The sequence below is a fragment of the Microcebus murinus genome, chromosome 18 (genome assembly GCF_040939455.1).
Source record: "Microcebus murinus isolate Inina chromosome 18, M.murinus_Inina_mat1.0, whole genome shotgun sequence".
NCBI lineage: Eukaryota > Metazoa > Chordata > Mammalia > Primates > Cheirogaleidae > Microcebus > Microcebus murinus.
Genome location: NC_134121.1, coordinates 57,938,685 through 58,074,015, shown reverse-complemented (window position 1 = coordinate 58,074,015; position 135,331 = coordinate 57,938,685). Strand labels below are relative to the sequence as shown.

General features: G+C 52.6%; 8 protein-coding genes across 18 annotated transcripts in view; 7 read left to right on the top strand and 1 right to left on the bottom strand.

Annotated features, from left to right (window-relative positions):
- FBF1 (Fas binding factor 1) overlaps nucleotides 1-8,816 on the top strand; it is a 23,729-nt gene extending 14,913 nt beyond the window's left edge. For 3 of the 4 annotated variants that reach the window (XM_075994758.1, XM_012778847.3, XM_020281132.2), the window contains exons 18-30: nucleotides 140-295; nucleotides 473-573; nucleotides 713-919; nucleotides 1,988-2,095; nucleotides 2,177-2,316; nucleotides 2,396-2,514; nucleotides 3,625-3,747; nucleotides 3,833-4,018; nucleotides 4,377-4,553; nucleotides 4,636-4,773; nucleotides 4,877-4,994; nucleotides 6,728-6,837; nucleotides 7,825-8,816. In XM_075994758.1, the coding sequence (XP_075850873.1) occupies nucleotides 140-295; nucleotides 473-573; nucleotides 713-919; nucleotides 1,988-2,095; nucleotides 2,177-2,316; nucleotides 2,396-2,514; nucleotides 3,625-3,747; nucleotides 3,833-4,018; nucleotides 4,377-4,553; nucleotides 4,636-4,773; nucleotides 4,877-4,994; nucleotides 6,728-6,837; nucleotides 7,825-7,902 (1,761 nt within the window). In that variant the 3' untranslated portion in view covers nucleotides 7,903-8,816. The remainder of the gene's footprint in view (nucleotides 1-139; nucleotides 296-472; nucleotides 574-712; nucleotides 920-1,987; nucleotides 2,096-2,176; nucleotides 2,317-2,395; nucleotides 2,515-3,624; nucleotides 3,748-3,832; nucleotides 4,019-4,376; nucleotides 4,554-4,635; nucleotides 4,774-4,876; nucleotides 4,995-6,727; nucleotides 6,838-7,824) is intronic. The other variant, XR_012913114.1, reaches the window with a different exon arrangement.
- A 4,776-nt stretch (nucleotides 8,817-13,592) lies between these two features.
- On the top strand, nucleotides 13,593-18,943 carry MRPL38 (mitochondrial ribosomal protein L38). The gene is made up of 9 exons (XM_012778852.3): nucleotides 13,593-13,757; nucleotides 13,883-14,062; nucleotides 15,575-15,709; nucleotides 15,786-15,994; nucleotides 16,465-16,537; nucleotides 16,695-16,740; nucleotides 17,960-18,118; nucleotides 18,324-18,460; nucleotides 18,619-18,943. The coding sequence occupies exons 1-9, from the start codon at nucleotides 13,691-13,693 to the stop codon at nucleotides 18,753-18,755; spliced, it is 1,143 nt and encodes a 380-aa protein (XP_012634306.2). The 5' UTR covers nucleotides 13,593-13,690; the 3' UTR covers nucleotides 18,756-18,943.
- Nucleotides 18,944-19,024: 81 nt separating this feature from the next.
- On the top strand, nucleotides 19,025-27,065 carry TRIM65 (tripartite motif containing 65). The gene is made up of 6 exons (XM_012778848.3): nucleotides 19,025-20,772; nucleotides 23,685-23,780; nucleotides 24,067-24,300; nucleotides 24,384-24,558; nucleotides 24,684-24,749; nucleotides 25,300-27,065. Exons 1-6 carry the CDS (start codon nucleotides 20,365-20,367, stop codon nucleotides 25,872-25,874), a joined length of 1,554 nt encoding a protein of 517 aa, XP_012634302.2. The 5' UTR covers nucleotides 19,025-20,364; the 3' UTR covers nucleotides 25,875-27,065.
- An 11,109-nt stretch (nucleotides 27,066-38,174) lies between these two features.
- Nucleotides 38,175-42,573, top strand: TRIM47 (tripartite motif containing 47). Its single transcript, XM_012778846.3, has 6 exons — nucleotides 38,175-38,936; nucleotides 39,949-40,044; nucleotides 40,336-40,566; nucleotides 40,739-40,937; nucleotides 41,345-41,419; nucleotides 41,656-42,573. The coding sequence occupies exons 1-6, from the start codon at nucleotides 38,247-38,249 to the stop codon at nucleotides 42,294-42,296; spliced, it is 1,932 nt and encodes a 643-aa protein (XP_012634300.2). The 5' UTR covers nucleotides 38,175-38,246; the 3' UTR covers nucleotides 42,297-42,573.
- A 13,274-nt stretch (nucleotides 42,574-55,847) lies between these two features.
- WBP2 (WW domain binding protein 2) lies at nucleotides 55,848-64,463 on the top strand. Of its 2 annotated transcripts, XM_012778843.3 has the most exons (9): nucleotides 55,860-56,089; nucleotides 56,226-56,349; nucleotides 59,235-59,343; nucleotides 60,478-60,613; nucleotides 61,582-61,674; nucleotides 62,263-62,397; nucleotides 62,630-62,752; nucleotides 63,243-63,319; nucleotides 63,430-64,463. In XM_012778843.3, exons 2-9 carry the CDS (start codon nucleotides 56,291-56,293, stop codon nucleotides 63,481-63,483), a joined length of 786 nt encoding a protein of 261 aa, XP_012634297.1. In that variant the 5' UTR covers nucleotides 55,860-56,089; nucleotides 56,226-56,290; the 3' UTR covers nucleotides 63,484-64,463. The 2 variants fall into 2 exon arrangements, with proteins under 2 accessions (XP_075850872.1, XP_012634297.1); XM_075994757.1 differs by lacking the exon at nucleotides 62,263-62,397 and having other exon boundaries at nucleotides 55,848-56,089.
- A 797-nt stretch (nucleotides 64,464-65,260) lies between these two features.
- On the top strand, nucleotides 65,261-78,266 carry UNC13D (unc-13 homolog D). 3 transcript variants are annotated; one of them, XM_020281271.2, is made up of 32 exons: nucleotides 65,283-65,772; nucleotides 66,455-66,490; nucleotides 66,696-66,803; nucleotides 66,926-66,985; nucleotides 67,061-67,127; nucleotides 67,320-67,500; nucleotides 67,940-67,984; nucleotides 68,112-68,180; nucleotides 68,316-68,385; nucleotides 68,535-68,639; nucleotides 68,757-68,849; nucleotides 68,925-69,028; nucleotides 70,109-70,226; nucleotides 70,318-70,442; nucleotides 70,584-70,674; nucleotides 70,752-70,808; nucleotides 70,886-70,983; nucleotides 71,069-71,120; nucleotides 71,199-71,329; nucleotides 71,448-71,568; nucleotides 71,906-72,049; nucleotides 72,236-72,334; nucleotides 72,435-72,641; nucleotides 72,806-72,874; nucleotides 73,913-73,992; nucleotides 75,374-75,479; nucleotides 75,554-75,625; nucleotides 76,036-76,119; nucleotides 76,213-76,333; nucleotides 76,542-76,665; nucleotides 77,049-77,245; nucleotides 77,892-78,266. In XM_020281271.2, the coding sequence occupies exons 1-32, from the start codon at nucleotides 65,662-65,664 to the stop codon at nucleotides 78,011-78,013; spliced, it is 3,267 nt and encodes a 1,088-aa protein (XP_020136860.2). In that variant the 5' UTR covers nucleotides 65,283-65,661; the 3' UTR covers nucleotides 78,014-78,266. The 3 variants fall into 3 exon arrangements, 2 of the variants coding, with proteins under 2 accessions (XP_020136860.2, XP_012634291.2); XM_012778837.3 differs by lacking the exon at nucleotides 65,283-65,772 and adding an exon at nucleotides 66,222-66,350; XR_001157533.3 differs by lacking the exons at nucleotides 77,049-77,245; nucleotides 77,892-78,266 and having other exon boundaries at nucleotides 65,261-65,772; nucleotides 76,020-76,119; nucleotides 76,542-76,565.
- Nucleotides 78,267-79,537: 1,271 nt separating this feature from the next.
- UNK (unk zinc finger) lies at nucleotides 79,538-118,374 on the bottom strand. Of its 5 annotated transcripts, XM_012778839.3 has the most exons (16): nucleotides 118,157-118,374; nucleotides 94,466-94,675; nucleotides 93,472-93,648; nucleotides 93,254-93,384; nucleotides 92,580-92,715; nucleotides 91,946-92,063; nucleotides 90,963-91,047; nucleotides 88,233-88,375; nucleotides 87,616-87,816; nucleotides 86,981-87,046; nucleotides 86,336-86,510; nucleotides 85,421-85,522; nucleotides 85,105-85,293; nucleotides 82,467-82,648; nucleotides 81,628-81,885; nucleotides 79,538-81,037 (listed from the first exon to the last, which is right to left on the bottom strand). In XM_012778839.3, exons 1-16 carry the CDS (start codon nucleotides 118,258-118,260, stop codon nucleotides 80,882-80,884), a joined length of 2,433 nt encoding a protein of 810 aa, XP_012634293.1. In that variant the 5' UTR covers nucleotides 118,261-118,374; the 3' UTR covers nucleotides 79,538-80,881. The 5 variants fall into 5 exon arrangements, 1 of the variants encoding a protein (XP_012634293.1); XR_012913110.1 differs by lacking the exons at nucleotides 79,538-81,037; nucleotides 81,628-81,885; nucleotides 82,467-82,648; ... (10 more) ...; nucleotides 93,472-93,648; nucleotides 94,466-94,675 and adding exons at nucleotides 98,432-110,938; nucleotides 111,704-111,806; nucleotides 111,931-112,099; nucleotides 112,398-112,656 and having other exon boundaries at nucleotides 118,157-118,277; XR_012913112.1 differs by lacking the exons at nucleotides 79,538-81,037; nucleotides 81,628-81,885; nucleotides 82,467-82,648; ... (11 more) ...; nucleotides 94,466-94,675; nucleotides 118,157-118,374 and adding exons at nucleotides 98,432-110,938; nucleotides 111,704-111,806; nucleotides 111,931-112,099; nucleotides 112,398-112,656; nucleotides 117,612-118,122.
- Nucleotides 118,375-122,109: 3,735 nt separating this feature from the next.
- H3-3B (H3.3 histone B) lies at nucleotides 122,110-123,879 on the top strand. Its single transcript, XM_012778845.2, has 4 exons — nucleotides 122,110-122,265; nucleotides 122,765-122,902; nucleotides 123,016-123,169; nucleotides 123,261-123,879. The coding sequence occupies exons 2-4, from the start codon at nucleotides 122,775-122,777 to the stop codon at nucleotides 123,387-123,389; spliced, it is 411 nt and encodes a 136-aa protein (XP_012634299.1). The 5' UTR covers nucleotides 122,110-122,265; nucleotides 122,765-122,774; the 3' UTR covers nucleotides 123,390-123,879.
- The last annotated feature ends 11,452 nt before the right edge of the window (nucleotides 123,880-135,331 follow it).

Here is a 135,331-nt window from a genome sequence, read left to right as displayed (position 1 = left end):
GACGGCCCTGTCCCCTGTCTGCAGCCACAGATCAGGTGTGGGGCCCAGGAAGTCCAGTGAGCAGAGGACCAGGAGGTAGCTGAGCTCAGCCAGGTCCCTGTCCCCTTCCTAACCTGGAACACCTCTTCCTCTCCTGCAGTCCCTGCTCCCAGAATCGCTGGCGCAGAGCCTGCTGCCGGGCACAGAGTACCAGAAGCAGCTCCTGGCAGCACAGGCGCAGCTGCAGGGCGGCACTGCCCAGCTCCAGACTGAGCTGCTGCAGAGCCAGGTGCAGCTGGCCGAGCTGCAGGCCCAGGTAAGGGGCAGAGGGGCAGCTGGCAGGATGGGCAGGGCTGCCGTGGGAGGGCATCACTGAGAATGGTCAGAAGCTTCCCCAGGAAGGAGGAGGAACAGTAGGCACAAAGCACGAGGAGCAGAGACTGCCATGCTGGCCAGCACCTCACTCCATGCCAGCCCTCCTGCTGCGTCCTAGGTGCGGAAGCTGGAGCTGGAGCGGGCCCAGCACAAGCTGCTGCTGGAGAGTTTGCAGCAGCGACACCAGGCGGACCTGGAGCTCATCGACAGCGCACACAGGTACCTGGCGCCTGCCCGGGCTGCCCGGGGCTCCTGTCTTGCCCCAGCTCTGCCTTGGATCTCCACACTGACCCCAAAGGCCTTTTTTGGTGGTGGCCCTCTGTCTTCTAAGCCCCGTAGCTGGGTGTTCTGTTGGCAGAAGCCGAGTCAAGGTGCTGGAAACAGCGTACCAGCAGCGGGAGGAGCGACTCCGGAGAGAGAATGAGGAGCTGTCAGCTCGCTACCTGTCACACTGCCAGGAGGCCGAGCAGGCCCGCACCGAGCTCACAGCCCAGCACCAGCGGCGCCTGGCCGCTGCCGAGCAGGAGAAGGAGCAGGAGATAGAGCGGCTCCGGGAGCTGCAGCGGTGAGGCCCCGGGATGGGCGGGTGCCGAGCGTGCGTGCCGGGACTGGCCAGAGGACGGTGATCCCTATGAGCGCCTGAGCTCAGCGGCCTTGACCAGGGGCCTGAGCCCGTCCCTTCTAGCCCACTGAGGACTGGGGAACATGTCGCCCCCAGGGGTGGGGTGCCACATGTTCTCATGGAGGTGGAGGGGCACCCTCAGAGTCCAGAGGGTCACTGACTAATTGGGCAGACGTGGCAGCAGTGAGCACCGAGCGCCTAACTAAGCACTGGTTAATACCCGCACCTGCTACCTGGTAGAGGCTGGTAACTAGAGCCACCCTGGGAAAGGGATGCTGTTTTGCTTCCTGTGTTGATATGGCTGTCTCTCTAGACAAGAATGAGACCAAAGAAAGGTACCTAAGGGAGTCGAAGGTCAGCGAGGGCAGAGCAGGCCTTCTTAGCTGTTCACGTGGGCAGACGGCGTTGCGCACACAGCTCCATCTTCTACATGAAGCATCCTTGGCTGAATAGTGGGAGGAATAGGCCGGGCACGGTGGCTCATGCCTGTAATCCTAGCACTCTGGGAGGCCGAGGCGGGCGGATAGCTCAAGGTCAGGAGTTCGAGACCAGCCTGAGCAAGAGCGAGACCCCGTCTCTACTCTAAATAGAAATAAATTAATTGGCCAACTAATATATATATAGAAAAAATTAGCCGGGCATGGTGGCACATGCCTGTATTCCCAGCTACTTGGGAGGCTGAGGCAGGAGGATTGCTTGAGACCAGGAGTTTGAGGTTGCTGTGAGCTAGGCTGACGCCACGGCACTCACTCTATCCTGGGCAACAAAGTGAGACTCTGTCTCCAAAAAAAAAAAAAAAAAAAAAAATAGTGGGAGGAATCTCCTCCTTGGAAAGTGTGTGTAGCACTGAGGCACCAAGACAGAGGAGCTGGGGAGACTGAGGCAGGGCCCTGTCAACAGGGACCGCTCAGAGGCACACCCTCTGGGGGGCGAGGAGCGGCCACAGTGATCACCGCACCGCCGAGGGGTCCTGCTCAAAGTTGCGGGGCCATCCCTACCCCTGCCCCTCAGGGCGTCCATCCTGGACATGCGCAAGGACCACGAGGAGCAGCTGCAGCGGCTGAAGCTGCTGAAGGACCGAGAGATCGATGCGGTCACCAGTGCCACCTCCCACACGCGGTACGTGCACCCCCCAGGCCCCGTCCACCTGAGGGCCAGGGCTAGGGGTCCCCGGGACAGCATGACCCGGTCGTCCTCCAGGTCGCTGAATGGCATCATTGACCAGATGGAGAAGTTCTCCAGCAACCTGAACGAGCTGTCCTCCCGAGTGGAGGCCTCACACCTCACCACCTCCCAGCAGCGGGAGCTGGGGACCCGGCAGCGAGACGAGCAGCTGCGAGGTACGCCCCCATCTCAGTCACCTGGGCCCCCGTGGCGGGAAGATGGGTGGGCCGTGAGCGCCCTGTGGGCTGCCCCCAGCACTGCAGGAGCAGCTGGGCCGGCAGCAGCGCGACATGGAGGAGGAGCGGAGCCGGCTCCAGGAGGTCATCGGCAAGATGGAGGTGCGGCTGAATGAGCAAAGCCGGGTGCTGGAGCAGGTGAGCCCGTGCTCCTGCCTCAGGGCGTCTCCCACGGCACCTGCAGGCGTAGCCACAGTCCTCTGACCTCATATCCTCAGCTGGTTGCTCCCTGAGCCTCACCTCTCCTCTAAATGTCCCTCCTGCCCTTCCTGCCTCCGTGTTCCCAGCCTCAGCCTGGACCTCAGCACTGCCTTCCTGAGCACACAGAGGCCACCTACCAGCCCCTCCCTGCACCCTCCCTGCTCTCTGCCACCCCCCCCCCCACCGTCACCCATCCCAGGGCCATCCTCCGTAGTCCACCCCACCCCCAAACCATCAGTCGTACTTCCCACTTCCCTCCCAGACACTCGGATCTGTCTGATCAGCTGATGCCTGTGACACCGGGACAGGCACTCTTGCCCACTAAATGTCAATCCCTCCTCCTCAGCTGGAACAGACACATTGGAACTCCCCATGTATTTTCCATATATAAGAGCAAGCTTTATAGAAAAAATAAGGTTGGCCTGCCTGTAATCCTAGCACTTTGGGAGGCCAGGGTGGGAGGATCACTTGAGGCCAGGAGTTCAAGACTAGCCTGGGCAACATAGCAAGACCCCCTCTCTAAAAATTATATTTTCTTTCTTTTATACTAGGTTGTAACATAATACATTTTATTGAAAAAAGTAAGATACAGGAAACAATGAAGAAAATGAAAGTTGCCTAGCCAGAGACATCCACTGATCACATAACCTATACCCTGTAGACATATCAACATAGATATAGGTGTTTTTATGTTGTGAACTGTATTTGTTCACTCCATCAGTTGGTAACTGTGTTAAGCACCTGCCTAGGCCAGGAACAGTTAAGCTCTCACCTCACGCTGGTGATTCGGGGGGCAAGGATGTTGCTGTTCTTTGGCCCTGGTGCAGTTGGCCGAGCTGGCGGCCACGGGTCCTGCTCTCAGGCAGAATGGCAAGGGCTAGGCCCTGACAGTCCTTCCCAGGTGCCCTTCATTTTGTGCCTCTTTGGGCAGGAGGTGTCTGTGGCATAGCACAGGAGGTGCGGGTGGGTTTGCACAGCTTCTCGGGGAGCGGCCAGGCCTGGCCCTGGTGGGGTGGGGAGCACACTCAGCCTGGCCCGGCCCCGCAGGAACGCTGGCGAGTGCATGCCGAGCAGTCCAAGATGGAGTCCATGCAGCACACCCTAGAGGAGCAAAGGAAGGTCACAGCCCAGCAGATGGCCATGGAGAGGACCGAGCTGGAGCGGGCCAAAGTGAGTGCAGCCCCGGCGTTTAGCTGCTGACACGGCCATTGTGCCCAGGGACCCTCACACTGTGCCCTTGCCCGCCATGTCCCAGAGTGCCCTGCTGGAGGACCAGAAGTCCGTCATGCGCAAGTGTGGGGAGGAGCGCCGGCGCCTGGCAGCCGAGTGGGCCGAGTTCTTCGCACAGCAGCAGCTGAGTAAGGAGCGGGCGGAGCGCCAGGTGGAGCGGGCGCTGCAGGTGGACACCCAGCGGGAGAGCACCCTCGTCAGCCTGGCCAAGGTGAGGCCCAGAGCCTCCATCTGGATATAGGAGTTAAAACAGCGTCCGTACTGTCAGCTTCCTCGTATTTCCCCAAGCACTGTATACACATTTTCCCATTCATCCTCATCATACTCCCATAACTGAGATCATTTAAAAAAGAGGCTGAGGTTCAGAGAAGCTGCGTCTGCCATGTCATGTGGCTTGCGTGGGCAGCTCCCCGGCTTGGCCCCAGGCCTCTCTGGCCCATCCCGGAAGCCCCTTGCTCCACCACCCTCTCCCTGAGGCAGGGTGGACAGAGGGGGCCTCAGAATCCCGTGCAGAGCACAGCCAGGCTCCAGAAGGGAGAATGCAGCGGGGCCCTGCCTGCCGTCTGCAGGAGCAGGCCGAGCTCAAGATCCGGGCCAGCGAGCTCCGGGCCAAGGAGGAGCAGCTGGCGGCCGAGAGGGAGGCCCTGGAGCGGGAGCGGCAGGAGCTGCGGCTGGAGAAGGAGAGGGTCAACGCCGCCGCCCTGCGCGTCAGGCTTCGCTCTGAGGAGGTGGAGAGCATGAGCAAGGTGCGGCTTGGGCATGTGGGCACATGGGCGTGGCTCCAGCCACCTGGGCCAGCCCTGACCCAGGCAGCCTCCTTTCCTGCAGGTGGCCTCAGAGAAGTACGAGGAGGGGGAACGTGCCTTGCGCCAGGCCCGGCAGGTGCAGGCGGAGCAGCAGGCCCGGCTGCAGGTGGTGCAGCAGCAGCAGGAACGACTGCGGCAACAGGAACAGCACGTGCACCAGGCAAGGCTCCTCCTGGCTCCTCGGCTCCCCAGCCCCCGCTGCCCCAGGCCCCCCAGCCTCTCTTCCTTACAGCTGAGCCATTCTCTCTGGGGGATGGGCACAGGAGCATCTGAGTCTGGCCCAACAGAGGCTGCAGCTGGACCGTGCACGACAGGACCTGCCCTCCAGCCTCACGGGGCTGCTCCCCAAGGCCCCGGGCCTGGCAGTCTCCAGCCTGAGTGGTGAGTGGATCCAGAAGAAAGGGACAGCCTCTCAGCCCGTCCTCAGAGGCAAGGCCTGGAGCACGCAGGACATCCTCCAACCACTCAAGTTAGAGGGCAAGCTAAATTTTAAAGTCATCTCGTTATTTCTTTTTTACACAAGTAATGCATGTTAGCTTTAGAGAAATAAATCAGAAATAGAGGTGGGGAAACAACTTTTTAAAATATCGTATCCTTAATGATAGCATTTTAAAAAAAAATAAGAAAAAAAAAAAAATAAAAAAAAAAAATAAAATATCGGCCAGGCACAGTGGTTCACGCCTGTAACATCAGCACTTCGGGAGGCCAAAATGGGAAGATCGCTTAAGGCCAGGAGCTCAAGACCAGCCTGGGCAACATAGTGTGACACCCTCTCTATAAAATATAGAAAAGTTAGCCAGGTGTGGTGGTGCACACCTGTAGTCCCAGCTACATGGGAGGATCATCTAAGTCCAGACATCTGAGGTTGCAGCAAGCTGTGATGGCAGACCACTGCACTCCAGCATGGGCCATAAAGTAAGACCCCATTTCTTTAAAAACAAAACAAAAACACTCAATGCCACTTCCCAGTCTAAAAAGAACTACCTTTTTCTTTTTTTTGAGACAGGATCTCACTCTGTTGCCCGGGTTAAGAGTGCAGTGGTGTCATCATAGCTCACCGCAACCTCACACTCCTGGGCTCAAGCAGTCCTTCTCCCAAGAAGCTGGGGCTCAAGCATTTCTCCTCCCAAGTAGCTCAGCCTCCCAAGTAGCTGGGAAAACAGTCACCACCACCATGCCCAGCTGGTTTTTCTATTTTTTGTAGAGACAGGGTCTTGCTTTTGCTGAGGCTGGTCTTGAGCTTCTGACTTCAAGCAATCCTCCTACCTCGGCCTCCCAGAGTGGTAGCATTACAGGCATGAGCCACCACTGCCCTTTTAAACCACTTTTTAACATTTTGGTGCATAATGTTCCACACTGGTATATATGGTTTTAAAAACAAAATTGGGATTGTATCATTGTTGTTTTAGAACTTGACTTTTTTACTCAGTAATACACACCTGGAACATGTTTTCTTCTCAGTAATTGAATACTTGATCAATTCTCAATCGGCATGATGTTCCATGATGAGGCTGTTCCATACCGAGTGATGTGTTGGCACAGCACCTCAGTGGAAAATCTCCCTACATACATCCTTGCACTTTTGCCTGATTATTTCCCTTGAATAAATTCCTAGAAACAGACCTGCCAGATAAGCATACGGGAGCCTCCCACAGAGGCCTTGGAGTTGGTGCTATTTGCCCCAGAGCATCTGTCCAGACCAGGAGTTTGAGACCACCCGGAGGCTGGGCGAGGTGGCTCATGCCTGTAATCCTAGCATTCCGGGAGGGTGAGTGAGCTGCAAGGATTACCTGAAGTCAGGAGTTCAAGACCAGCCTGAGCAAAATCGAGACTGTGTCTCTACATAAACTATAAAAATTAGCCAGGCATAATGGCAAACACCTATAGTCCCAGCTACTCAGGAGGCTGAGGCAGGAGGATCACTTGAGCCCAGGAGTTTGAGGTTGTGGTGAGCTGTGATGATGCCACTGCACTCTAGCCAGAGCGTTTGTCCAGCACCCGGCTCTGCTCATTCAGCCGTGCCTCCAGAGTGGGCGAGCAGGCCTGGAACAAGGCACTTCCACCCGGTTTCCCACCAATGCTTTGGTCCCTGACTTCCTCCTTGCCCTTTGCAGCCCTCATGACTCCTACTGCTCCTCAGTGCAGCCAGCCACTGGCCAGCCCGGGCCCAGGACTCTCAACCCTCCACGCCAAACTGGTGCTGCTGAAGCACACAGCTGAGGAGGTGAGTGTCTCACCTCCGAACTCGGAGGTCCTCGTGCTCACATGGGCGACAAGCATTGAGGCAGAAAGGAAGCACACCATGGCTCCGGGGAGGGCTGACCCCAGCTCATGGTGGAGACTAAAGCAGACCTGCTTAGTGAGACCTGTCCTCTAGGCCAGGTTCCGTACAGAGCAATTTGCATATATCATCTCAGGTCAACCTCCTGGTCCATCTCACTCTGCACTTTGTAGTAACAATGACAACAGTTGTCACTTAGGGAGCATTTCCTGTGTGCCAGGCCCAATGCTAAGGGCTTCACACAGCCCTGGGAGGTACGAAATGTTATTATCTCCACTATCCAGACAAGGAAACTGAGGCTTAGAAACACGAAGTCACGGCTGGGCATGGTGGCTCACACCTATAATCTCAGCACTTTGGGAGGCCGAAGTGGGAGGATCACTTGAGACCAGGAGTTTGAGACCACCCTGAGGCTGGGTGAGGTGGCTCACGCCTCTAATCCTAACATTCTGGGAAGCTGAGTGAGCTGCAAGGATTGCTTGAGGTCAGGAGTTCAAGACCAGCCTGAGCAAAATCGAGACTCTGTCTCTACATAAACTATAAAAATTAGCCAGGCACAATGGCAAACACCTGTAGTCCCAGCTACTCAGGAGGCTGAGGCAGGAGGATCACTTGAGCCCAGGAGTTTGAGGTTGTGGTGAGCTGTGATGATGCCACTGCACTCTAGCCAGGCTGACAGAGTGAGACTGTGTCTCGAAAAGAAAAGAAACATGAAGTCTTGTGCTCATAAGTTCTCTAGCAAACAAGTGGCCACACCAGGATTGAGACTATGCCCGGGCTCTTTCACAGCCTCTGCTGTCTCCCAGAGCCAGGCAGGATCGGGGGAAGTGGGGAGGGGCTCCCGGAGTGAGGGCTGGCTCAGCCAGGATCCAGGGCTGTGCCTCTCTCAGCTCACGGAAGCATGGCTGCTGATCCAAATCTGCCTTGCAGGACCGAGACTTCTTGGAGAATGAGCATTTCTTCCTGGAGACCCTGAAGAAAGCATCCTACAATGTGACATCCCATTGAGTCTGAGAGGGCCCCCCCCTCAACAGAAGACTCTGACCCTATCTCTCTGGCACCACCTGCTGGCCACCAGCTCTGTGGAGGTGGCACCCGGGGCCGATTACAGCTCTTCCTGTGGACAGGGTGCAAGTGTGTCCTTTCTGAGTGCTACAGCCACGCCTCTGGGGCTCTGAGGTGCCAAGACTGTCTCACCACAGCTCTGGCTCTGCCCCACAGCCATCCAGCTCAGATCTGAGGGTCTCTGTGGGACACCCCCGCCGGCCCCCTGCAGGCAGATGGTGGTGGAATCTTTTTGCCTGGGCCTCTTCCGGGGAAGGGGCGTCTCTTAAGGGATGCCACAAGCAGCTTCCCTCGCTCCCTGCCTGACAGGTCCCCTCCCTACTGGAGGCCTGGAGAAAGGGCTCCAGGCCTCCAGAGTGGGAAGAAGGGTGACGGCAGGCAGGGCAGCCAGCCAGATGCTACCTCACAGTTTGAAGAGATCCTGGAACTCAGCCAGCCCCTCTTCTTGCGCCTGCAGGAATGAGCCCTTGCCTGTTCCCGGCGCTGCCCTTAGGACCAACTAGACCAGCTAGCATGGACACTGGCCTCCTGCCTCCTCTTCCTCCCTCACCCAGGTGCCCCACCAGTGGTGGTGGGGGGGAGCTGTGGGCGAGAGGGCTATGGGAGGGGCAAGGAGAGAGGCTCCTCCCTTTGCTGTTCACCTGCCCAAAGCTACAGCCCAGTGGGGGTGAAGAGGGACAGTGAGAGCCTCCCTCAGAGGGGGCGCTGGTGCTGGGAAGACTTACAAGCTGTGCTCCCCGCTGCTGCCTCCTGCCTCTGCTGTCCTCCACCTGCAGGGGCTGCCCAGGCCACTGGAGGATTGGGAATCGTCCCCAGCAGACCCAAGGACAACTAATAAAATCACTATTACTTCTAAAGCAGCTTTTTATCAGGGAGCAGTTGCTCACCTTCCATCAGAGAGGAAACCATCCAGGCAGGCAGAGGAGGAAAATGCTAAATGGGTATAAGGTGCACAGTTTGTGTCTCTCTGCTCTTTCAGAAAAGCTTTCAGAGGGATCTTTCTTACCAGCAACTTACAGCTTGGTTTTGGACCCACTAAATTGCTGTGTTCATTTTTTTTAGTCCTATGACTTTTCTAAAGAGACAGGGTCATGCCCAGGTGTGGTGGCTCACACCTGTAATCTGAGCACTCTGGGAGGCCAAGGTGGGAGGATCATTTGAGCTCAGGAGTTTGAGACTGGCCTGAGCAAGAGCAAGACCCCGTCTCTACTAAAAAAAATAGAAAAATTAGCCAGGCATGGTCCCAGCTCCTCAAGAGGCTGATGGGGGAGGATCACTTGAGCCCAGGCATTTGAGGTTGCTGTGAGCTAGGTTGATGCCATGGCACTCTAGCCTGGGCAACAGAGCAAGACTCTGTCTCAAAAAAAGAGAAAGACAGGGTCTTCCAGGCTGGAGTGCATGACATGACCATAGCTCACTCCAACCTCCAACTCCAGGGCTCAAACAGTGCTCCTGCTCAGCCTCCCAAAGTGCTGGGATTAAGGCATGAGCACCACGCCCAGCCAAATTGCTATATTCTTTTTGTTTGTTTTGTTTTGTTATATATTTTTAAAATTATACTTCATTTTCTTATTTTTTTCTTTTTTCAAATAGCATTGCACACTACAGAGAAAGCTATATTCTTAATGACTGTATTCTTACACTTCTCATGGCTCATCAGCATTTCTACATATTTCTTAGAAAAGGTTTGCTCTGCATCTCTGTTATTTGCTGGAAAACAAGTCCCAAAGAGCAGGCAGATATTCCAATAAAAAACTATCTTACAAAACTGGTCAGAACTGGGCGTGCTGGTGCACGCCTGTAGTCTCAGCTACTCAGGAGGCTGAGGCAGGATAACTTGAGGAATTCGAGGCCAGAAAAAAGAAAGTATTTAGGACCTGCCTCCTCTGGCCATGTGCCCCTTCCCTCCAGAATCCACAATCTGTGACAGTGCCTGGTTGCAGAGCACAGCCAGGAGAAGGGTATTAATTAACATCCCTACTTCAAAGATGAAGGCACTGAGGCTCAGGGAGATTAAACAACTTGCCCACAGTGACAGCGAATAGCAGAGCCTGGTTTTGAGTTCTGCTCTGCCAGGTTCCCACCCCAGGCTCTCGGCCACATCTCCTTCCCAAAGGAGCATGCTACATGCAGCGCTGTTGTGAAGGAGTAGGTGTTTTAAAGCTGCTGTTTGTGTTGGTGCCAACACAGGAAAGAAGCATCACATGCCCCATGCCTGGTGAAACCTGGAATTCTGTCCTTTTCTCAACACGCAACCAGTCCTGAGCCGGACCTGCGCGAAGGGCTGGGGTCTAGATTTGGGCATGTCAACCTGAGGGCAGCTGGCATTTAAGCAGCCACCTGAAGAACCAACCAATGGGTGAACTTGAGCACACATGGGTGGGGGCAGTGCTGGAAGACTCAGAGGGGAGAGCTTGGCCTTCCAGACAGAGTAAGAAGAATTTAGAATTGGGGAGCAGGTGGACAGGCTTTGTGTATCTCATTAAAGAGGTTGAACTTTTATCTTCAGGGCAACAGGTATTCACTAAAGAATTTGAAGCAGGGGCCAGGCGTGGTGGCTCACACCTATAATCCTAGCACTCTGGGAGGCTGAGGCGGGCGGATTGCTCGAGGTCCGGAGTTCGAAACCAGCCTGAGCAAGAGCGAGACCCCGTCTCTACTATAAATAGAAAGAAATTAATTGGCCGACTAATATATATAGAAAAAATTAGCTGGGCATGGTGGCGCATGCCTGTAGTCCCAGCTACTCAGGAGGCTGAGGCAGAAGGATCGCTTGAGCCCAGGAGTTTGAGGTTGCTGTGAGTTAGGCTGACGCCATGGCACTCACTCTAGCTTGGGCAACAAAGTGAGACTCTGTCTCAAAAAAAGAAAAAAAAGATTTGAAGCAGGGATGGACCATATTTGCATTTTAGCCCATTGTGACTTCAGGGTGGAGATCAGGAGGTGACAAAAGTGGGGACAGAGAAAGTGTGAGAAGGCAGCTGGTCATGGTGCAGGTGAGGGATCAAGGTCAGGACTGTTGGGGGCAGTGAGAGGCCACAGAAAAGTGCCCTCTGGGACCTGGTGCCTAGACATGGAAGGTCAGAAAGGGAGATGAGTCGAGGAGGACCCCTAGGGTTCTGGCTTGGGCGACTACCAAGTGGTGTCACAGATGACTACACAGTGCCAATGAGGCAGACACAGTCCACAGGCACTCAGTTATGACAGCACTTCCATTTGCCTGTGACTTCCCTGTATTCGTGTCACCAGCATTAAGGTGTGGCAGGCAGCCTAATTATCCCCTTACATCAACTTTCTCCAGGCAGTAGCCATTACAGGGAGCTATGCACAGGAATGAGTGTTGTCTCTGGTCTTTTTCCCTTCAAAATTGTAAACAACTAAAGGTCATAACCCAAATGCAGTTTCTTTTACAGATAGGAATATTGGTGGAAAGTAACAACGATAAAAAGTATATACATTGGTGGTGGGTACAATGGCACGAGCCTGTGGCTCCTCAGGAGGCTGAAGCAGTATGATCGTTTGAGCCCAGGAGTTCAAGTACAGCCTAGGCAACATAGCGAGACCCTGTCTTCAAAAAGAAAAGAACATTAGTGGAGCCATTGCATCCAATTTCAACAGTCATTCATGTTTATTATTTTCATCAAGTTGATACATGTGGGAATCCATGCTAGGCCTCAAATTCCAAGCAAGCCCCACCCTTAGCAGGTCCTAGGACAGCAAGAGAACAAGAATGAACACAAGCCACCTATAGAGGGGCAGGGATAAGATCAGAGGCACACAGAAGAGGATTCAGAAACAAAAGGACAAGATAAAAAAATATAGGCCATGATGTATTTTTTTTTTGAGACAGAGTCTCACTTTGTTGCCCAGGCTAGAGTGAGTGCTGTGCTGTCAGCCTAGCTCACAGCAACCTCAAACTCCTGGGCTCAAGCGATCCTGCTGCCTCAGCCTCCTGAGTAGCTGGGACTACAGGCATGCGCCACCATGCCCAGCTAATTTTTTCTGTATATATTAGTTGGCCAATTAATTTCTTTCTATTTATAGTAGAGACTGGGTCTCGCTCTTGCTCAGGCTGGTTTCGAACTCCGGACCTCGAGCAATCCGCCCGCCTCGGCCTCCCAGAGTGCTAGGATTATAGGTGTGAGCCACCACCGCGCCCGGCCATGATGTATTAATAAATACATACAATCCAGCCTGCAGACAGGCAACCCTCAGTCCTGCTATCGTTCACTCTGCAGCAACCTCACAACAAGGAACAACTCCTTAAGGCGGGACTGAGTGTTACTGGCCTGTGTAGTCCCCTCAACACCGCGTAACAGGTGTGCACTGTTGGGCGAATTAGATGTGATGGTGAGAGGTTTAGCTGTCTGGATGTTTATGAAAAGCAAGGTGTGGCCACTGCCTGCCACATGGAGAGAGCTCTCATTGCATTTCAGTCTGAGTGTGAGGACCAAGCTTCTGCTGGTCCCAGGGCAGTTGACCTGGTTATCAGCCCTGTCAGCCCTGGCCTGGGATGTCAAGGAAGGCTTACTGTAGGGAAGCCACTCTATTGGGCCCAGGAGGTAGCTAGGCCAAGGGGAAAAAGTGAACAGGTGGAAGGCAGAAGAGACAGGCTCTGTGGCCTGTGGAGCAAAATGTGATGGAAGCTTTTGTTCCAGGGCTGGAGGGCCTGGGCTGGGGCAGAAGAGGGTCGGGATCACCTGGGCTACCAAGTTTGAGCTTGTTAGCACTGGATCCCCAGGAGCAATGCAAAGCCCTGGCAGAAGCATAACCACACCTGTGTCTTAACCAGGTCACTTATGCTGTTGTGTGGGTCGCAGTAAATTGGAGATGATCAACAGCTAACACCTACATACCACTGTTACCGCTTTCTATAATACGTTAATTTATTTCATCCTCCTAACAAGCCTGCGAGGTAAGCACTGTTATTACCTGCTTTTTTCTCTAATGAGGAAACTACAAGGGTGACAGTAAGGTCACAATCTGGATTTTTTTTTTTTGAGACACAGTCTCACTTTGTTGCCCAGGCTAGAGTGAGTGCCGTGGCATCAGCCTAGCTCACAGCAACCTCAATCTCCTGGGCTCAAGCGATCCTCCTGCCTCGGCCTCCTGAGTAGTTGGGACTACAGGCATGCGCCACCATGCCTGGCTGATTTTTTCTATATATATCAGTTGCCCAATTAATTTCTTTCTATTTTTATAGTAGAGACGGGGGTCTGGCTCTTGCTCAGGCTGGTTTCGAACTCCTGACCTCGAGCAATCCGCCCGCCTCGGCCTCCCAGAGTGCTAGGATTACAGGCGTGAGCTACCGGGCGGGCCACAATCTGGATTTTAAACCCAAGCAGTCGGACTCCAGAATCCGTGCTTGCGCCCCCTGCCCGGGCTCCTGCCTTTGCCTTCGGGGCTGGGATGAGCTCCCTGAGAGCCACGGTCCCGAGCCCGGCAAGGCGCTGACGACCACAGAAGCCCCCTGGCCGGGCGACCGCTCCGGGTCTGTGCCGCCCCCTGGTGGCCCGGACTGCCCGCAGCTCCGCCCAGCCGCTCACCGGCACTTCCGGAGCCCTGCGCTCGCGGCCCGAGAGGAAAGTGCTCAGGCCTCCCCGGAAGTGGGGTCTGGGGCCCGACTACGCAGGCGCGGGGCGGGGCCTGCCACGGCGCACTCAGGCGCTGCTTCGGCCACCTCTGCTCGGGTCCTGGCGCGGCCGCGGCGGCGACGTCGGCCTGAGGGAAGATGGCGGCGCCCTGCTGGCAAGCCGCGCTGCACGGATGCCGACGCTGGCGGGCCTTCAGCACCTCGGGTGAGGGGTCTGGGGACGGGGAACTCTTGGAGGTCCCCTATAGCCCGAGCCCTGGGGCTCGAGCCGGCGCCTGCCCCCATCTCTTGTGGGCCAGATCCGGCCTGACGTCCGTTCTGTGCCCGCAGCCGCCCTGAGCCGCCGGACCGCCCCGCTGGGGCCAATGCCCAACCAGGACATCGATGTGAGCAACCTGGAACGGCTGGAGAAGTACCGGAGCTTCGACCGCTACCGGCGCAGGGCGGATCAGGAGGCGCGGGCGTCTCACTGGTGGCGGACCTACCGGGAGCATTTCGTGGAGGAGACAGGTGCGGGCGTCTGGAGAGGAACTCGGGGTGGGGGTGGGCGTCCCCCCCCCCCGCACTAAGTGGGTACTAAGCGGGCCTTGCCGGCGCCCCCGTGTACACTGGTTGGGGGAGGCGGGGTGTCTGCACCCCTATGTGCCCTGTTGGCCGTTTGATCACACCAGTGTTTTTCACATCTTTTGCTCCCTCCCCGTACTTGGAAAATGGCTTCACCTCACTATTGGAGTTCCAGCTCCTAAAATATATATTCCCAAAATCCTTTCCTGATCACCCTCCCCGTTCTGGTTTAGGATACTCCTCTGTGCTCCTAAAATACTCTGTATGTAGCCCTGGCCGACCTGACTTTCTTTTCGCAGCCTCCCCCCAGATTGTAAGCGCCCTGAGAACAGGGGTCCAGCCCGTCTTGCCCACCATTGGCTCCTTGCACCCCGCACAGTGCCTGGCACATAGGTGTGCAGTATTTTGCTAAACAGAATTAAACTCCTGGACAAGGTGACTCAGGAAACCAATCTTTAAGGAACTTACACTTAGTATGTCATTTGTGAAAGCATTTATAGAAGCAGTTTTTGTGGTGGTTAAGGGCACAAGCTTGGAATCTTAAATAGCCTGATTTAAACTCCAGCTGAACCTCTCAAGGATGATGTCTCTGACTTTCAGTTTCCTCAACCATAAAATAAAATGATAGTGTCTTTGTCACAAAATTGCTGTGAGGATTAAAGGATACAGTTCATTGAAATTCTTAGACTAATGGCATTCCTGAGGAGGGCTGGATGCATGTTAGTTACTAGTGTTATTGTCTTATGTAAACTGACAAAGGTGTTGGGCTGAATGTTCTCTAGGGCCTTTAGCTGCTCAAAGTGTGTTCTAGGACCAAAAGCATCAGCATTGCCTAGGAGCTTGTTAGAAATGCAGTGTCTTAGGCATGTGCCTGTAGTCCCAGGTACTCAGAGGCTGAGGTGGGAGGATCACTTGAACACAGGCCAGCCTGGGCAACATAGCCAGACTCTGTATCTAAACAAAAATGTTTAAAGAAAAAGAAATGCAGAGTCTCAGGCTCCACCCTGACCTGCTGAATCAGAATCTGAATTTCCACAATTTTCCAGGTGATTTGTGTGAATTGGCTGCCCAGTAAAGGGTGGGAAGCACGTCTCCAAGTTCTGCTAGCTTTAGCTGTTTTTATTCCACCCAGGACAGGTGTGTGTCCACGGGCAGCTGGGAATAGCCTTGAAGTTGATCTCAACTGTAATTGGTATGATCATCTGCCTCAGTTTACTGTGACCTAGATAAGATATTGTGATCTGGTTTAGGGATGAGAAAAAGGAAACCTCAAGTTGTATCTGATTTACTTAGCAACTAGACCCTGTTTAGGAATGAGAAGCAGACTGGACGGTATGTTTTAGTGTGAGGAAAGCTTGAACAGCAGAGCTTAGAGTGCAGAGTTAGAAGACTGTGCAAGACAGGCAGCTTAACCAAGAAGACTTGACCCTGTTTTTTCCAAAACATCTCACCTCCCAGATCCCAAAGACAAGATTGATATTGGGCTGCCTCCACCCAAGGTCTCCCGGACCCAACAGCTGCTGGAACGGAAAAGGGTTATCCGGGAGCTTCGGGCCAATGCGGAAGAGGAGCGGGCTGCCCGTCTCCGCACAGGTGAGTCTTGGGGGGCGGCACTGGGTGTGTCCCCCTGCCCCCACCCTGTAACCCAACTGGCATCATTCCTTCCCAGCCAGCATCCCACTGGAGGCTGTGCGGGCGGAGTGGGAGAGAACCTGCGGCCCCTACCACCAGCAGCGTCTGGCTGAGTACTATGGCCTCTACAGAGACCTGTTTCATGGTGCCACCTTTGTGCCCCGTGTCCCCCTTCACGTGGCGTTTGCTGTGAGTGAGGAGGACCTGATGCCTGTGTACTATGGCAATGAGGTGACTCCGACTGAGGTAACTGCTTACTTGTGTCCCTGCTCCCTGCCCTGTTCACACAGACACATCTCATTGCAGTGTCACAGACAGCTCCTGGGTTAGGGTTTATTGTTTTCTCTTTGACTTCTTGGGAAACAATTATAGGACAGTTACAAAAGAAATAATACAAAATGAAGGAAAAAGAAGTCTCATCTTTGCATATTCCTGTAACTGGCCCATTGTCTTTTGGAGTGTCCTCCCAGCCCCTGTCCCTTGGCACCTGGCCCTTTTTGCGGTTCAGATCCCTGGGCAAGCAACTCTGCAGGCTTCCTTCTGTGAGCATCTATTTGTCCACCTGCCTCTGCGAGGGACTGTCAGTGGCATTTAGGTCAGAGTGCACTCCCCCTTCTCCAAGGCACCGTCAAGCTCTAGCCCTCCAGAAAGACATTGTTTGCAACAGTTTGTCTGTCATTGGTGCGATGACAGCTCTCCTGTTCTGTCCCTGCCAGGCTGCCCAGGCCCCAGAGGTGACCTATGAAGCAGAAGAGGGTTCCATGTGGACATTGCTGCTCACTAACTTGGGTAGGCATCTTGGGTCTCTAGGACTCCTGCGTCCCTGACCTCCCTTGAGCCAAGGCCCTGGGAGCTGGGGGAGGGTCCGGGTAGAGAGCTCAGGCCTTGGCTCCTTGCGAGGGTGGGGGTGGCAGGCCCGTGGTCAGTAGCATATGTTTGTGTGCAGATGGACACCTGCTGGAGCCAGATGCCGAGTATATCCACTGGTTGGTGTGAGTACTTGGCGCTGGGGCTGGGGCTGGGTCAGAGGCCGAGAGGAGGCCCTGGGAGCCTGGAACGAGCTACACCTGAGTTTCAGTCTCAGCTTTACTATAGAATAACTGAGATTTTGAATTAACCTCCCTGCCCAGGAGGTGACCCTTCCTGATGTAGTTGGGGCCCTGGGATCCAGGTGTGCACTTGAAGACAGGTTCAAAAGAAAAGGTAGGCAGTAGGCCTTGGCCAGTGCCCATAAGCTTCTTCATTTCTCTGAACTCATTTCCTCACCTGTAAAACTGAGGTGATGCTGCCACATGCCTTACCCACCCTGAAGCATGCTGGGACCATGAAATAGGAAAAGGAACATGAGAGGCCTCTGGCAGCTATGACATCTCTCCGCATGCTCATTGAACTGGGTGTTCCTTCCCTGGGCAGTGGCCATGGTGCCCAGCCCAGGCTCCCTTTTGTTTTCTCAGTGGCTTTTGGCTCTGAGCACCAGGCCGGGGGCAGAGTCAGGCAGGTAACCCCAGCTTTGGACTTCTGGGTAATTGGGGCCAGTGACTGGGAGACTGGTTTCTGTCATTTTTATTCATCTGTATTTACCAATCTGTGCAGCAGGACACTCTGGGGAGTTGTGCCTGGGGCACCTACAGTGGCCACCCCAGTGCCAGGCAGGGCACACACTCCCTGACAAGACCCCAGAGCCTTCAGGAAACACAGAGAAGCAGCCAAAGTGGCGTGGCTTTCCAGCCCAAGTGACACGGCAGAGCCTCCGGCTCCCCAGGGTCTAGTAAATGGGCTGCTCAGCCTTGTCGTGGTGCTGATGGCCTCTGGAACCCCGCCCTCCCCATTTGAGCCCTGCCTGCTCCTTTTAGGCTTGCAACATGTCCCCAGAGCTTGGCCTTTTTTTTTTTTTTTTTTTTTTTTTTTTGAGACAGAGTCTCACTCTGTTGCCTGGGCTAGAGTAGAGTGCCGTGGCATCAGCCTAACTCACAGCAACCTCAAACTCCTGGGCTCGAGCGATCCTCCTGCCTCAGCCTCCCGAGTAACTGGGACTATAGGCACGTGCCACCGCACCCAGCTAATTTTTTTTTTTTTACCTTCTTTATCACAGGACAGGAATCATTTAGGGTCTGTCTTCCCAGGGAATTACATCAACCCCTGGGGTTCATGGTGAGGGTGTCCTGGTGCCTCCCTGCAGTGGCAGTTAACAGATGCTTTTCCTCCTCCCAGAACCAACATCCCAGGCAATAGGGTGGCTGAAGGACAGGAGACCTGTTCCTACCTCCCCCCCTTCCCTGCCCGAGGCTCTGGCTTCCACCGCTTCACCTTCTTGCTCTTCAAGCAGGACAAGCCAGTCGATTTCTCCGAGGACACCCGCCCCTCGCCCTGGTAATCCATTCCCACACACCTACCCCAGGCCTCAACCACTCCCCCAGAATGGTTGCTTGTGCTCACTTCTCCCTCCTGACGTAGGCCTTGATATTGGCAGAAGAGCAGGATGCTAGCAACCCTGAGGGGCTTCTCAGGATTGCCTGGGGTGGGGGGACTTCAGTGCCCCTTCCCCTACTCTTGGACATTCTCCATCTTCTCTTAGCTACCAGCTGGCCCAGCGGACCTTCCACACTTTTGATTTCTACAAGAAACACCAGGAAGCCATGACTCCAGCTGGCCTGGCCTTCTTCCAGTGCCGCTGGGATGACTCAGTCACACACATCTTCCACCATCTTCTGGGTAAGGGCAGAGTGGGGCTGGGGGATTGGGGTGGGCCTGAGCTCACAGACCTCTCCTGCCTTGCCAGGAAGAAGCTCCCTTAAGGCCACTGCAGGCCTTAGGATGGGCAGGCCCTGGCCTGACTCAGTCTACCCCTGTATCCCTCGCTCTTCTTGCAGACATGCGGGAGCCTGTGTTTGAGTTTGTGCGGCCACCCCCTTACCACCCCAAGCAGAAGCGCTTCCCCCACCGGCAGCCCCTGCGCTACCTGGACCGGTACAGGGACAGTCATGAACCCACTTACGGCATCTATTGAGGGGCCAGGGTGCCCCCACCTCAGAGGGTGGGCAGGGCTGGCAGGAACAGTGACGACGCAGCTCCTGGGGGCCAAGCTACAGGGTTTTGGGCCCTGCCTGAGGCGGCCCTTCCCGTCAGGCCCAGGGCTTGGAGTAAAAGGGACTCTTTGGGTCTGGGTAGCAGGTGTGAATAAAGATGATTTCTGCAGTTGGTCTGGGTCTGTGTTCCAGCAGCAGCTAGAGTGCCCTTTCGTGGCTGGAAAGAGGGCTGCCTCTGCCTTCTGAGAGTGTCAGGGGCCCTGTGACCCACTGGCTGGCAAGGAGTGGTCAGAAGGAAAAGCAGGCAGTAGAGCAAAATCAGCATAGTCAGAGAAGGGAGACACTCCAGTCTGGCAAGTACCCGAAACCCAGCTCCCAGAGGAAGTGCAGGGGAGCAGCTGGGGTCAGGAGGGAGCATTTATTGAGTACTAGCTGTGTACCCCAGGCAGCCCTGACCATTAGCTCCTCTGCCCAGCACTGCATGATGGCAGGTTCCTGCTCCACCCCATGCTTGGGATGAGCCTTGTCACGTGGGGCAGCAGTGAGTCTCAGAGACCTCTGGGGCCAGAGGTCCCTGGGCCCTCGCTGAGTGGTCAGGTATTTTCTCTCCCCTCCCTAAAGGAGAAGGCTGCCTACTAGAGGTCAGGGGGAGCCTGTGTGCCTTTTGCAGAAAGATAAGCTTCACATGTAGGACATGATGCTGGATTGCAGTGAGCATGTTCTGCCTCAAAATCAGTCCAGCTTGGTGAGAAGAAAAGGAATTAACTATCCTCAGATCCACCCTGACAGGACCCCCCTCTGCTTTGCTCAGCTGCAGGGGAAATGCTGAAGTTGCCTCCTAAATATTGAGGTTCCAGATCAGGTTGGACCTCCAGGCAAGGAACTCCCCAGCAGAGGGCTGGCAAGGAGCGGGCATACTCATTGCATCTGAAACTTGGCCTGAGTATAAAAGGGGCATTGAAAAAAACACTGTTAATTGGTCTGTCTCTTGGCAACCAGACATTTCCATCACACTGTTAGCTTAAAAAGAACCAGAATTAGGTAGCCCAGAGAAGGGAGTCCCAATCTGGCAAGTCCCTGAAACCCAGCTCCAGGAAAAAGTGCAGCAGAGCACCTCGGGTCAGGAGGGAGCATTTATTGAACGCCAGCTGTGTGCCCTGCCACACGCACTGTTTGATTTAATGGCCACAGGAGGGGAGTGTCTAGGCTGTCCGCCTGGCTTAGAGCTGAGGAGCCCAGAAGAGGTGGGGTTGTGTGATGGCCCCCGCCAAGAGGAGTCTGAGGCCCCGCGGCAGGGGGCAGGGTACCCAGAGCCTCCTGCCTCCAGAGGCTGACCCGGATCCCCAGCACAGCAGCTAGGTCGAAGGTCTAGGGAGGCGGGATGGAGGTGCCAGGGCGGACCGAGAGCCACACCCAGTTCTCAGCCGGGCTGAGGCGGACGGGGGTGGCGCGGTGGCTGGTCAGGGCGCCAGGGAAGGGCCCACGGGAGCGCCGTGCCCCGCGCCCGCCCCGCTGGCGGTTCTTCCTGGGCGGGATCCTCGCTCCTCCCCGCGGCGGCCGCGCTGGCCTGCCCTCCCTGCCGCCTCCGCCATGTCCACGCCGCTGCTGGAGGACAAGCTGACCTGCGCCATCTGCCTGGGGCTCTACCAGGACCCGGCCACGCTGCCCTGCGGCCACAACTTCTGCGTGGCCTGCATCCAGGACTGGTGGGGCCGCTGCGGGAAGGCGTGCCCCGAGTGCCGCCAGCCCTTCCCGGACGACGCCGAGCTGCGCCGCAACGTGGCCCTCAGCGGCGTGCTGGAGGTGGTGCGCGCCCGGCCCGCCGTAGACCCCCGCCCCTGCGCCGGCCCGGACCCCGGCGCGCGCTGCCCCCGCCACGGGCTGCCGCTCGAGCTCTTCTGCCGGACCGAGGGCCGCTGCGTGTGCAGCGCCTGCACCGTGCACGAGTGTCGCCTCCACGAGCGGGCGCTGCTGGACGCCGAGCGCCTTGAGCGCGAGGTGACACGGCGGCGGGGTGGAACGGGCGGAGGGGGGCGGGCCTCCGCAGCCTTGCCGGTGCCAGGGCGACTCACCTGCGGGACCCAGGACTGTTGTCAGGGCCCTGCTCTCTCCGGTCGCAGCGGGTGGGGAGTGTCAGCTGGAGACGGCTTCCAGATGTTTTTCTTCCCAGGACCTGGGAGTTAGTGACAATAACTCAGGTGTCTGTGTATCACACTAGAGTAACCAGCCCCCCGGCGCCAGGCACCGGTCTCGAGATGTTCAGCGAGTGTCCTGGATGAAGGCATAAGCCAGGGATATTAGGCAGTGAGCTCCCGGCTCTAGTGCAGTCCCCAGAGAACTGTCCGTGCATGGCAGAGGCTCCCTGAACACGCTTTCACGGGATGGATACGTGTGAGGAGCACTACAGTGTGGGCAGGGGCTGCACGTTGGTAGGTAAATCACACGCACTCCCTGCGCAAGAGACTTAGCATCTAAACAGGTCAGTGTCCCAGTAACAGGTGAATATATTATTACCCCGTGCAGTAAAGAAAGCACAGGATGCCACTGCTTAGGAGACCGGGGGGAAGAAGGGGAGGTGGCCTTTACTCTGACACGTGAGGACTAAGAAAATGCCAGCCAGGAGGAGAGGGATCTGGGGAGGCAACCGGGGCCACGCTCTGGGCTGGGAGAGAACTGGGCACGCTGGGTCCTGGAGGCAGATTCGGGAGGTCAGCAGGGCCATGGTGAGGGTCGGCTCTTACTCGAGGGCATGGGGAGCCATCACAGGCTTGGAAGCAGGACAGCAGCATGGCTGGATTTAGGCTTTATGGAGAGTGATCACTGCTGGGATATGGAGGGGGCTGGAGGTGAGACTGGAGTCCAGGGCGGGAACGTGGGGGAGACAAGGTATTAGTGGGGGGCGGAAAACAGGGAGTGGGAGTCCGTGCCTTGTGGAGGCGGGAAACATGCTGAAGTGGACTTGGGGAGGTGGCAGAGAGGACAGCAAGGAAAACACCTGGGTTTCTGTCTTTTTTTGAGACAGTCTAACTCTGTTGCCCAGGCTAGAGTGCAGAGGCATCATCATAGCTCACTGCAACCTCAAACTCCTGGGTTCAAGTGATCCTCCTGCCTCAGCCTCCCAGAGTGCTAGGATTACAGGCGTGAGCCACCACACCTGGCCCAGGTTTCTGTCTCAAGCGAGTGAGTGGCCAGGCGTGCTGTGTGCTAAGTGTGGGTGGAGAGCAGAGTTGGCTTTAGGACATGTAGGGGCTGAAGTCGCCAGTGGAACGAACCCGGGGAGGCATCTGTCAAGAGCTCAGGAGCTCTCAGCTGGGAGTGGAGAGTTGAAAGTCTTTAGCACTGGCAGGTAGAGAAGGTCCCAGAGGGAGGGTTCCCTTGCCGAGCAGGCCCAGGGCTGCAGTCAAACCAAGCAGGAGCTCCAAGGGAGACAGGAGGAAAATGCAGCGCACGGCATGGCGCCAGGGGGCAGAGGGGTGCAGAAGGAGGACGACGTCGTGGTGTCCGTGCTGATGAGAGGTTCAGTACGAGGACAAAAGTGACCATTGGAATCCGCACCGTGGAGGTGGCCGGCACCCTTGACAAGAGCCATTTCATTAGTGGAGACAGGAGGCTGAATTCACTTGGGTATGGGACGAGGAGGGTTGGGGCTAGGGGTGGGATGATGGCAAAATGATGCACAGGGACACTGAATGGGACAGGAAGTGGGGCCAGAGGCCTGATGGGCAGGAAGGGATGGGGAGTGCACGTTTGGGGTCTGCTGAGGCTGGGGACAGGACAGAGGAGGCTGGAACAGGTGAGACGGGAGGGAGGCGGTGGTCAGAGAACCGGTGCTTGGAATAGAGATTTCAGAGCTGGTGACAGGCCAGGGTGGGGTCACAGGGATGGCTGAGATGGGGTGAAGGAAAGGGCCCCGGGGTGTTGGAGGATGTTCCCTGTGGCTGCTGAGGCTGAGCGAGGTCTGAAAGTTTTCACGGGAGGCCAGTGCGTGACAGCCAAGCAGAGGAAGGGCGTGGCCTCGGGGCAGCAGCACATGCTCCCAAGGAGCTGGGGTTTGGCTAGCGAGAGGGGAACAGATGTGGGGCTGCATAGGGACAGGTGCATGTCCTTGAAGGAGGGTCCGGTGCCCCAGCAGAGTCTGCCCTCCCGCCACCTACGTTTTGTCATGGGTTGAATGCTGGAGGCAGGGGCCTAGATCAGACACAAGCCATGGGCTTAGAAAGATCTGAGGATTCTGAGCACATTGTCAGCTTCTCCGAGCCTGTTCACTCATCCATGACATGGGGATAAAAATGGTCCCCACCTCAGCGTGTAGCTGGGAGGAGCAGAAGCGAGGCAGTGAGGCTCCTCACCAGGTAAGGGAGCAAGTCCTAGCGGTAGGCAGGAACTGGGGGCTCCTGGCATCAGCATGGTTTGTCCTGTTCCTGTGAGAGCATTTTGATCCTTGAGGGAATGTGGGAGGGGCAACCAAACGGGGCCCCTCCTCCCCCTCGTGCCCAAAGCCAGGGCCAAGGACTGGCTTCACACATGCGCTGAATTGCCCACTTCTCAGGCAGCACCGGTGCTTTGGGTCATCGCCCCTCGCCCGCAAGTCCTCCTGAGCCCACGTTACGGCTCTCATTTATTGACTAGGAGGAGGTTGTGTCCCAGAGAGGGTAGGAGCTTTGCCCCAGCTTGCTCAGCCTGCAAGAGGCAGGAGTGGGACCACAAGTTGTGTCCCCAGCCCGGGACTTCTCTGCCCACACTCCGCCAGCTCCAGGTGGGGAAGGGGCTTTGTCGAGGCCTCCCCGGGATCTGGGTGGCTTGAGGAGGGGCTGCCCAGCGTCTGCAGGGCTTTGTTGGTTGTCGAAGGGGGGGCTTCACAGCCAATCCTGGCCCTCTCTCGTCGCTCGTCCCATGGGCGGGCACCACAGGCCCAGCTGAGAGCCAGGCTGGAAGTGACCCACCGGCAGGCCACCCTGGCCGAGACCCAGCTGCAGGAGCTGCAGCAGCGAAGCAGCCAGATCCAGGTACAGGGCCTGTCCGTGTTCCACCCGCCATGTCCTCACACCACGCTTCGGGCAGCTGCTGGCTGCTCCTGGGCACTGGGCAGCGGGCGGGAGCTGCTTTGAACATGCTTCCGGGCAGCAGGGGGCGAGGGCCTGAGCAGGAAGCTGGGCGCCCGGGGAGGGGGAAGCCTGCTCCCCAGGACCCTGGCTCCCACATCCCGTGCCCTCAGCCCATTGGGCAGCCCTGGCCTGCCTTGGCATGGCACAGGGCCCTGGCCACCCTGAAGCCCCTCCTGTGCCCACCCAGAGCTTGGCCTGCACCCTGGCCTCCTCGGTCTCCGGCAAGTTCAGCAGCCTGCAGCAGGCCCTGGAGATGCGGCGGGCCGTGGTGCTGAGGGACATCGAGGTGGCCAAGACACAGGTGCTGGCACAGGCCCGGGATGAGGAGCAGCGGCTGCAAGGCCACTTGGAGGCCCTGACTAGCCATGGCCACAGGATTCAGGAGCTCCTGGAACAGGTGGATGACACGACCTTCCTGCAGGTACGAGGCCTCAGGTGGTAGGCTGGGGGGGACTTGTCTCCCTGCCTGTCACACTGGGTTTACTGCAGCTGTTCTGGGCTCAGGAATCACAGCTCCTTGAGCCCCCAGGGCCTCTTGGGCCACTGACCCCTCTGCAGTGGGACGAAGATCAACAGCTGGGTGACCTGAAGGAGTTGCTAAGCCAGCTGTGTGGCCTCCTCCTGGAAGAGAGGGGCCGCCCTGGGGCACCAGAAAAGGCTGCAGACTTGGGCCCCTTGGGTAAGGCTGAACCCAGACCTCCCCCTGCCTCTCCTGGCCCAGCTGTCCCTCCCTGCAGGGTGGGGGTGGGATAAGGCCCCCCAAGGCCTCTCCATCCACTCTCCTAACCCTGCTTTGTCCTCTAGAGGCCCCAGGGCCCCTGGCACCGGTCCCGAGTGCAGTGTGTTCACTGAGGAGGAAACTCTGGCAGAGTAAGGAGGCCTAATGCATGTACATGTGTGTACCGTGAACACGTGCATGTGCGTGCATGTTTGTATATGTGTATGCCTATGCACATGTATGTGCATGTGTGAGCACATATGCATGTATGTGCATGTATCTGTGTGTGCATGTTTGTCTGCACATGTGAGTATGGGGGACACATGCTATGACTGTCTTGTCATAGATATCTGGGCCTGGCCCCACCCCTGCACACCTGTTGTAAGATGTACACCTTGTGCACATCCACTCTGAAGCAGACACAGCTGGCATAGTGTCTAAGGACAGGGCGTGGGCACACAGACCTGCGATGCCTCATGATTATTCCAGTTAATACCAAGCTAATGCCTCTCTGAGCCTCAGTTTTCTCATCTGTGAAATGGGGCCAATGAGGGTTCCAGCTCCCAGGTTGCAGCGAGGATTAAATGCTCGGCATGCAGCATGCCTGGCAGACAGTAGCAGTCGCTAAATTGAGCTGCAGTTGTGTTCTCTCCCTCTAGATAGGATGGCACCCTGGCCCATTTCTGTTTCTTTCCCCAACAGATTATCGCAATCTCACCTTTGACCCAGTCAGCGCCAACCGCCACTTCCACCTGTCCCGCCAGGACCAGCGGGTGAAGCACTGTCGCCAGCCCTGCGGCCCAGCCAGGCCAGGCAGCTTCGAGCTCTGGCAGGTGCAGTGTGCCCAGAGCTTCCGGGCCGGGCAGCACTACTGGGAGGTGCGCACCTCGGACCACTCGGTGACGCTGGGTGTCGCCTACCCGCAGCTGGCGCGGTGCAAGCAGGGGCCCCATACGGACAACATCGGCCGCGGGCCCTGCTCCTGGGGGCTCTGCATCCAGGAGGACAGCGTCCAGGCCTGGCACAACGGGGAGGCCCAGCGCCTCCCAGGGGTGTCGGGGCGGCTCCTGGGTGTGGATTTGGACCTGGCCTTGGGCTGCCTTACCTTCTACAGCCTGGAGCCCCAGGCCCAGCCCCTGCACACCTTCCACGCCCTCTTCACCCAGCCCCTCACCCCCGTCTTCTGGCTCCTCGAGGGTAGGACCCTCACCCTGTGCCATCAGCCCGGGGCCACGCTTCCTCCAGAGCCCCAGGAGGAGGCCTCAGCGCCCAGCTGAGGGAGGCACGGGCTGGAAGTGTCGCTCACGGGCAGGTGCCACCATGCCTGTGTGCCCAAGAGCTGTCCAGCCCCGGCCTGGGGACCCAAGGCCACAGCTCCAACAGCTGTTGGCCTCTCTGTTGACTGAGAGAGAGAGAGGCGGTGGGGATGCCCCCAAACTGGAGTTGAGCATAAACCCAGAGTTCACCTTCCCAGCCTCTTTGAGGGGACAGGGACTAGGAGAATGGGAAGCCCCACCCCAGTGCTCAGTTCCAGGTGTGGCCTGGGCCTTGGAAGCTGGAGCAGTGCACAGGGGACTTCTGGCTTATAGGATCGAGTATGCGACAATAAACACGTATCAGCCTGAGCTTGCCTCCCAGAGAGACGACATGGACCAAAGGAGCAGTCAGTGTGGGGGTGCAGCAGAAGGACCCCTAGAGACATGGGATGTGAAGTAGATGTCTATCTCCTCCCCGCCTTCCTCTCTTTACTTATAACCTTCTGGTATACTTTAGTCCTGGTTTGTTCTCTTTTATTTTAGGCATCCTTGTGGTCATATTCTATAAACAGTTTTGTTTTCTGCATTTAAAAAAAAAAATTTTTTTTTTTTTTTTTGAGACAGAATCTTGCTCTGTTGCCTGGGCTAGAGTGCTGTGGTGTCAGCCCAGCTCACAGCAACCACAGACTCCTGGGCTCAAGCGATCCTCCTGCCTCAGCCTCCTGAGTAGCTGGGCCTACAGGCATGCGCCACCACGCCCGGCTAAGTTTTTGTTTTTATTTTTAGTTGGCTGGCTAATTTTTTTCTATTTTTAGTAGAGACAGGTCTCACTCTTGCTCAGACTGGTCTTGAACTCCTGAACTGAAGCCATCTTCCTGTCTTGGCCTCCCAGAGTGCTAGGATCACAAGCATGAGCCACTGCACCCGGCTTAAAAATTATTTGTATTTAAATAATTTTTTTTTGTTTTGTTTTGTTTTTACAAACAGGTCTTACAGTGTTGCCCAGGCTGGATTCGAAGTCCTGGGCTAAGTCCTGGGCTTACTACCTTACTACCTTACGACCTTACTACCTCAGCCTCACAAGTAGCTGGGATTACAGTCTTTTCTGTGTTCTTTACTTAACATAGCATTTTTCACATTATTTAAAAATTTATCTGAATGATTATATTACAAACAGTTGTTCTAATGACTATAAAATTTGTTTACCCATTATTAGACATTTAAATTGTTTTATTTGGGGCTGTAAAAATATTGCTGTGATGAGTATGTTTGAGCAGGAAGCTTTGGCCACACGATGGTTATGTACTTAGGCTAAATTACCTAAAGCGAATTACTGTCAGGAAACAACGAGCATGTGAAGATTTGTCTCATACCAGAGGCCGCAGTGAAGCAACCTTGACTCAGGCAGGCCAGGGCTGGTGCACCTTCAGGCGTAGCGTGGCGGAACCCCAGCCCCCAGCACCCCACCCCTGGGTCTGGGGCTTAGACGCAGGGGTGTGGGTAGCTGCCAGCAGTGCTAGCTCCTTTTGTTCCCGTTTGTTTTCTGCTATTCCAGAACATGCTTCCCCAAAAAAATCCCTGCACACGTTTTTGCTCATATTGCTGGGCAAGTATGCTTTTTTTTTTTTTTTTCTCTCGACAAGGCCTCACTCTGTCACCCAGGCTGGAGTGCAGTGACATCATCATAGCTCACTGCAGCCTCAAACTCCTGGGCTCAAGCAATCCTCTTGCATCAGCCTCCCTCGTAGCTGGGACTACAGGTGTTTGCCATCACACTTAGCTAACTTTTTTATTTGGTGTAGAGAGGGGTCTCCCACCTTGGCCTCCCAAAGTGCTGGGATTGCAGGTGTGAGCCACCACGCCCGGCCCTTTACATATTTTTCTGTGGGTGTGTTCTATATCGTAAATATTAACATCTATTTACATGTGACAAGATGCTACTGCTATATATATATATATATAGAGAGAGAGAGAGAGAGAGACAGGGTCTCACTTTGTTGCCCAGATTAGAGTGAGTGCCGTGGCGTCACCCTAGCTCACAGCAACCTCAAACTCCTGGGCTCAAGCAATCCTCCTGCCTCAGCCTCCCCCAAGTGGCTGGGACTACAGGCGTGTGCCACTATGCCCGGCTAATTTTTTCCATATATATTAGTTGGCCAATTAATTTCTTTCTATTTATAGTAGAGACTGGGTCTCGCTCTTGCTCAGGCTGGTTTTGAACTTCTGACCTCAAGCAATCCGCCTGCCTCAGCCTCCCAGAGTGCTAGCATTACAGGCGTGAGCCACCGCACCCAGCCGCTACCGCTATTTTTATAGAGTATAATATGGAGCAGTACTTCTAAGCTAGGAGGTGTAGGGACAAGCCCTTACGAATCTGCCAGACATCTCTCCAAACTGAATTTGCTTGGCCCACCTGATTCTGGTAGAACTCTCCATCTCTCTGGAATGTGCACCTGTGTGACGGGGCCAGCAGCACAGACACTGTGGTGGGACATTTGAAGAGTGGACACGTTTGATTAGTGGCTGCTTCCAGCATGTCTGCTCTACCCACCAGACTCCCCTTATAGTTTCTGGGCTCCTGTGCTACAGAATTGGGAGGATGGGCACCCCAAGACAACAAGAGTGGGAGAGGGCAGGAGAGATGTGTAGGGGACTGACATATTTTCCTAGCTTAAGAATTAAAGTTAGTGAGTAATGTACGTGTCCTGCCCAGAGTGTTTGAAAGTAATCTGTTCCGGACAAGGTCCTTGTGATAAACAAGGTTGTTGCCTAGAGGCATAACAAAGGACCTGAGCTGCAAGTAGCAAGAGCGGCCCTGCCCCACAGCATTGGGGGTTTGGAGGCCACATGATAAACACCCCATAAGATGGCTGGTTAGTCAGTGCCAGGTAAGACCCCTCAAGGGAGGGGCGACCTAAGCCAAGCACAGCCACTGGGGTTCAGCCAAAGATCTTAGGGGGTCACCCTAAGAGAAGCTGGGGATGAGAAATGCCCCCTGTGGCTCACCTTGCCCATCCTTGCTAATCATGGTCCTTTATCTATGCCTAGTGCCTAGAGCAACCACCTTGAAATTCTGAGTCAGGGGACATCTGCTTCCCTAAGGCTACACATTCCGGAATTTATGGCTGCCACACCTGGGTGGTTACGTACAAGGAACTAACTTTAATCTTTTTGAGTATGAAAATAAAACTGACCTGGTGTATTATTACTCAAGCTAACCGTTTGTACATGCGTCTACGTTTTTCTTTGTGTTCTGCATTTGTGTTTTATGTTCTGTGTTCATTCATCCTCCATCCTGTAAAAACAGTCCACGACAGAGATGTCAAAAGACAGAGGCATACAGTCCAGTGGGGCTGCAGGCCGGAGAGGTGAGGGGTGACAACAGCCACAGGCTGCTCTTTCCAGGCAGGAAGGGAGCAGGACGGGGACTGGGAAATGTGAGTGACTTCACGTAATGTTGACCCAGAAGCTAGAAGACAATGAGCCAGTCCTTGAGATTCTGGGGGCAGGATTTCCATCCTAGAATTCCATGCCTGGCCAAACCAGGACACAGCAGACACGGCAGCATCCATGCTCAGGAAGCCCGACGAGGGCAGACTTCAAAAATGAAGAAGTCAATCAGTGAAAGGAAAAGGCAGGCCTGGGATCCAGGAAACAGGGAACTCAACACAAAAGAGAAGTGATAAAGCCTCTGCAGCCTCCAGAATCTGAGCCCGACGTCCACAGCAATGGTCAAGGCTTCTGCACGGTGACTTAGAGACGTGGAATAAACACTGAGTGGAACCGCTGAGAGCTGGGACTGGCCGCCTGTGGGCCGCGGGACTCTGCAGTGGGTGGGATGTGGGTCTGTTAGTTTTTGTTGTAAGCCTTGTTCAATTGTTTGGTTTTTAAATAACCTAAATATAGTAATGTGATATAAATGCAAACCAAAATTTTAAAAGTACATCAAAAGCATAAAGAAAAAGAAGTCCAAATGGAGACATGATTTGGATCCCCTTTCTTTTTTCTTTTTTTTTTTTTTGAGATAGAGTCTCACTTTGTTGCCCAGGCTAGAGTGAGTGCCATGGCGACAGCCTAGCTCACAGCAACCTCAATCTCCTGGGCTCTAAAGCAATCCTCCTGCCTCAGCCTCCCGAGTAGCTGGGACTACAGGCATGTGTCACCATGTCCGGCTAATTTTTTGTATATATTTTTAGTTGGTTGATTAATTTCTTTCTATTTTTGGTAGAGACGGGGTCTCGCTCAGGCTGGTTTCAAACTCCTGACCTCGAGCAATCCTCCCGCCTCAGCCTCCCAGAGAGCTAGCATTACAGGTGTGAGCCACCGCGCCAGGCCTGGATCCCCTTTCAGCGTCTTTCAGACACAGAAATAAAGCTAGGAATGGCTTTTTATTTACTTTTATTGGCTGAATTATTTTTTGCTTGTTTTTGCTTAACTTTTTTTTTTAGGCAGTACTGCAGCCACAGGGTCATCTATTACGCTTACAGTTACTCAGGTTGCGCCTCTGGGGCTTAAATTCAGCCTCTCTGCATGATCAGTATGGGACACCCTGTCCCCATAAGTTCCAGATGCCCTTTATGATATAGCAGCTGTAACAACGGAGTGACAGTGGCGGGTGTGAACACGCTCCTGGAGAGCTCAAAGTGCCAGGAGCTGCCCTTGCCCTGTGACAGTCAATTCACTTCAAAACCAATTAATGCATTAGGCAAACAACTTATTTATTTGGAGGCAGGGTCTTGCTGTGTCGCCCAGGCTAGAGTGCAGTGGCATCATCATAGCTCACTGCAGCCTCTAATTCCTGGGCTCAAATGAGTATCCCACCTAAACCTCCTGAATAGCTGGGGCTACAGGCATGCACCACCACTCCCTGCCTGCAAATAACTTTAAAACCATGACAATGGAAATGGAATATCAAGATGCCAACACCCTGAGCAGTCACATCACACTTTCTTATTGGGAGAGCAGAGAGGACAGTGGGGATGTGGACCAGAGCGCTGGCTGGGACCCAACCCAAGAGGCACCCCCTCCGCTCCAGAACCAGGCGGGCTGTGGTCTCACCAGACACTGCCAAGCCACGGGGTAGGGTGGCACTAATGCCCCGCCTCCCGACCGCTCCTGGGTTTCGGCAGTCAAGGGACAGTCATGATCAAGTGCTCCTTGTGGAAACCAATGTATGGAACTCATTACTCGCCTTCCTGCCAAACGGGGCACACCCAGCCGTCTCCCTCTGCTACTCCTTCTGCCCGGAAGATCCCCACCCAGGCTCTGCCCGCCTGAGCCCAGCTCAAACGCCACTGCCACAATCCCCCAGCCTCTCCCAAGAATCCCTCAGGAGAGGCTACGCCTCTCTTTTGTCACTTATTCCCCACCTAGGGTAGGGGTTGCAATGCTCTGAATGTTTGCATCCCCTCCTAGAATTCTTATGTTGAAATCCTAATCCTTAAACTGATGCTATTAGGAGGTGGGGCCTTTGGGAGGTGAATAGGTGATGAGGGTGGAGCCCTCAGGGGTGCGACCCGTGCCCTTATAACAGGGGCCCCAGAGACCGCCCTGGTTCTCCTCCTGCCACGTGAAGACACAGCAAGATGTCAGCCTGCAGCCCAGGAGAGGCCTGCACCAGGACCCGACATGCTGGCACCCCTGGTCTCAGTCGCTGGCCTCCAGAACCGTGAGATGTAAATGTCTGGTTGTAGGCCACCCAGTCTATGACATTCTGTTACAGCAGCCAGAACAGACTAAGACAGTTGCCAGGTACCATCCCAGGTGACAGGTTCCCTCCTGGTTCTGCTTTGTGCACTGCCCCACCCCCATCCCCGTCCTCTCCCTCCCTCCACAGCCCGCCACCCCCACCCCGCCTTGGATGACTGAGCCCAGGCGACAGCTCCAGAAAGTGTCTGCACAGGGAGGCGGGGTGTGCACAGGTGGGGATGAGGAGCCAATCACCTGCCTGTCTGCGGACAGGGGGAAGAACAGCTCCTTGTATTATCGAGGGGCAGAACCTGCCAAGGGCCAGTCCTTGTGATAAAGCAGATAAAGCAATTCTGCCCCCAACCCCCTGCCTTGGGGACATTGGGTAATGTTTAGAGACAAGTATCTCAAATTCGTTTTGAGACAGGATCTTGCTATGAGGGACTTGTTTGAGTCCAGGTTGGACTCAAACTCCCGGGCTCAAGTGCAAGCCTCCCACCTCAGCCTCCCAAGCAGCTGGGACTGCAGGCACGTGCCACCGCACTGGCTTGGAGACAATTTTGCTCGTCATGACTGGGATGGTGCTCCTGCCACGCAGGGGGCAGAGCCCAGGGATGCTGCCATACATCCTACATCACCCAGTACAGCCCTCACAACAACAACGACAAATCCTGTGAATACACCGGACGGCACACTTTAAATGAACGAGTTGTATGGTATGTGAATCATAAAACAACTGCTTTGAAAAAGAACTTCAAAAAAACAAAAACCAGGTCAGGGGTCCAGGGGTCAGCTTAGTGGGTCCAGCAAGCAAATCTGGATATGAGTCTCGCTTTGTACAGCCATCCATGCCGTTTCTTCTCATTTCTGCTCTTTTGTCTTCCTTTTTTTTTTTTTTAGAGTGAGTGCCATGGCGTCAGCCTCACTCACAGCAACCTCAATCTCCTGGGCTCAAGCGATCCTCCTGCCTCAGCCTCCCGAGTAGCTGGGACTACAGGCATGCGCCACCATGCTCGGCTAATTTTTTGTATATATATTTTTAGTTGGTCAATTAATTTCTTTCTATTTTTGGTAGAGACGGAGTCTTGCTCAGGCTGGTTTCGAACTCCTGACCTTGAGCAATCTGCCCGCCTCGGCCTCCCAAAGTGGTAGGATTACACGTGTGAGCCACCGCGCCCGGCCTTTTTTTTTTTTTTTTTTTTTTTTAGAGATAGTCTTGTTCTGTCCCCCAGGCTGGAATGCAGTGGCATGGCCACAGCTCACTGCAACCTTCGAACTCCTGGGCTCAAATGATCCTCCCACCTTACAGTTCCAAGTAGCTGGGACTACAGGGGTGCACCACCATGCCTGGCTAAGTGTTTTATTTTTTGTAGAGATGGGGCCTTGCTATGTGGCCCAGGCTCTCCTGGCATCCCAAAGCAGTGGATTACAGGATGAGTCATTGTGCCCAGCCTGCTTTCCTTTTAGTCCCTAACTCATTAATTGCCTTCTGAAAATTTCCAACCTGGTCTCAGGGGACATACAAGAATTTTCCCGCCCTCAAGCCTGGGGAAACAGGCAGGCGTGCAGACCTGGCAGGCGTGGGGGCAAGGGCTCCGGGTGGTGGCAGCAATATGTTCTGAGATGGGCAAGGGCCAGGGTCCTGGAACACAGATAAGGACAGGAACACTAGGGGACATGCATGGCCTCTCGCACCTCTGGCCTGGCTCTCTCCACGCTTTTCCTTACCTGTGTACTGTTATGGGTTTAATTGCTTCCCCAAAAAAGGATACATTCAAATCCTCACCCCTAGTACCTGTGGAGGTGACCTCATTTGGAAATGGGGTCTTTTTTTTTTTTTTTTGAAACAGAGTCTCACTCGACTGCCTGGGCTAGAGTGTTGTGGCGTCAGCCTAACTCATAGCAATCTCAAACTCCCGGCATCAAGCAATCCTTCTGCCTCAGCCTCCCGAGTAGCTGGGACTACAGGCATGTGCCACTATGCCCAGCTAATTTTTTCTATATATTTTTAGTTGTTCAGCTAATTTCCTTCTATTTTTTAGTAGAGACGGGGTCTCGCTCTTGCTCAGGCTGGTTTCAAACTCCTGACCTCGAGCAATCTGCCAGCCTCAGCCTCCCAGAGTGCTAGGATTACAGGCGTGAGCCCCTGCACCTGGCCTGGAAATGGGGTCTTTTCCTACTTGGAAATAGGATCTTTGCAGAGTAGTCAAGTTGAGGGCATGCTGGAGTGGGGTAGGCCCTAATCCAATGACTAGTACCCTTATAAGAAGAGGAAATTTGGACAAAGACACAGAGAGAAGGAAGCAAGTGACAACAGAGACAGGTACTAGAGTGCATCTCGCATCTGCACCCATGCTGCCGGGTAGCAGCAAAAGCCAGGAGAGGGGCCTGGGACGGACTCTAACCCTAACCCCAGCCTCAGAAGGAACCAGCCCAGCAACACCTGGATCTCAGACTTCTGTCTTCCTGAGTTGTGAGAGAATACATTTCTGTTATCTTAAGCCACCCCAATGGCGGTGGTTTGTTGTGGCGGCCTCAGGAAACTAACACAGGCACCAGTATCCCCTGGGAGGGGGACCCCAGACCCTTCCTGCAGCAGATCCAGATGTGAACAGACCCTGGCCCATCATGCAGCGCCCCTTCCTCCCCACCTTTCACCTCTGTGACTCTCCGCCTGCCCGGGGCCTCGCCTGTCTCCAGGAGGTGAAGCGTGGAAGGACCCAGGTCCCGTATCTCCGTGTTTTCTTCATCTGCCAGCTCCAGGCCCCGTGCCAAATCCCGAGGTGGTCCCACCCTCCTCCCCGCTCCCATAGTCTGCCCAGGCCAGGCCCACAGGGTGCATCCGCAAATAGGCGCTGACTGCTGCCTGCCAGGCACTGGGTCAGGTGACCCCCGAGAGTAAGTGATGCCCAAACAGGGTCCCCTGCCCCTGCCCAGGGACTCCCTGGAGTTGGGAGAGGTGGAGGCCTCAGTGCTGGGCAGTTGCCAAGTGGAGGTGTGGACACAGAAGGTGGGATGCGGCCAAGTCCCCTCAGCCTTCCCAAGGTCACCTGCAAGGTCGGCTAACACTTCCTGGCAGTGGGGGATGCTCAGAGGCAGACACACTGGCCCTAGCCCTGCCCAGCTAGGTGACCGTGGGTGAGTGACACAGCTTCACTGATCCTCCTTAGCTCCCTCAGAACGGTGTGAGAGATTCCAAGAGACAGGGCTGGCTACGGTGTGTGGCGCACGGCTCACTTCAGCCGGGAGGCATTTATCAGAGAGGAGTTTTCTTCCTTCCTTCATGGAAGATTTCAGAGGACTCTGCACAGAACCTTTCTGAAGTAGACATTCTTTTTTTTTTTTTTTTTTGAGACAGAGTCTCGCTTTGTTTTCCAGGCTAGAGTGAGTGCCGTGGCGTCAGCCTAGCTCACAGCAACCTCAAACTCTTTGGGCTCAAGCGATCCTCCTGCCTCAGCCTCCCGAGTAGCTGGGACTACAGGCATGCGCCACCATGCCCGGCTAATTTTTTTATATATAAATCAGTTGGCCAATTAATTTCTTTCTATTTATAGTAGAGACGGGGTCTCGCTCTTGCTCAGGCTGGTTTTGAACTCCTGACCTTGAGCAATCCACCCGCCTCGGCCTCCCAAGAGCTAGGATTACAGGCGTGAGCCACAGCGCCCGGCCATGAAGTAGACATTCTTAACCTGAGGTCTTGGGGGGAAAAGTCTATCTTTCTTTGGGAGGCCGAGGTGGGAGGATTGCTTGAGGCCAGGAGTTCAACAGCAGCCTGGGCAATAGTGAGACCCCTGTCTCTACAAAAAATTAAAAATCAGCCCGGTGTCTTGGCATGCACCTGTAGTCCCAGCTATTCTAGAGGCTGAGGTAGGAGGATCGCTTGAGCCCAGGAGTTGGGGGCTACAGTGAGCTATGATGACACCATTGCACTCCAAACCAGGCAACAGAGAGAAATCCTGTCTTAAAAAAAAAAAAAATTCTATCTGTATTTTCATTTTCACTATCCTCTCACTGAAATGTAGCATTTCTTCCTATTCCAAATGAAGAGAATACTCACACCACAGTGGTATTAGCAGTATCTGTGACTTAGTCACTAATAGAAATTATAGATATCTTCATGACACATAACAGTGTTTACAGAAAATCTGAAATCCCATTTATGCTTATCAGTATGTCAAAAATACAGTCATTCACTCTGGGAGGCCGAGGCGGGCGGATCATTTGAGCTCAGGAGTTCGAGACCAGCATGAGTGAGAGCAAGACCCTGTATCTACTAAAAAATAGAAATAAATCAGCTGGACAACTAAAAAACAAATAATTGTTTTATATATATATATAATTAGCTGGGCATGGTGGCGCATGCCTGTAGTCCCAACTACTTGGGAGGCTGAGGCAGGAGGATCGCTTGAGCCCAGGGGTTTAAGGTTGCTGTGAGCTAGGCTGACGCCATGGCACTCTAGCCCGGGCAACAGAGCGAGACTCTGTCTCAAAAAAAAAAAAAAGAAAAAAAAAGTCATCATTAGACCTCCATCAGCCCGTGGTATTAATTAATTAATTGTTTTAGAGACAAGTGTCTTACTGTGTTGCCCAGGTTGGTCGTAAACTCCTGGCCTCAAACCATCCTCCCACCCTCAGCCTAGCCTCTGGAAGTGCTAGGTTCACAGGTGTGAGCCATTTTGCCCAGCCTAGTGTGAGCTTTTAAAAGTGTTGCTTTGAGAAGGGGTCTGCAGCTGCACCAGGCCTTCTTCAAGGGCAAGAAAGATCAAGCCCCTTCCTGTAGAGTCTAGATGGATTGATCCTCCCCTCAATCTCCCCCCCCACACACAAATTCCCTCCACTTCAGACTCTCATCAACAGGAGGTCTGCTAGCCTGGGGGTGGGATGAATTGCCTCAATTATTCTATTTTTTAAAATAAAAGCTTTTAACTTCAGAAGTTTTAAATTTTCATAGAAGTTACCACAATGGTCCAGAATCCCTATATACCTGACACCTAATTTCCCCTTCATTAACATCTTACAATACATGCGTCACAATTAAAGAGCCAACACTGATACATTCATGTTAACTATATTCCATAATATCTTGACATCTCCCTAGTTTCTCCCTAGGTCCTTTTCTGTTTCAGGATCCCATGGAGGGTCCCTCATTGCATTTAGTCACTGTGTCTCCTCTCTTTTTTTTTTTTTTTGAGACAGAATCTCACTGTGTTGCCTGGGCTAGAGTGCTGTGGCGTCAGCCTAGCTCACAGCAACCTCAAACTCCTGGGCTCAAGTGATCCTCCTGCCTCAGTCTCCCGAGTAGTTGGGACTACAGGGACGCCACCATGCCCGGCTCATTTTTTTATATATATTTTTATTGGCCAATTAATTTCTTTCTATTTATAGTAGAGACGGGTCTCCTTCTTGCTCAGGCTGGTTTCAAACTCCTGAGCTTGAGCAATCCGCCCACCTAGGCCTCCCAGAGTGCTAGGATTACAGGCATGAGCCACCGCGCCTGCCCAAGTCATTGTGTCTCCTTAGACTCCTCAAGGCTGGGACAGTTTCTCACACTTTCCTCGTTTCTGATGACCTTGACAGCTTTGAGGGGTACTGGTCAGGTGTTTCCTCCCCCAACTGGGATTTGTTTTTCTCACCATCAGACTGGGATAACTGCTTTTGGGGAAGGAAGATCATGTCATGCCCCATCACGCCAAGGGCACTTGCGTGACTCATTACTCTTGACGTTGACCTTGATCACCTGGCTGAGGTCATTTGGGGTCTCTTCACGATAAACCTTTTGCTCCCTTTGGAAGAGTCACTATGCACTGTCCACATAGTGGACGGTGGGCATTTAAGTATCTACGAAAATTATTTGGAATTCTTCCATTCGGGAAATGTGTCTGTCTTCCCTCGTTGGTCATTTATCCAATTATTTATTTAAGTCAGCGTGGACTCATGGATGTTTATTTTATACTTTGGGTTATAATCCAATCCTACTTTATTTAGTTGCCATTCTATTTTTTTAAAAAATTAACCCTACTGAAGTAGAATTTACATACAATAAAATGCACCATTTTAAGTGCACAACTGAATGAGTCTTAAAAATGCCTCCACTTGGGGAACCCCCAGCCCCAGCCACAGCGCAGGTGCCCGTGAGTGTCCTGGGCCCGGAACTAAATTCCTCACACAGGGGCCTTGGAGGATGACGTCAACTTCCCATTTCGGGCCTAGAAAAGTCCAATTTCCCCACTCAGGGGTAAACAGAGTCGCTAAGGGGCAAAAACATACAGACATCAGCAGCTATTTTCTCTGCAGTCAGCAGCTCAGGAACTTCGCTCACGGTGCTAGGGCGGGGTCTGGAGCCCAAAGGTGCTGCTGCGACCCAGCTGGGCGCGCCCAGCCCCTCCGGAGCCCCAGCCTGGCCAAGGAGAGGGTGCAGCCTGCCCAGCCCCCTCCCGATGTGCCCCTCCAGTCCCTGCCCGCGCCCCCCTTTTCACACCCTTTAACGGGCACCCTCCCCTGGGACCGCTCGGAGCGCCCAGGAGGGCCCAGAAGCCGCCGGGCGCAGTCTGGGCTGGGGCCCGCGGCGCTGAGGGGCGGGCCGAGCTGGGGGCGGGCGGGGGCCGGACCCTTGGCCCTGTCCTCGGGGGCGGCGCTGCGGCGCGAACGGTCCGGGTCCCTCCCAGGCGGGAGCAGAGCCGCGGCGCCCTGGGCGGCCGCTGAGCCATGGACAGCAGCGGGCCCTTCAGCTGCCCCATCTGCCTGGAGCCGCTCCGCGAGCCGGTGACACTGCCCTGCGGCCACAACTTCTGTCTCGCCTGCCTGAGTGCGCTCTGGCCGCATCGCGGCGCGGGTGGCGCCGGCGGGCCCGGGGGCGCGGCCCGCTGCCCGCTGTGCCAGGAGCCCTTTCCCGACGGCCTGCAGCTCCGCAAGAACCACACGCTGTCCGAGCTGCTGCAGCTCCGCCAGGGCTCCGGCCCCGGGCCTGGGCCTGGGCCCGGGCCCGCCCCGCCCCCGGCCCTGGAGCCCTCGGCGCCCTCGGCGCCCAGCGCGCCGCCCAGCACCCCGGAGCCGTCGGCTCCCTGCGCGCCCGAGCCGTGGCCGGAGGGCGAAGAGCTGGTGCGCTGCGACGCGTGCCCCGAGGGCGCGGCCCTGCCCGCCGCCCTCTCCTGCCTCTCGTGCCTCGCCTCCTTCTGCCCCGCGCACCTGGGCCCGCACGAGCGCAGCCCCGCGCTGCGCGGGCACCGCCTGGTGCCGCCGCTGCGCCGGCTGGAGGAGAGCCTGTGTCCGCGCCACCTGCGGCCGCTCGAGCGCTTCTGCCGCGCCGAGCGCGTGTGCCTGTGCGAGGCCTGCGCCGCCCAGGAGCACCGCGGCCACGAGCTCGTGCCGCTGGAGCAGGAGCGCGCGCTCCAGGAGGTGGGCGCGGGCACGGCTGCGGGAGGGCCGGGTGACCACCGCGCGAGCGCGCCGAGGGCTTTGGATTCCCCAGCCTCCCCGGGTTGGGTCTTAATTTCCTTCTCTAACTGGAGGGATTATGCAGTCCCTTCCTGCCTCGACAATGTCATCCGCTCCCGGTGGTGGAGATGGGAAGGGGAAGGGAGGAACCAGTGAGATCGGGAAAAGGACGCGAAGGGCGAGCAGGGGGACCTAAAGCTGGGCCAGGGTCGCTAAGGCAGGCGGAAGCCGGGTTAGGCCCGCGGAGTCCCGGCCGCGGGCTCCGGAAGCGCGGCTGATGCGCCCGGGGCTCTGGCAGGTCCCAGCTCAGATTCGCCCTGCGCTGAGGCGGCGGCTTAGAATGGGTGTGGCTGGCGACAGAAGTGCGACGGAGGGCGGGCAGGGCACACAGATCTCCTCTGTCCAGCTGTTCCGGGGGCCCGTGGTGGGAGCATGTGCGCAGCGTCCCTCTACCTCCCGCCTCCAGTTTCCTTTGGCCTCCAGCCCGGTCTTGGCGCCTCTGGCCTTGGGATTTTCCGTCTCTCCTGCCTGGAGCAGTGACTCATAAGACCTAGGGGATTTGCCCGGAATCCCCTTTTTTCAGGCTTGGATAGGGGAGGCAGCCTCTTTGGGGACAGTCATCTCTAGGACAGTTAAATGCCCTCTTGTGCAGTCACACTCTGCCTTCCCTACTGGAAGTTGTCAAGCTCACAGAGCAACACTGAGACCCGGAAGGGCCTGCAGTAGCCCTGCTGCTCAGAGAGGGCTGGGGACACCGGTCAGCCTGTGCTCCCACCAGGCACTTGGGAACGGCTCCAGCCTGGGCTGGAGGCACCTCTGGCATATTGTGGGACATCATGGCCACTCCCAGGCCTACCCATGCACAGTAGCATTCCCTGGTTGCCCTTCTCCTCTTCCCTGGGGAGGCCTGGGACCCCGGTGCAGGGCTGCAGCCTCTGCCAGACTCTGTACTCATGGAGGGTGTCATCCACAGGCCGAGCAGCCCAAAGTCCTGAGCGCCGTGGAGGACCGCATGGACGAGCTAGGTGCCAGCATTGCACAGTCCCGGCGCACGGTGGCCCTCATCAAGGTCAGATTCTACCCTCTACCCACCAGCCCCAACCCCCAGTCCTCATCCCTGTCCTCTTCTGCACGGGCTCCTGGCAGGTGAGCTTTCAGCATGGTGCAACCCGCTCCAAGCAAGCCTGTGCTCAGGGCACTGCGTGTCCCCACCAGCATGAGTGTCACAGATCCAGGACAGGCTCAGGCTGGCCTCTCTATCCCCCCAAGAGGGCAGGGCGGGGAGGTGGGGTCAGGGGAGGATGCAGCCATGTCCAGGACTGTCCTTTGTCCTCATTGCTGTCCCCACTGTCCTGTGCAGAGCGCAGCCGTGGCAGAGCGTGAGAGGGTGAGCCGGCTGTTTGCGGAGGCCACGGCCACCCTGCAGGGCTTCCAGACCCAGGTGCTTGGCTTCATCGAGGAGGGAGTGGCAGCCATGCTGGGCCGCTCCCAGGGCGACCTGCGGCGACAGGAGGAACAGCGCAGCCGCCTGAGCCGGGCCCGCCACAACCTCAGTCAGGTCCCCGAGGCCGACTCAGTCAGCTTCCTGCAGGTGGGGGCTGCTCTGGGGGCCATGGAGGGAAGAGGGGTGGGGGGAACGGGTGGGAGGAGGGGCAGTGGGGGCCCGGCCTTCCAGGCCACACCAGCCTCCTGGCAGAGCTGTCCGCCCCCCACCAGGAGCAGCTGGGGCCAGCAGAGCTTGAACAGGCACTTGTCTGGCACAGGAGCTGCTGGCACTAAGGCTGGCGCTGGAGGAGGGGTGCGGCCCTGGGCCCGGCCCCCCGAGGGAGCTCAGCTTCACCAAGTCATCCCAAGCAGTCCGGGGAGTGAGGGACGTGCTGGCCGAGGCCTGCGCCAGCCAGTGGGAGCAGCTTCGGGGGCTGGACAGCGATGAGGACGGGCTGCAGAAGCCGGGCTTGGAAGGTGGGCCCCCCCCCACATGACTCACCTTCTCCCCGTCTCCCGCATGGGCCCCCAGGCCTGGTGCCCCTCCAGGAGTGGAGGAGGAAAACTGTGCCTGGCACAGGGAGGGGCCCAAACCCTGCCAGCAACTGGAGCCACCACCCTGTGGTGACCAGTCAGCCCCTTTGGCCACAGTCTAGAGGCTTCTCCCAGCCCACCCTCTAGCTTCAGCGGGGCTGAGGCCCAGGCAGCAGTGGGCAAGGGGCAAAACTCAGGCACCAAGGAGGGTGTGAGCACGGGGTGCCCTATGTGAGTGTGTGCCTGTCGCCAGGTGGCTCGGGTCTCTGGGAGGAGGGGGAGAAGGAATTGCAGCCACAGGTTCAGAGGGGCCGTCGGGGGGGCTGCTCCTCACGTTTCCTCTGCTGCAGCCGACGCCGAGTCCCAGGACCCCGACAGCAACAACCACTTGGAGAGTGAAGCCCCCCGGGACTATTTCCTCAAGTGTAAGTGGATGCCTGGGCCCCCTCTCCTGCCGGGCCCTGGCTCAAGAGGGTTTGAAGTCCTCTCCGTAGTTCGGGGGTGAACTAGGCCAGCTCCTGGCGTGGTCTGCAGCGGCACTGAGTCAGGCTGGTTGGGAAGGAGGGAGAGGCCGCGTTTTGGGGAGGTGGCAGCTAGGGGAGGAGCCGTCCCAGCTGCGCCTGGTCCTGAGCCCTGCCCTGTCTCCTGTCCCTGGGATCAGTCGCCTACATCGTGGACCTGGACAGCGACACGGCAGACAAGTTCCTGCAGCTGTTTGGAACCAAAGGTGTCAAGAGGGTGCTGTGTCCCATCAACTACCCCGAGTCGCCCACCCGCTTCACCCACTGTGAGCAGGTGCTGGGCGAGGGCGCCCTGGACCGGGGCACCTACTACTGGGAGGTGGAGATCATCGAGGGCTGGGTCAGTGTGGGCGTCATGGCCGAAGGCTTCTCCCCCCAAGAGCCCTACGACCGGGGCCGGCTGGGCCGCAACGCCCACTCCTGCTGCCTGCAGTGGAACGGGCGCAGCTTCTCCGTCTGGTTCCACGGGCTGGAGGCGCCCCTGCCCCAGCCCTTCTCACCCACTGTGGGCGTCTGCCTGGAATACGCCGACCACGCCCTGGCCTTCTACGCCGTGCGGGATGGCAAGGTGAGCCTCCTGCGGAGGCTGAAGGCCTCCCGGCCCCGCCGGAGTGGCGCCCTGGCCTCCCCCACCGACCCCTTCCAGAGCCGCCTGGACAGCCACTTTGCGGGGCTCTTCGCGCACAGGCTCAAGCCTGCCTTCTTCCTGGAGAGCGTGGACGCCCATCTGCAGATCGGGCCCCTCAAGAAGTCCTGCATCTCCGTGCTGAAGAGGAGGTGATGCCCGGCGCAGCCCTCCCGCGGCAGTGTCGGCTCCTCCGGGACCTCGTCCTCCCCAGGGGAGGCACCAGCCTGGGAGTCCCACACGCCTCGCCTTCTTGTTTCTAGAGGCCTCCACCTTCCATACACTTGGCCTTCTGCCTCTCAGAAAGGAGGTCCCCACAGCCTTGTCCCCCGGCAGGCCTGGACAGATCCAAGCTACTCTGACCCCTTCTTTTCCAGGTTTCTAGAACAGTGCCTGGTGTGTAGTAGGTGCACAATAAACACTGTTGACTGCCGGCTCCTTTCCATCCTTCTCCACCCACCGAGGATTCCCAGAACCACTCATATTTCCAGAGCCCCTGGGCCCAGGATTCCTGTTGGAAACGAGAGCCTTGGCGCTGAAACGGTGCCTGCACCTCAGGGCACCCCCCACTCCCTGGTTTCAGGCAGGGGCAGCCAGAGGTGGCGACTCCCACCTGGCTGCTGGAGTACTTGGGCTGGCCTGGCTCCCACCTGCTATTTTCAGCCTTGATGCCACAGCCTAGCTCTGGACCTGCCTTTTGTTTGTGCCCAGAACTAAATGCAGACATCACAGCCCCAGGAGCAGGGCAGGACTCTGGGTGGGGCAAGGGAGTTTGAGACTTGGAGCCTCTTTCACACACACCGCTTCTCGGCCCAGGGAGGGCCTTGGCTGAGACCCCCCCAGGGTGTGGCTGGAGCTGAGAGCATCTACAATAAAGGGACCTAAGTCCTGCCTCAGGAGAGCCTCTGCCTTTCTTCTAGGGGGGCCCAGAGCCCTAGCCAGGCCCGGGGTGCCCTGAGGCTACAGGGCCAGTGTGTTTCCGGGCCAGCTCCCTCCTCCCTGGCTTCCCTGTGACCCAGGTGCACCCCCAGGGCAGGGGCACAGGGAGAGGCCTTTCAGACAGCGCCTCAAGGTCTGGCAGGACTGACGGGGTGAGTTATGCAGCCAGACAGCAAGGCCATACAAGTCCAGCCCAGGGCCCTGGCAGCTAAAAATAGCCCCTCCCGAGGAGCCTGCTTTAGGCCCAGCAGCCAGGATGTTGTTTTTCCGGGCGGGGCCTCCTTGCTCCCGATGTTTTCAACACGGTTCCCTTGGTAGCCACAGGTCCCCAGCTCACCCTGTGAGGGGGCTGGTGGGGCAGGCCCTCCCCCAGCACAGGGCCCTCCTCCCCCCTTCCCCCCCACTCCCCTCCACCTGCTGGCTCATCTCCTCCCCCAGCTTGGCACTCTCCACCCCACAGGCTGTCCTTGCCAGGTCACCCTCTGGACCCCAACCCTCAGGGAGCCTTGGCATGTCCTGGAACATGAGCTGGACAGAGCTGGTACTTCCTCAGTGGAATTCGGGCCTGACTGGTCATGTCTGTGGCTACAGCCACAGCCACTCAGCGAATGTGCCACCTGCAGTGATTTCCAGCCTTCAAAGACTTGCATGGGGCTTTGTGACACAAGGATCTTAATCCCAAATCCCAGCATGACAGCTTTACAGCTCAGAGCTGGGACGGCTCGCTCACAGCTGCACAGCTAGCAAGGGGCTGGCTCTTCCGACCCCAAGATTTGTTGCAGAATCCTGAGTCTGGGATGTTAGCCACAGCCCTGTACTTCCTCTGTGACTCTAGGACAATGCTAAAGCTGGGACGGAGTGCACGTGCGTGTGTGTGTGTGTGTGTGTGACTGTCCCTCTGCCTGGGTGCATGCCTATGTATGTGCATGTGGCTCCAGCCCAGTGACTTTTCCAACAACGTCCTGAGAAGATCTAGGAGGAGGAACACCGAGGCAGAGTGGGCTGGAGGAAGCTGGAGGTGGGTCCCCCCTCAGCACCCCACCAACACTTTGGAAGACTTTATTTGTTTTATTCAAGATTGCTTGAAGAAAAAGAAACTGTTAGAAAAAAATTAGAAAATCACAAATTTAGTCTCAACTTTCTCCTCCCACTACTATATCCAGATGGAGAAACTGAGGCACAGAGACATTGAGAGGCCGCCCAAGGTTACCCGCTTTCTCCATACTGCATGGCTTAAGTGTGTCCCGCACTCAGAAATGTGTAAACATGCACACACACACACACACACACACGCACAGCCCTGCTTCCCAGCACTGTTTTGCATCAGAGCTGTCACAGGCTGGGCCCTGGTTCCCACGGTCACCAGAGCCCTTGGCAGAGCTGCCGGAGGGTCTGGGTCTCAGAAGCTCCTGCCGAACCCGGACAATGGTGGAGGGGTGAGGGGGTTGCTGAGGCTGTGGTGCTTTGGCCAAATCTGGCTCCTCGGGGCAGGCGGGGAGCCAACCTCCACTTGAGCTTTGTTTCCGTGGGAACGGGAGCGCCAGAGAGCCAGACAGCGCCCGAGACAGGGACTGGAGCGTGCTCCCCTCCGGCAGCTGCACGCCGGCCGGCCGGGCACCCCTGCCTCCCCGCACTCCAGGAGGAAAGGGGCTCCAGTCCTCTCCCCTCTCTTCTCCCCCTCTTCTCTCCCTTCCCAAGGCCCAAGGAGCACTCCCAAGAGGCTTCCTCGACCTCCCTCCTCCCAGGTAGAGAGGATGAGGCTGGACCCCATACTAGCTAAACCCAGGCCTGGCCAGGAAGATGGGGCTGAACTATATGCTATGTTATTATTATTTTTTTTGGTGGGGGGGAGAGACAGACTCTCACTCTGTTGCCCATGCTAGAGTGCCATGGCATCAGCCTAGCTCACAGCAACCTCAAACTCCTGGGCTCAAGCAATCCTTCTGCCTCAGCCTCCCAAGTAGCTGGGACTACAGGCATGCACCACCATGCCTGGCTAATTATTTCTGTATATTTTTAGTTGGCCAATTCATTTCTATTTTTTAGTAGAGACGGAGTCTTGCTCTTGCTCAGGCTGGTTTCAAACTCCTGACCTTGAGCAATCCTCCTGCCTCGGCCTCCCAGAGCGCTAGGATTACAGGCATGAATATATGCTATGTTTTTCCATCTGCTAACAGAGACGGGTTCTGAGTGACTTATGGATGGACGGCGTGACAGCGTGGATCTGCTGGACAAAGAAATGATTCACGGGCCCGAGGACAGAGCAGGACAGCACTAGATTTCATCACAGTACTCAGAACGGCATACAATTTAAAACTTAGGAATTGTTTATTTCTGGAATTTTCCATTTAATAATTTTTGGACTGCAGGGGACCATGGGTAATTAAAACCTTGAAAAGTGAAACCAGGAATAACAGGGGACTACTGTGGCACTTAGCTGCAGGGTCTGTGTGCTCTCAGCCAACACTCACGTTCCCATTTGATGCCAACATTCAAACTCTGGAAGACAAGTCACTCCCCGTCCGCACAGTGAGGTCTTTTGGAAGATGCAGGAGGCCCCGGGTGGTCCTCACGGGCTTCACCTGGGATGGAAAGTCTCAATGTTCTTCCAAACTGCTCCGAGAGAAGGGGCCGGAGAAGCCTTTGCAGCACAGGGGGCCAGGCACTGGGGCAGGTAGAAAGATTCTCTCATGTTCTGTGTACTTTATCTTTCAATGACATTCAAATTTTGAATTTTACTCCATAATATCTCCAATTTTGCTTTAATATTAAGAACAATGCTTTTCTGTCCCAGCCTTGGAGAATGGTTTTGTGTATGAGTAGTGGAATCAAAAAGTCTTGGCTGGGCCGGGCTTGGTGGCTCATGCCTGTAATCCTAGCACTCCGGGAGGCCGAGGCAGGAGGATCGCTCAAGGTCAGGAGTTCGAAACCAGCCTGAGCAAGAGTGAGACCCTGTCTGTACTAAAAATAGAAAGAAACTAATTGGCCAACTAAAAATATATGGAAAAAATTAGCCAGGCATGGTGGTACATGCCTGTACTCCCAGCTACCCGTGAGGCTGAGGCAGGAGGATCACCTGAGCCCAGGAGTTAGGTTGCCGTGAGCTAGGCTGACGCCATGGCACTCTAGCCAGGGCAGCAGAGTAAGACTCTGTCTCAAAAAAAAAAAGTCTTGCCTAAAAATTCCACTTCAACCATTTCCAGAGTTCATGTCTCTGGGCAACGGATTGAGCCCCTCTATGCCTCAGTTTCCTCACTTGTCCAATAGAGATAAGAGTAGAACCACACAGCATTGCTTTGAGGATGAAATGAGATAATCCCGGCATAGAGCAAGGTTTCGATAAATGTTATTATTATTTCTCCGAATAACTGAGTAAATTTGAGACTCTTCGAAGATGTGTCAATCCTTGGGGGATACCCGGGATTGTTTTTCAGGAGCTAAGATGATCCCAAACCCAAGTCTGCCAAGACAGTACATTTCGCCCCACCTGTTAAGATTATAAACTTTCGCTCATTCATTCAACAATATTTGATCCGCGTGGGGTGCTGTGCTCAGTGCGAGAGATGCAGCAGGGCGTCCGAAGCGGAGATGCCCCTGCCTGCACAGGCACCACACAAAGGGCCACCTGATCATTGCAGCTGGAATAAGTACCATTAAATAAAAGAAAAGCTTAGCGACTCCACTGCCGGGTGTGTATCTGAAAGAATCGAAAGCAGAGTCTCTAACAGATATTTGCACGCTCGTGTTTCAAGCAGGATTATTTACAATAGCTAAAAGGTGGAAACAATCCAAGTGTCCATCCACAGATGAACAGACCAGCAAAATGTAGTCGATCCATACAATGGAATATTATTCAGCCTTAAAAAGGAAGGAAATTCTGAACAAATGGTACAACTTGGATGAACCTGGAAGACATCATGCGAACTGAAATAAGCCAGTCACGGATAGACAAACACTGTATGATTCTACTTATGTGAGGTGCCCAGAGAAGTCAAACTCACAGGAAGTAGAACGGGGTTACCAGGGGCAGAATGGGGAGTTAGTGTTTAACGGGGATGGAGTTTCTTTTTTTCTTTTCTTTTCTTTTTTCTTTTTTTTTTTGAGACAGAGTCTTGCTTGTTGCCCAGGCTAGAGTGAGTGCCGTGGCGTCAGCCTAGCTCACAGCAACCTCAAACTCCTGGGCTCAAGAAATCCTTCTGCCTCAACCTCCCGAGTAGCTGGGACTACAGGCATGCGCCACCATGCCCGGCTAATTTTTTCTATATATATTAGTTGGCCAATTAATTTCTTTCTATTTATAGTAGAGACAGGGTCTCGCTCTTGCTCAGGCTGGTTTCGAACTCCTGACCTCGAGCAATCCGCCCACCTCGGCCTCCCAGAGTGCTAGGATTACAGGCGCGAGCCACCTCGCCCGGGCTGGGGACAAAATTTCTTTTTGGGGAGATGAAAAAGTTCTGGAGATGGCTGGTGTGATCGTTTCACAGTAATGTGAATGTATTTAAAGCCACTGAACTGTATGCTTAAAAATGATTAAAATGGTGACTTGTATGTTATGTATATTTTATCACCCCACCCCCCAAAAAAAGAAAACAAATAAAGGAAAAAGAAAAGGACAGTGGCCATGGAAACATGGAAAGGAGCCCTAATGGGGCTGGGGAAGGGAGGGACATTTCAAGGGATGACCTGCCCAGAAGAAGGGATAGCTGAGGCCTGAAGGACAGGGAGGAGCTGGCAGGACAAATACCGTGGGTGCGGGTTCTGTCTGGAGCATTCCAGGGGGTGAGAGGCAGGAGGTAGCAGGTCAGGTCCAGAGGGGCAGAGCCTGGTAAGGATTCTGGACTTTTCCTAAGAGCAATAGGAAGCCATGGCCTGGTCTTACATGGAGAAACAATTTTGAAATTTCAAAAAAATCACTTTATTATTTTGGTGAGAAATGGGTCTAAGAGGGGAAAAAAGGAGCTGGGAACGGCTAAGGCTACCCGCCTGGCATCTTGCCAGAGAGATGGAGCGGAGCCCCCCAGCTCTGGGAGGGAGGACTCAGAAACAGCAGGGAAGGGCCAGACCCCTAAGAACCTCTCCTGGTCCCTCCTCTCCTGGAGCTCCCCCTGGCGCAGACGTGTCCCTGCAGCCGTGGCTCCTCTGTACTGGGACAAGGGACCTCTTCAGAGGTGACACCGCCTCTTTCTGGCTTTCTGTGGTTTTGGAGGCGCAGAAGTGGAAACGGACAGCAAGAGGTTTGTATAAACAGTCCGACAGCAGGAATCGTTCAGCACAGACCTCGGGGGACGCTGAACTTGACGGAGCTGGGAGGTCCAGGCTGGGAACCTCAGGGTGGGGCCCATCGCCATAGCAACCAGAAACAGCCCCAGACATGCTGCTGGCCCTGCCTCCAGATGAAGGAGCAGGGAACTTGTGTTCTCGAAATATCCACAGCCAAAGAGGACTCACCCAGAAATAGCCGGCGTCCACATCACCAGCGCCTCGCCCGGCACCGCGCAGCAGCTCGGCAGCGGCGAATGGCAGAACGTTAGGGCTTAACGAGAGGTTTCTTTCTCTTGCCAGCTTGTCTGGACGATGACAACTGGCCGAGTGGAAAAAAAAAAAACAAACTTAATATCTCAGGCACAAATTTGTTCCCTAACACTTAGGTACAAGAAATGTCCATTCTGGTATTTTTCCTAAATCAAGTAAAATTCAGTTATGAGCTGTCCTTTGCCAAGAAGGTTGAGAAATTCAACTTCAGGCATGTTTTGGGGGTTTTCACTCCCCCCAACCCCCGTAGAATAATAATATGGAGTTTCCATGGTGCCCGGAGGATGGGAGAGCTTCTCACCTGCCGTCTGCGGAGACGCCCACTGTCCCAGCCCAGGGCGGGGCTGAGGCTCTACTCGCCCTGCCCCCCTCGCCAACCACTGTTGGGGATGTGCCAAGCTATTGTATCTCCGCTCCAAATCCATCATGCTAATTGGCAAGGGCTGTCAAACAAAGTAGCACAAACTAGATGGCTCGGACAATGGAAATGTATTGTTTCACGGTGCTGGAGGCCAGACGTCCGAGACCAAGGTGCCAGCAGGGGTGGTTCCTTCTCCGGCTGTGAGGGAGACTCCACCCCTGCCTCTCGCCTCTCTCGGGCTTCTGACGATATTTAGCAATCCTTGGCCTGTAGGTCTCCGCCTTTGTCCTTGCATGGCGTTCTCCCCGTGTGCATGTCCTGTGTCCGAGTTTCCCTTTCTTACGAGGACAGCAGTCACACTGGATTGGGGCCCACCCTAATGACCTCACCCTTAAATATGTCTTCAACAGCACTATTTCCAAATAAGGTCGCTTTGTGAGGTGCTGGGGGTTAGGACTTCAATATATGGTTGGGGGGGGGTACACAATTCAACCTCTAACAACCACCCACTAAACTCTGTGACGCTCTGGCCAGGCCTCTGAGAGACAGGTTTCTCTGCTGCCCGCTGCTCCCTGCCAGGCTCTGCCAACAGGGGGCGCTAGAAAGGCCGGCAGGGCTGGAGCGGGTCGGGCTGCTTCCTGCCTGCTCACTTCACCTGCGCTTCCCAGGAACGCTGCCTCGCGGGGGCAGCTGCGGTTCCTCAGCAGCAGCTGAATCCAGTGTCTGCTTTTGCCAAGCCTTGCAGAACCAGCTAGTCTGAGCCCCTTCACAGGCACCAGCACCGGCCGGCCGTGCCCCCTCCTCACAGGGCTGGGTTTTAGTTCCCTGGCGCTCCTCCTGCAAGCCTCTGCTTTAATGATTCCAACGTTGCCTTTTGGTCCCCCAACCCCAGGCTTGGGGGCTGCTTCTTGTGGTTGCTACCTCCATGTCACCTGAAAATTCTTTTTTCACCTGATTTTCAGTTATCTGGTTAGCTAATTTTATAGCTAGTTGATTATCATTGTAAATCTTTCCATTTGAATAGCTTGTGGGCTTCTATCTCTTGACTGGACCCTTTAACACAACCCCAAACTACTGTTCTTGGCCTTCAGGCCTCCCCACCCCCACAACCATACGCCACTGCAGGGATTGCTGCCTGGGAGCAGGCCTGGGGGGTCTCTACCACTAGAGGACCCCTCAGCTCTGTTCCTATCCCCTGGCTTTGGAAGGCGCCCCTTTCCCTCTCCGGCTAGTCCCTGGCCCCTTCCAGCCCTCTGGCTCCTACAGCCCCAGCTGCACACAACAGTCCGTGGCTCCTAGACAAAGGCCTGGGCCTTCGCATCTTCTAAGTATCTGACAACCTCTGTGCTCAGCCAGCGCTCAGAAAGAAACTGCTGGAGAAGCCGTGAGGCCACCCAGGGAGCAGGGCTACCTCCTGACCGAGGAGGAAGAAAACTTCTCAGCCTTTTTTTTTTTTTTTTTTTTGAGACAGAGTCTCACTTTGTTGCCCAGGCTAGAGTGAGTGCCGTGGCGTCAGCCTAGCTCACAGCAACCTCAAACTCCTGGGCTCGAGTGATCCTTCTGCCTCAGCCTCCCGGGTAGCTGGGACTACAGGCATGCGCCACCATGCCCGGCTAATTTTTTATATATATATATCAGTTGGCCAATTAATTTCTTTCTATTTATAGTAGAGACGGGGGTCTCGCTCTTGCTCAGGCTGGTTTCGAACTCCTGACCTTGAGCAATCCGCCCACCTCGGCCTCCCAAGAGCTAGGATTACAGGCGTGAGCCACAGCGCCTGGCCTTTTCTCAGCCTTTTGAATCTCCCACTGTGCAAAGAGAGAAGCAAACATTAATATCCCTATCCCGCCACACTAAGAGATTGAAAAGCACCTAAATCACACTGATACAAACCTTTAGGACACTATAAAATAAAAATCAGACCAGGCCCAGTGGCTCATGCCTATTACCCCAGCACTTTGGGAGTCTGAGGTGGAAGGATCGCTTGAGGCCAGAAGTTTCAGACCAGCCTGGGCAACAGAGGGAGATTGCATCTCTGCAAAAAATTTTAAAATTAGCTGAGCATGGTGGCATGCACATGCATGTAGTCCCAGCTATTCTGGAGGCCGAGGCAGGAGAGTTGATTGAACCTAGGAGATCAAGGTTGCAGTGAGCTATGATGATGTCACAGCACTGTAGCCTGGGTGATAAAGCAAGACTCTGTCTCAAAAATCTTTTAAAAATAGATAAATAATAAAATAAAATAAAAATCAAGCAGGGTGAGGTAGCAGGCACTTGTAGTCCTAGATACTCAAGAGGTTGAGCTGGGAGGATCCCTTGAGGCCAGGAGTTCAAGACCACCTGCACAACATAGCAATACCCCGCCACTACCATGCCCCACCATCTCAAAAAGAAAAAAGTCCTAAACCTGGGGGTCTGGGGCAAGTCTTTTCTTTTCTTCCAAATTTATTAATGTGCACAAGGGATAATCACAGAGTGATTACCTTTCCCTTTTGTTCAATTTTTTAACCACTTCGGTTCGGCACTCACTGGCCGAGAAAACTTGCCCACAGCCAGCACTCATAGTCTGCATGGTAGTTTGTGCTGTGCATTGGCAACAAATCCGTTTTGCTCTTGTGTGATGAGGAAAGCTTGAAAGCACTGAAAGCTTGTTTTACTTTACAGGCAGTTTTACTTGTAATGTAAATATCAGAATAGGTAACATATACATATATGCTTTCATTACGTTATTTTTAAATGTTCACAATTTTATTTTGATAAACGAAAAATTAGAAAAGTCATATATCACAGCTGTCGGCTAAAGTCGACGCTCGGCTGTGCGCCTTCATATCACGGCTGTCGGCTAAAGTCGCTGTGCACGGTCATCTGTGGCTGTCGACTATAGTCGATGCTGGACTGTGCGCATTCATCTCTGGCTATTGGCTATAGTCGACGCTGGTACCGAAGTGGTTAAAACTGCTGATGTAATTCAGTCTCCTTGTAGGGGAAAAAATAATAACATTCATGACAAAATGTTTAAATAGTTTTTAGATAAATTTTAATGGGATTAAAATTGTTCTGGGAAATTAGTTACTTCCCCACCCACCCAGCTGTTGTCAGTCAGAAGCCCAGTGAACTAACAGTGGCTAACAGTTCTCATTTCCTATAAAATGTCCCTTCCCAGATGGAATCTTAGAATTGGACCACCAGGCCCCTTTTCTTTTGCTTGCAAGATTGCAGTAAGACTTTGGCATGCTCTTATTTTGTTAGGACCTAGTCAGCCAGGGGCCAGCCCACACAAACCACCTGGGGAGCCACTGGGTGCCTGCCCATCCCCCATCCAGGAGAGGGAGGAGGGAAGCAGGCTCCTCAGGTCTGGATTCTGAAGGCTTCTACAAGAAGCAAAGATCAGTTCTGGAGTGGGTGCTGTCTCTGAAGAGGGAATTACTAGGGATGGGGTGCTGCCATGAGGTGAGCGGTTTAGTGCTGGGGCCTCTCCGTTGACAGGTGGAATTGCAAAGCTGGTCTATGGGTGTCACCAGTAAGAAAGCAGCCCTGGCTGAAAGAGGGGGCACCATGGCATTTTATAACAGCAGCATGACCTTGGCCTGTGTTTTCTGTTTGAGCTGATTTTTACTCTTTCAGTCCCAAACAGGTTTTTACTTTTTTAGTTTCACTTATAAATGTATATGTGTGTGCCGGGTCTTAACATAAAATATGTTTCTTACTATGGGTCAGGATAAAACACATTGAAAGTCTTCATCTGGTAAACGGTTTGCCAACCTTTTTAATGGCATGACACACATAGAAAATGATTACTTGTTCAGCACAAATAATATTTGTTTGGGTCACTGGTGCAAACAGATGAATCTTCTTGGGAGTCAAGAGGTGATGGTTCGGCTGGGCGCGGTGGCTCACGCCTGTAATCCTAGCTCTCTGGGAGGCCGAGGCGGGCGGATTGCTCGAGGTCAGGAGTTCGAAACCAGTCTGAGCAAGAGCGAGACCCTGTCTCTACTATAAATAGAAAGAAATTAATTGGCCAACTAATATATATAGAAAAAATTAGCGGGGCATGGTGGCGCATGCCTGTAGTCCCAGCTACTCGGGAGGCTGAGGCAGTAAGATCGCTTGAGCCCAGGAGTTTGAGGTTGCTGTGAGCTAGTTTGATGCTACGGCACTCACTCTAGCCTGGGCAACAAAGTGAGACTCTGTCTCAAAAAAAAAAAGAGGTGATGGTTCATTGATTCAGCCACACAGCTTCTGCCTGGCTGGTGTCTCAGCCATATCCACACCCCTTCTTCCTGCACCACCTAGGAAGCTCCGGTCTGGAGAACACGAGCAATTACAGCTCAGCAAAAGAGAGCATTACTGGAAACAGGCAGAGTGGGGTACAAGGCAGGAGGAGAGGTCTGAGTACTGAGACCTGGGCCCAGAGGCGTCTTACTGGCGACCACGTTCAGCAAGGAACTGTCGTTGAGGCCCTTGTGTGAGTACTGGAAATGACCAATTTCCCTTCCCAGGCATGGGAGCAGCCCTAGCAATGTGTTCACATGGTCGTATGTTTTTATAAAACTTGCAAATGTTGGACATTCTAGCCGGAATTGGTTAAGCCTGCTATCTCTCTCCGCTTCGACTTCCTCTTCATGACATTTCCCCTCCTGTCAGGAGGCCTCTAGGTGGCCACCACACTGTGTATCCATAACTGTGCATTTCATTTCTTATAAATAGCCTCCAAAATTATACAAGCTTCAAGCCCCCCCCCAAGATGGATCTGCCTCTGCCTCCAACCTAGTTTAGTAAAGGAGTGGGGGTGGGGCAGGACAGTTGTCCCCACCTTCCCATTCCGGTCTTCATAGCAGCATTCTTGCATACCTATTGCTGAGTTAATTTTTCCTGTCTTTTTAAAATGTATTAATTTTTTTTTTTTTTTTTTTGAGACAGAGTCTCACTTTGTTGCCCAGGCTAGAGTGCCATGGCGTCAGCCTAGCTCACAGCAACCTCAAACTCCTGGGCTCAAGTGATCCTCCTGCCTCAGCTTCCCAAGTAGCTGGGACTACAGGCATGCACCACCATGCCCAGTTAATTTTTTTTTCTATATATTTTTAGCTGTCCAATATTATTAATATTTAAAAAGCACATAGTAAAAAAATTAAACAGTGGCTCATGCCTGTAATCCCAGCACTTTGGGAGGCCAAGGTGAGAAGATTGCTTGAGTCCAGGAGTTTGAGACCGATCTGGGCATACAAAAAATTAAAAAAAAAATTAGCTGGGCATGTGGCACACCCTGTAGTTCCAACTGAGAGAGGATGACTTGAGCCCAGGAGTTTGAGGCTACAGTGAGCTATGATTGTGTCACTGCTCTCCAGCCTGGATGACAGAGGGAGATACTGTCTCTTAAAAAAAAAGAAAATGAAACAGTATAAAAGAGTACAATCCACACCACACTGAGTCCAAACCCAAATTTCCAGACTCATGCCTCAATGGGATAATGCCACAAACATTTTATGGTGGATCTTTCCAGAAATTTCATGTCTATATCTTACTTTTTTTTTTTTTTTTTTTTTTGAGACAGAGTCTCATTTTGTTGCCCAGGCTAGAGTGAGTGCCGTGGCATCAAACTAGCTCACAGCAACCTCAAACTCCTGGGCTCAGGCGATCCTCCTGCCTCAGCCTCCCAAGTAGCTGGGACTACAGGCATGTACCACCATGCCCGGCTATTTTTTTCTATACATATTAGTTGGCCAATTAATTTCTTTCTATTTATAGTAGAGACGGGTCTTGATCTTGCTCAGGCCGGTTTCGAACTCCTGAACTCAAACCATCCTCCTGCTTCCGCCTCCCAGAGAGCTAGGATTACAGGTGTGAGATATACCTCGCCTGGCCTATATCTTACTTTTGATACAAATGCAAGTATATTTATACACCATTTTGTACTTAATAAAACCTTAACAACCCTTCCCTATCAACACATACAGTTTGACTCAATTCTTGATAAAGGCTGCACAGACTGCATGTGCCAAAATTAATCTAACCATGTGGAGATTTCGTCATGACCATCCTTAATTCACAGCACTTGTCTTGCCAGGTCCAACTTGGTCTTGCACAGGACCGCACAGAAGGCTGGTTCACGATCTTTCCTAGTGAGACAGTTTTCGTTCCTTCATGTAGGAAACCTCCCTCAAAAGCCAAGTCAAGCAGGTGGATCAAGAAGTTGGCCACACGTCAGGAAATCGGTTGTGTGCTTAAAAACAAACTCTGATCCCTTAAGATTCACAACACCCAGGGACTGCCACGTGGGAAGCAAGGCCCCTATCCTCCCCCTCAAATATTCGTCTGGGAGGTGGGGGAGTTCAGATAACTGCAGCTGCTCGGTGGAGGACGCCTAGCGCTGGGTCACGAGCTGAAATGAGTCAGCCCTATTTTGTAAGCCAATGTTATCCGGCTGCGGGTCTCTCACTGTGCCTAGTTCCATTCAGTTATTCCAGGTCTTGTTTAAATCTTCCAGCGGGGACCCAGCAGGGCGGGCGGACTATAAAACCAGAATATTCTAGAGGGAGCAGCGCCACCGCGAGGCCAGCTGGGCTGGAGGCGGCGGTGCGGTGGACGCCCTTCCAGTGAACGTGGTAGGGAGATGCTGTCCCCCGACCTGGGCGATCCTCGCAGCCCACCCTAGAGCCTCAGGGGTAGGTCTGGTTAAACGGGTGGCAGTTTATTCAGACTCAGCCAGCCCACCACGTCCCGGAAGAGACTGGGTCGCAGGCTCATCTATGAGGCTGCAGTGACTCCCAAGTCTGGGGGCAGAGTCACGCAGGAAGTGCACCATAAACGTCTGCTCAGAGCGACGACGCCCCATTTAAGTGACTGCTCAGCGTGTCACACGCCGGGCTGTGTCTGCGTGGGCTCCCTCAGTAAGCGTCCAAGCGCCTTTAGGATTACGCCCCTGTGAGGGACCAAACTGTTTATTCCGGTCCCACTGAGGAGGCGGGGTGCGGCGTGCACAATCCGATTGGTTCTGCAAACAGTGGAGAAGCGCCAGGCCTAGGAGAGACTACAAGTTCCAGAATGCAACCTTCCCCTAGCAGAGGAAGAGATGGAGGATGCGGGAGCAATGCCTCCTGGGAATCGTAGTCTTCAACTGGTTTGTGATGCAGGCGGAACTAGGGGGAGGGGAGAGGGAGTAAACTATTACCACGTGACACCCGGGGTCAGGTGGTTGGTCCAGCCTCCGCACAGGAGCTGTGATTGGCTGACTCTAATACGAACGACGCCACTAGGGGCGGGCCGAAGAGGGGCGCAAGCGCACTGCGTTGCGAGTCTCGGGACCCCTTTCGGAGAGACTATGGCGCTCAACAAGAATCATTCGGAGGGCGGCGGAGTGATCGTGAACAACACGGAGAGGTGAGGACACTGCGGAAGGATTCTGGAGGACCAAAATTTGGGTGTCAAGAATGTGGGCGGTGGTCCGTGGGCTGCGGGCAGTAGGGAATAAACCTGTGGAGAGGGAAAATTGATGGAGTGCTGTCGGTGGGGGTGGGTAACGGCTGGGGGCGGGGCTGGAAGGTTGGGTGGGCCGTGGGGGAGGGGCCGGGGTGTGGCGATCAGCTGGGGCGGTGGGGGTGGGGGATGGGCGGGGCGGCTGGATGGGACAGGGTTTGGGGCGACAAGTGGGGCATAGGGGTGGTTCTTGAGCCCCTTCCCGGAATTGTGACTTTAAGAGCTAGGAGGAGCCTCAAACAAAAATAATTGTCATTTATTGGACGTTTACTACATTACAACGTGTCAGGCACAGCGTCTCTTCTACCTTCTTTAATACATAATTCTTTGTGGCAGAAACTATTGCATACACATTTCACAGGTGGGGAAAGTGAGGCCCAGAGAGGTTAAGTAACTTGCTGAGATCACAGCTCTGTAACAGAGATGGCAAATTCCAGTAAAGGAGTCTTGACTCCAAAGTTAATAGGATTAACTACCAATGTACAGCCTTACACTATATTCCAGAATCGCTCAGGTTCCAGGTAAGAAACTGAGGCCTCACAGGTGATATTAGATAGATGACTTTTATCAAACATCTAACACGGTTCCTGGCACTATGTGGGTCCTTGTAAAGGTTAGTCCCTGCATCTTTCTCTTGAAAGCCTGTTGGCTTAGGTCACTCTGCAGGGCAGAGGTCTCCTAATGTCAAGGTTCTTTCTACTCCACCCTCCCCACTCCTTGCCTAATGCAGTCAGTCTTTCTTCCAATCTCTTGGCTCCGTGGATGGCTTCTCTCTCCTTTTGCTCCTGGAGTATTGAGAATCAGACCAGACCAGACCAGCCAGCCCTGGTTTGAACTGTGCCAACCCTAAATCGCCTCTTAAAGGCAGATGGAACTTAGGAGGAACCTGAGTCTCCAAGGGAGCCATGATGGAGTTAGAGCCTCATAACCAGCTAAGGCTAGCACCCAGCCAACCTGTCACCTGGGAAGACTTGATGAGTCAGAGGAGAACACCTAGGGTGACCCAGACCTCAGAATGTTGGCTTTCCCTCCATCTTACCTGCTCAGAGTCTGATGGGCCCAACCTGTTCCTTGTAATTACTTCTTTTCTCTAAGCTATCCTTCTCTCTTTTTTTTTTTTTTTTTGAGACAGAGTCTCGCTTGTTGCCCAGACTAGAGTGAGTGCCGTGGCGTCAGCCTAGCTCACAGCAACCTCAAACTCCTGGGCTCAAGCAATCCTTCTGCTTCAGCCTCCCAAGTAGCTGGGACTACAGGCATGTGCCACCATGCCCGGCTAATTATATATATATATATATATATATTAGTTGGCCAATTAATTTCTTTCTATTTATAGTAGAGATGGGGTCTTGCTCTTGCTCAGGCTGGTTTCGAACTCCTGACCTTGAGCAATCCGCCCGCCTCAGCCTCCCAGAGAGCTAGGATTACAGGCGTGAGCCACCGCGCCCGGCTCCTTCTCTTTTTTTGTACTAGTTCTCTTTCCCACTTAACCCTTACCCAGTCAAGAAAGTGGTGATATTGGGGAGGAGGGAGCAGACAAAGGAACCATGTGAACTTGAACCTTTTTATCATGTAATCAGAGAAACCTCACATTGCTTACTGGTTTGTTGCATCTCTGTGTGCGAGTCATTTCCCAGGGTTGGGCAGCTTTTGATGCCACTTGGTAACATCTCTGGGGACTGTTTTTCTTTCTCTCTCAGTAGGACTTTTCTGGGACAGGAATATATCTATCCCACTGGGTCTTCTACATGGCTTAGGACTCAGTGCTGCTAAATAAGGGTGTGCCTTGTTTTGGAAAGTGCTTCAGTCTCATGCCTGAATAAGTGTCTGTGTTAATTGAAGTTTAAGTCCAGGAATCAAAATTTGATATTTAAAATAGTGAAACTTTATTTTTCTAGTCATGAACCCCTTTGACAATGATGAAAGTTATGGACTTCTCTCTTCTCAGAAAAAATGCACATACATGATCATCTCAAAGGCTTCATGGACAGATGTCCCTGAAGACCCAGCTTAAGAATCCCAAGTTTAAAAGAACCTTGGGCCGGGCGCGGTGGCTCACGCCTGTAATCCTAGCACTCTGGGAGGCTGAGGCGGGCGGATTGCTCGAGGTCAGGAGTTCGAAACCAGGCTGAGCAAGAGCGAGACCCCATCTCTACTATAAATAGAAACAAATTAATTGGCCAACTAATATATACAGAAAAAATTAGCTAGGCATGGCGGCGCATGCCTGTAGTCCCAGCTACTTGGGAGGCTGAGGCAGTAGGATCGCTTGAGCCCAGGAGATTGAGGTTGGTGTGAGCTAGGCTGATGCCACAGCATTCACTCTAGCCTAGACAACAAAGTGAGACTCTGTCTCAAAAAAAAAAAAAAAAAAAAAGAAGAACCATGAAGGAAGCCCTTTTGTAATGTGCAGAGTCATGGCTTAGACATGTTTATATATTGGGCTTGGAAAAAAAAATCCCAAAAAACAGATCACCTATCACAAGAACTTAAAAGAAAATATAAGAGTTAACCCAGATAATCTAACCTGCCTTGAGGGATGGTAGCTGAGCCCTGCAGCTCTTCTACTGTGTTGGTCATTTGGGGGCTGTGTAGGTGGGCTTTGGGAAATTCTGTAGAACCCTAAGTTGCTCATCTATTCCGTGGCTATATTAATGGTTTCAACATAGCACTGTCTAGACAGTTAAGAGAGATGATGTGCAGGCAGCTGCTTGGGAGGAGGGCTGGTGTCTGGGGGTTACATCACATCTCCATACTGACTCACTGGGGCCTTTCCTCTTTTCTTATCACAGCATCTTAATGTCCTATGATCATGTGGAACTTACATTCAATGATATGAAGAACGTGCCAGAGGCCTTCAAAGGGACCAAGAAAGGCACTGTCTATCTTACCCCTTACCGGGTGAGTTGCACAGCAAGGCGGTTGGTTTGGAGGCTCATTACTCTTGGAGGTGATGTGAGTCTTAGTCTTAGGTTTGCCTCAGCCTTGTGAATCAAGTGGCCTTTGAACTCTGGTGAATGTTAGTGCCTCACGCTGCCTGCTTCCCTGTCACATGCTCCTGGATTCTAGAACCACCAAGCTCTTTGTGCAGCTAAACTGACCACTGGGCAGCGAATCCATTGCCAATTCCAGAGCTGCTGCTGCAACATCTCCATGTACTTGGATGCAGCTGCTGGGATGACTTGGGTCTGGAGGCAAGAGACTTATCATTTCAATTTCTGTAAGGGTAGTCCAGGAACCCTTGTGCACATCCAGAGTAGTAAAGGCGATAAACAGGACACAGTCGGGTGGCCGCAGCCTCCGTACTGGGCAGAGAGCCTGGCAGCGCCCTGCAGTGAGAAATGCCAGACTGCAGAACGGGCCTTGCCCAGGCATTACTCACTGGGACCCAGACATAGAGAAACACAAGTAGATGTTCTTGGAAAAGGATCGCTCCCTGTAGCTACTCAAGACTTAGTCTTAAAGGCAGCTAGAAGGAGAGGAACATATTTTTAGGGTTTAATCTCCACAATTCAGCCAACAGGAGAGTCTCAAAACCTCTCCTCTGGAGGCTTAAGTGTCTTCAGTCACAGTTTGAAGTCATGGGTTTAAAACCCAAGGGGTTCTCCAAGCACAGGATGCTCTTGTTGTTGTTTGGGCAGGGTGACGTCTGTGGGAAGGTTACAATAGCCCCCTTTTTCCTGGGAGCTAACGCCCCAGTCCCAGCCATGCCATCATTCTCAATCCCGCAGAATTCAGGCCGTAGACTCCCCCTTTCAAGAATCCTTCCCTGCCTCGCTCCACCTGCTCCTCCCTAGCTTTGCAGGCCCCTACGCTTACACACCACCTCCGCCACCTCTACACTGCCACTTAAATGGTGCAGTCTGTCCTCCTCACATACGCTGTTGCTGTCGGCAGAGAGCCCTGAGGCTGCCAGACGGGGGGGGGGGGGGGGGGGGGGGGGGGGGGGACTCATCACACACAGGCAGCAGCAGGAGGCGCTGGCAGAGGGGCTGTGCTTCAGGTGCTGATGGCCCTCGACCTCTCTCCCTGCAGGTCATCTTTCTGTCCAAGGGGAGGGACGCCATGCAGTCCTTCATGATGCCGTTTTATCTGATGAAAGACTGTGAGATCAAGCAGCCTGTGTTTGGTGCAAACTACATCAAGGGAATGGTGAAGGCTGAAGCAGGAGGTAGGTGACAGTAAGAGCTCAGGGACATGGAGGTGCTCTGGGTGCGTGTGACTGCCGCCTTGGGATGTCCTCTTTGGAGCCTTACCACCCTAGCCTTGCTCTCTTCCTGGCTCTGGATTAACCTCGGGAGTGACCACTGGGCTGCCAGCTGGGCAACAGAGGTGGGGTTTGGTTGCTAAGAGCTGGGAAAAAATCCTGGCATTAAAGATGGCAGCTCAGATCACCTTTTCAGAGAGTAAAGTCAGCAGAAAGACCGTAAGTAAGTAAAGATGCTCATTGTGACCTGGGGAGTAGGTACAAATTTTAGATTTGGGGAGGAGCTGTGTCAGGTTCTCAGGAGGGGCCTTTTCACAAGAGCGAGGAAGAGGCCTGAGGGGCCCAGCTTTGTGGCCGGCTCTTTTGTAGATACCAGAGACCTCTGCATTGAACCTGCCTCCCCCTTCACACCCAGCCAGGCCCGAGCCATGCTGTTGAGGAGCTCTTGGTCCTCCTTTGGGGAGCAGCCAGGGGAGATGGCACAGGGTCCGTCCTTTGGCCCCTCAGGAAGACAGGTCTGCTCTGAATGTGAGCATGAGTTTCTGCTGAGTGTACTTGCTCCAGTGAAGCTGTTGGGTGCTTTATTGGGCACAGAGAGAAGCCCCCTTGATGTTCTAAAACCAAACCAAGGTGGCCTTAGTTCCTGTGTACTTACTGGGTCAGGGGTGGGAAGACAGGCTTGTTCCAGGAAGGAAAAGCCCCCTGTTCCAAAGGTGGGAGTGGGTGCAGAGGTGCCAGGCCAGCCTGCAGCACAGGCTCAGATGTGGACGTCCAGCCAGAGCAGCCAAGGCACGGAGGCAGAAGCCCCCAATCACGTTGCAGGCCCTTTTCCCGCGGCCTCCAGGGCGTTGGTGAGGGCCAGAGAACAGATGGCCTTCTCTTTGGGTAGCACATCTTCCCTGCTGCTTATTCATGGTCCTTCCCTTTTTCAGGTGGCTGGGAAGGTGCGGCTTCCTACAAGTTGACCTTCACGGCAGGGGGCGCCATTGAGTTTGGACAACGGATGCTCCAGGTGGCATCTCAAGGTATCCAGGCTCTATAGATTAGGGGCCAAGGACACGTTTATGTGGGGCTTTTACTTTTTGTTTTGCATTTTAAGCACTCAGGAGCCAAGTGTCTGGGCCCTGGGTTGACCAGCCTGGGAGTCAGGAAGGAAGCCTGCCCTGTGCCTCCAAGACTGGGTTTCTCCTGCCTAGGACTGGTAGATGACATTTGACAGAGCTGTTTGGACTCAAGGACATTTTACTGTGGCCTCATAAAACAAAAAACCCAGCCATTAAGCTACCATTTAGCAACCAGTCTAAATCCCCAAGCAACGTGTTCAGCAGACACCCTCCCTGGCCCCTTCTGCACCCATCCCCGAGCCCCTCTCTCACCCACCTCTGCTCCCTGTCCTTGCCCCTGCTCTGATCTCTCTCTCCTACCCTCTCCCCTCGCCTCATCCCTGACCCAGGCAGACCTAGAGGTGGGTGGGGAGTGAGATGGGGTGGGGTAGGGCGCATCTGCTGGGCACAGGCCTGGGGCCCAGCAGCTCCCTCTGCAGGCAGTGGGGCCACCCTCTCCCAACCCCCAAGGCAGGCGACACTCATTTCTCTCTCCCCTTGTACTTATAGCCTCCAGAGGTGAAGCCCCCAATGGAGCCTATGGGTACTCTTACATGCCCAGCGGGGCCTATGTCTTTCCCCCGCCAGTCGCCAATGGAATGTACCCCTGCCCTCCTGGCTACCCCTACCCACCGCCCCCACCTGGTGAGTGTGTCCTTTGCTGCCTGCCCTCACCCCACCCACTAACCACCTCCTCCCAGGCCAGGGGGCTGTAGAGGACAGACTCGTTCCTCGAGCTGTTTCAGGACTAACAAGGAGCTGGAGAGGCTGGGGGGTGCCAGCTGAGGGCTGGGCTGTGTGGCTCCCAGGGAGGCAGCCTTCTATGGCAGCATGGCTGGGGCGGTCACCAAGTACCTGTCATTCTCTTGCCAAGCAGAGTTCTATCCAGGACCTCCCATGATGGATGGGGCCATGGGATATGTGCAGCCCCCACCACCGCCCTATCCTGGGCCCATGGAACCTCCAGTCAGCGGCCCTGATGTCCCCTCCACTCCTGCAGGTGAGGCTCCTGGGCTGCCTCCCTGAGGTCATGCAGAGAACCTCAGAGAACGGCCAGAGGCTGGCGGGGAGCCCCAAATGATGGATGAGCCCTGGCCTAGGGACTTCACCAGGGGATCAGCAGGGTGGGGGCCTGGTAGTACAGAGCCGGATTCCAGTCCCCTAGTCCCTTAGCCATGAACCATGAAGCCAGGAAAGTCACCCAGTGTCCTGAATCTTCTCATCTACAAACAGATGGTTATGGTGCCACCTGGTGGGGTTGGGTTGGAGATTAGCTGGGGTAAGACATTGTGACAGGGCTGGAAGGGACAGTGCCAGTACATGGCAAGTGCTCAGGGAATTTTAACTGCTGTTTTTACTGATGGACCTGGGCCCCGAGCACCAGCTACCCTGGGCCTTGGGGACCGGGGGTCGCAAGCTGAGCTCAGTTACTGGGGAAGCCACAAGAGGGGATGGCTTGTCGCCAATGCCAGGTGTGTTTGCTCTCGCAGCTGAAGCCAAGGCCGCAGAAGCAGCTGCCAGCGCCTATTACAACCCAGGCAACCCACACAACGTCTACATGCCCACGGTGAGTGAGGGTGGCCAGCCCCTCAGCCACGGAAGCTGGGAGTTAGGGACAGGGAGACCTTGTCTGGTTTTGGACCTTCCAATGTGATCTTTCCTTTCTTCCTTGTTTAGAACCAGCCTCCACCACCTCCCTACTACCCCCCGGAAGATAAGAAGACGCAGTAGACCCACCCGCCTCCCTGCCTCTCACCCAGCGCCTTCCTTCCCCTCCCCTGGGACTGTGGCTGGGACTTGGGGAGGCGAGGGAGGGCCTTGTCTTCCTCCAGGTCTGATTATAAACAGTCACCAGAACTAGCACTGTGGGACAGAGGGGCCCCTGGCCTCTGGAGAGATGCCACCCAGCTTCCCATGCCAGCTCGGAGCCCGCGGCACTGTTCAGCACACCTCCCTCACCATCTCTGGGGCTCTCCTTGGGAGCACAGGGTGTCCCCTTGTTCCTGTTTTGCTCTTGTAGTTTCTCCCCACAAGGGACTCTCTGGCCACCTCCTCCACCTCAGTCCAGCTCCCTTGGTCTGGCAGCTGCTGCACTAAGGTCCCCCGCCCTGGTAGGCCTGCTCCCATTTCCTCTGCTGGCCTGTGCCTGGGCGAGGAAGGGACTGTCAGCCCACATTCCATGCGCCAGGCTCCAGGCCCGGCCACACTCGCCTCCCTTCCCTTCCCTGGCCCTGGTCATGCTGTTGCCACCTGTGTGTGACTCCTGAAGCTTTAACATGAGCTTCCAGGGGTTGGGTGGTATGGGGGTGAGGCCACTGCGGCTGGGCGGGGAGAAAGCCCCTCTGCGTCCCTGCTAGTTTTTCTGGAATTTGCCTTCCCTCTAGAAGGGGCTTCTCAACTGGAACTGGAGAACGCACGTCTGTCCTGTCTTGCCACGTGGGGGCTGCTGGGTGGGCTGGGAGCAAAGGGCCCTGACCCAGCCGCCAGCCCCTCAGCCTGTCCTCCTTCTAAGCTTTGTGCCCCCTGGATGCGCTAAAATTTGCTTGTTTGTTCCTGGACTGACCATGAAGTGAGGAGATGGTTATTTAAAGAGAATTCCCTATTTATTTGACAAAAAAAAATCCAGTTAATATATTAATGTGAAATAAACCCTGTTTGCACCTTGATTTGTTTGCTGAAAATGTGAAATAGTAAAAATGAAGTAACAACCCTTTCTGGCTCTGTGTGTGGTGACGGAGGTGACTGAGGAAGGACAGCTGTCTGGATGCAGAGGGCCCCTGGGAGGCTCGGGCGACTGTTTCCGCCTAGGGGACAGTTCCTGGTTCTCACGGCCTATATGGTCCTGGGACTGCTCCTCCTGGGATCTCTATCCCCATCCCTGAGGCAGTTGCTCAGCAGCTGCACCTCGCTGGGGCTTGGGGGGAGGGTGTGGGAGGCCCATGTGCCTCCTGGCCTGTCCCCTGCCGGCTACAGGGGCATCGCAGCCCTGGCCCAGGCTCCTGAGGGAGGAGGCCATGACATGGATGCACCTTGGAAGCCTGGCAGGGTCAGCTCTGCCAGGCCCGCCACTGCAGTGTGTGGCCTCCTGCCACCCTCCCAGCCAAGGCACTGGGCACAGGGTCAGCAGGTCGCAGAGCTCTGAGAAAGCCCAGTGCTGTCCCCTGTGAGCCAAGTCCATCCTCTTGGGAGAGCCTGGGCGCAGCAGGTCCTCTCCTGCCTCTGCCTCTGGCCCGCCCCGCCCAGGAGCTTCGGGTTTGGCCAAACCCCCAAACCTACAAGGGCATTTGAAGGGAGCACCTCCTGACCATCACAGTGGGGGCGGGGTGCTGACACAGCACAGCTAGGCCCCGTCACCTCTGGGGAATGTCACCTGTGGGGTTGGGCAGGCCGAGCAGTTGGCTGCAGCTGGGACGCCTCTCAGGAGACCCCGCCCTGAGCCCTGCCCCACCCTACCTGCACCAATTCAGGGAAGTTAAGTGAGAATCCCACAGGCCCAGGTCAGCTTCCCTTGGGACCCCAGCCTGCCTGGGTGCAGCACGTGGATGGGGCAGGGCTGCCCTCCTGGCCCTGCCACCCCCTGCTGGGAGTGCTGGAACCCTCCCATGGCCCCTGTAGGAGGGTGGGGTGGGGCCGGGCCCGCCCACCAGGTCCACCTCGGGCTCCAGCCTGGGGAGGGTACTGCAAGGATTCTGGCTGGAGGAAGGTGCAGGGCGCCTGGGAGACGCACCTCACCCCCCCCGCCCCCCGGCGGTGAAACCCTGACCCTTCCATCCTCCCCACTGCCCTCCTCTGCCCTCCCCTGGCAGAGAGTGGCAGCCCCGTGCTCTTTGCATAATCCTGTGGCTTCCCTGTCCTTACCCAGCGTGCCAGAGCAGCGGACAGTCGAGGGGAAGGGCAGAGCGGGCCACCATGGCGACACTCCTCTCCAACCCCCAGCGGCGCCCTCCCCTCTTGCGCCAGGCCATCAAGATAAGGCGCCGCAGGGTCAGAGACCTGCAGGATCCTCTACCCCAGAAGGAGGTAGGAGTGACCTCAGTGGTGAGGAGAGCAGCCTGGGGCTCCGTGGTGCCCTGCTCTCCGGCCCCACCTCTGGGAGGCTGGGACAGAGAACTAGGGGCCTTTCCCTGCCCCCCCCCAGCCCCTGGGCTGAGCCTTCTGGGCCAGCAGAGCCGGTCTGCCAGGTGTCCCTGGGCCACCGTGGGCCTACGTTCAGGGGGCTGAGCCTCTCTGAAGCCTTCCCCCTGGTGGGCTGGCTCTGTCCCCTGCTCCTCCAGCTCCAGAGGCACCCGCTCCATTAGACAGGGGGTGTCCCTGCTGTGGGGTGGGCTGCTTGGGGACCAGCGGAGTAGCCCCGGGCCTGCTCACATCCCCCTCACCTCAGCTGGGCCTCACTTCCGCCGCCGCTGGGTGGGGAGCAGCGCCCGCGATAAGCAGTGCTGTTTCCTCTGGGGAAGGAAGGGAGGTGGGGGCGAGGGCGACGGGCGTGGAGGGTGCGCCACTGGGCCAGCCGGGCACCCATGGACCTCAGCCGCCGCAGGCCTGGGGACAAGGAAGGCGGCCTGGGGGCTGGCCTCCCAGGAGGCCTGCTGTGGGAACAGGTGTGGGGCATTGTGGGGCTGGAGGCTGGGTGCTGGGCCCCGCTGCCCTGGGGCTGGGCCTGGCCTCCAGAGACACCACCTTGCCTTTCCACCTTGCTCCCCAGATCGAGCCTCCATCCCACCAACTCTCCCCCGAGGAGGTAAGAGTCGGGGTGTGGTTGGGGGTGCATCCTCGTGAGTACCCCCCTGCAGCTACTGGCCAAGGCTGATGGCAGCGACCTAGGGTGTGGAGGGGACTTCTGGGTCCCAACCCCCTCTACCGCACATGTGGCGCCTGGCCCTGCTGTGGCTGTGTGGTATGGGTGCCAGGGATGGGGCTCCTGAGGTGACCCCTGTGTGTCCCAGCGGACCCTGCTCTACGAGGAAGCTCTCTACACTGTCCTGCACCGCCTGGGGCAGCCGGAGCCCAACCATGTGATTGAGGCCTCTGAGCTACTGCGGTACCTACAGGAGGTGAGCCCAGTCCCAGCCACCCCTTCCTGCAGCTGGGACTCGGGAACCCCCCTTCCCAGCCCAGCCCCCACCCTGTGCCCCCAGCCCCCTACACCCCTGCCCTGTGGGCTGCCTCCACACAGGCCTTCCACGCGGAGCCTGAGGAGCATCAGCGGACGTTGCAGCGGGTCAGGGAGCTCCAGGTAACCCTGGGCCAGGAGGGGGCCTGGGAAGCCCAGCTCTCTCTGGGACTCAGGTCGCCCCTCCCGTCCCTCCAGAAGCCAATATTTTGTCTGAAGGCAACGGTGAAACAGGCCAAGGGCATCCTGGGCAAGGACGTCAGTGGTGAGTGTGGGTGGGATGCCCAAAGGGCTGCTTCCTGCTGGCAGGAGGGCACACTCCTGTATGGTCCCCAGGGCCAGTGCTGCTGGTCCTGCTCGAGGGGCCTGGGCTCAGCCCCAGGGGCGGGGTATGAGGGGCTGTCCCAGGGAGCCCAGCAGACCCCCTGGCTGCCTCATCCTCCCTACTGCTCTCCAGGGTTCAGTGACCCCTACTGCCTGCTGGGCATCGAGCAGGGGGTGGGCGTGCCAGGGGACAGCCCGGGGGCCCGGTGCCGGCAGAAGGCCGTGGTGAGGCACACCATCCCCGAGGAACAGACCCACCGCACCCAAGTCATCAACCAGACACTCAACCCCGTCTGGGACGAGACCTTCATCCTGTATGTGGCCCTGCCCCAGCCCCCACCCTGTCTGGGGATCCTCTGGGTGGTAGGGTTTCCCCAAGTTGAGAGATCAGCGGGTCTTCCTGGCTCAAGGCAAGGCTTGGCCTTGGGCAAAGACTGGAGGAGGAGCCCACCCTCAAGACAGCATAGGTCAGACAAGACAGACCAGTAACTTCAATGCCACATGTGCGGGGGGTGGGCAGGAAGAAGGCTCTGGGTGAATCTGGGGTGCCTAAAGCCTTACCTTAAAGGAGGGAGGGGTGTGGCTGGGAGGGGAGCAGGGATATGGTAGGGACTGGCCAAGATTCCACAGCAGCTGATATTGGGGATGGCAGTTGTGGGGTTCAGGCTCTGGGCTGAGGTCACTTGTGGCCCATTCTGGTTGAGGGGGTCCTACCCTCTAAGGTCTTCAACCTTGCCCTTTTCTCCCTACAAGGGAGTTTGAGGACATCGCCAATGCGAGCTTTCATCTGGACATGTGGTAAGTGACATGGCCTACCCCTAGGGACAGGAAGACAAGGGGTCTGGGGGCGGAGGGTGGCAACACTCCCTCCTGGAAGGGGTCACAGACACCCTCTCTGCCTCCCACTCAAACCTCTGCCCCCCAGGGACCTGGACACGGTAGAGTCTGTCCGACAGAAGCTGGGGGAGCTCACAGATTTGCACGGACTTCGGAGGTGGGTGCCTCAGGGCGCATAGGAAAGGAGTAGGGGCTCCTGCACCCCCACTGGACGCTAGGCCACAGGTGGTCGCAGGTGGGGGCACATTCCAGCCTGGTTGGCCGTCTCCCTTACACACCCTGCCTGGAATAGGATCTTTAAGGAGGCCCGGAAGGACAAAGGACAGGACGACTTTCTGGGGAACGTGGTTCTGAGGCTGCAGGTGAGGTGGGGAAAGGGGCCCAGGAGAGGCCGAGGTGGGATGGGGTCTGGGGAGGGGCTCCAGGTCCACACCAAGCAGAACCTGGGGTCTGCTCCCATCGCCTCCCTTCCCCCTGACTGCGGGAGGTCCTGACGCCCGTGGTCCCGTAGGACCTGCGCTGCCGAGAGGACCAGTGGTACTCCCTGGAGCCCTGCACCGAGACCTACCCGGACCGTGGCCAGTGCCACCTCCAGTTCCAGCTCATTCACAAGCGGGTAGGTGTGGGGTCTGGGCCAGGGGCTGTGTGCCGCCCCCTCAGTGCCCCAGCTGGGGTGGGCAGGGCAGCTGCACCTGGCGTGGGGTCCTGTCTGCTCATTGAGGCCCTGTTGCAGAGAGCCACAGCGGCCAGCCGCTCCCAGCCCAGCTACACGGTGCACCTCCACCTTCTGCAGCAGCTCGTGTCCCATGAGGTCACGCAGCACCAGGTACTGCCCTCCCAAGGTGGGGCGGGGCCCGGGCTGCCAGCCAGGTCCTGACACTCGTCCATCTGTTCCCCTCAGGCGGGCAGCACCTCCTGGGACGGATCGCTGAGTCCCCAGGCTGCCACCATCCTCTTTCTCCATGCCACGCAGAAGGACCTGTCCGACTTCCACCAGTCCATGGCGTGAGTGCACAGCCCCTTCCCACCCCTCCCGCCCTCCTACAAGCCTGCAGCCCGAAGTCCACTCCTTGAGAGAGTTCTCTTTGGCCCAAACTGTGTTTTAAGTTTGAATCAGTTCCAACTTTGAAAAACCTAGAGATTTCACGTACCAATCCAGATCTCCAGCTAGGGTCGTCATTTTGCTGGGCTGTGTGCGGTTGGCCAGAGCAGAGCAGCGTGTCCACCTCTATCCATCACGGTCGCTGTTGGGCCCACTTCAGTGACTCACATCTCTGGAGTCCTCTGGGCTTTGAGTTTGCCACTGCTGCCCCAGGCCATCCCCCTCTCCCAGTGCCAGAGCCATCGAGCCAGAAAATCCATGTGTTGACATTAACAAATCTGTGTTGATGCCTGGCATGCCTCAGCGCCTTGTCAGATTCTGGGAATGTCGCGAAGGACACACGGAGTCATAGACATACAGTGCATGTGAGAAGGGCAGATGGAGGGGCCCAGCCAAGGTGCTGGCCGGGGAGGAAGGAGAGGAGAACGCTGCCTTGAGGGAGGCGGAGGGAGGCTGTGGAAGGCAGTTCTGGGCTGAGGGCAGCGTGTGAGCTTCTGGGCCACAGGGCGGGCGAGTCTTCCTGGAGCAGGTGGGATGGCGTGAGGCTGGAGACCGGAGCCAGCACCAGGCCGTGAGGGGCCTGGCTTGCCTGCAGCGCCCAAGCATGGAATGCAGGTGGCCACTGTGTCCAGTAGGGACCTGGGCCTGTCCCTGGGTAGTTCTTCTCCCACATCCTCTGCCCTGCCACTGGGACCTCATGTCTGAAGTCACCCAGAGACACATGGAGGGAAGTTCCAGCTGATGTTTGCCATCTGTGCACAAAGGCTCAAGTCCCTAGATCTGATTTTTCACAAAAAGCAAGAAATCCTGACATTTTAAAATGATAAATATCCCAATTTAAGAGCTGGGCGATTTGAAAAGCACCTGTGGAAACAAGCGAACTCCTGGGGGCCACTAGCTTGCAGCATGTGCGGTTAGGCGGGGCTCCCCAGGTGGCTTTGCGGTGGGCGCCGTCCCCGCGGCTGAGGGCCCGTGTCCCGCAGGCAGTGGCTGGCCTACAGCCGCCTCTACCAGAGCCTGGAGTTCCCCAGCGGCTGCCTCTTACACCCCATCACCAGCATCGAGTACCAGTGGATCCAGGGCCGGCTCAAGGCAGAGCAGGTGGGCTTGGGGTGGGACACGGGGTGCTGGCAGGCAGGGCCATGGAGGGGAAGGGCTGTCGGGCCCCCTAACGAAGTTCCTGGCTCTGCAGCGGGAGGAGCTGGCCTCCTCCTTCCGGTCCCTGCTGGCCTACGGCCTCTCCCTCACCCGGAGGTTCCGCTCGGTCTTCCCCCTCTCTGTCTCCGACTCCCCGGCCCGGCTGCAGTCTCTCCTCAGGTCAGTGGCTCCCCTCCTCTGCCTCGGGGTGGCAGGGACGAGGGAGCAGCCAGGGGCACTGCAGGGTGGGGGAAGCCTGCTGGGGGAGAGCGGCGGGTGTGCAGTGGCCGGCATCCTGGACACGGCCCTTCCGCCTCGCAGGGTCCTGGTACAGATGTGCAAGATGAAGGCCTTTGGAGAACTGTGCCCAGATAGCGCCCCACTGTCCCAGCTGGTGACCGAGGCCCTGCGGGTACGGTACCCAGCGGGTACGGGGAGGGCGTGCATCTGGGCCTAGCAACCCCGTCCTCACTGTCTCTTTGCCGGCAGACTGGCACCATTGAGTGGTTCCACCTGAAGCAGCAGCACCATCAGCCCATGGTGCAGGTGAGGGGCTGGGCGGGCACTGGGGTGGAGGTGCCTTCCCCTCGCAGCCCTGCTCAGCGCACCTCTGTCCCTACCAGGGCATGCTGGAGGCGGGCAAGGCCCTGCTGAGCCTAGTACAGGACATCGTTGGCGACCTGCAGCAGTGCCAGCACACGTGGAACAAAATCTTCCACAAGTGAGCAGACAGAAGGGGCAGGGGGCAGCGGGACTGAGGGGCCCTGGCATGTGCCCCTGGGTGACGCCTGCTGCCTCTCCTCCAGTGTCCTCAAGATTGACCTCTTCTCCCTGGCTTTCCTGGAGCTGCAGTGGCTGGTGAGTCTCCCCGCCGTCTCCAGGCCGTGCCCTCTGCCGGGCTCCGAGTACCTTGCCCACCTCACCTTTCCTTTGCAGGTGGCCAAGCGGGTGAAGGACCACATGGCGGCAGCTGGCAGCCCCATGTCCCCAGAAGTGGGCGAGAGTCTGTTCCAGCTCTACGTCAGCCTCAAGGATCTCTGCCAGCTGCAGGCGGTGCTCTCGCAGAGGTGGCCAGCAGGCGGTTGTGGGTGGGCTGCGGGGCACAGGGGAGAGGAGGGTCCAAGAGGGCCTGGGACCCGCAAGTGGGCCCAGCCTTTCCCAAGGCTGAGCCCTGGCTCTCCCCAGGGACGGAGTCCTGGCCCTGGACGGTTTCCACTGCTGGTTCCAGCCAGCCATCCCCTCCTGGCTGCAGAAGACGTACAGCGTGGCCCTGGCGCGCGTGCAGCGCGCGGTGCAGATGGACCAGGTGGGGCGGGCCTGGGCTTGGGCTCACCCCGCCTTGAAGGCGGGCGTGGTAGAAGCGGGAGACGCGCTTGGAACCTCCCTTCTGTGTGCTCCTGAGGCCAGTTTTGTGCAAAACGCTGCCTCCTGATGTCCTTGCGGTTAACTGTGGCTTCACTTTGCAGATGGTTCTCCAGCATGAAGGGTCTGGGCTGAGCTTTGCTTGTCCCCTCGGGTAGCCCCCTGCCCAGCTCTGTGCTTGGCAGTGGCAGCTGCTCTGTGAAGGCTTAAGGAAGGAGGGAGGAGGGTGGATTTGGCAGTGTCCCGAGCCCTGCTTTCTAAGCACGTCTCCCTTCCTCCAGCTGGTGCCCCTGGGTGAACTGACCAAGCATAGCACGTCAGCCGTGGATCTGTCCACCTGCTTCGCCCAGATCAGCCACACTGCCCGGCAGCTGGACTGGCCGGACCCAGAGGAGGCCTTCATGATCACTGTCAAGTTCGTGGAGGTGCAGTGTCTTCCATGTGTCCTTCCCCCCTTCCTAGGACAGCCCCACTACCACCCAGCATTTCCTCCATGTTATCACACCAGCAGCCTCCCAAAGCCTGTTTCCTAAATCCCCCAAGTCGCTGAGATTCCCATGCCCCCATCTGTCCTTCCCTGGATCAATTCCCTCTGTCCCACCCCACCCCAGGACACCTGTCGGCTGGCCCTGGTGTACTGCAGCCTTATAAAGGCCCGGGCCCGCGAGCTCTCTGCAGGCCAGAAGGACCAGGGCCAGGCAGCCAACATGGTAAGGGCCAGAGCTGGGGCTGAGGGTGTTGCCAGGAGGGAGTGCCAGTCCTGGCGCAGTTCAGGAAGCTCTGCGTCCCTGTGCCCATGCCTTCCCCCAGCTGTGCGTGGTGGTGAATGACATGGAGCAGCTGCGGCTGGTGATCGGCAAGCTGCCCACCCAGCTGGCATGGGAGGCCCTGGAGCAGCGTGTAGGGGCCGTGTTGGAGCAGGGGCAGCTGCAGAACACACTGCATGCGCAGCTACAGGGCGCGCTGGCCGGGCTGGGCCATGAGATCCGCATTGGTGTCCGCACTCTGGCCGAGCAGGTACCTTGTCCAACCCCATGGCAACCCCATCCCACCCCGTCCTCAGCCTGAAGCCTGGTCCCAGCAGGACCTGGGCTGCTGTCCAGCCCCCACCCCCTCCTGCACCTAAACTGAGGCCCCACTCATGCCCTGACCTCCCTCCTTCTACCGTTTTGTGTCCCCAGCTGGAGGTGGGCATTGCCAAGCATATCCAGAAACTTGTGGACGTCAAGGAGTCTGTCCCGCCTGAGGACGTGAGTGACCCTCCTGCTCACTGCCCTCCACTGCCCTGCTGGCTCTGTGGGTCTGGTGTTGGGAAGTGGACTGAGGGTGGGCAGGGGGGCTGAAGGCCTTGGGGTATCAGAGATAAGCTCTCCCTGGGCCTTGGTTTCCTCCTTGCATGCTTCATGGTCTGGGCTGGGTGACTCCACAGGCTTCCCCGACACTGCAGTCAACATGGGGGCTGCGGTGGGGGCAGGCTTAGCCTTTGCAGCCAGCAGACCTGGGCGTGCATCCTTCTCAGCTGCCCACACCTTTGCTGTCCTGTTTATGCGAGCCAGCTACCCTGGGCCCTCACCTGTAAGGGCATATGTCATGATGCACACCTTTGATGGTTCGGGAGAAGGTTATTCATTAATACATCAACTATTCATTAAGCACACATTTTGTCCCAGGCATTGATTTACAAATTGGGGATGGATCAGTGAACAATGTGATGAAAATTCCTGCTTTCCTAGAGCTTACATTCTAGCCATGGGGGTTAAGAAGAGCTACACGAGTAAGCGGTAGTTGTGGCTCTAACTATAAATACACACACAGATGGACATGCGTGCACACACGCACACACAGCGTGCACCATGATGATAAGTGCTGAAGAGAAAAATACAACAGAGAAGGGGGTGGGAAGTGTCATAGGGTTGTATTTTTAGAAAGCAGCCTGGGAAGGCCTTACTCAGAGGGTGACAGCTGAGTCAAGTCCCACTGGAAGCACGGGAAGGAGCCATGAGGCTTTCCAGGCAAAGAGCATTCCAGGCAGAGGGAACAGCATGAGCAAAGGCCCTGAGGCAGGCTCATGCTGGCAGCATCGAGGGCTGTAGAGGAGGCCGTTGTGGCTGGAGCAGACCCGGGAATGGGGCAAGGGAGGCAGAGTGGGCAGGGCTGGGTCCTGCAGACGTTACAAACCGGGCACACAAAATCTCCTGGCCCTGTTTCCTCCCTGGAGGTCAGGGCAAGGGAACCTGGGTGGGACAGAAATGGGCCAAAGTCAGATGTGTTCCCACCCCCCACCCCAGGCCATTCTGCCCTTGATGAAGTTTCTGGAAGTGAAGCTCTGCTACATGAACACCAACTTGGTGCAGGAGAACTTCAGCAGGTCTGCAGCAGCCCCTGCCCTGGGTCCCCCTGCTACCTCCATCCCTTCTCCTACCCGGCCCTCCTTCCCCTCAGCATCCACTCTGAGGGATGGAGGATGAACCCTTTGGTGACCTCCCTTAGGGGTATAACCAGCCTCTGCTCAAATGGTTGCTCCCAGGGACAGGAATCTCACGACCTCACAAGCCTGCCTCCATGCTGCCCAGCTCTGAGCGTTATGTGTTCTTCCTCAGGCTGAGTCAAACCCGCCTACCCTTTCCTCCTAGTCCCCGCTGTCTTCAGGGCCTCCCTGACCGCTTCTCTGCCCTCCTGCTGTTACAGGCAACTGGTGTTCCTTGCCCACAATGCAGGGAGAACTTCTAGTTAGGGTGTCTTAAAACAGGGACCCAGGACACATGGCAGGAGGGAGTGGGGTCCGGCACATGGGCTCAGACCCCAACTTCCCAGCTGCTCAGCAGCCTTGAGCAGTTACTCCGGTTCTCAGTGCCAGTGGTAACGGTTCTGGTATCTACTGAGGATTAAATCAGTCACGTGAGGTGCTGAGAACAGTATCGGTACAAAGGAAGTGGTCAATAACTGTTGGCCATGGTGACGATGACAACAACCTCCTCCATGTGCTCCTGCCCTCCTAGAGTCCTGCTGTGCCCCATCGGTATAGCCAGGGCCCACAGGAGTCCGCAGTCTATATTTCTTAGGCCATATTATGCTATTATGCCATTTCTTCAGCTTTTCTTCCCCCACATAAACTAGAATTTAATCCCCACTGAGATGGGAGCTTTGCTCTGTGCTGTCTCAAAAGCCTTTAGAACAGTCCCTGATGCATAATGGGCACTTAACCATGTTGAAAAAATAAATTAATAGACTTCTTTTAATATAGGCTTCCCCATTCTTAATGACACAGTACTTTTTTGTACTTAACCGCCAGACTCTACTCTGACGAGTGTTGATCTCCGTTACTCCAGGTCCATATCAGGGCTGTGTCAGTTGCTTTTGCTCCGCCTGCAAGGCAGCGTAGGTGCTTGTCCCCGCTGGGTGCTCTGTCTGTGCCGTGGCTGCTCCAGGCTTGAGTCGTGGCTCTTCTCGGGGGCCTGGCCTCCTCCCCATCCGCCCCTGCCTGGGCCTTGCTTGTTGGGTTCCATGATCCTGCCAAGGAGGGTCTTTCCAGAGGCTGAGAGAGTGGCTAGGACTGACCCCACCTGCTCCTGCTCGGCCTCCTTCCCTCAGGAGACCAGCTCTCCTCCCGAGCCTCACCTGGGGGGCAGGTGGAGGGGAGGAGTGGCATAGGCCTGGGTCCCCAAGGCCTCCCCTTTGTCAAGAGCATCTTCACTTTCTCTTCCTCATGTCCCATCTTGTGTCTGGCATCCCTCTGGGCCTCACCCCAGTCTTCTGACCCTGCTCTGGACCCACACGCTCACGGAGCTGGCGGAGGCGGCCGCCTCCCAACGCAGCTCGCCCCTGGCCTCGAGCAGGCTGAAGACTGCCCTGCAGGTAATAACGCCAGCCCTGGCGGTGATGGCCCTGTTGGGAGAGAGCCTGGGGTCACCTCTGGTGTCTCCATGCAGAACCTGGAGATTTGCTTCCACGCCGAGGGCTGTGGCCTGCTGCCCGAGGCCCTGCACACAGCCACATTCCAGGTAGGGGGCTTTTTGGCAAGCTTCCAGGTAGGAAGGTGGGGGCGCCAGCCTTTCTGTGCTCACCTGTGCCCACCACAAGCTACGTTATTTATGGAGCCCAGTGCCAAATGGAAAGGTGTGCCCCTTATTCAGAAATTGTTACTGATTTTAAGACGGTGACAGCAGAGCATTAAACTAAGCGTGCAGTCCCTCTAAGCACAGGCACATGCCTGTGAGGCCAGCCCTGCCTGTGCCTGTCCTGCTGTCTGCCTGGGCATTCCTGACGGTGCACCCCTGCCAGTGGTCCCATCATCCCAGTGCTTTCCATTTCAAACTGACGTCTTGCCCCTTGGCTGTGAGCTCCTGGGGGCAGGGCTGGGCCATGGTCCGTGTGACAGTTCAGGTGGGTTCTCAGGGGTGCCCATTCCCAGGCTCTGCAGAGAGACCTGGAGCTGCAGGCAGCCTCCAGCCGGGAGCTCATCCGGAAGTACTTCTGCAGCCGCATCCAGCAGCAGGTGAGGGTCCTCTCCCTGGCGCTGCATCCACTGCAGACCCTGGGCCCACCGCCTGCCCCAGCTGAACCTGCCCATGTCGTTCCACTCCCTCAGGCAGAAACCACCTCTGAGGAGCTGGGGGCCGTCACAGTCAAGGCCTCCTACCGCGCCTCCGAGCAGAAGCTGCATGTGGAGCTGCTCAGCGCCTCCAGCCTGCTGCCCCTGGACTCCAACGGTGAGTGCAGGCTGTCCACTGGCCACTCTCCATGTGCCCAAGTCCCCGTGTCCCTGGGGGGCTTTGCTCACTTGGCAAGAGCTCTGGGTGCATTTCTCCTGGTTACCAGGAGGGGTTGGTGATGCTGAACAAAGAACAGCCGCTGGGGTGGGGGCAGGGTGACTGAGAGACCCTCAGCCATTGCCTCCTTCCCTGGGCCACTTGCCAGGCTCCAGCGACCCCTTTGTCCAGCTGACCTTGGAGCCCAGGCATGAGTTCCCTGAGCTGGCTGCCCGGGAGACCCAGAAACACAAGAAGGACCTTCACCCACTGTTTGATGAAACCTTTGAATTGTGAGTGGGTCCCCCCTCTTCTCCCAGCCTGGACTCCCCTGAGACAACCACATTTGGGCCCGAGGGAAGGGGCACCTGGGACAAGACTTGCTTCCCCTGGGGCAAGGGGTGGACTTCCACATGTTGAGCTCAGAGGCTTCCAGGGAAGGGTCTTGTCCCTGAGGTTCTCTGTTCCTCAAGACAGGTAGGCCTGGAGACATAGGACCCTTGGTTTAAAGTCACCCATTGTATCATATGGCTGAGAGCTGACTTTGCAAAACCTCATAGGCTGTGGCATTTTTCTCCCAGTCTCGGCCTATCAACAAGGGGCTGGAGCCCTGTGTCAGGGATGGGGGATGGCAGTGCTCGGGGCAGGCGGCTGAACGCGGCTTTCTCCCTGCCAGCCTGGTGTCTGCCGAGTCCTGCCAGAAGGCTGGGGCATGCCTCTTGCTTACCGTGCTGGACCATGACACCCTGGGAGCGGATGACCTGGAAGGGGAGGCCTTCTTGCCGCTGTGCGACCTGCCTGGGCTGACCGGCTCCGAGGAGACTGGCGAAGTGCCACAGACCCGTCTGCCCCTCACATACCCCACACCCAACGGTAGGCCTGAGCCCAGGGCGGCACAGGGCCCCAGAGAGGGGATGCCGGGGTCAGAGAAGTGCCTCTGCGGAGATGGAAGCCAGTGGAATGAGCCATGGCACATCTCTTGGTCTAATTGAGAGACCAGTGAAATTTAAGCTAGGCCAAGTGTAATGGGACTCTCTCAGAGGCAGGTCACCAAGGAGTTTACTGCGGGAGAGGGGCCTGGCTCTGAGCAGGGGACACATCCCTGCACAGTGTCCCCCAGCTTGATGACAGTAGTTCACGTGCCTGTGCACTTACCACGGGCCAGCTCTAAGCACTTTACACACCCTAACCCTCAATTCTTACAACCAATGAGGCAGGTATTATTAGTGCTTTTACAGGTGAGTAAACAGAGGCACAAAGGGTTAATTAGCTAGCTTCCTGCTCTCATATAAAAAGGTAATAGTCACAACCTGAGGCCTGTCTCAGCCCCTCGCACTACAGCCGGGTCAGCGTCCAGCGGCGCTGGCTGGCAGGCCGTGTCTGGTGAGCTGCTGGTGCGGGTTGCTCGCTGGCTTCCTTCCAGGTGGATGGGATGGGGTGGTGCTGTGTCCCCCATCCATCATCCCCCGCACCAGGCACTGCCTGTCCCCAGCTCTGACCCTAACCCCTCTCTCCACAGGGGACCCAATCCTGCAGCTACTGGACAGCCGGAAGGGTGATCGGGAGGCCCAAGTCTTTGTGAGGCTGAGGCGCCAGCGAGCCAAGCAGGCCTCCCAGCATGCCCCGCGGCCAGGGCGGTAGCAGTGCAGGTTGGGGGTGGGGCTGGGTCCCCAGCAGGGCTTCCCCACCACAGCACAGCCCTCCAGCCCAGCCTAACCCTCGTCAGTGACAGCGTTAGTGTAGGCCCCTTTGGTCCTCCTGCCAGCAGCAGGGCCCACGGTGAGGGGACACATTAGCATTGTCTCTACTCCCCACCCCCACCCTGGCCACAGCATTCTCTGCCACGTCCCAGCACCAGAGGGAGCATCTCCTGCCCCTGCTCGCCTCTTGGAAAGCTGCTCTGGTGGGCAGAGCCTCCGGCCATCTGTCTCCCAGCCTGCCGGTTCCAGCCACTGGCAGGGGGAGCGGGAGGATCACTGGGCCCAGGACTGCGGGCACAGAGCCTCCTGGGGAAGGGAGAGGGGACCCTGCCAAAGAAGAGGCTCCAGCTGCCCTGGGGGAGGAGGGGTGGTGTCCATTACTAGAGGGAGCTGGGTCCTCTCCCCAGGGGCTGCTAGTACCCAGGCCAAGGACCTTCTGGCTCTGAGGCAGCGAGAGCTGGCAGGCGGCAGGGCTGGCACAAAGGGACGGAAGCAGAAAGGACAGTTTGGCTGGCTGTGTCTACTGAGAACACCTCCTCCCTAGGATAGCACCTGCCACCTAGAAACCTTCTTAGCAAAAATAAATAAACCCAATGCATTGCCCTCTTAGAAAATATACTTTTGGCCTACAGTGGGGCCCAGAAAGCTGCAGTCAGGCCCTGTAACCGCCTCCCCTCCCTAGGGCCTGGCCCACTCTCATCCCCCATGCTCCAAAGCAGGGAGGTGGTGTGGGGTAACTGAGGCAGAAGCAAGGGACTGGGGCGATGGGCTTTGAACAAGTCACATCAGTTGAACCAGGCACGTTGGTTTCTGTGGTTGCCACCCACAGACAGAAGCCTGTTCCTTCAGGGAAGCACCATGAGCAGGGCCTCCCAGGGGTGCAGGTGGGCCTGGAGGGCCATGCTACAGGACTGGAGGAGAGGGTGTCCCTGCCCTGCCTCGGGGGAAGTGGCCCTTATGCACTGGGAGTTGGAGCCTGAGCCTGGTCGGTTCTCCTAACGTTGGATAAAGTGATCCCCAAAGCCCTCTGCAGCTCTGAACCTGAGGTCCTCTCTAGGACCCACTAGGGTGAGAGCAGGGGAGGTAGCGAGTGGCTTTTAAAACCTGGGCCCCTCATCCTGCAGGGGCAGGGGCAGGTGAAGTAGGGTGGAGGGCAGGACACTTCCTCCGGGCCCTGCCAAATCTTGCCGAGGGGAAGGCACCATCTTCCTCTGAGGAACAAGGAGAGGCCCTACTGCCTTTTGGAAAACAAGCAGTCACAGCTGACAACAGAGCCCTGCATAGCCGGGTCCAGAGGCCCAGAAGGTCTCTGTGTCCCTGGGTCAGGGAGCTCCATCGTCTGGGGGCCTCCAGGGCTCTCCGGCTGTCTTGCCTGTTTCCACAGCTCCAAGCTCCTGGCACCTCGTGGCCCAGAGACTGTCATTTGGGGCCCCCTCCCCCCACTCCCATGTAAACAAGTTACCACTGCAAGTTCATATTTTATTTCCAATAGGTTTGGAGCTTTGTTGATTTTTGCATTTTTGTAAAAAAGGAAAAAGTTTTCACTTAATTCATTGAAAGCCCTTTCGTGCTGAGCCCAAGGGGGGCCTGACCAGGGCCAGACCCTCTGCAGCCCTCTCACTCCCACCCCAGACACCCAGTGCTGGGAGTGGGGTCGCTTCCCTCTGCCCACTCTGCCCTCCCGCCCCGCTGCATCTCTCTCTGTACAGACAATTTTTAAAATGGAAGCTAAGACACAATATACATTGGACAGGCACACACACACATGCACACAGGTGTCTGCCCAGACAGGGGCAGGACATCAGCTGCACTCAGAGAGCACCAAGGAATGCATACGGAGCCCCTCCTGGTAAGGAGGGCAGGGCCTGGCCCCCTTGGTCCTCAGTCCGCACTCCTCCCCACCAATTGCCCTGCTAGCTGCCAGAGGGAGGGGCGGACAGCACGGTGGGCCAAGCCGTGCCAGAGAGGGCAGGGGGCAGGGACAGCTGAGGACAGCTGGGGGTGGGAGGGTCACAGAGAGGGAAGTGCCAGCCCGGTGGGTGGCCCTGGGGCAAGGGAGGCTGTTCTGGGGAGTCCAGGGGGAGAGGACTGAGGGTAGACCCCAGGCCTCCGGAACCTGAGGGGCAGAGCTCCTGGGCCTTGCCCCTCAAGGAGCTTCAAGGGCCCAGGTGTGGGGAGTGGGGCTGGCCCTGCAGCTTGGGCCTGCCAGCCCCTGCCACTGTCCCCAGGACTAAATACACATTTGGTAAAACTAGAAGCTAGGCTCCGAGACCCTCACAGCTGGGGACCGGATCTGCCCTGGAGGCCCCAAGCCCTCCACACCCTACGCCTGGGGAGGCCGGGAGAGCAGGGCCTGCCAGGAAGGTCTCGCCTCTCCCCTTAGTCCCTTCCAGCTTCCCACCCTTCCCTGCTCAGGCCCCAGGAAGAAGTTAAAAATAGTTAGTTCCTACATTAAAAAAGAGACAGAAACAGATTCTCTGCCAAAAGGCCAGAGGGAGAAGAGGGGATTTTGTCTCTGCTGTGGAAAGGGCTGGAAGTGGGCAGGAGAGGACTGCAAAATAGTTTTTTCTTTTAAAAAGTGCTTGGTAAATCTGTTTTAAAGTGTGTGTCTATATCTATGTACAGATATACACACAGACACTGTTCACGCCACCCACGCATACCTGCACACATACGGAAATGTATACATATACGTATACATATACATAATCATATACATATACATACATACATACATACATATATATATATATACTTTAAAAAGTCCTAGGTGAGAAGATCTGGGCCAGGCTGGGCCAGGCTTGCAGGGTCACGACTGGAGGGCGTGGGCCCGGCCGGGCTGGCAGACCGGACACTCGCTGCCCTCGGCACAGAGCTCGCACAGCACGGCGTGTTGGCACGGCAGCACCGCCCGGTTCTGCTCCTGACACTTAAGGCATTTTACCGACTGCATGTGGAACACGGCCTGCAGGAAAGTGGCACCATGGTCACTGGTGTGGTCCCTGCGACTGGCCTGGCCCCGGGTTGAACAAGGCTTGACTCTTACTTCAGCCCCCTGGGCATGAGGAAACTGAGGCACTGAGCTCGACAGTGTGCTCCCAGGCCCCCACTGGCAAGTGAGAGAGCAGGGTCAGAGTTCAGGCTGCTCTGCCTGCTGGTCTCAGTGCAGCGCTGGGCGCAGGGAGCCCCCGCTGCACTCCCATACCTGAGCATGTTTCTGCTCACGGAGGCTTCTGCCTTGGGGTGCCCCTAGGTCCTCCCGATGAGAAAAATGAGGCCTAGAAAGGACTGACATGCCCAACAGGACAGGGCCCCATCTGGGGGGCCTGGCTGCTCAAGGCCTAATGCAGGAGGAAGGGCTCTCTGCCGAGCACGCCCCTGGAAGGCCTGCTGGCGCTCGGGGAACTTACAAAAGAGCTGGGGGTGGGCACTGATGGCCCCCCTGCGGCCCCGGCATGCACACTCTCCTCCACCCTCTCCTAGCAGCCCCGCATCCTGAGTATCCCCAGTGCCCAGGCTACCCCTACCCAGTGCTCCCTGACCCCCTGGACTGACCTTGTCCACTTGCTCCAGGTGGGCCCGCAGCTGCTTCTGGAGGGAGTAGAGTGTGGACAGCGAGAGCGCCTCCAGGTTGGGGAAGGCGGGCAGGGCCTGGGGGTCAGGCCCCGAGTGCAGCCGCTCCAGCTCCTCCTGGAGCTTCTTCACCTGCGCCTCCAGCGCGTCCCGCTGCTCCCGGGCCAGCTCGCACTCGGCGCCAGCCGCACTGGCCCGCTCACCAGCCTCTTCCGCCTCCTTCTTCCAGGCATCACAAGCCTGTGGGCCCAACACGCAGCGCCTCGTCACGGTGGCCCCCCCACCCCTGCCCCCGTTTCTGCAGGGAGTGTCTCTGGGGGCCTGTGTTTGGACCACTCTGGCTGCAGGGCGTGCTGGGAAGCTGGGTCTGCTGTCTGGGAAGGGGGACAGGGAGGAGGCGGATGCTGCCTGCAGAGAAGAGAGGTGGCAGGACCTGCGGGGGACCCTCCCTCTGTGGGCAGGGAAGGGGACTCAGGCAGAGCTTGTGCCCTGGTCAGCCTCCCCAGGGGCTGTCAGGCTGCAGCTGGACAGAGGGCTCATCTCAACCTAGAACTCTGGAGATTCGGGGCTTCCAGGGAAAGGCAGGTGGTCCGGGACTAGACTACACAAGCAGCTCAGGGAGGGAGTTCTAACCTGGGACACCAGCCACTCCAGGGTCCTGACTGGCAAGGCCAGTCCTCCCATGGGGGCAGAGAGTGTACGAAACTGCGATCTGCCCTGTTCTTTGGGCCCCCGCTCTCCCCTACTCCCGTCCCCCTCCTACATGGATGGTCTCAGGGTAGATGCCACCGGGGAAGGCCGGTGGGCACAGGGCCCAGTACCTGCTTGGCCTGCTTCCAGGACTCCTCCCACTGCTTGATGGTGCCGTTGGCTTCATCTAGCTCTTGCCGAAGCCGGGCCAGCTCAGCAGCCCCTGGCCCTGACAAGAAGGCAGGGGAAGTGCCCGGGGAGAAGCTTCCAGAGGCAAAATGCTCCCAGATGCTGCTGTTCATCCCGTTGAGACCTGCCTCAGGGAGGGGAGGAATATCAGCTCCGGAGGGCTGTGGGCCCAGCCCAGGCCCTGGCCAGCCCTGCCTGGGAGGCTCCCAGGGGCTGGCTCTGCACCGGGCGGGGTGCAGGCCCCAGCTCTGCCGGGCCGGAGCTCCCACAGGGACTGGAATGCAGCCTGCAAAGGCGCCAGGTACCGACTCAGACCTAAGCTTCAGTGCCACCTGCTACTTATCAGCTGCCACTTCACCTCTGAGTCTCAGCATCCTCATCTGTAAAATGAGGCTCTGTCACCCCTCACAGGTGGGTCGGGGCTTAGGAAGCACTGCGTGGGACAGTCTGAAGGCCCCCGCAGCTTGTTTGCTGCCTGACGTGGGACCCGGGAGGAGATCAGGGAGGGAAGACACAGGCTGGAGCCTCGCACACAGGCAGAGCTGGAGCCGTGAGAGCTCAGGGAGCCGTGGGTCCATCCCCCTTGGTTTACAGATGAGGACACTGGGATAAAATGTGTGACCAAGAATGACACAGGCAGGGCATCTGACTCCAGAGCTGCTCTCCCACTGAGCTGAGCTGCCTGCTCACCCCTTCACCTGCCCTCTCCCACCCCCACCCCCACCAGGTGTTCACTAACACCATGTCCCCCTGCTCCCTGGCCCCAGGGCAGCTTCTGTCCTCCTGGGAGGGCCCCACGTCCATCTCTGGACTCATTCTGCCCACGTACTCTTTTAGTGACTTGTTGTTTCCTTTCCCATAAATCCAGCCAGAATGTTCCAGAACCAGATTACCAGATTTAAGACATTCTGTCCTCTGAGCAACACAAGTGCACCAACAGATGCAGGGGGTGGTCCTGTGTGGAGACCCTACACTGTGTACTAGGGGCCACTGCCCTGTCCCAGAGGAGGGACCTCAGGATCACGGACCACGAGACTGGCCCAGCAGCAGACTCTCCTGGCCCTCCCATTTCTCCTCTGCTCTCAGGTGCCATTTATTCTCTGGGAATGGAGCTGCTTCCTCAGAGAAGGCCCTCTTGACTGCCCCGCCCAGGTTAGCTCCCCTCTGTCATTGTAAGTAGGACTCTAATGGCCCTGCACCTCTGCCTCCTGTGCTGACCATGGTCCCAGGGCAGCAGGGACTGTCGTGCTCACAACACCTGTGTCTACACAACTGTGCTCAGTAACCACATGGTGGAAGAACAAATGTGTGGCCAGCAGGCAGAGCTAAACCGAGATGCCTCCAGAGTATGGTGCAAGTCAGAAAAATGTGACACTAAGCAGCTGAGGCTGACAGAATCAACACAAAACAGACAACAGCCTCCTTAAAACAGAAAAGGTGCTAAGAAATCAGTGTGCTGCCTGCTCTGCAGAGTGAGACCAGGGAGCTCCCGGTCCCTGCGACAGATCAGAATGCCCAGCACCCTCGGGGAAGTGCTCCCGGTCCTTGTGAACAGCTGTGGGGGAGCAGACGTGAGAGCGGCAGGGACAAGGGCTTTGTGGCCTCCCCTCGGGGGGTGTTCCCACCAGCTCCTCGCGCGGAGATGGACACCCTGCCTGTGGTTTGAACCTGGACCCCTTCTCTCCTTGTTGCATGAGAGCAGAGAGCCGCCAGCTGCTTGCTCCATTTCCCAGCCACCCTTGTTTACCCTGCCTGTGGTGGCAGAGCCCCTGAGCCTCCGCGTCACGGCTCTGGAAGCCCCAGTCCACACCACTCTAATTCCACGTTGGGCAAACAGCCTTCTAGGCCAGCTCTGGGTCTTCCAGAGCCTCTGCCTGCCAGGAAGGGCACCCTGAGCCCAGGGTGAGCCTGTTCCAGCTTCCCCTTGGTCTCCGTGAGCCTGGTTGGCGTGAGCCAGCCTCTTAGAGCCCTGGGGGACTGGGCAAAGCAGAACCACATGGCAATAAAGACCAGGCCTCAGCCCTGGCGGCTGAGACTGCTATTCTCACTGCAGTGGTCGCGCTGCATCCACATTATCTCATTTAATCCTCACAACAACCACATGTACTCACCAGCAAATTGGTATTAACGGATCAACACCTAAGTGGACATATAGGAGTAACATTTATCGGGTGTCGGGAGGAAGAGAGGATGGGTATATACAACCACAACGAATAAGATGTGCAACATTTGGGGGATGGACACACTTGAAGCTCTTACTCGAGGGGGGAAGGGGGCATGGGCAATATATGTAACCTTAACACTTGTACCCCCATAATACGCTAAGAAAAAAAAAATCCTCACAACAACCTTATGAAGTGGGTACTGCTGCTCCACCCATTTCATAGCAGAGGAAACTAAGGCAGAGAGGCTACGTTGTCCAGGGTCACACAGGCGAGGACCTGCCTCTGCCTCCCTGCTCAAAGCCCCTGCTCTGCCCTCTGACCTGGCCGGTTTGCTGCGAACAGCGCACCCACAGGCACTTTCTACGAGGCCCAGTTTCAGCCCCAGGTTTCCACGGTGAGACGTGTCCCCACTTACCTAAGGATCCATGTGAGGCTGAAGTCCCCAAAAATGTGTTTTCTGACTGGCTCAGGTGGCCCTGGGGCTGCTGCAGGAAATGCGAGGAGAGGCTGACAGGAGGGGACGGGGACGCTGAGTGGAAAGAGGCAGAGCTGCCCAGGGAGCCAGGGATGTTCACGGGCGCAGAGCTCTGCAGCAAGCTGCCGCCTGCAAGAGAGGCCCGGGCTGGGTGAGGGCGGGGCGAGCCATGTGGGCCACATCGAACAGGGGACCTGGGCAAGGCAGGACCCCAAGAAGCCCTCCCAGGCTGCCCTGCCCATCCACTGCCCTGTACCAATTGTGATGCTGCCTGGGTGGGGCACTGTGCTGTTATCGAAAGTCTTCTCCAGGGCGGCCACCCCAAACTCGTTCAGGTCCAGGTCATCCAAAGCAGACTCTAGGGACAGAGAGACTGGATGTGGGCCCCTGGCTTCCTGAGGGCCCGCACTGCCCAGGCTCTGAGCCCCTCCTGACATTCGCCCACTCGATGGCTGCCCCTGTCACATCGTCACGCTCAGGCCACACCAGGCCCGTGCTCCCTCGAGCCTCCACGCCTTTGCCTGAGCTGCTCCCGCTGCCAACACTGACCCCCCGTGCTGTCAGCCAGGGAAGGTGGCCACAGTGTCTCTGCTTTCTAAAGCCTTGATACCCCCAGGGAATTCAAGTCCCGATTCAGGGTCCCTGCCCCTGAAGGCAGTCCCGTCTCCTGATGTTACAGCTCCTGTGTGTGGGCCCTCAGTGGCTAGTGCATAGTAGGTGGCCAAATGTCCACTGCCCCCTACTGAACTGGACTGGGAGGGTGGAAACAGTTTTCCTCCTAGAGGGCAAGAGCAGTGTGTGTCATCTGTCTTCCCAGCACCTGTCGTAGGACCTGGCACAAAGTGGGCACCCACAAATGAGCTCCGAAAGCAAGGGGCACTGACTTCTAACAGCCATAGAGATATCTAGTGTGAGAAAGAATGGGGACTGAATGACATGCCTGGGGGTGAGACTCTAATTTTCACAAAAAAACTATAAGGGCCAGCCTGGGCCCTACACTTTGGGCTCATTTTCTGTCTAGCTCAAAGGGCCCAGAGTGCCCACACCCTGATTTCCCCCAAGACAGAAGTCTAAGGTGACTGGTAGGCCGACTGGAGTCTCACTTCAGAAACTGGAGTGTCTCTGAGTCCAGACCCAGTGCCGGCCTTGCAAACAGCAATGGCCTAATTACCTATGACGGACTCTACCGTGTCGCTGGTGGGGTAGAAGGGCAGAGCGTTTGCATTCATGCCAGGGATGCTGCTGGTGCCCACGGGGCTGGGGGGAGTAGCTGCCAGGCTGGAGGTGATACTAGAAGAGATGCTTGAGGTCAGGGGGCTGCCCGTGGGGAGGATGCCCAGCACGTCCTGCAACGAGAGAGGGGAAGGAGAGGCAATGGGACACCCGCCTATGGTGGCCGCGGCCAGAGGCTGGAGACAGGGCTGGGTGGGGCAGGGGAAATGGCACATCCCAGCTCTCATCCAGCCGCCCCCACACCCCACTGAGGCTGCTGCTGGAGACATGTGGCTTGGAGGCTGTCGGGCTCACTTGCCCTCAGGTCCTGCAGCAGGAAAGGGAGCAGTAAGTACAGGGCCTAGCACAGGGCAGATGCTCCACATATCTTTATTTGACTAATGAGCGAGGCTAGGAGGTGAGGGGCTCCAGGCCTGAACCCCCCGCCTCCACTCTGGATTTGTGGCTGGAACCCGCCTCAGTCCTGCCCTCAGCCTATGTATGGGAAAAGCGGTGCCTCCCACTGCCTGAGGCCTCCTGGGTTCCGGGCTAGTGCTGCCCACAACAGAAGCCAGAGGGAGGAAGGGGGCTGGGTGCTCCGTACCTGTTTGGGCTGAAGCAGAGGCTGCTCTTGACTCCTTGGCTCTAGTGAGTGGGATTTTAATTTGGCCTGAGAGAGAAAAGTCAGGGAGCGGGGATGAATGTGGTGCCATGGAGGGTGCCCCCGTCCAGGAGTCCACCTGACTCTGCCATGGCTGAGGCTGCAGGTACCAGGGAGCAGGTGGTGGTGGCAGACACCTGTCACTTGCCATGCAATCTCCTTGCACATACACACACCCATCTCTCTCCCCACCTAAGCAGGGAGCTGCTTCTCTCCTCCCAGGTGACTCTAAGGCTCACACGGGCCCACAAGGTTTCTCCCCAAAGCCTAGTTAGGGATCCCTCTGTCCTGCTCCCCCAGGCCCTGCCATTCCATCAAAGTGGGAATCCCTGCCCCTCTAGCAACTAGCTCTGCCACAGGAAGCCACTCAGCCCCTCTAGCCTTCTGGCCTTCAGCTGTAAAATGGGGTGACATTACTCTGCTGAGTCCTAAAGAGGCTGAGGACAGGAGAATCCTAGCCCCCAGTCAGCCTTCTCACAGCTGGGCCAGGACATTCCTCCAAGCTTCTCTTGCCCCATGTGGGAGAGGCCAACATCACTGGGCTTTAAGTATCTTCTGTTGCCCTTCTCACCCTTTACCTGGCATTTGAAGTTTTTCAGGTACTCGGCTCCTACTTGGTCTTCCCTCTCAAACCCAGGAGCCTTCTTATAGCTGCCAGGGGCCAGGCCAGACTCCCCGGGGAAGACGATGCCCTCCAGGTTGAGGGGCTTCCGGATGGAGCCCGGTGGGGAGCCGCAGAGGTTAGATGGGCTGCCCAGGCTGCTATTTCTACAGAGGAGCTGCAGCGAGGAGGGAGGGGCTGGTAGGCATAACGCAGGCAGGCCTCGTGGCCCATCCTCCGTCCCCGCCGAGTGGGACAGTCTTCAGTAAGGAGCTCAGCTCCACTTTCGTCTGTCAAAGGGCAGCAACAACCACCCAGGGACCCCTGAACCTGACAAGGGAATTGGAGGTGGGGGGAGTGACGTAAGGCTTTGTCCCTTCAACCAGCCCTACCTAGGCTGATCAACACAGGTTCTGGGGACTGCCCTCCCCACGTCCCCGGGCCTGGGCCTTGACAGAGAAGAACACAAAGACAGTACCCCTGGCCCAAGTGCAAATACCGAGCATAGCCTGAGGGGCCTGGGAGGCAACACCTGGGAGGTGCTGGCTCCGGGGCAGGGATGGTGCCCACCCACTCCCCAGGACAGGCACGTACAGCACTGAGGTCGGGGGCGTGCGGGCTGGAAGGGCTCACAGGCACCGAGTCTCCGGCAGCAGACGGCATGTACAAGACGGGACCTGGCTGGGTGGGGCTAGACACAGCTGAGGAAGGCTGTAGGTCGTCACTTAGGGGTGGCTCTGCAAGAGAAGGAGGTAGGAGTTAGTAGGCTCCTGAGCCAGCTCTGATTCTCTAAAAATGCTCCTAGTTCCCCCCAAAGGAGACCATGCATTACTCTCCACATAAAGGGAAGGTTCCTACCTTGTTTCTATTAACATGGTGTCTTGTGCTCTTACTATGTGCCAGGCACTGTGCCAGCACTTTGTGTTAACTGTGAATCTTCACGATGACTGGAAGATACTGGTAGTACTGTGGTCTCCGTTTTATAGATAAAAGAAACTGCGGCTCAAGGGAGGTAAGGTAAATCTACCAAGGTGACAGAGCTGGGAAACAGAAGAGCTGGGATTTCAACTCTGATGTGTACAACTCTAAAGCCTGAACTACGAATCACTTTTCTGTGCTGTCTCGATCGGGTGGTCCCAGTGCCCATGGCTGGGACCACCTCTGCACCAAGAATATGATTCTCCTTCCCAGGGTCCTCAGTTTGTTTTATTTCACTTTTTTCCTTTTTTGAGATAGGGTCTCTCTTTTTTTTGTTAAGAGATGGGGTCTTTTTTTTTCTTTTTAGAAGCTATTTTATTTTTATTTTATTATTATTATTTTTTATTTTAGCGTATTATGGGGATACAAGTGTTAAGGTTACTTATATTGCCCATGCCCCCCTGGCCCCCTCGAGTAAGAGCTTCAAGCATGTCCATCCCCCAAACGTTGCACATCTTACTTGTAAGAGATGGGGTTTTGCACCCAGGCTGGAGTACAGTGGTTTGATCTCAGCTCACTGCCACCTCAAACTCCTGAGCTCAAGTGATGATCCTCCTGTCTCAGCCTCCTGAGTGCATACCACCATGCCCAGCTAATTTTTTAATTTTTTGTAGAGTCGAGATTTTGCTATGTTTATTGCTCAGGCTGGCCTCAAACTCCTGGGCTCAAGCAATCGTCCTGCCTCAGCGGCTCAAGTACCTGGGACTACAGGCATGCGCCACCACTGTGCGTACACCTGTCTCTGTTTATTTTTCACTCCAATGTCAGAAACGGGGTCTGAGCCTGGAAAGAAGTTAAGGAGAACCAGAGCAGTCTCCTGGGGTGGAAACAGGCACGAACAGGGGTAAACTTGCGCTCCCTCTCTGGTCAGCCTGGATGGTAACGCTGGGGATCTGGAGCCACTCTGTCCCACACTGAGCACTTGGACCTGGCTGCTCTGAATGGAAACGCGCTGTCAGGACTAAAATACGTATCAGATCTCAAAGACTTAGCACACACACACAAAAAGGTAAAACATCTTGATAGTTTTTGATATTGATTACCTATTAAATGTTTTATATTAGGCTAAATAAAAAAGCTGTTAAAATTAATTTAACCTGGGCCGGGTGCGGTGGCTCACGCCTGTAATCCTAGCACTTTGGGAGGCCGAGGCGGGCGGATTGCTCAAGGTCAGGAGTTCAAAACCAGCCTGAGCAAGACCCCGTCTCAAAAATAGAAAGAAATTAATTGCCCAACTAAAAACATATATACAAAAAAAAAATTAGCCGGGCATGGTGGCGCATGCCTGTAGTCCCAGCTACTTGGGAGGCTGAGGCAGAAGGATTGCTGAGCCCAGGAGATTGAGGTTGCTGTGAGCCAGGCTGACGCCACGGCACTCACTCTAGCCTGGGCAACAAAGTGAGACTCTGTCTCAAAAAAAAAAAATTAATTTAACCTGGGCCTCTTGCTTTTACTTTTAATGAGCTTAAAAATTTTTAAACTTTAAGCGACATATGGGTCTGCCATCAGAGGGTTCAAAACAAATTGAAACAAAAGTTTAGGCCGGGTGCGGTGGCTCACGCCTGTAATCCTAGCACTCTGGGAGGCCGAGGTGGGTGGATTGCTCGAGGTCAGGAGTTCGAAACCAGCCTGAGCAAGAGCAAGACCCCGTCTCTACTATAAATAGAAATAAATTAATTGGCCAACTAATATATATAGAAAAAAATTAGCCGGGCATGGTGGCACATGCCTGTAGTCCCAGCTACTCGGGAGGCTGAGGCAGGAGGATTGCTTGAGCCCAGGAGTTTGAGGTTGCTGAGGTTGCTGTGAGCTAAGCTGACGCCACAGCACTCACTCTAGCCTGGGCAACAAAGCGAGATTCTGTCTCAAAAAAAAAAAAGCAAGACTCTGTCTCAAAAAAAAACACGTTTAAAATTATAAAAAAAAAGGCATATAGGGGTGTGGCCTTACATTCTGAATGGCCAGATCTGCTCTACAGACCTGAGTAGGGCTCAGTAGAGAAGAGCTCCATGTTCCATTGGTGATGCCTGTGATGGGTGTGACATGGGGTGCTGGCAGGCTTTGCCAGGTCACCTCTGGGAGGCTCAGTGCTTCAGCCTACCTGGACTCCAAGTGCCCGCCTGGGAGGAAAGTCCCCAAAGTCTCTATCTCACGCCCTTGGAAGCTCCAGGGCTTCAAGGCTGGTTCCAGACAGGCAGAGGCCATGGAACTTCCAGAGGGGACAAGGCCCTCTGCTGGCAAGCAATGACTGTTGTGCATGGGTGCTGCCAAGGGCCATTCCCCTGCCTGAGCTGAGGGTTAGAAGGGAGGGTGGAGGGCACTGCCCGGGCAATGGGAACAGCATACGTTCTACGTGGGCAAAGGCGCAGAAAGGTCCTCGGGGACAGCTGCCCGACTGCTGCATGTCGTTGCACTTGGTGGATTTGTAGATCTGGAGAGAGCAGAGCAGAGGCAGGTCAGGTTGAGGCCCTGCGAGAACGACGCAGGCTCCCCTTCCTTCAGCACGAGTGGGCCGTCTTAGTCATCTCTTCCCGTCTCCATTCCGTGCCACTCCCGAGTCTCTCCCTACCAACTTCTTATTCAAACTCCTGAGGCAGCCCACCACCCCCACTGCCATTGCCACCCTCCCTCTGGGATCACAGGTCCCACCAGCTCTCACAAGGACCCTCTCCAGCTGTCCTCCTGGGCACTAAGGGAGCTACGATCTCAGGCAGCATGCAGCCAGCCACCCCCAACACGTGCCCTAGCAGGGCATCCTGGGTTGTGATCTCTACTGGGTCTAACTTCCCACTCTGCTGTCTGCAGCCACATCAGGTGGTCTCTGTCCATGTGTCTCCCTTGGGGTGTCCTGGCTTCCATGGAACTTCACGTGCCTCTCTGCACCCTACATGAGACCTAGGCATGCTGATATGGTTCAGGGCCACCTCATGGGCCAGTGGGCAGGGAACTACATTAGGGAGGCTGCTGGCACCCCAGGCTCTGACCTAGGATAAGACCATTGGAAGGTGCTTTTTTATTTTGTAAATCCTTATGTCACTGGATCATAAGCACCACAAGCAGCAGAAAGCCCAGAACGGCCAGGATGCCATGTTAAGCCATGCTTGCCCTGTCAGGAGGACGGGGAGACGAGTGGAAGCGGAGTGCTGCCTGGTGAGTGTGGGCTCAGGACGAGAGCCGCCACGCCAAGGGTGTGGGCTCCTCCAGGACTGCCTGGGAGGAGCCTCTTTCAGGATGGATTCTGCCAACACTTACCCGCACCCTCTTGCCTCTCCCCCTGCTTCCCAAAGGGGCTATAAGAAGCTACCCCCAGCCCCTACCCCCAGGCCCACCTCCGGGTGGAACTGCTGCTCCGTGCGGGTGTGGCAATACTGGCAGGCATCCCCGTTCTCACACTTGCCGGGGTCTCCCCACTCATCCCCATGCTTGACGTTTGGACATGGAGATGACCTGGCCCAACGAAAGGGTGGAGTCAGATGGAGGCAGGAGAGGTGAGATCAGGGCCTAGCGGCTGCCACCTCACTCCCTGCTCAGGGCCTGCTCTGGTCCCCCTGCCACACAGGTACAGGCACAGAAACAGAAAAGACCAGCTGCAGAGTGAGGGGCTTAGCAGGGCCAGAAGCCAGGTTTGCTTCGCTTGGCCGGGCCCTCCCACCAAGCATCACGCCAGCCCACAAAGTCAGGCTAGAACCACAACCACACTTTCCACACTGTCGCCTAGCCCCAGTCCAGCACCTGCCCGCAGGATCACAACTGGAGGAGCTTCATTCATGCAAGAGATGGACCTGGGCTCCCACCATCCAGCAATCCTTAATGCTCCCTCCCCTAGTACCTGGACCCTGCCGTCCTGCAATCTGTAGGGCCAGCCTTCCCACCTCCCTGAGAGCCAGAGCAGTAGCAGCCTCTGCCACGATCCCTTCCCTGCCACTCCTCCCTCCCGTGGCTGGCCTCCTGGGGCCAAAGGACCTGTATTTGTGCTTCCGGGGGCTCCGCCGCCGGTCCTTGCTGTTGTGGTAGTAGGGACAGGCATAGCCTTGGCGGCACAGCCGCGGGGGCTTCTTGCAAGGCTCCGTCTTATAGTTCCCCAGCACATAAGCAGTCTCTGCACAGGGGGCCAGAGGGCAGGGGTCAGGCGAGGGGAGCTGGAGGACCCTGAGAACAGCAGGCATGGAGTGGAGGGAAGGGGAAGAAGCCGCCACTGGGAAGGAGCCCCGGAACTGAGGCTCCCGTGAGACGTGTGGGCAGGCTACCTCCTCACAGGCCACAGGCATGCTGGTGAGGCCAACAGTAAGGCTGCCACCCAGGTGAAGTAAGGACAATAGATGCTGTCCCTCGCTGGAGATACACACGGCTCACAGGGCAAAAACAGCACCTCCATGAGGGCCGAGAGCCCATGCACGTGAGTGCGTACATGTGGAGGCTTGGGGGATCCCGGGAACACAGCATATCTGAGAAAATTCCAGTACAAGTGCCTTTTGCATGACAGGTGTGAGGCGGTATGGAGGTGCTGGATGCCTCCCAGCAGAGGTAGTGGCTTCAGCAGCAGAAGGCAGTAGGTGGTGGCGAACTATGTCCTCGGGTCAGGGAAGGGGGCAGATGTGTGGCTGGAGGGGGCATGGCCACTGTGTGGCTGCCCATACCTTGCCAGCGAGGCTCTTCACTGAGGATTTTTTCTATCATGGCGTGGCTTGCAGCCCCAGCCGACTGGCCCTCCATGCTGCCCTCTACTGTGGTCTGGCCATTCTGCAAGGCCTCCATGGCCTGGAGCTCCCTGGGAGGAGAGGAAACAGAGATGAGGGGGCAGGAAGCAAAGTGCCCCTACCCCACACCCCAGCCTGCTACCGTCAGCCCAGCCCACCTGATGTCGTAGACAGGGGAGCGGAGGTCATGGGGCCCGTGGGCAAAAGCGCAGTGCAGGCCGTTTTTGGTGCAGTTGCCTTTTGAGTCTGTCTCGTGGATGCAGATTCCAGTTTTATAGTAACGAAGGTGGTACCTGCGCTCAGTGTCCCCTGTGGTCCTGTGCAGGAATGGACACCTGGAACATGATAGTGGGGTCAACCAACTTCGCCCCCTGCTGCCTGGGGTGCCCTCCTTACAGCTTGAAGTGGGCCCGATAGGGCCTGGCGTTCTCAGGTGAGAGACACCTGGAAGAACAGATGCTGCCCAGACTTGGGGGGTCCTCAGCGAAGAAAATGAACTGCTCAAAACTTGGGCGTGCCCTCTCACACCCTGAGGGCTGGGGAGGGGTCAGCAAGCCTCTGATCTCTGCGAAAGGGGTGCTGATGCAGGGATGGTTCCATGAGTTGTACCCACAGACTCCCCGTGGTACCTCCTGTCACCCCTCTCCAATGTTGGAACAAGTGACAAGGATGGCCAATGAATGTTCCCTCTCAGTGACGTTCCCAGGCTTGCCACCTTCTTATGTTTGTCATCACTGCTGTGCCCTGTGATTTGCAGTAAGACATTTGGGGTCAGCAAGCGTGGGAACTGTGAGGCGCTCTCTCTAAACAGCCTTGGTGGGACCTGCTCAGGTTGCAGTGGGTGGCGGCAGCACAGGGAGAGGGTTCCTGTGATCTGCAGGGGAGGATGAAAAGCCCAGGCAGCCACCTTGGTTCAGATGTGGCCCCTTAGGCTCAGTAAAACAAAGGACTACTTTGGGATTCCTAAAAGTGGGGAAGGCGAAAGGCACCCCCGAGGATGGCGGGGCCCGAGCTGTAGGAAGACAGGCTGGGCTGCGTCTGGTCTTCCCCAAGGCAGCCTCTGGCTGACTTCCCAGAATCTGCCTGGCCTATTCTGCGGGCATCTGACCCAGGAGATACGAGGCTCCTCTGAGGGTGGGCTGGGGCACTCACTCGTCGCCCTCCGGGCAGAGGCCCGCAGCCTCGTCGTACTTGGTGCAGTAGACGTCAGGGCTGTAGTTGAAGGTGCCGTCCCGACGTCGGATGGACCGGCGGCGCCGCTGGTTCACGAAGTGCCAGTGGAAGCAGGTGTAGGGCCGATGCTGTGTGCATTTGTGTTGCACAAAGAGCGGGCACTGTTCCGTGCGGAACTCCTTCAGGTACCTGTGGGGAGAGCGCCCGTGTGGGGCAGGCCGGGAGCAGAGAGTAAAGCCCCTTGCCTCCCAGCAAGAAGTCAGCCACCAAGCCTCCTGGTGGGAGGGCCTTACTCTGGGGTGCTAGTTCCACTGGGACCCTAGGAGAGACTCAAAGCTATATGGCTAGACCTCGCCTTTCAGATCCATACCAAGCCCAGGCCCTAAGCCAGCCTGAAAGGTAGGAACCACAGACTACAGTTAGCTATTGGCCGTGCTGACCAGCTACAGTCTTAATCAGCAGTTTGGTCTGTGATCCCTCCCTGAGGTTTCCCACACCAAACCGCTAATCACAGGCACAGGGCTGCAAACGAAAGCATGAGGAGCCTCTCCCAATTTCCTACATATCTCTGCTGCCCAGACCCACCTGCCAATTGCTGGAGGCCTCACCAGCACCACAAGCAGGGCTAAGGCTGCAGGAAGAAATTTGCAGACAAGCACTTAGGGCTACTGGACTATTGACTCTGATCATGACTGCCCTGTCTACCTACTTCTTCCCAGAGACATTGCCCAGCACTACCAAAGTAAGTGTTTTGGAAGGAGCTCATACTGGCATTCTGAAGAGACCATCCCACCCAGCCTGTCCTGTGTCCAGTAGTCTTGCAAGTGAGTACCTGCTGCAGCTAGGGTTATTCACATCCTGGGGATTTGAGGGCTGTCTCCTTTTGGCCACCTCCCCACCTTGATTTATCTGTGTCTGGCCTATGTGTATAATGGCCAAGATGCCCTCAAATCTCTGCTCCCATACCCCATCCAGTAGAAGGCCCCAGACCCACTGAACTCCTTACAGAACATACTGTCCAATGTGTTTTTGTTCACTACATTGGTCCAGATTGGAGTCTCTTAGATTGGGAGGACCCTCCCGGAAGGCGGAGGGGTGGGGCGGACAGGCACTCAGGGCAGTTCTCTTTATTCTCTCAAGCCTAACAATGCAAGCAACAAATAAATGGCTTGAGAGAGGGCATCTGGTGCCAATGAGGAAGATCATTCCAGAAGGCTCAGAAGTTGTACACAGAAGGGAGTGTGAAGGGAGCAGCAGCCTGATCTGAAACAACTGTCTGGGCTCAGAGCAGAGCCTGGATCTGGAAGGCCTGGGCCAAAGGCCAAAGGGTCCACCCCATATCTTTGGCTCATGCTAAGATACTCAAGGCCTTACTAGTCTGGCCATAATGAAGGTGTAGGGGCAGGCAGATCCAGAGTTGAGACTTTTCAGGCAGGTTTTCTTTAATGCTAATGAAATATCCTTCCAGCCCTGAAGACTAGAGAAGTGTATGTGGGGGGTGGGGGGTGGTGGGTGGGGCAGCTGGATGCTCCCTAAAGAGCACACTGGGTGGGTTAAGGGGCAGGGAAGCCTCTACACAGAGCCCTGCTGTTTATTCAGCATGTGTTTATCCAGCACCTACTAGGTGCAGGCATGGTGCCAAGTAACAAGGACTCCAGGGAAGGGGCTGGTCTGGTCCTTAGGAAGTTCACATATTCATGGGACTGACATAAATAACAGGTGAAATTAATTCTGTGGGAAGGCTTGTAAGGGAGGTTTGCTTAGGCTCTTGGGAACCCAAAAGAAGGATCCTTGACCATGGCTGGGACAAAGGAGGAAGGGAAGGGGAGGGAAGGAACTAGTGTATGATTTGGGGAAGGGTGTTTTAGGCAAAGGCTATGAGCTTGGAGATAGAGTGTGTCTGGTTCCAAGAGCTCCAGTGCCTTTCTGGAAATTGAGTGAAGCAGGAAAGGAAGTGAAATAGGGAGGTGAGGATGAGGTGAGGTGCAGAAGACAAATTTCAGTGGTACGGTCTCTGGGCCCCAGGTACATTCTGAAGACACCCAGCAGAAATCTGGAAGGCTCCCTAGGGCCTGATGCTCTCCTTTCCTGTTTGGCATTTAAACAAAAGGTCTTTCTTCCTCTCCCTCCATCTGGTTGGTTGCACAGAAACCTGTGCCCTCATGTTGCACACAGGTACCAAGTTCTGACACTAAGTTTATTTTATTTTCTTTTTTTTTGAGACAGAGTCTCACTTTGTTGCCCAGGCTAGAGTGAGTGTGGCGGCGTCAGCCTAGCTCACAGCAACCTCAATCTGCTGGGCTCAAGCAATCCTGCTGCCTCAGCCTCCCGAGTAGCTGTGCCACCATGCCTGGCTAATTTTTTGTATATATATTTTTAGTTGGTCAATTAATTTCTTTCTATTTTTAGTAGAGATGGGGTCTCGCTCAGGCTGGGTTTGAACTCCCGACCTTGAGCAATCTGCCTGCCTCAGCCTCTCAGAGTGCTAGGATTACAGGCGTGAGCCACCACGCCCGGCGCTGACACTAAGTTTAGACATCCATGCCCCAAACTAGTAGGCAAATCCCTCTCCTGGGAGGTATATACTCTTCCTGACTCTTTGGACCCACTGGGAAACTTAGGAGGTAACAGGTAGAAAATGGGAGAAAAGGAATTTTCTTGAGATGAGGAAGCTGAGCCCAGACTCAGGTGCAGAGAAGAGTGAGGCTTGGTTAGCACTGGCAGATTTAAGTGCAGAATACCCAGTTAAACTGGAATTCCAAATAAATGCTGATGATTTAGCGTAAGTATGTCCCCAATATTACAGGGGATATACGTAAAGAAATTATCTGTTGCTTATCTGAAATTCCAATCTAACTGGCATCCTGTATTTTTTTTTTTCATTATTACAGATGGGGGTCTCACTATGTTGCCCAGACTAGAGTGCAGTGGCTATTCATAGGCACAACCATGGTGTGCTGTAGCCTCAAACAACACCTGGCCTCAAGTGATCCTCCTGCCTCAGCCTCCCAAGTAACTGGGACCAAAGGCTCATGCCACCACACCTGGCTGGCATCCTGTGTTTTTATTTGCTAAACTTGGCAATGATAAGAGTGACACTTGTCAACTTGGTGCCAGTGCCCTAGTGAAAGCACAAGGAGATAGTCAGAAGGAAATCTAGGGCGTGGTCACCCTGACTCTGGGCACAGTCTGTACCTCTTGGAGAAGAGGTCCCTGAGGGCAGGGGCTAGACCTGGCAAGCCTTACTTGGGGAAGACGTGTCACATGTAGATGAGGTTCCACGGGGGCTCTGGTTGACAAGGATATCACAGATAAGAACAGTGAGGCAACAGATTCTCTCATTTTAAGCCTCTTCATTTCCATTCCCACTGCCACCACCCCAGGTCAGGGACTCGGGACATTTTCATCAACTGGTCTCCCTGCTTCTGGCCTCTCCCTGTCCAGGTTAAGGCACACAGTACTCATGACTCTTCCTAGAGCCCAAATTTAACTCTCACTTTCTTAGAAGACTTTAGCCTCTTCACCTACATCATGAGCTGGAAAAAGAAAAAAAAAAAAAAAAAAAAAAAGAAAAGAAAAAAGATTATATATTTTAAAAATTAAAAAAAAAAAAAAAAACCTAGCTCTTGGGAGGCCGAGGCGGGCGGATTGCTCAAGGTCAGGAGTTCAAAACCAGCCTGAGCAAGAGCGAGACCCCGTCTCTACTATAAATAGAAAGAAATTAATTGGCCAACTGATATATATATAAAAAAAAATTAGCCGGGCATGGTGGCTCATGCCTGTAGTCCCAGCTACTCGGGAGGCTGAGGCAGAAGGATCGCTCGAGCCTAGGAGTTTGAGGTTGCTGTGAGCTAGGCTGACGCCACGGCACTCACTCTAGCCTGGACAAAAAATGTGAGACTCTGTCTCAAAAAAAAAAAAAAAAAAAAAAAGACTTTAGCCTCCTCCAACAGCTGCTGACTAAACACCAACTATTTAGTCTGGTGTTCCAGGCCCTACATACACATCCTGCACAGGGTACTTTCCCAAACTGTTTCTCTCAATTCGTCTCCATTCCAGTCAGTAAAACTGGAGTCCCTGATGTCTTGCAAACAGACCTTTAACTTTCCTGCCTTTGCTCATGTCCCCTTCCTTACCTGCAGAAATACTTCAAGGCTGAATTCAGTGGTAATGAATCTTTGACGCCGCCAGCTCTATGAATGAAGACTCCCTTGGTTACCTATCTTCTTGTCCTTGTCCTCTTAAGTTTTTATAGCACTTTCTTTTCTCTTGCTTTTTTTTTAGACAGAGTCTTGCTCCATTGCGCTGGCTAGAGTGCTGTGGCATTAGCCTAGCTCACGGCAACCTCAGATTCCTAGTCTCAAGAGATCCTCCTGCTTTAACCACCCAAGTAGCTGGGACCACAGGCATGCACCACCACGCCTGGCTAATTTTTTCTGTTTTTAGTAGAGACCGGGTCTCCCTCTTGCTAAGGTTTCGAACTCCTGAGTTCAAGTGACCCTCCCGCCTAGGCCTCCCAGAGTGCTAGGATTACAGGCGTGAGCCACCATGCCTGGCCTACAGCACTTTTAGACATTTCTTTAGACATATTAATAATGTGTACATTTTTCTGTATTACTAGATTATAAATTTCTTTTTTTTTTGAGACACAGTCTTGCTTTGTTGCCCAGGCTAGAGTGAGTGCTGTGGCGTCAGCCTAACTCACAGCAACCTCAAACTCCTGGGCTCAAGCAATCCTTCTGCCTCAGCCTCCCGAGTAGCTGGGACTACAGACATGCGCCACCATGCCCGGCTAATTTTTTCTCTATATATTAGTTGGCCAATTAATTTCTTTCTCTTTATAGTAGAGATGGGGTCTCGCTCTTGCTCAGGCTGGTTTCGAAATCCTGACCTCAAGCAATCCACCTGCCTTGGCCTCCCAGAGTGCTAAGATTACAGGCGTGAGCCACCGTGCCTGGCCTACAGCACTTTCTTTAGACATATTAATAATGTGTACATTTTTCTGTATCACTAGATTATAAATTTCTTGATGGCAAGTTTCTAAGAACCCAATATAGTCCCTTGACTAAAACAGGGTTGAAAAACGAAGTTTGCCAAATGAAATCAGCAAAGAAATACATCAAGAAATAAAAAAGACAAAAAGGCACACCACCAACACCACAAGGCAACACTACCAACAAGTTCATGATGCCACCACTAGGCAGAGCATGGAGAGGCAGAATCCTAATCCTATTCCTCTGTGAGAAGCACTATAGCGCAGTAACTTGTATCTTAGTATACATGGCTGGACTTGTCCAGCAGAAAAGCCCCTCTTGAGGAAAGGAGCCAAAAGCCCATCTTCAACTGATTATAATCAGATGAGAGAGAATTCTAACCTTTTGTTTAAATCATTAAAGGGACTGTACCATCCTTTACCTAGGAGCCAAAATGTTTGCTCAGAATTTCCCATTCTCCCTCTCCCCTCCCCGCTCCTGCTAACAAGGAAGCAACGCCCAAACGCAGGAGAAAACCACTTAGAAATCACTCTTTTCCACTTTTCATGGATTGAAACAAAACCTAAGTTTTCAGTGGAAATGCACAAGTGTCTCTGTTAAGCTCTAATCCATTTTTCCATTTCAAAGGTCTGAAAGAACAAGATCTAAGACACTAAAAAGGCTGAGACCTGCTGCTCAGTGACAATCTGCTCTCAGGAAATCTAGGAAGTCTGGGTCTAAGCAAGGAGGAAAGATTCACCAGCCACCTGCCCCTTTCAAGATATGGGGAGGAAGCAGGGACACAAAGCTGAATTCTCCACACCCCCATCTCCCAGGATACCCACAATCAAGGATAAAAGCCAGTAAGCACAGACTAGTTTCAAACTAGAATTAACTTGAGGCCTATGTGACCTACGGTGGACAGAATGAGTCAAGAAACCACTAGGGCCCTGAGTAAGTGAAAGCTGTCAGAGAAAGCCAAACCTCAGAGCACCAAGGGGCCGGCAAAGCCAGGAGGGGCACAGTGACCGGTCAGAGTTCCACTTTTGAGAAGCAGTACCTTCACGTATGCCCCACTGGGGGCTGACTTTAAACCAAAAGACATCATGTTAATTATTATATTGATGGCTTATTTATAAATGTAAAAGGTTATTATGAAAGTAACATGACCACTTAAAAAATTTGGAAAATGGAGAAAAAGGCAAATTGCCTTTTGTCCCACCACCCATGGTTAGTTAGCCTTTTGGCACATTTTCTCCCAGTGTTTTTACATAGATATAGTCATGACATATCATATTGCTTGACAAAACTATTAATACTCTTTAAAAACTAATAAAATCACATAAATGCATGCACTCTTTTTAAAAAATCAAATAATACTGATTTTCAATTTATTGGATTATCTTTATTTTCCAAAATTCTAATAAACAGCAAAAGTCAGGCTACATGAAATCTAAATTCAATCACTTGCCCCACTAAACCAACAGTGATAACAAACGAGTAACAATAAATTAGGTAAAATACATCATCCATAATTAAGGAGGTGTTAAATCAAATGTTAAATTGCAACCAGCTCATTTTCCAGCTAATATTTAAATTCTGTCCCAAGTTATCTCATTTAATAATGTATCAGTTTGGGTGCTTCACTCTCTTCTGGGGAGGAGTGTGAGAATTTGAACCCACAATGAATAAACAAAAGTACTAGAAATGACTAGTAGAAAACTAGTAAGTTTAGACGCTACGGAGAGAAAGTAGCATTTTAAACCGTATCTAGTTCCTGCTGCTTCCAGAATTGCTTGGCCTCATGCTGACCTCCTCCCCTCCCTTCAAACAAACTAAACTCTAAAGCAAGGGTCAGAAAATTTTTCCTGTAAAGAACCAGATAGTAAGTATTTTAGACTTTGGGGCCACAAGGCAAAAGTGACAATATTAGGTATAAGAAAGAAAACAAATTTCTACAAATCTTTTATTGGTGAAATTAAAAGTATAAATTGACTTTTTTTGTAATACAGGTCTACCAATAAGAATGGATTTCTTCTTAGGGGAATAACATTTTGCAAAGTTGGGAAATCCCTTTCATCGAAATTGATTACAAATGTTCACCTGTTAATGCTGATTCTGTAATGATTATTTTACATATTTCATCTTTGAAAATGTCTTTTCACATAGGCAGGTACTACAAAATGCTATCATTGCATAAGCCTAAGATTTTACTAATATATATATATATATATATATTTTTTTTTTTTTTTTTAGAGACAGGGTCTCACTCTGTTGCCCAGGCTGAGCTCAAACTCGTGCCCCCAAGTGATTTTCCCACCTCAGCCTCCCAAAGCCCTGGGATTACAGACATGAACCACCATGCCTGGCCACAAGCCACCAATTTTAATTGAGCATATTCATCTTTTGGATGATATATATAGAATTCCATTAGTCTTGATGCTTCTCTTTTAATCACTTCCAATTGAAGGTTTAGTATAAAATCAGTTGCACAGGTAAGTAAATGGCTTTTGAAATGTGGAAATTTCCTTTGCATTCACATCATGATGCAAAACCACTCCTAGAACCTGTTTGCATTTGGAAAAAATGCATCCACAGTAAATGTGTGTAGGAATGGAGAGTTGTCTTTGTTTTCACTTTTGACAGCAGAGAAAAAACACGCGGCAGCTTAGCAGGACATAATGACTTAAACATTAGTGGTCATCAAAATGACTTTATTGCAGCATAGGGTTTACATAAGCGCTATTTTGCTTTGTAATTTTAGGTTGAATTCATTAAGAAACATTACTAAGTCTGTAGCAACAGCTAATTTCTAAAGCCATTCAGCACACAATAATAGTGGATGGGAGCAATTTTTCTCATTCAGAAAAATTTCAATCTCAGACCTAAGCTCAAAAACTTGTAAGAAAACTTTACCACTGCTAAGCCACCAAACTGCTGTGTGGAAGGGCATGTCAGAACATTCAGCATCTTGGCTAGGTATGGTGGCTCACATCTGTAATCCTTGCAGTGTGGGAGGCTACACGGGAAAATTGCCTGAGGTCAGGAATTCGAGACCAGCCAGAGCAAAAGTGAAACCTCCATCTCTACAAAAAAATAGAAAAAATTAGCTGGGCGTGGTGGCAAAAGCCTGTAGTCCCCAGCCACTCAGGAGGCTGAGGCAGGAGGATTCTCTTGAGCCCAGAAGTTTGACGTTGCTGTGAGCTATGAACACGCCACTACACTCTAGCCCTGGGCAACAGAACAAGACCCTGTGTCACAAAAAAAAAAAAAAAAAGAAGAAGAAGAAAAGAATATTCAGCTGACAAGAATTCATGGAATTGATGTCAGTTAAATCTACATGAGTGAGTGAAATTCATCACTAACATTAATAGTGCAATGACACATAATAAATTCAAATGTTTTCTGCAAAGTACCTGTTGATGAATAATGCAACGAATGATCACCTTACATTTTCACAAGCTTTGTAAATTTGTCCAATTAAATCTTTTTCTGCTACACACATTTTTACCATCAACTGTAAAAGATATTAGCCGACAACACTTCGGGTTGTGTTGAATTAGTGTTTTAACTTTTTTGAAAATATTCTCACCTGTAGTTGTTCCAAGCTGACTACTCATAGAGGCTAATTCTTCAGTCACTTCAGACCTGACATTGACTCCATGATTCATAAATAAGCAAAAACTAAAAGTAACAGTATCGTCTGTGGATTCATCAAGAGCCAAGGAGACTACATGAAATCATTTGCCTTCTTCTTAAATTGACTACTCCTGCTATTCCCAATGTCCTCAACATTTGGAGAAACTGTTCCTGCTGAAAGGCTAACACTCAAAACAAATTTGTTTTCTCTGGACACACTTCTTCAGCTGCTGCAATCAAACACAATTTAATTAACTCAGCATCAGTAAATGGCTTTTCTTACTTGACTAACAAATGAGCCTCTCAAACTTACTTCAGTTGTAGCCTCATTTTCATTTTTGTGAAGAAATTCTGTGATAAATATTCGCTTTTAAGTTTTCTAATGTTCCTAACTGTTGCTTTCCTATAAGTTAGGGATACTGTGATGAGTGCTTGGCCTGGTGATGGCTGATTTCAGTCCAGCAATCTTAGGTGCTTTGCCACCGAATTTAACAATAAAATAACCCACACTCCAGTGCCTTAAAAGTACAACATTCCAAGTCCATCTTTTTCCTCCCATTTTGAGAGGTATGCATTGGTAATAAAGAATAAATAAAATGCTGTGGTCTGCAGATACGCACAGCACAGGAAACACTGAGGAGTGCACCAAGCAGCAACCCAAAGTGACTGAATGCCACATATGGTCTCTGTGACAACTAATCAACTCTGCAGCTGTGGCACACAAGTAGCCACAGATGATATGTAAACAAATGAGCATAGGTTCAAATAAAGCTTTACTTATGGACTCCTTCAAGTTCATACAGTTTTCATATATCACGAGATATTCTTTTTCAACCATTAAAAAATGTAAATACTGGGCTGGGCGTGGTGGACCACGCCTGTAATCCTAACACTCCGGGAGGCCGAGGCGGGTGGATTATTTGAGTTCAGGAGTTCCAGACCAGCTTGAGCAAGGGCCAGACCCCGTCTCTACTAAAAATGGAAAGAAATTAGCTGGACAACTAAAAATACGTAGAAAAAAATCAGCCAGGCATGGTGGCACATGCCTGTAGTCCCAGCTACTTGGGAGGCTGAGGCAGAAGGATTGCTTGAGCCCAGGAGTCTGAGATTGCTGTGAGCTAGGCTGATGCCACAGCACTCTAGCCCAGGCAACAGAGCGAGACTCTGTCTCAAAAAAAAAAAAAAAAAAAAAAGTAAAAACTGAGGCCAGGCACAGTGGCTCATGCCTGTACTCCCAGGGGTTTGGGAAGCCGAGGCAAGAGGACCGCTTGAGGCCAGGAGTTTGAGAACAGCCCAGGCAATACAGTGAAACCCCATCTCTACAAAAAATAAGAAAAATTAGCCAGGCATGGTAGGGCACACCTGTAGTCCTAGTTACTTGGAAGGCTGAGATGGGCAGATTGCTTAGGCGTAAGATTTGGAGGCTACAGTGAGTTAAGATTGCACCAATGCACTCAAGACGGGGGAAGAAAGTGAGACCGTGCTTCTAAAAACTAGAAAAAAATAAAATAAAAATAAAAACCATTCTTAGCTCATGGGCTACACACAAGCAGGCAGGAGGCTGGATCTGGCATGCAAGGCCCTAGTTCGCCGATCTCAGGTCTAAAGGGTTGGTATGCCCCAATGCATCACACTTTCAACTCACATCTCCACACGCTTGATCATGCTGTCTCCTGTGTCTAGATTACCCTTTTGGCTTCTCTGCCCTGAGGGTTCCCTAACCCTACCTGCCCCTTCCTCCATGTTCCCCCGCACTGTGTGAATACAGCTGGTACAGTCTTACAGCAGTTGATTCTAACTGCTTTGTACACAGTTGTGTCTATTCACCTCTGTGCCCCTGCTGAGACCTGGCCCACAGCAGGCACTAAGGCATGTGCTGAAGTGGAAAAAAAAAAGCAAAAAGCATCCCAAGCGGTGTAAGCCTGGTACAAAGCAGCTCTGCACTAACCCAGCAAAACATGGAGAAGCAACTCTAACCTCTGACTTACATACCCCTGGCAACTAGGAAATTAGGAAACCAGTAACTACTTTCCACAATGTCTGCTCAGCCTGTTCCTCACCTGAACACTAAAATTGAGATCTTCAGCCTCATAAGCAGAGTAGAAAAGCAACCAGTGGACAGCTGACACTCCCTTTGTAATTGTTGTTAGGAACGTGTGGAGACCACTACAGATGTATTAAATTCCTTTTTCTGTTTCGTCCAACAACTAAAGGGTATTACGATGACTATTTGGCAGAAGCTGGATATGACCTAAAGATGTACTAAGTGAAAGAGAAAAAATAAAAGTATGTACCTTGACTATAATTAGGTAAACTATATGCAGAAAGAAAAACTGGAAGGAAAAACCCATCTATTATTACTGACATTAGGGGTTATCTTACCTTTTCTTTAATTATAATTAATTTAGGATTCAAAACCAAAAACTCGTTAGGAAAGAAATACATGATACTAATGGCAACTTGACAGGGAATCTATCCTGATCCAAAGATAAAGGAAAGGTATGTGTTGCTAGTGAGCCAGAGAGTTCCCTTATGTTAAAAGTAAACTGGCCGGGCGCGGTGGCTCACGCCTGTAATCCTAGCACTCTGGGAGGCCGAGGCGGGCGGATTGCTCAAGGTCAGGAGTTCGAAACCAGCCTGAGCAAGAGCGAGACCCCGTCTCTACTATAAATAGAAAGAAATTAATTGGCCAACTAATATATATAGAAAAAATCAGCCGGGCATGGTGGTGCTCGCCTGTAGTCCCAGCTACTCGGTAGGCTGAGGCAGCAGAATCGCTTGAGCCCAGGAGTCTGAGGTTGCTGTGAGCTAGGCTGACGCCATGGCACTCACTCTAGCCTGGGTAACAAAGTGAGACTGTCTCAAAAAAAAAAAAAAAAGTAAACTGTGTGGTACATCTTCTTGTAAAGTGAATGACTGTCTGAATGTTGTCCTGTCTATGATCTGTAAAATCTGATTTGGACACATCCATCGATTTGAATAGAGGCAAACAGGCAAGGCAATGATGGCCTTTGGAGGACTGCAACAAACCAACGGAGAGAGACGGTAATGCAACACTGGAGCTGCACAGCACTTGGAGAATCCCCAAACGCACAGTGAACAGCAAGATTGGAGCCCAACAAAAGGGGCCACAGACTGAAACAACAGAATCATCTCCCTCCGGATGCCCTTCGCCTGGAGGACGTAGGCCATGAGCTTTAAGCTGGAGGGGTCAGTGAGGAAGCACCTGCTACCGAGGAGCCTGCTGCTTTCCCGGGCCAGTCAACAGTCTCTTCTCACGAGACTTGTGCAGCAGCTAGCAGTCATGCCAACTTGATAGATTTGCCTGTATCCTTAATAAACCACCAGTGTCCATCTTTATTACAGATAGTCTTATAAAACTGAATTTCATCTTTTTCTACAAATATATGCAAACTTTAATGTGGAAAAGGAATGTTAAAATGCAAGAAATGGCTCTAATCTTTTTTCTTTTTTTTTTTTTTGAGGCAGAGTCTCACTCTGTTGCCTGAGCTAGAGTGCCATGGCATCAGCCTAGCTCAGAGCATCCTCAAACTCCTGGGCTCAAGCAATCCTTCTGTCTCAGCCTCCTGAATAGCTGGGACTACAGGCATGTGCCGCCATGCCTGGCTAATTTTTTCTATATTTTTAGTTAACCAATTAATTTATTTCTATTTTTAGAGACGGGGTCTTGCTCTTGCTGGTTCGAATTCCTGACCTTGAGTGATCTGCCCACCTTGGCCTCCCGGAGTGCTAGGATTACAGGCAGCTACCAAACCCGCTGAGAAATGACCCTAATCTTAAACATTCTTTTTTCTCTTTTAATTTTTTTCTGCTTAAACATTATTTTCTGAAATTTAACCATAAGATAGGATTGTGCAACTAACACCAAAGGAAAAGAAAAAAAAAAGTAAACAAACCCAGTCATTGTTGAAGATTATACTGTAGTAGCCAATTGCTCAAATTATATTTATCAGTAATCTACTGTTTTCCATATTAATATTGACCCTACCAGCTACTTATTTTCTTCCCCATGGATATCTTCTAAAACAAAATTTAGTCACAGAGCTCATAGTTCATGGCTTATCAACAATTCTTCACTTTAAGTTTGAGAATATTTTTGTTTTGTTTTTTTGAGACAGGGTCTCACTCTGTCACTCAGGCTAGAGTGCAGTGGCATCATCATAGCTCACTACAGCCTCAAACTCCTGTGCTCAAGCATCCTCCTGCCTCAGCCTCCCAAGTAGCTGGTAGTATGCACCACCATGCCTGGCTAATTTTTCTATAGAAACAGGGTATAGAAAGTGAAAGAGTGAGATGGGGTCTCACTCCTGCTTGGGGTAGTCTCTGACTCAAGCCTCCCACTTTGACCTCCCAAAGTGCTGGGATTACAGGCATGAGCCACCGTGCCCTGCCAAGAATAAAATATTTTTTAATTTCAAAGAGATATTATAAGAGCATACAAGTAGATTAGAATTCTAAATTATTTATCCAAGTATGTATATATTTCTTATAAGCTGCTGAAAATCTTCCCTTATTTTTGAAAAGCTATTAGGTAAACTACTAGCAGTCCTACGTTCAGTATTTACAAGGACATACATACATGTTCTGTATAACACCAAACAAGACCCAGAAACCATACAACTTTGTAACAATAATCACACCAATGGGGGTTACTAAAAAATGGCTTTTACTCAGAATGTTTTATTCTGTGAAAAAAAAAGAAAAAATATAAAAAATGGCTTTTAAAAAAACAAGGCCATTCAGATCTCACAAACTTAAGTATGACTGAAAGAAAAATAATAATAAAAAAAACAAGGCCAAATAAAGCTATAATTGGTGATGAGTAAATATTTAGATGAGTCTGATACAGCACTTCCAAATCTTGGCTTCCAAATCTTCTGAAATGATCCTGATTTAGAATATTCTCTCTGGTAGAAAAAGCAAACTCAGAGAGTATTATTTAGGCAAATAAAGTCAGTGTCTAGTGAATTTCTGAGGTATGAACCTTTAGCCAAGGAGTAAATACAATGAAGCCCCTAGATAGAATGAAACTATCCTATTGCACAGACATACACAGGAACCCACATACAAATGCTACAGGCACTCAAGCAAGTTAGTGCTTTAAAGCGGAGAAGCCTCTCACTGACAATTATTACTATTTTAGCCCACTTTTCACCGGGACTCACTGGGGCTCACCTGTGAGCTATCCTGGTCCTAAGAACTAATAAGAGCCATAAAGGGTACATTGGTATACAACTAATCCTGGGTGTCCCTGGTGCCTTAATTGTCTCCTTGCCAGAAGAAGCCTAGATAGAAGAAGCCTTGGATAGAAGCTATGGATAGAAGAAGCCTAGAGCTTCTTCTGGCAAGCTAGAGACAAATAAGGAGACAAAATTCATGTGAGGGTCACTCACGTCACTGATGCTGCGGATTATGTGAGGAGTACTAAAAACCCTGGTTCATTTTTCCCCAAATTAGAGAATACTTTGACTTTATTCAAAGTTTTTCTGTATGTAGGTGGCCTGAAAAGCCTCCAATTTTTGGAATGTTAGTATGTATATTTAAATTAACATGTTATTTTGCACACTGCTTTCTGTATAACAAAGTATTTGGCCCTATAAGAGCGGGTCAGTTTATTCATTTTTTTTTTTTTTTTTTTTTTTTTTTTGAGACAGAGTCTCACTTTGTTGCCCAGGCTAGAGTGAGTGCCGTGGCGTCAGCCTAGCTCACAGCAACCTCAAACTCCTGGGCTCGAGTGATCCTTCTGCCTCAGCCTCCCGAGTAGCTGGGACTACAGGCATGCGCCACTATGCCCGGCTAATTTTTTTTATATATATATCAGTTGGCCAATTAATTTCTTTCTGTTTATAGTAGAGACGGGGTCTCGCTCTTGCTCAGGCTGGTTTTGAACTCCTGACCTTGAGCAATCCGCCCGCCTCGGCCTCCCAAGAGCTAGGATTACAGGCGTGAGCCACCGCGCCCGGCCTATTCATTTATTTTTTGAGACAGAGTCTCACTCTGTTGCCCAGGCTAAAGTGCTATGGTGTCAGCCTAGCTCATGGCAACCTCAAACTCCTAGGCTCAAGCGATCCTCCTGCCTCAGCCTCCCGAGTAGCTGGGACTACAGGTGTGCACCACACGTCTGGTTTTTTTCTATTTTTAGTTGCCCAGCTCATTTCTTTCTTTTTTCAGTAGAGATGGGGGGGGGGGTCTCACTCTTGCTGAGGCTGGTCTTGAACTCCTGACCTCAAGTGATCTTCCCACCTCTGCCTCCCAGAGTGCTAGTATTACAGACGTGAACCACCACGCCCGACCAGTGGGTCAGTTTAGAATATACATCCATCATGTATGATTCCAGCAATTAGGTAAAGGCTCTACAAAGACTGGATACTAAAGTAAGATCTGAGTGGATGTGGAAGAGAAGAGGGTCCTCTGAAGGCAACACCGACCCACACATACCCTATGAAGTGAAGAATCTATTTTAGTATGGGTGCAGCTAAGAAGGCATTTGGATTAAGGCTGTTGAGGGAGGTAGCAATGCAACTGAAAGCAGTGGCTTGGGGCCTTGCTCAAATATTGGTAAGAACAGTACTTACACTGTACTAAGTGCCAGGTACTGCTTTAAGCAGTTTACACACGTTAACTTATTTAATCCTCATAACAACCCTGTGAGACAGGTACTATTTTTTTTTTTATTTTTTTTTTTTTTGAGGAAGTAATCGCAGATGTGTAGACAGGTACTATTGCTAGTCTCAGGAAACTGATACACAAAGAGGCAAGTCACTTGCCTAAGGTCCCACAACTAGTAAGTGGCCAAGCTGGGCCTTAAACCCAGGTAGTATGACCCTGGAGTCAGTACACTTAACCATCATGCTGCCTATTAACTAAGCTTTTCTTAATTGAGATAAAGGGAAAACAAGAGTAGTAGCAAATAAGCACCAGTGACTCTCTAGAAGCTGTTCAGAATGTGCCAGAGAGAGTTTTTGACAGGCTATGATTACAATACCATAAGATAAGGTACTAAAATAAGGTACCAAAATAAAAACAGAAATGTTAACTCTAACATGCTCTACTAGTTATTTAATATACATTTTATGTATTCATTATAAAGTACTCTTACTTGGATAGTAATATATGTTACTTTATAATTAGGAAATATAAGTCTCTAATTTATATTTAGATAGGTCTGATTTACATAAATCCTAAAGTGGCAGGCCACCAAATGCTTGGCACCTCTTAACAATAAAAGTGACATAAAAAAGATATAGAAAAGTTCTTACCAAAATTAATAAAAGCTTAGATACAGAAACTTTGCATCTAGATGAACATAATAATAAAAAAAAGAGAAAAAGGAAAAAGAAACTACTACTCAAATCTTTTAAGTCATAAGACATCATGCTAAAAGTTTTAATCAACCCTCTTCTTTACAGAACATAACTAACTACCTCTCTTCAGTGGGGGTAGTTTTATGAATAGGCCAAAATTTTATAGGAAGGTGGGACACAGACCTTCCCACTCCTCATCAGAAGTCATTTTGTTAGGACTTATGGTGGCCATATGGTGTTTCAAATGCTAACAGGAAACAAATGAGTCAACTTATGAACATGAAAAGCAAACTGTGAAATAAAGAATAAGGGGAGGAAACAGTTCAATAAGCTCAGATATGACATGATGATACTGTCACAGGCCTTAGTATCTTCTTTATCTCCTAAATAAATTGAGCCACCAACAGGAAAAAAAGGTCACCTCACAGAGAATGCTATGAGATTTTTAAGTTGCTAGACTCCTTTCCATCTTCTCCTCCTCCTCAGCTCTTGATACTGCTGTCAAATTCTACACACTGGCAAAGAAAAAAGGGGTGAAAGTTGAGGGATTTTATAAAGATATAATAGTTTGTTGTGATTACTTGAACTAATATACTATAATCATTGACATCATTTTAAATGCCTAAAACACATGGCCTGTCCTTAAAGAAATGCCCATGTGAACCTTAACACAATCACCACAATACCTGAAGAATGGACTCTAGTACATTTTAGCAAGACAGCCATCTTCTCTTCCGCCTCCCACCCACCCCAGGAAGTAAATACCATTCCTTTTATAAAGGCTTTGGTAAAAATCTGCTTATTCCTTGTAATGACCGTCAAGTTAGAGATAATCTATAAAGTATAAATGCCAACAACTAGGAGTCTCAAACTTCTTTTGAGCATACACTTATCTCAAAAGCACTTCCACAGACTTATGACATGGGGGCAGCATTCACCTAGAATAGATTAGATACATAGGGACCAAGCCATTGAGAAAGCTGGGAGAAGGGCACCAAGTTGTTTTGCAAACCGCAGCCTTTCCCATACTGAACTGATGCTGCTGAGCCTTGGCAATAGGCCATGTGCTCAAAGGCCTCTCTGTCGTAGTAAGGACTCATTTGCACTGTTTTTCTTTTTTTTTAATATTTTAAAAAAGGTGAGATATAATTCAGACAGCATAAAAACTCACCACTTTCAAGTACACATTTCGGTAGTTTTTAGTATATTCACCATGTTATGTAACCATCATCACTATCTAATTCCAGAACATTTCATCACCCCAAAAATAAACACTGTACCTGTTATCCCATGCACTGATTTTACCCAAACTTTCTCCACAGTTATCTCTGTTGCCCAGGCAGGTTTTTTAAGATGACTGGCTGGGGTGAATCTATAGAGCATCTATATGGTAAGAAAACAAGAAAGCTACATTGTCCAGAAGATACTAAACCCAAATTCTTGGCATTTTTAGCAATTAGGCTAACGTAATTTTTATACATTGGCTAAGAATGGCAGAGAAACTTACATTCACATCCATCTTCACATAACACATTAGTGTGCCCCAAATTCATCCAAGATGTTAAAAGAAGGGAAGACAATCTACTAGGATTAGCCATAACTGTCCACAGTTGCAATTTCAAAATATAGAAGATGCATATGGATAGTGGGAAAACCTCCTTTAGTATCAAGCATAGCTGGATTAAAAAAACACAACAACAACAACAACAAAACAAAAAACTTAATCATTAAGCAAATATTGCCCAGTCTGGGAAAATAATCACTAGACCAGTCCACTATTTAAAGTAATGTAGCTTTAAATGCAACCTTACTTTCATCACTCTTCTGACCTAGAGTCTCTCCTAATGAGAACAATAACCTTTAGGCAAAGGTCTGGCAGGAAAGCCTGCAGATGTGTGTTGCTCAGCCTGTTGCAGGGCTCTAATTACTTAAGTGTGCTCATGGCTTCTAAGACACACAGGAAGGAGACCTCACCTTCAGGCATCAGGGTGTTGAGAGCGGGAGGAAGTGTAGGTCCACGAGGGTGTCTTGCTTTTGTGCACTTATCTGGGGTGCTATTTCCAGAGAAGGAGCTCCTTTATAGAATGTGCCCAAGATGGATTTCTCTAAGTTGCTCTCAGAGTTGTCCAGCTGCCCTCACCAATAAGTCACAGTCTTTGTAGGATGATAGAAACCACCAGTCAAAGCAGATGCATATGGATTGTGGGGAAGCCTTCTTTAGTATCTAACATAGCTGGATTAAAACAAAAAAACTTAACCATTAAGCAAATCTCGACTTTAGTTTTATTAATTTAGATTATAGCAAATATCGACTAGGTGTTAAAAGCTTAAGAGTCTACCCTTAGCATGGGCACTTAACACTTATTAATGATGATTTTGTGGGTTTACTTCAAGGCCACAGTAAACCCTTAATTTTTGTCCTGCAAGAAATTAGTTCTACTTGATAAACAAGTAAATAAAATCCAGAAATGTTTATTGGTAATTTAACTTATTCTCACTGAGGTTGCTTAGTAACACTTCCAGTGACTTCTGTTGTGCAATAAGTTGCACTCCAGTGATATATTTACAATTTTATTGCAACTTGCAATAATGACTTAAATACATGTTCATTTCTTGGATTTTTCAAAACACAAACAAATGCAATCAAGTGAAGTTCATGACATATATAATGTACAACTAACAAAATTGCTTCAAAAGAGTTCTCTATGGAAGTACAGCTACAATATCTTTGTTTAATGATGCTCAGGAAACGAGTCTGAAATTAAAATGATGCCTGGATAGATGGGGCTAAAGCATTTATCCTCTGTCTACCTATTAGACATCACCCAGTGGCCAGAAAACTTCAACAAACACTAAACTAGAATTTCATTTTCCTTTAACACCAAGGCATTAAGAAGTCTGAGAATCAACTGTAATTACTACTGTTGAAGGAATGCAAAAATGACCTGTCTTTGAGGCATACCTCCTCTTATAGGGCAAAAAAATAAGGTCAGAAATGTGGATATTTTAGATGGTCGTTTTTTGTGACCTTTCAACTGTACTTTTTTTTTTTTGAGACAGAGTTTCACTTTGTTGCCCAGGCTAGAGTGAGTGCCATGGCATCAGCCTAGCTCACAGCAACCTCAATCTCCTGGGCTCAAGCGATCCTACTGCCTCAGCCTCCCGAGTAGCTGGGACTACAGGCATGCGCCACCACGCCCAGCTAATTTTTTGTGTATATATTTTTAGTTGGTCAATTAATTTCTTTCTATTTTTAGTAGAGACAGGGTCTCACTCAGGCTGGTTTCGAACTCCTGACCTCGAGCAATCCACCTACCTCGGCCTCCCAGAGTGCTAGGATTACAGGCGTGAGCCACCACGCCCTGCCTCAACTATACGTTTTTAATAATATAGTTGTTACACAGTAAAAAGACAAAAGTTAGCTAAACTTGTAGATACATATTGAGTTGTAATTGCTACAAAACTTTCCATTCTTAAATGTTTTTATATAACTCTTGTAATATACAAGACTTATTATAAAGCTGGATGAAATTCATTCTTTGTCAAATGAAAAGACAAATTACCTAGTAAAAGAAGGTTACACAATTCTTTTTTTTTTTTTTTTTTGAGACAGAGTCTCGCTGTATTGCCCAGGCTAGAGTGAGTGCCGTGGCAGCAGCCTAGCTCACAGCAACCTCAAACTCCTGGGCTCAAGCAATCCTCCTGCCTCAGCCTCCTGAGTAGCTGGGACTACAGGCATGTGCCACCATGCCCAGCTAATTTTTTCTCTATATATTAGTTGGCCAATTAATTTCTTTCTATTTGTGGTAGAGACAGGGTCTCGCTCTTGCTCAGGCTGGTTTTGAACTCCTGACCTCGAGCAATCCGCCTGCCTCAGCCTCCCAGAGTGCTAGGATTACAGGCTTGAGCCACCGCGCCCGGCCCACAGTTCTTATATTAGAAGAGTATGAATATACAGAATCATTTTACTCAATGCTAATCAAATACTCCGAGCTCCTATACAACAGAGGATATTCGGACATAACAGTTTTCTAAAAGGACTGGATTCTTTCTTTTGAGACAGAGTCTTACTTCGTTGCCCAGGCTAGAGTGAGTGCCATGGCGTCAGCCTAGCTCACAGCAACCTCAAACTCCTGGGCTCAAGCAATCCTTCTGCCTCAGCCTCCCGAGTAGCTGGGACTACAGGCAAGCACCACCATGCCCGGCTAATTTTTCTATATATATTAGTTGGCCAATTAATTTCTTTCTATTTATAGTAGAGACGGGGTCTTGCTCTTGCTCAGGCTGGTTTCGAACTCCTGACCTCTAGCAATCCACCCGCCTCGGCCTCCCAGAGTGCATGAGCCACTGCGCCCGGCCAGGACTGGATTCTTAAGTGTAGCACAAGTGCCTGCTACACCAGTATGCTGAAAGGATTATTCCAAAGTTTCCCTTTAAAGCAAGATTATTCAAGAGTTTATAAAAAAAAAAATACCAACAAAATAATTTTCCTTCAAACTGTTATGAATAATCCTCTTGGTTTAGGAAAAGGAGGGCTCAAACTTTAAGGCCTTTCACTGAGACACAAGAATAAAGGGCAAGAAAGGGAAACCTGGAAGGTCATTTTTGCTTTGGGTGGATTCAACCATGTTTGCCAAGATTGCCATTAAGATCAATGAGACAGAACTTTCGTACAAATTTCTCTGGGTTTTTTCAACAACTAATTTCAAATAACATCAAGTATAAAAATACACAAAATTAATTAGTTAGGCTGGGCATGGTGGCTCACGCCTGTAATCCTAGCACTCTGGGAGGACGAGTCGGGTGGATCGTTTGAGCTCAGGAGTTTGAGACCAGCCTGAGCAAGAGCAAGACTCCGTCTCTACTAAAAATAGAAAAAAAATTACTTGGACAGCTAAAAATATATAGAAAAAATTAGCTGGGCATGGTGGTGCATGCCTGTAGTCCCAGCTACTCAGGAGGCTGAGGCAGGATTGCTTGAGCCCAGGAGTTTGAGGTTGCTGTGAGCTAGGCTGCTGCCACGGCACTCACTCTAGCCTGAGCAACAAAGTGAGACTCTGTCTCAAAAAAAAAAATTAGTTAATGTATAATAAAGTTTGACAGGTAAAAAATACCAATATTCAAAAGGGGTCTATCTCTGTATTCAGTGAGATCAATGGAATAGATATGGCCATATTCAGATTGAAACAATACTGAAAATTCATGCTGCAAGAGAGAATGAAAAATTGCTAGGCAGCTCAAAATTTTATAGCAAACATTGAAATTAAAATAAAAATGCTCCAGGCCAGGTGCAGTGGCTCATTCCTGTAATCCCAGCACTTTGGGAAGCCAGCCTGGACAACATAAGGAGATATCTCTACAAAAAATAAAAAACTTAGACGGGCATGGTGGCACACGCCTGTAGTCCCAGCTAATTGGGAGGATCAGCCCAGGCAACAGAATGAGTTCTCAAAAATAAATAAATATAGCCGGGCATGGCGGCGCATGCCTGTAGTCCCAGCTACTTGGGAGGCTGAGGCAGGAGGATTGCTTGAGCCCAGGAGTTTGAGGTTGCTGTGAGCTAGGCTGACGCCACGGCACTCACTCTAGCCTAGGCAACAAAGCGAGACTCAGTCTCAAAAAAAAAAAAAAAAAAGAAAAGAAAAATAAATAAATAAATAAACACAACACCAAAACCAAAATGCTCCTGTCCCCTAACTCCCAAAGGCAACAACTTGGTAGGCTGAGGTGGAGGATCCCTTGAACCCAGGAGTTGGAGTCCAGCCTGGGCAATACAGCCAGGCCCTGTTTCTTAAAAAAATAATAATTCAGAGCTGCCAAGTGTACTGGTAACATCATATGTGTCCTCACACTCTCTGCACCTCAGACGGGGGATGACAAAGGGATGAAGTTTTCCAAATCATCACAGCTTCTGAATGCCCATACACCTACCAATGAAGACAACTGATCTCTATTTCTGATTTTTAAAACACATACACGTATAAACAAAGATATAGGAATGCCTACAGTCTCCAATCATCTAATAATCAAGTATGGGCATTTCATCTACTTCTGTGGATTTTAAGGAGGTTCTAAGACACCTCAAGAGCCAAGTCTGAGTACTCTGTACTTACTCAGGGAATGGAAAGACAGATTTTAAACAAATGAGCATCAAGAGGACAATGACTCAGATATTGACATTTACTTGTTTCATCTGTCAATTCCAAAATGATCTGAAAGCCTTTCTAATAGAGTCCATAGTATACTCAATGACAACACGACATAGAAAAATACAGGCTGCTAAAAACAAAACTCTCATTACTCAAAATGTGTTTGGTATTTTACTGGAAACCATAATCCAAACAAACAAAGTTATAAAGAAGTTCCAATTATGTCATGTTTTCAGATTTGCAAATCCAGACCACACTGTTGTGTGACCACATCATTCAACTCCTCAGTATTCTCTGAGGTGAAGACCATCTCACCAAAACAAATGGAAGGACTGCAGAAAGAACTCCAGGAAGAAAGGACCAGCAAAGCAATGGCCGTATTAGAAAAATTACAGTTAACCTGAATGAGACTACAGTCAAGAAGCTTAAAATGATTTCAGCCAACATCAGAGAATCCCACAAAGAAACCAATATACCTCCTATAACCTATGAGCCCCAGTCCTAGAAGTTTCCCAACGTCTCTGTAACAAGCAAGAGGTCCTCCTGTCTACTTTTAGTTCTTTCTACTCCAACGGATGCTTCCTGCTCTTGGTACACTGAACTTAAGGGTTGTTCAACCTCCCAGGTTCCAAAACCTCCAGCAGTTGGGGATCCTTCTACACAGGCACATCACTCAGGAGCCCACGGGGCTGAGAGGCACTCAGAGTATCAGAAAAAGTGGAAACCAATATTCTGCATAACAAGGAGGAACCTCCTCTTATTCCTCTTTCTTTCACAGCACCTAGCTCTAGGTAGTGCTTAATGTGGCTTGAAATGAAATAAAGACAGCGACCTAAACGTAGATACATGAAGATTTCCAGGAAGAGGTTTTTCCATCTTGCTGGACTCTTGCAGTGTCAACATCTGGGGCTCCCACTAATGCCACATTTCGGCCGGGCCTGGGGGGACATAGTCGGACCCCCATCACCCTCGGGGTCCCTTGACTCTCAGGCTGGCTCTGCACAGCCTGCGAGGGGAATGGTCATGGGCACGCACTAACATGATTCCGTCTTCGAATGTTTATCTAAATCGACTGTTTTAAGTGAATTCAAGCACGGGTGGCCCTGCGTGGACAACCTACAGGCCTTAGGGCACAAAAAGCCTCCTGTGCACATTGCATAGTCTCCTGACAGGACTTCACGCTAAGCATCCTTCATAGGTGGTTCTAGGGCTGGCCCCTACGGAACTCGTCTGGGTCGTGTCTTGGACTTCGTGCTGCCCCCAAGGTGCCTAGAACTGTGGTTTTATGGTCCGAGGAAGAACTAGGCCTCGAAGGCCTGGCCTAAGGAGTGTGCACACCGCATCCCAAGCTCCCGCCTTCCCGACTCGGCGGCTGGGGCCGAGTTTCCCGCCCCACGTCAGGACCAGAGGTTGGTGGCAGTTGGAGGCAGTTGGGACCGGCCCCAGCAGGTTGGAACCGGTCTGGGCCGGGCCGGAGGAGGAAAGGGGGGAGGAAGAGGCCGCCTCGCGCTCTCCCTGCGCGCGTGACTCACGCTGGCCGCTGACGTCAGGCGTGCGCGCGCGGCGGGAGGGGGCTCTACGTACGTGTAGTGCTGCGGTTTCTCGGGCTGTGCCTGCAGCACCTGAGCGGTAGCGGCCGGGGGCGCCGAGGAAGCTGCGGAGCCGCCGGGCCCGGGGCCCTTCGACATGGTCCTGTCTTCCTGCCTCTTCGCCGCTCCCCTTTTATTATTCAGTCTGCGCGGTCCGCGCCGAGGGCCCAGTGCGCCTGCGCCGCGCCACGGGAACGTGAAGACCCCCCACACGGCACCAAGGATTGCTGGGAGTTGTGGTCCTGTGTTCGGCTAGAATTTTACCGTCGGCAGAGGATTGCTGGCAAAGCACAGGACCACAATACCCAGGGATCCTTGCAGGCGGTGTCCCGGATGCTGACGGCTCGCGACGGCTTTTGGGAATTGCAGTCCAGTCGCGGTTCTCCTTTTTATCAGCGCGTTTTCAGTTTCATAGGGGAGCTTTTCCTTGAAATTGGAGTTCCTGGAGTAGAAGGGCCCCAGAGTTAGGGAGGCCCTAATGACTTCTGCGAAACAGTTCCAAGTGTAATTTCACTGCCAACAGTGTAATAATTACCTTGCCTCCATACTTAGTACAGCTCGGGCACGGTTCTAACGCCGGCTCGGAGCAGTGCCTCCAAGCAAGGCTTAAAAATCTGTGTCGTCAGTGCTTAACTCTGGGTCTTTGAACTGCAGACACCTGGAGTCCGCCAACATCCTCTTCATCTCTGCGGCCGGACTAAGCTGAGAGGCATGAAGGAAAGTCAGCCTGCTGGAAGTAAGCTTGAGAAAGCTTTGCTAAAGAAGAGCTGCGCTACACAGTGCTGTTCACGCGCTTTTGCCTAGGCGCTTCAATTTACCTTTACCAACCCCGAAACCTGGAACTCCATGACTTGGGTCCCTTCTCTACTCGACACCTGGCCTGACCAACTTGTTTCCAGTACATTAAGGGCCAAGGACGAATTTAATCTCCGCCTAGAATAGTCTCTGAGGTACACCGACAAGTTGCAGGGGTGTTGAGAACCATCACAATAGTGTCCAGAGGAAAGACCTGGGTTTGAGTAGGGGATGCAAGTTATTAACCACGCTAGTTTCCTTATTAGGGCGTCAGTCTTTTTGCTTAGGAAAATGTCTTTGCCCTGCTCGCTTCCAAAGCCAAAGTTCTTCGGTTTATAAAATAAGCCAGTTGCCCCAGACATAGACATTTGATTCTGTGAGCTTTACAATGTTTTTCATAGATATTTAAACAGTTGACATTTAACTTTTCCATATGGAATCTATTTCAAATCCATTGTTTTTGATTTACATTTTATTAGATGGGATTATGTTAGCTAATGATTGTCTCATTGAAGAAACATTCCAAATAACCTTAGGGGTGAAGGATGGTGGGGCTAATGGAAAATGTTTAGTGTGTAAGAGTGACACCTGCTTATTTTATTTAGCTTGGAATTACTTCCCATCAGAAGCCAATTGTCAGTTTACAAAGCGGAGAAACGTATTTGCCAAACAAGCCAAACCAATTGTTTAGCCACTAGGGGCGTTTGAAAAGGAAAAATTCCAAAAGAACGAATAAAAGTTGTAGTGTACTGCTTTAATCCTAGGGTTAAATCCAAGTAATTCGTTTATATGTTACTTGTAAAAAAATATCTGTGTGATTTGACGGGAGAAATACAGTTCACAGCACTAGATTTTATTTATTTATTTATTTAAATCTTTTTTTTACTTTTTTAATTTTATTTTCGTTTTTTGAATCGTTAGTGAGAATCAGCACTAGATTTTATTTTTTTTTTATTTTTTTTTTCTTCTTCACCCAGACCAATTGTCATGAAAGCACTAGATTTTAAATAACAGATGTATACCATGAGCTTCAGAGTAAGTATGTATTGGAAGAAGTGGGAGATGATATCATCCAAACTGCTTGATTTACCAAAAAGGAAACTGAAGCCCAGAGAAGTTAAGTAACTTGCACAGAGTTACTCAGTAAATTGGTGACAGAACAGGAACTAAGACAGTAACCTACATGCTGCATCACATTCACTATTGTTTTCATTGTATAGACATTTTCAGTTCTTCCCCCTTTCTCTCTTGCTTTTCCCAATTTAGGAAAAGGAAAAACATACCTGTATGACTACCAAGTAAGAGAGGCAGACTATTTCCGGTAATCATCCTCAAGTGAATGAATGTAAATCCATACCTTGTTTGTCCTGGAGTGGTTTTAGTTTCTCTCTAATAATTAGCAAAACTGGAAGGAAAATAACTGAGAGGCATGGAAATGACAGGGCTCTATATCACCTAGGAAAACCGTGGAACACCAAGGCTGGTCAACTCAGGAGCATTCCTCCTCCAGGCCATTTGAGTAATCAAAAAAAGATGACAAGGTATGTTTTGGTTGAATCCCACAGCATTTGACAGCCTATGTGCATCTAGACAGTCCCCTGTTTCTTAGCTGGTTCTGAGAACAAAGCATTAGCCTCCATCTTAGTTTCTCTTTTCAGCATGGCATGAATGAAATAGGATAATTTTTCCCTACCTCAAAAGTTTAGAGTAGAAGGCAGAAATGAAAGTTGGTTATCACATAAAAGCTTAAATAAATCATGATTAAATACATATTGTGCATGTTAAGTTTCAGAAGGCTGAAATAATGAGAGGAATTTGGTACCAGAGATTGAGCCAAAAATGAGCTACTGTTTTAAATTGTGCATTTTTTCTCACTATTTATGCTGATACAGGCCTTTTGGTGTAGCAAGTAAATATTGTGGTGTTTGTACCTATGTACAATAATTCTTAGTTGAAATCTGTATGTACCTGTTTCTGCTTTTTATTTTAACAATTTAAAATATTCACTGAACTAAGAGTCAGAACTATGGTGGAGAATGTCCGAGGCTCCATTTAAATTTTTTGGCTTTTGCTTGGCTGGTCTTACCTTAAGCCTGCTTTGGGATTTTATATACTTGCAACATCTGGAGAACTGAATATTGTAGTCCATACAAGACATTTAGACAAAGGTAGGGATTATAATTTTTACACATTTGTCATGTTCCTGCAGAAGTAATACCTTCCAGGGTATACTTACTATTCAACACAAGGTCACATATTTAGTTATCTTTCATTTATTCTTTATGGACACACAAATACTATAATAGGGTTATTTCCTTTCTGGATGTAGTGATTTCATTCAGTTAAATTACATAATTCAAGAAATACATTTCTTAGTAGGTTACTACTTCTTGTTTAACTCTAAGCATATTGAATTAATAAAAAATTTTGTGACAGCCTAAAACATACAAAACAGTACTTGTAAAATCATTTATTGATGTTTCTTTTCTTTTTAAAACAGAGACCCTATTCTTGCAGACGTTTGCTTCTTTGTGTCTATTACCCCTCCTCATCCCACAAAACAAAGGAACTTCTTTTTGGTTAAAAATGTACATGCATGATATACAAAATACGTGATAATATAACATGATTTACTGAATTCTAATTCTCACACTACGTATTTAACTATCAAAATCTTATGAAAACTAAATAATCCAGAGAACACATTCTATTTTACGTTGGAAAATATTTACAAAAACTTCCTTAAATTAGCCTCCCCTGCATTGTATTTGCTTGATACAAATAAGCTTAGGCTTCTTCCCAGCTGACTTTCTTAAATCCTGATTAGAGACCAGTGCAATACATTTGCATTGACTTTCTATTGTAGAGCTTTGGAACCAAGGGAAGGATCCAAACATAGCTCCATTTTATCCAATCAGAAGAGCTGCTTAGTACTAAGCTCTGATTCGTCCATTCCTCTTTGCACCCATCCAATCATTAGGCCACTTTAACAGCCAATCAGCGGCCTGGATATCCACCAATCAAGGAACGGGGCCGAAGCACGGCCTTTGTGTCGGGGGATGTCAGCGCGTCGGCGAAAGCGTCCACCAATCGAAAAAGTCGTTGGTGTATGCAAATAAGGGCTCTATGACGCAGAGACGCAGCGTGAAGCGTGGGTATAAAAACGGAGGCGTCGGGGGGGTTTGGAGCGCAGAGCGGTTTGGTCGTTCGTTGGGAGAGCATCTTTTCTTTGCTCCGAGACTGCGGCTCTTCCTTGGGCGGCAGAAGCGGCGCGGCGGTCTGATAAGTGGCCTAAGACTTCGGCGTTGGGTAAGCGTTTGCGGGTTTAACCGTGATTTGGAGCTCTGCCGGCCGTTGGGGCCGCGAGTCGCGGCCGTTGGGAGCCGATTGTCGAGTGGTTGGGGCCGCCCGGGCCGCTGGCCTCGGGCGTGGGGCCGGGAAGTTCTCCCTCGGGGCTTCGTCCCGGAACTGCGTCGCCGCCTCCTTCCCGGCGATGATTCAGAGGCCCCGACGCCGGGTTCCGGGCAGTCGGGCCGCCGCCCGTCGAGGGAGGGAAGTGACTCCTCCCCGCGCCCCCCCTCCCGGGGGAGGCTGCTCCGCTCGCAGCCTGAGTCATTAGGGGAGGGGGAGGAGGCGGCGGCCCTCGGCCATCTGCCGCGGCGTTGCGGGGCGCGGAGGGGCGGGGGGCGCGGTGGCGGGCGGCACTCGCGGCGCGGAGCTGTCTCCCACGCGCCACCCCCGGGAGGCGGCCGAGTGGGGGGCCCAGAGCGGTGCCGCTCGGCTTTAGCTTCGGGGGTGTCCTCCTCAGGTAAAAGAAAATGGCTCGAACCAAGCAGACTGCTCGTAAATCCACTGGTGGGAAAGCCCCCCGCAAACAGCTGGCCACCAAAGCTGCCCGGAAGAGCGCCCCCTCTACCGGCGGGGTGAAGAAGCCTCACCGCTACAGGTAGGCGCAGCCCAAGGGGACAATGGCTCGCCGCGGGTGGCTTTGTGCGGTAGCGCGCACCTCGCGCCGCGCCGGCCTGGCCGCCGGCTCACGCTCCCCTCTGCCCGCTCCAGGCCCGGCACCGTGGCGCTTCGAGAGATTCGTCGTTACCAGAAGTCGACTGAGCTGCTCATCCGGAAGCTGCCTTTCCAGAGGTTGGTGAGGGAGATCGCCCAGGATTTCAAAACCGACTTGAGGTTTCAGAGCGCGGCCATTGGCGCGCTTCAGGTAGGAACACAAAGGCGGGAGCGCGGGCGGGAGGGCTTGTGGGCTTCTCCGCTCAAGGGGAGTTTAATGGTGTGACTCTTGTCCTCAACAGGAGGCTAGTGAAGCGTACCTGGTGGGTTTGTTTGAAGATACTAATCTGTGTGCCATCCACGCTAAGAGAGTCACCATCATGCCCAAAGACATCCAGTTGGCTCGCCGGATACGGGGGGAGAGAGCTTAAGTGAAGGCAGTTTTTATGGCGTTTTGTAGTAAATTCTGTAAAATACTTTGGTTTAATTTGTGACTTTTTTTGTAAGAAATTGTTTATAATATGTTGCATTTGTACTTAAGTCATTCCATCTTTCACTCAGGATGAATGCGAAAAGTGACTGTTCACAGACCTCAGTGATGTGAGCACTGTTGCTCAGGAGTGACAAGTTGCTAATATGCAGAAGGGATGGGTGATATTTCTTGCTTCTCATGATGCATGTTTCTGTATGTTAATGACTTGTTGGGTAGCTATTAAGGTACTAGAATTGATAAATAAATGTGTACAGGGTCCTTTTGCAATAAAACTGGTTATGACTTGATCCAAGTGTTTAACAATTGGGGCTGTTAAGTCTGACCATACATCACTGTGATAGAATGTGGGCTTTTTCAAGGGTGAAGATACAAGTCTTAACCACAGTGTAACTTACAGTTTCCTAAAAAAAAAAAAAAAAAAAAGTAAACCTGGCAGCTATAGAATACACTATGTGCATTTATAATAGCTATTTTATATATTGTAGTGTCAACATTTTTAAATTAAATGTTTTACATTCACAAGTGGTGGGGAGTCTGTCATTAAGGTGTGTGTAATATAGAGTCCAGTTGGTTTTCTCCTAACTTGACTGCACTTGTTTTCATAGTAGTACGATGCTATGCGCATTATACCTTGCTTAAGTCCTCATTCTACCACATGTTAACTAACCCTCTAGCTGATAATGCAAACACTAACTGGGGGATTTTTATTTATAAGGGCTCTAGAATAAAATACGAGTTATTCACACCAGCATCATCTGTTATTAATATTCTGAAGAACTAGTTAGTGCAGCTTTTCATTGTGTTGTGGTTGGTCTCGCATAACTAGGTTGAGTTTTGCTCCTCTAAGAGGAGACGATTTCTAAGTTCTTTTCCTTGTGGAGTTTGTATTACAACCCTTAGTGTAAACTTGCTGTAGGGGAAGGAGCACACAGCTCCAGCTCATTGAACCTCTGCTATTAAGATGGTATTGGGTTAGTTAGGTTACATCTGGTTACTGTCCTGGGAAAACCGCTTAGAGATGGCCTTCCAAGTGGTTTTAAAATTTGCCCTTCTATTGAAGTTTTTAGGTCAATTATGTATGTTGACTAAATTTATAAATAAACTTGTTTATCCAACTAAGTGTCAAAAACCTAAATTGAATATACAAAACTTTAATACAGTCCTTTAGGTTCTTTGTGTCCTAGTGTTTGAGCTTAGATTTCATTCAGGTTTTGCTTGGTAGAAAAAAACCTTTTATTTACTAAGGTAATTATAGAAAGCATGTAAACAACCCTTTGCTTTAAAAAATGCCATGATATTGCCATATTTGCAGTGTGGGCCTAAGATATATTAATATGCTTTTCTGCTCTCCCCCCACCCCATGGTGCACAGTCTCACAGATGTAGAATTCATTGTTGGTCTAAGCCACCTTTTCAGTGTGAAACCAGTTTTCTTGAGTAGTGATGGTCACCTAGTAAAGCATATTGTATAAATGTCAGCAAGACATGGCCATAAGAGCCACCAGTCATTAAAGCATTCCATATGTTTGAAGCCAGTAGCTCTGTAGAAAGAAAACCTTGGCCTATTAACGTTTTTTAAAGCAAAGCTGGACTAGTTTGAAATTTAAGGGGCCTAGGAGAGGCTAGAGAGTGTAGCTGTCTTGGTAACTTGAGGCAGTCTTCTGTATAGAAGATGTAGATGTCAAAGAATCCAATACAACACAATGAACCTGTTTTCTAGGTGGGCCATTATAACCAGATCTGTAACAAGCACGCCAATTCTCACAATTTCCTCATGGTGTGCTTCTGAATGACATCCTAGACAGTGGAATGTGCTGTGCTTCGCAGTGTCTGAAAACAAACAGCCGTGGTGATAACTTGCTTAGTACCTGTGATAACCCAAGTGAGTGTCGCTAGTGAACCTTCTCACCCAGCCTATATCCTGACATGTAGAAGGTTCTTGGATTTTATTGGGCAGCTTGGAATCTGCTGCTTAAATAGTGTAACTTGCACTTCCACACTTAGAGCACACTTAACCCAGAAGGCAAAATATTTTTTGGTTCTAGGAAGCTGCCCATACAGGATATCCTTGGGGTAAGGGCAATGGAGCAGAGTCTGTAAGGAGAAAAGTAAAAGTTGGAGCTGGTGAAGGCATCCTGTGCCCTTGATGGATGAGACAAAAATAAAGTTTTTGAAGTTGAGACTTTCTTGTTAATGGTTTTTATTTGAATGATGTCTTTTTGAACAAAATTGGGGAAGTGTATGGAAAACATTGCCTACTGACTTGGCTAAGGGGGGAGCACATTCAGTAATAAGTTCCTATTAAGATAAGTCACTGCTCAGCACAGTGCTGGTTTATGCCTGTGGAACTGGTATATTCTAGTGCCAATTAGCCAGGTGCAGAGGCTCACACCTGTAGACCCAGCTAAGGTGGGAGGATCACGAGGCCAGGAGTTCCAGACTGGCAGTGCACTGTGAATAGCCCCTGCACTCCAGCCTGGGTAATGTAAGACCTGTTTAATTATATGTATATGTTGTGCCTCTGTTTACTGTCAACTGTCCTGATTGGCAAATTGTATGTGATGTGTGGTGGGGATGTCATGAATCTTTTTGTATAAGGAAGCTGGGTCCAAAGTGCTTATCCTGCTAGATTTCTAATTCTACCTTCAATTTTGCAAATAAGAATTGGTTTTGTTCCTTAAATAAGGATATTTTACCCAGGAACAGGCCTAGGAGTCCAAAGTTAAGTGTAACTCTAACGGGAGGGGTGCGTGGGGGAGTGAACAGAAAGATGGGAAACAAGTGTGGAGGGATGACCCAGCTTCTGGCCTGCCTGCAACTTCTGAATGAGCACCTGGCCTTCCAGCTCTTCCTAAGGGCGCTGGCTAGGCCGTCCAGGACAAGGGGGAGGGCTTGATTCAGAATTTACAGGAGCCAGAAGGACCTCTGGTACTTTTCAGCCCTCCCCAACTTACCTGACCTGCCACACTGGTCCGGACTAGAGGGAAGGAGAACAGGCCCAAGAGAGGCCAGCGAGAAATACCCCTTACTGCTAGCCAGACCTCCCCACTGTGCTACTTTCCCCCAACCAGGGAACTCTGCTGCCACCTGGGCAATGTCTCAATGTATAGGGAAACGCCCTGAGTTGACTGGCTAGACTGGAAAAGTACAGTTTCCCACTCATTTATATTTATTGAATCATTCCTCATCTCTCCCCAACAGTGGTCCCTGCTGCAGCTCTTCCTACCTGGCTCCTTGCAAATACTGCCTCCTGTCTGGTGGCAGGGCTGGGGTGTGTGCAGCAGTTGGAAAGCAGGTCCTCTCTCCTGGATCACCTTCAGGTAGGGCAGCAGAGGAGGAATACGGTACAACATGATCAGCTGTCTGCAAATGTCCCCAGCCTGTGTTCAGATTCAGAGCCTCAGGCCTATGGCCAATCTAGCCTGCCCAGCCAGAGAAGGGCCAGGTGGACAGTGTTTACAAACCCTTCTACAGCTCTCTTGTCTTACTGGGGGTGCTGTGGTCCACTGGGCATGAGAGCCTTCAGCCTCCACCCTGGCGTCCTGGGCCCACCCCTGTCTCCCCATCCCTTGGGGTGGGAGCATTTCCATCACCTTGCCAAAGAAATCAGCCCACTTCCCTCAGCCCCACTGCAGCTGGGCTGGCTGTACCTTGCCTGGGCCATCATAACCTCTTCCTTCCCTCACCCCTATGGTGCTCCTACCTGCCCCCTGTGGACATTCCTCAGGAAGATACCCTGATCTCAAGGATGTCACCAGCCTGGACCACTCCATCCAGCTGGGCCTAGCTTTTGGCCAGCAACTTCTTCAGAAAAGCTGGCCTTCCAGCTGCCTTCCCAAAGGCCAGCCTAGGGGAAAGGAAGAAGGACCAGGCCCCTGCCCAGGTTGCCAATCCAAATCCCACAGCATCTCCAGGGACAAGAGCAAGGGTGCGGTGGCTGGCCTTTTGGCTCCCTGATGTCATTGGCAGCAGGTCTGGGGAATGAGGAAGGCATAGATGGGGGTGGCTGGTGCGGCCCACCACAGAAGAGCTGGCAAAAGGCCTCTATTGCTAGGGGCTGTGCTGTAAGGAGGGGCCAGAGGATGGTGTCCTCCCGCTGGGGGACTCCTGCTGCCTGTGGTCCAGCAGACTTCCCAGCAGCCCCTGGTAGTCAGTGATCCCACTCAGACACCATCATCCCTCCAAGCAAAGTGTCACAGGACTTCTACATAATGTGCCCCAGCCTGTCCTGGTATCTTCACCTGCGCACATGCCCATTGTCCAGGAGGGGCCAGTCATGTAGGTAAGGCATACCTAGGAGCAGCAGAGGCTGTCCACCTCCCCATCCACCTCATTTCCCCTCCCCCATGCAGGAAGCTGAGAGGTTCTGCGGTCACCTTCTACTGGGGAAGCAAGGGAGGGGTCTTCAGAGAGGCTGTGGCTCCTGGGGGCCACACAGGATCCAGAAAGTGGTGTAGAGGGAGGGATGTGGTGGGACAGCCAGAGTCTGGGACCATCTCACTGGCAGCTGCTAGCTCCAGCCCAGGAAGCTACAATTTAGGAAATATACACGGTGGGATGGAGAGTGGGCAGAAAGGAAGAGGTCCCTCTCAGACACCACCAGGACCAGTGACAAGAGAGCTCTGAGGAGGAGAGGCAAGTGGGCTGCAGGCTTAGGGTAGGTGGCCTTTTGCTGAGGGGTATTTAAAGGGCTGTGCATGTCCCCATGGAGGAGGTACATGGACTCCATTAACCTCAACTCCCTTCCCACCTCTGATGTTGGACACACCTTCCCGTGTCCCAGCACTGGCCCAAGGAGGTCTAGAGAGGGTAGGATGGGCTTGGGGCCAAGGGCTAGGTGTTTTGGGCCCAGAGGTCCTGCTGAAACCCATAGGGCCCTCCTTCCCCTGCTCCCCGCCCTCAGTTCTTGCTCATCTCCAGGGGCCTGGGGCCTGGGCAGCAGCAGTGCCATCCAGCAGTTTCCTGGCCAATGAGAGGTGCGTGCAAGAACAGACAGCCTCAGCCCTGAGCTGTCAGCTGCATCTTGTAAGTGTGGACTTGCTCCCTGGCCATCAACAGGGCAGTCATCAGCCTAGAGGGCAAGAACTTCAGGGACAGAGTAGGGACTCCCAATAAAGACAAGGCCTGCAGCTGACTTCTGTGAGCAGGGACATCTGAGGCCAGGAAGGGACGAGAAGTTTCTAGGGCTCCAAAGGCAGGGACTGAGTCTTGCCTGCCCTGGAGTCATGCCTGGCACATGGCAGAGGTTCCAGGCATGTTTGCTGACCAAACCAAATGGCCCCAGCCCCTGGCACAGCTGATTGGATCTGCTCCTGGCACAGGTGGCAAAGAATCAGTCTGGTTCCCAAGAGCTTTGGTTACAGACCTGGCTTCCAAACTGGGAGTGTTCCATGAAGGAACTGGGGCTCCAGTAGTCTGGGAGAGTAGCTGCCCTTGCTGTCTCTCACTAAGAGGTTGAGCTTTAGATCTTGAGACTTTCATAAGCAGAGGCTGCCGCAGTCCAGGGCGCTCACGGGGACAGGGTAGTGGCTGAGAAAATGGTCTCAGGGTCAGACAGACCCGAGTTCCAGGCTCAGTTCTCCCACTCAGATGAGTTCCTTAACTTACCTTTGCCTCTTTTTCACCTGTAAAATGAGAATGACAAATCCTAGCACTCTGGGAGGCCAAGGCGGGTGGATTGCTCGAGGTCAGGAGTTCGAAACTAGCCTGAGCAAGAGTGAGAGCCCTTCTCTACTATAAATATTAGTTGGCCAATTAATTTCTTTCTATATATAGAAAAAATTAGCCGGGCATGGTGATGCATGCCTGTAGTCTCAGCTACTCGGGAGGCTGAGGCAGGAGGATTGCTTGAGCCCAGGAGTTTGAGGTTGGTGTGAGCTAGGCTGACGCCACGGCACTCACTCTAGCCTGGGCAACAAAGCGAGACTCTGTCTCAAAAAAAAAAAAAAAAAATGAGAATGACGGTACCTCCCCAGGATGCTTGTAAAGATTTCATTAAACAATCTATGCAAAGTTTGGATATAGTAAGTTTTCTGGTAACTTTGAAAATACAGCATTAGCCTGAGCAACACAGCAAGACCCTATCTCAAAACAAAAGTACAAAAATTAGCCAGGTGTGGTGGCACACACCTGTAGTCCCAGATACTCAGAGACTGAGGCAGGAAGATGGCTTGAGCCCCGGAGTTGGAGGTTGCAGTGAGCTGTGATGACACCACTGCACTCTAGCCTGGGCAACAAAACAAGACCCTGTCTCAAAGAAAAGACCCAAAAAACAGTGTTTGACAAAAGAAGTTATGTGTTACGTGTGCTGACCAACCAGTGCTGCTCTACACGTGCACTCTGGCTGGATATCAGGTGGGACATCTGGGCTTACACATGCTCAGTGTTGGCATTATCAATATTATAGAAGCTGCTATCATTAATATTACAGCAGGACAAAGGGAGCCCAAATCAGGGAATAGGGTAACTCTGGGAACAACAAAAAGAACCTCCCAGACCAGGTGAGTTGGTGAGCCACTTCCTGAGAGCAAATGTTTTCAGAGGTGTCAGTTTGGGAGATGTGGACCCAAGTCCCATCAGGTAATCGAGCTGCCACTGCAGCCGGGAAGCCAGAGCTGCATCAGTGTACGACCTTCATCACATGAAGAAAGACCAAGTTGGCTGGGTGCAGGGTCTCACACCAGTAATCCCGGCACTTTGGGAGGCTGAGGCGGGAGGATCGCTTGAGGCCAGGAGTTTGAGACCAGCCTGCGCAACATAGGGAGACCCTGCCTCTAAATTTAAAAAAATTTTTAAAAAGAAAAATTAAGGATAGCCCACAAGGTGAGAACTTGGCTTTGGTGTGGGATACAGACATGAGCTCTAGCAGAGAAGAGGCATCCTTGGAGTCCCTGTCCTCAGTAGTAGGCTAGGTCTCACCATGGCCTGGACAAAATTCCTTAGCAACGTCTAGACCTGTCTAGGTTGCCAGACAGCCCGGCTGGTATGTATGGTATTGCTACTACTGAATAGTATGTCTGTACGGTGGATATTACTGGGAATTGTATCACGACGCCTCAGCCCTATGTGACAGTTGGCTCTGGCTGTGCTGATGCAAACAAGTTTCTCAACCAGCAGAGCAGAGGACAGACCCTAGAGTGCACTGTCCCATTAAAGTGCCACCTCCCCACCAGCTCTGTGACATCTGGCCAGGAAATGGGAGGGAGGGTCAAAGGTCAAAGTAGACTTGCTTCTGAACAAATTTCAGGTAACCCAGTAGACAGGATTGAAAAACAAGAGTAAACACATCTCCCCAATAAAATCAGTGTTTCAGAGTCCATCTTGAACAAATGCATATGCTTCCCCTTAGACCAGATCCACGTTCCTCAAGAAAAACTGAAACAATACAAAGGATGAAGACAAGTGAAACGGGCGTGTTTTCAATTAAAATGAAACAATAGAAAAAAAAATCAGGTTGTGGGCTTCAAATCCTCCTCCCTCCTCGCTTACGCAGGAAGCTCTACTGCTCAGCACCTTTATTTCACTCGGAGGGGTCAGATTTGTGGCCACGTCTGCCTCCCGCACACCGTGAGAGCCGGAGGCTTTTTATCTTTCTGGTCAGTTGCATGCAGGAGAGCCCAGTAACGCCAGTGGAATTAATGGGCAAGTGATAATAATAGCAAACATTTACTGTGCTTACTAAGTACCAGGTGCTTGGCCGGGCACTTTATGAAGATTAGCTCTTTCTGCTCCTTTGCTAACAGCCTGTTGGGGAGGATTTACTAGCCCCATTTTGCAGATGAGAAACTGAGGGTCAAGAGGCTGAGTCATTTCTCTGAGATCACATCCTAGTAAGTGCGGAGATTAGGGCTCCGGACTTTGCCAGCTCCCAGCTCCCTGGCAAAGCTGAGTGGGGTAAGGGTTGTGCAGAAAAGGGGCTGCTTTGCTCACCTCTGCCCCCATGGAGGCCACCTGATGAAATTCGGAATTGCTTTTATTCCTAATTTTTAAACAGTTTTTTTTTTTTTTTTGAGACAGTGTCTCACTGTTACTCAGGCTAGAGTGAGTGCCGTGGCATCAGCCTAGCTCACAGCAACCTCAAACTCCTGGGCTCAAGCAATCCTCCTGCCTCAGCCTCCTGAGTAGCTGGGACTACAGGCATGCGCCACCATGCCCGGCTAATTTTTTCTATGTATTTTTAGTTGGCCAATTAATTTATTTCTATTTATAGTAGAGACGGGGTCTCGCTCTTGCTCAGGCTGGTTGCGAACTCCTGACCTCGAGCAATCCGCCCCCCTCAGCCTCCCAGAGAGCTAGGATTACAGGCGTCAGCCACCCTGCCCGGCCTTTTAAACAGTTTTATTGAAATACACATACTATACAATTTACCCATTGTTAAAAGTTTATTTTATTAATTTTATCTTATTTTATTTTATTTTAATTATTTTTTTTGAGACAGAGTTTTGCTGTGTTGCCCAGGCTACAGTGAGTGCCATGGTGTCAGCCTAGCTCACAGCAACCTCAAACCCCTGGGCTCAAGCGATCCTCCTGCCTCAGCCTCCCGAGTAGCTGGGACTACAGGCATGTGCCACCATGCCCGGCTAATTTTTTCTATATGTATTAGTTGGCCAATTAATTTCTATTTATAGTAGAGACGGGTCTCGCTCTTGCTCAGGCTGGATTCAAACTCCTTACCTCGAGCAATCCACCCACCTCGGCCTCCCAAAGTGGTAGGATTACAGGCGTGAGCCACCATGCCTGACCAATTTTATCTTTTTTAGAGATGGCGGTCTCACTATGTTGCCCAGGCTGGTCTTGAACTGCGGGGCTCAAGCAATCCTCCTGCCTCAGCCTCCCAAGTTACTGGAACTGTTGACACTCACCGCTGCACTCTGCTCAATTCACCCATTTAAAATGTACAGTTCAGGCCAGGCCAAGCCCAGTGGCTCACGCCTATAATCCTAGCTCTCTCGGAGGCCGTGGTGGGAGGATTGCTCAAGGTCAGGAGTTCAAAACCAGCCTGAGCAAGAGCGAGACCCCGTCTCTACTATAAATAGAAAGAAATTAATTGGCCAACTGATATATATATGTAAAAAATTAGCCGGGCATGGTGGCGCATGCCTGTAGTCCCAGCTGCTCGGGAGGCTGAGGCAGAAGGATCACTCAAGCCCAGGAGTTTGAGGTTGCTGTGAGCTAGGCTGACGCCACGGCACTCACTCTAGCCTGGACAACAAAGTGAGACTCTGTCTCAAAAAAAAAAAAAAAAATTAATTGGCCAACTAAAAAATATATATAGAAAAATTAGGCCAGGCACGTTGGCTCACACCTATAATCCTACCACTCTGGGAGGCCGAGGTGGGCAGATTGCTTGAGGTCAGGAGTTCGAAACCAGCCTCAGCAAGAATGAGCCCCCGTCTCTACTATAAATAGAAAGAAATTAATTGGCCAACTAAAAATACATAGAAAAAATTAGCTGGGCATGGTGGCGCATGCCTGTAGTCCCAGCTACTCGGGAGGCTGAGGCAAAAGGATTGCTTGAGCCCAGGAGTTGGAGGTTGCTGTGAGCTAGGCTGATGCCACGGCACTCACTCTAGCCTGGGCAACAAAGCAAGACTCTGTCTCGGAAAAATAAATAAATAAATAAATAAAATATATATATAAAACTATCCGGACATGGTGGTGCATGCCTGTAGTCCCAGCTACTCGGGAGGCTGAGGCAGGAGGATCGCTTCAGTTCAGGAGTTTGAGGTTGCTGTGAGCTAGGCTGACGCCACGGCACTCTAGCCCAGGCAACACAGTGAGACTCTATCTCAAAAATATAAATAAATAAAAATAAAGTGTACAGTTCAATGGTTTTGGTATAGTCACAGATATGTTCAATCATCACCAATTTTAGAACATTTTGCTCACCATGAAGAGAAACCCAACACTCTTTACCTATGACCCTGTTGTTTCCCTCATCCCTAAGTAACCACTAATTAAATTTCTGTCTGTATAAATTTGCCTATACTGGATGTACAGCATGTGGTCTTTTGTGACTGCCTTCCTTCACTTACCATAATGTTTTCAAGGTGCATCCACGGTTTTTGTTTTTCCAAAGACTAATTTTTTCTTTTTCTTTTTTTCTTTTTTTCTTTTATTTTATTTTTTTTATTTCGGCATATTATGGGGGTACAGATTTTAAGGTTTCAATAAATGCCCATTTCCCCCCCCTTCTTTTTATTTTTTTAAAAATTATTTTATATAGGCCGGGCGCGGTGGCTCACACCTGTAATCCTAGCTCTCTGGGAGGCCGAGGCGGGCGGATTGCTTGAAGTCAGGAGTTCAAAACCAACCTGAGCAAGAGCGAGACCCCGTCTCTACTATAACTAGAAAGAAATTAATTGGCCTACTGATTTTATATATATATATATATATATATATATATATATATATATATAATTAGCCAGGCATGGTGGCACATGCCTGTAGTCCCAGCTACTTAGGAGGCTGAGGCAGAAGGATTGCTTGAGCCCAGGAGTTTGAGGTTCCTGTGAGCTAGGCTGACGCCATGGCACTCACTCTAGTAGCCTGGACAACAAAGCAAGACTCTGTCTCAAAAAAAAAAAATTATTTTATATAATTATTATAATATTTTTATTCTTTTTTCTTATCTTAATTTTAATCTGGAAAGTCACTGGAATATAAAGACTAATTTTTTCCTGAAGGGTTCATCTATGTTGTAGCACTTATCATACTTCATTTCTTTTGGCTTAATATTTTCGTTAGGCCTGGCGAGGTAGCTCACACCTGTAATCCTAGCACTCTGGGAGGCCAAGGCGGGCGGATTGCTCAAGGTCAGGAGTTTGAAACCAGCCTGAGCAAGAGCAAGACCCGTCTCTACTATAAATAGAAAGAAATTAGTTGGCCAACTAATATATATAGAAAAAATTAGCTGGGCATGGTGTTGCATGCCTGTAGTCCCAGCTACTCGGGAGGCTGAGGCAGGAGGATCGCTTGAGCCCAGGAGTTTGAGGTAGCTGTGAGCGAGGCTGACGCCACGGCACTCACTCTAGCCTGGGCAACAAAGTGAAACTCTGTCTCAAAAAAAAAAAAAAATAAATAAATAATAATAATATTTTCGTTGTAGAGCTATGCCACATTTAGTTTATCCATGTATCCCTGTGAATGTAAACAAACTCACAGTTTTTCCTCTGCTCTCACACCACAACAACAAACAGAAGACTCCTGTGACCAACTTTGTGGGTTTTTTTTCCCTACATGCCAAGCAATCAGTTCCACAGTAGGCACCAGCTGGGTGTCCTCCAATTCAACTCTGACACCACCTACCTGGAGATGGCATCAGACCCCACAGGGTGGGGGCTCAGTCCCAAGACTGCCCCCACTGCCGACGCCCATCACAGGCCCCAGGCTGCTCTGCCTGTGCTTCTGACCGACTGGCTAGAGATCCGGGTTCCCGCGACCCCCGCCTTGGGTTCAAGTAATTTTCTAGAGCAGCTCACAGAACTCAGGAAAGCAGTTTACTAGCTTATTATAAAGGATATTAGAAAGGACACAGATGACCTAGAGTATGGGAAGGGGCACTAAGCTCCCACACTGTGCCCGCATGCTACCCTCCAGTGACCCTCCTGTTCTGCCATCCAGCAGCCCCCCACTCCCTGCCTTCCTGGGCCTTCCACAGAGACCTCATTGGAAAGGCAAGACTGACAACTGTGTAGACGGAGTTGAACAAAAAGGGCGTGATCCGACACTGATAGGCTGAGTGGGCATGGGCAGTGAGGCCTGTGTGTTCAGATTCTTCTTTTTTTTTTTGAGACAGGTCTTGCTCTGTTGTCCAGGCTAGAGTGCCATGGTGTCAGCCTAGCTCACAGCAACCTCAAACTCCTGGGCTCAAGCGATCCTT

Coding starts and splice junctions, on each gene's coding strand:
- MRPL38 (XM_012778852.3), top strand. CDS start 13,691: ATGGCGGCGCCCTGCTGGCAAGCCGCGCTGCACGGATGCCGACGCTGG. Junction 15,995..16,464: donor ATGAGGTGACTCCGACTGAG/GTAACTGCTTAC, acceptor TGTCCCTGCCAG/GCTGCCCAGGCCCCAGAGGT. Junction 16,538..16,694: donor ATTGCTGCTCACTAACTTGG/GTAGGCATCTTG, acceptor GTTTGTGTGCAG/ATGGACACCTGCTGGAGCCA.
- WBP2 (XM_012778843.3), top strand. CDS start 56,291: ATGGCGCTCAACAAGAATCATTCGGAGGGCGGCGGAGTGATCGTGAAC. Junction 59,344..60,477: donor TCTATCTTACCCCTTACCGG/GTGAGTTGCACA, acceptor CTCTCCCTGCAG/GTCATCTTTCTGTCCAAGGG. Junction 62,398..62,629: donor CTACCCACCGCCCCCACCTG/GTGAGTGTGTCC, acceptor CTTGCCAAGCAG/AGTTCTATCCAGGACCTCCC.
- UNK (XM_012778839.3), bottom strand. CDS start 118,260: ATGTCGAAGGGCCCCGGGCCCGGCGGCTCCGCAGCTTCCTCGGCGCCC. Junction 92,716..93,253: donor TGAAGAGCCTCGCTGGCAAG/GTATGGGCAGCC, acceptor CCCCCTGTGCAG/AGACTGCTTATGTGCTGGGG. Junction 87,817..88,232: donor ACGCCCCCGACCTCAGTGCT/GTACGTGCCTGT, acceptor TCCTCGCTGCAG/CTCCTCTGTAGAAATAGCAG.
- UNC13D (XM_020281271.2), top strand. CDS start 65,662: ATGGCGACACTCCTCTCCAACCCCCAGCGGCGCCCTCCCCTCTTGCGC. Junction 66,804..66,925: donor TACTGCGGTACCTACAGGAG/GTGAGCCCAGTC, acceptor GCCTCCACACAG/GCCTTCCACGCGGAGCCTGA. Junction 77,246..77,891: donor CACATACCCCACACCCAACG/GTAGGCCTGAGC, acceptor CTCTCTCCACAG/GGGACCCAATCCTGCAGCTA.
- H3-3B (XM_012778845.2), top strand. CDS start 122,775: ATGGCTCGAACCAAGCAGACTGCTCGTAAATCCACTGGTGGGAAAGCC. Junction 122,903..123,015: donor AAGAAGCCTCACCGCTACAG/GTAGGCGCAGCC, acceptor TGCCCGCTCCAG/GCCCGGCACCGTGGCGCTTC. Junction 123,170..123,260: donor CGGCCATTGGCGCGCTTCAG/GTAGGAACACAA, acceptor TGTCCTCAACAG/GAGGCTAGTGAAGCGTACCT.
- TRIM47 (XM_012778846.3), top strand. CDS start 38,247: ATGGACAGCAGCGGGCCCTTCAGCTGCCCCATCTGCCTGGAGCCGCTC. Junction 40,567..40,738: donor ACTCAGTCAGCTTCCTGCAG/GTGGGGGCTGCT, acceptor TGTCTGGCACAG/GAGCTGCTGGCACTAAGGCT. Junction 40,938..41,344: donor GCAGAAGCCGGGCTTGGAAG/GTGGGCCCCCCC, acceptor CCTCTGCTGCAG/CCGACGCCGAGTCCCAGGAC.
- TRIM65 (XM_012778848.3), top strand. CDS start 20,365: ATGTCCACGCCGCTGCTGGAGGACAAGCTGACCTGCGCCATCTGCCTG. Junction 24,559..24,683: donor TGCAGACTTGGGCCCCTTGG/GTAAGGCTGAAC, acceptor TTTGTCCTCTAG/AGGCCCCAGGGCCCCTGGCA. Junction 24,750..25,299: donor GAGGAGGAAACTCTGGCAGA/GTAAGGAGGCCT, acceptor TTTCCCCAACAG/ATTATCGCAATCTCACCTTT.